This window comes from Corvus moneduloides, chromosome 1 (assembly GCF_009650955.1).
Source record: "Corvus moneduloides isolate bCorMon1 chromosome 1, bCorMon1.pri, whole genome shotgun sequence".
Classification (NCBI taxonomy): domain Eukaryota; kingdom Metazoa; phylum Chordata; class Aves; order Passeriformes; family Corvidae; genus Corvus; species Corvus moneduloides.
In genome coordinates this window covers 40,230,002-40,350,679 of record NC_045476.1, presented here as the reverse complement: position 1 = coordinate 40,350,679, position 120,678 = coordinate 40,230,002, and the positions used below count along the sequence as shown (strand labels likewise).

Genomic DNA, 120,678 nt, shown 5'->3' with positions numbered 1-120,678 from the left:
ATCCTAGTTTCTCCCTGTATGACTGCTTTTTGAGATTTCCCTGCATGGAGACTTCTGGGGATACTGCAGCTTTCAGTGCCACATGAAGTCATTGTGACGATCAGTTACTGATGGCTGTTGAAGCAAACCAGCTATTAACATTGCTAAGGGTATTTTCTTTTTTGTTGTTACATTAAATGCATTTCAGCAGTAATGTAAGATTTAAATTAAATTTTGCCTTTCATGACACCAAGAAAGCACCGTTGTTTTAAAAATTGCTCACATTATCTGATGGGTGTGACTTTGTCCTAAATTTTAAAAAGCTAATAATTATATACAAAATATTTATAAGATGAATTGCCACATTTATGTCTTTTTTTCTTTAGATACCAGTGACATTACTGTGTGCTAAGGATGGAAATTCTCAAACAGTGTTTTCTGGAAAGAAATTCAGCTTCTTAAAACTGTATAAATAATAACTGAAAGAAGATGTATTTGTGCTTTTCTGATCATGGAGTAATATGGTGCCTCTGTACACTTTAATCTGGCATTCGGTGATTGTACAGCACGGTGATCTAACAGTCAGCAGACTTCAGAGCCTGGATTCAGCAGTACATTCAAAATTGTTTTCAACATGGTAGAGAATTGTAGCGAGGGAAGAGACAAAGCTGTTCAGTGTTAGACAAGGGTTTATCGCCCTTATTGCCAGTAGTGTATGTTTTGTAAGTTAGGATATGACTGAGTGTCTATTTATATGGCTATTATAGAAATATATGTGTGTGTGTGTGTTTGGAATGTGATTTTTCCAAAGCAAGCTGGATGTGCACTCCTGTATGTAGTTAATCATTTTACTGTGATGCTTATATCATGAAAGCTCAATAATTGTGTTGCAAACCCCCCAATATTATGATGGTTTGTCTTGTTTTCCCCATGTTTGATAAGTCTTATGTTACACCAATACCTCAAAACCAAGTTTATATACTAAAACAGGAACCTGTCATTTCAGAGGAAAAAAACCCCGTTAGATAAAAGTAAACTGCTAACTTATATTCATGAGCACCTATCAGCTTTTAATAAGATGGCTTCCAGTTTACACCAAATGCCATATCCTGCCTTGTGTTGACAATGCTATCTCAGCCTGGGGATTTGACTTGCTGTATTTGCTTCCCATGTTTTTGTAGTCAGAAAGTCTTTGAAAGAAAACTTTTGTTCTGATTTCTTACTGAGATGAGAATCACATTTCTGTCAACGGGGAGTGGCTGGGTCTGCAGGTGCTGCAGTAGTTTTGGGTATTATTTTGTGCCTGTGGTCTGGAAAGTGCTCTCTTGCATCTCCAGAGCCTGAATATGTGCTAGGGCAGCTGAGATGAGAAGGCAGAGTCAGTCTACCATGACTATCCATGCTGCTAAAACGGAGTGTAGGAAACATAGCAGGTGTTGGAGGCTTTAGGTATCATACCCATTGCGACTGAGTCATCGCATGCTGGGGAGGGAAGATGGCCATGGCAGTACAGGCAGGGATGGTCAGGGACAGAGGATGGCCAAGCCACAGGAAAGCAAGTACAGGTGGAAAGAACAATCCCACTTGGAAACAAGAGATGGGAAGAAATGCTGGCTTTGGCTGAAATTGTGAGCAAGACTGTTGGGACCTGGGTTCACTATTTGCCTTGGCTTGGGCTCTCTGTGTCATAGTGGGTAACACAAGTGCAGTATTTCTGTTTTTCAGTTGCCCATATGCACCCAAGGTGTCCCTCAAAGCTGAAGATGGTCATAATGTAGAAAAACTTCTGGTCAGCAACCTCCAAACACCTTAGCAGTGTTCTTTGTTTGAGGGAATTGCCTCACTGGGGTTCTGTACAGTTCAAGCCTCTATCACTTTTCCCGGGAACTGTCTATTGCTTTCAAAAGACAGGTTTGTGCTATCTGGGTACAAATATTTGCCTTTCAGTTTTCATCTGATTTCAGTATATGGGCAACACCCACTATTCAAGAAATGTATGTTTTCTCTTGCTAGAGGGATTGCTTTTCTTTCCCCTGTTGACACCAATCACGGGATCAAACGTGGTCCTGAACCCTTGCTCGGGTCATGGAGCTGTAAAACCAGCACTGCAAAGCAGCTAGCATCAACCTAATCCTGTGCTGGCTCAAAAAAAACCAGAGACACTCTCCAACCTCCCTTTACATGCACAGTGAGGGGAGAGAGCAAAACTGGAATTACTGCATGTCAGCAAGTATCTGGAATAGAACAAATGAGGATGTGTGTTTCAAATAGGAGCTGGACATCTAAATCTCCAGTTTGTTTCAGATTTATTGATCTTTCATGGTCGTACTGAGAAGCAGTTGTACAGGGGATGATCAGTGGTATGCCACAAGAACAGTCCAATAAGACATTTTTATCGGTGTATTTCAAATCCCCACTTTTATCACATAAGCACTAAAATTAGAAATGTCCTCTCAAAAATCATTATGCCCGAAATGTTAGCAAAAATTACTTTTGCTAACAGTGGTGCAAATAATTCTCCTAGTGCAGCCCAGCATCTATCTTATTAGCCCAAATTTGCATTTGATTTAACTGCATGCCATGGATTTTGTCACCGATTATCATTCTTTTCAAGGGAGGATGTTTGTGATTTGGGCTGAAATATGCTAATTACTGAAAACCACCGACACGTGAAGAACTCGGTATTTCAGCCTACTACCGATACCAGCGAGAGCGGTGAATGTGAAATACCACCTGTCAGGCACTCGTAGCAGATACAGTCCAAATTCTGCAGTGTCCTACGGAGTAAGAGATGTGGGAAATAAAACTGCTGGAGGGGGCGATGCCGTTGCTTGCCTCTACGTTCTGTGCACGGAGCAGCCCGGCAGCGTGGCATGTCAGGAATTCCTCCGCTGAGTGGGAAAGGCAGCCTCGCAGCAAGCTGCTGAGCTCGGCAATGCCGCCCGTTCCAAAGGGGGGAAAAGTTTGCATGGGGATTTTTTTGTTTCTTTAAAAATCCGTACTTGCAAACCAGCGACTTACACACAAGAATAACACCGAGGATTATTTTGAAAGTGCTTTAAAAAGATTGCAAGAGAAGGGGACTGCTGATTGTTCAGAGCCACGCAAAGCTGTTGCTGCCTATTCATTTCATTCATCCTAAATACCCAGTCGCAGTTTAATTCCTAGATGTGCTGTATGCCCTTTCGTGTATAATCAGCCTAATTTGTCTTCAGCTGCAAGCAAGTGAACCAAGATTCATTTAGTTAAGCAAGCTAAGCAAAAACATTCTTTGCTCACAGATGGGCAAGCCAGCCGATATCTTAAGATAAATGAAAGGAATTTTGTTTTCTTTTCTTAGCTACTGTAAGGACTCCTACGGACAGAAGAATGACAAAACAAATTTTGTCCCTCCATGTTTTTAATTAGTTAAACAGGGAAAGACTAATAGATCTCATCCTGGAATCTGGAATCCTAATTTGCAATATTGGATGTTGTTTTGACTTCAACTGGCACTTTTAACAAATAGACTTTTCACTAGAGGTTTTCAGAAAGACCGCATGTAATATTAGATGAGAGGTACTTAATTAATGTAGGAAAGCGCCAACAAACTATCAGCCAGCACTGACTTGTCTTGGATTTGAAATAAAAGGTATTTGCTCTGTGCTGCCTGCCTAGCAATTACCACTCAATGTGTATGGATTTAGGCCAATTCTTAATGAAAAAGGGGCCAGCTCACAATAAATGTCACCCGTGTTGTCTTGGGTTACACTGATAGTGTGGTGAATGAATCAAACAAAATGCAAACATTAATCTGGCTGACCCCAGGGCAACCAGTGGGAGGCAGAGATCAGCTATGACCCCCCCTTATTCCTGTGCCCTGTCTGAGGGCACAAGGCAAGAGCCAAATCTACCCATCACACCTCCCACACAGAGAGCAAAAAGATTTGCAGAATAGCTTCAGTAGGACATCATGTTGTCAAAAGAGAGTGTACACAGAGCAAAGTGCTGAGAACTGAAACCCTTTTAATCCCAGCGATCAATTTGAATATTAGCAGGACTTCCTACCAAGAGAACTGTGCAACCATTTTGCAGCCATATCCTTCCTCCTGACTGCATGCAGGTGAAAGCAGGTGGGGAGGGGAGAAAAGTGCACCTTTCCAGGCGCTGGCATTTGTTTTGGTAGAGGAGGAAAGTTCAGGACAATTTGGAAGCGTCTCAGCTCTTTGTCTCAGTGCCGCATCCTCACAGGGTCAGAGAATAAGTGAGCATGAACTCTTTCTGCTCATCTCTGTCTTCAGAGGAGAAATTCTTGAAGGTGCAGGAGCAAGGGAGGACATATCCCATTCTGCCCCCTGGAACCAAGGGGGCAGTGAGCCCCTCTAACTAGGGATGCAGTGGAAAGAGGAATGGTTTGATCTAGATTCAATGGAGAAGGAGACTTTGCAGTGAAGAGACTATATCTCTCCAAGACTACAGAGGGAACCCAAAGATTGTGAAAACTGCCAAAATCCTGAGAGCCCTTGGTGAAAGGATTTTGCTTGTTACAGTGCAGGATGATTCCCTTGTGACTGGTAAGAAATTAGGGACCTGGATACCCTTTTATGTCTTCCATTCCCTGTCATCATGAACGGCCACCATGAAGGTCCACTCCCTGATTTCTCACCCATGTTCACCCAGTGGGCAGCAGGGAGCAGGTTGGCAGCTCCTTTGAGCAGAGGTAAAAAATCTGCTAACTCCCCAGCCTAAAGTCTCATTTCATCATCATTACCTTCCTTCTCTTCTTTTTGAACAGTTTGCAGATGGCAGCTTAAGGTAAAGATTTTCTTTGCCGCTGTCCTACTGTCTTTTCCCTGTCCTCTCCTTGTCTTCACCTGCTCCTGGCCAATCTCTACAATAGACACTCCAAGAGACGCTTTTTGCATGGGAATATTTTTCTAATTCCAGTACTGTGCAAAAGGGAGTTCAGCCCTGCCTGGGGCCAGGTCTCTGCATGCCCTGCTTCTGGATAAAGCCTCTTCTCCATTTCAAGTTCCTTCAAGTCTTTCAGCTCCTCCTGGAGCACCTTAAAGCCAAAGCATGCCCTGTGTATTGCTCCTGCTGGCAAACACCGGCTCATCCTGAAGCAGGTCAAGCTAATTACTTGGAAAATAAATTCTGTTTAGAGAACTTGTTATTTCTTCAGGTTAGTCAGGCAGAAAAGTCAAATGGGGATTTTCCTCATAATCTTCAGATCAGAAGTATGGGAAACACTGCAGTTATCTGGGAAGGTACGGTTATATTTTGCACTGGCCGCTCACCGGTGTAATCACACCTTCAGTCTCAGCCTCAGCTTTTCTGTGGTAGTGGTGCTAAGCAAGTCATTCTCTTCTGATGCAACTTCAGATGCACTGATGGAGCAACCTTTGGTATCCACCTGCAGCCCTGCTTGTGTCCCATTAATCCCCTTTGGCCTGCTGCCATTTGGATGAGCAAATCTTTCTGTTCTTTCTGTTATTACCTTTTTATTTTTCCTCAAAAAGCAATCAAATTTGTAATAATTTGAATTACTTTTTCGGTTACCTGGTTGTTCGTGTAATTGAAGGAAGTGGTTAATTTTTGAGCACAGTGAGTTATTCACAGCACTAAAATTAGTTTTTCTTTTGTTAGACCAGAGATACATTTGCTGTTGACACAGTTGAGGCACAAACCAGTATTTAGATGAGAGGTGAGAAATCAAAAATCCATTGATAGGCCAAAACCTTCTGTGCCACTGAACACTGTGCAGTGATCTTACTAGCGGTGAAACAAATAACTTATCACAGCTTTGGAATTACATGCACGTATTGGGAAATTCTCTTCTTTTTTGTTCACAAAAGGACTTGATCACATGCCATTATTCAGAGACTAGCTGAAATCTCTGCAGGCCTTTGCTCTGTAATCTAAAAAGCCCTTTGCTTTTTACTATGGTAGGTTTGGCAGCTACAAGAAAATGCAAAATGATGGCTGTGCTTGTATCGATTATCATCCTAATTCTGCTCCCAGTGAAGTCCATCATAAACCTGCCACAGCCTCCCGTGGGAGTGAGTGCAGGCTGTGTATAATTGCAGTTACTTTAATACAAATTTACTTACTTGACACTTAAAATTCTGCATTCTTGCTGCAGTTATGCTGTGAGCAGCATTAAATTAACTGTCTCCCAGAAACAGGCTGAGACCACTTGAACTCACCTGTAGCCCTGCTTTCCTCACCTATAGTCCTATTTTCTGCCCGAGGAGTGACAACCCCTTGTCTGGAGCAGGTCCTGTAGCAGTACAAGGCTTTCTTCTGCTTCTCCATGTCACCTGTGAGATCCCTGTGACGTACCATGTCTTTGTGATGGATGTGCTGCACACTGGCAATTGCTCATTTGATGCTCTGTGTGATGTCTCTGCTTCACGTCTGGTCCTTATCTCCTTATTTATTTTGTGACCTCTCTACCCATTCTGATCTTCAGTCACTCCAAATTCTCTTTGTTGCCTACTTCTCCTGTTTGGTTTGCTCAGTTAGTAGCCCTGCATTTGGATTTTGGGTCACAGGGAATAAATAGGCTCTGGTTGAATGCCTCCTTCTTCAGGTGGCATGTATATATAGTTTTAAAGCCATTCAATGCCTTTTATGGGTTCTTTGCATTGTCCAAACACAGTATGTATAGACATTTAGCTTTGACAATAAGGCACCTTCAATTATATCTTTAATTCAGTCTGCACGAGAGGGGGTCACGAGGCTGTGGCTTTTTCCAGTCTATTTTAGGTTTGTGGGTTGGGCAGAGTAACAGAAATTGAGCAGTTTCTACCATCTCTTTAAGAGGTACAGTGTAAACCTGAACAGCCCTGATGCTGTGTCGCACTGGGGAGGATTCACCCGCTCACAGCTGCTCTCTAAGTGTGTCACTGGAGCAAAGCCTCTTGACAATAACCCACGAATTACCTGCTTCTGCTGTGTGCCAGGGCAAGGTCAGGACCTGGTTTTAACCTCATGTTAGATCTTAGGAGCCTCCATGCACCCACTTTTTGCATAAGAATCAGCAACTTAAAAACTGGCTGTTCTTTTTGCCTGCAGTTCACCAGCTGCCTGTCAATGCAATATCCAGGTTCTACAGAGAGCTGCTGAGGGAGGAGGCAGAGCAGTGTGTCACAGCCTACTTGGTTTGCCTTTCAGAGAAATCTCTCTGCCCTAAAAGAGCTGCAATACCTCAAAGCATCATTTGCAAATGTTAATATGGAGAGCACTGGGTACCCAGTGGGTACGGGCATCCAGGTAAGCCTTTAGAAAATGTCCGTCCCAAAGCTGGAGAAGTCTTAGATTTGTGTTCCCTATTGAACTTAGGACCTGTTGCAAAAAAATAAGTACTTTAAAGATCTCCAACTTGTCCTGGTTTCAGCAGAGATAGAGTTCATTTTCTTCTTAGTAGCTGGTACAGTGCTGTGTTTTGAATTCAGTGTGAGAATAAAGTTGATAACACGCTGATGTTTTGGTTGTTGCTGAGCAGTGCTTACACTAAGTGAAGGGCTTTTCAGTTGTCCATGCTCTGCCAATGAGGAGGTGCACAAGAAGCTGGGAAGGAACATAGCCTGCGCTGTTGATCAGAAGTGGCCAAAGGGATATTCCATATCACAAAACATCATGCCCAGTATATAAACTGGGGGAAGTTGGCCCGGAGGTACCAATCTCTGCTCAGAGATGGGCTGGACATCAGTCAGTGGGTGGTGAACAACTGTAGTGTATCAAACATCACTTCCTTTACTTGGGGTTTATTTTTCTTGGTGTTTTTTTTCTGCTTTCATTAAATAGTAACAATAATAATAACAAACAACATAATCACCATTATTATTGTTATTATTATTATTATTATTATATTTTACTTTGTTTCAATTCTTATTAATTTCAATTATTACTATCTCAACCCATGAGTTTTTACTTTTTTCCAGTTCTACTCCCCATTCCACTGGGACTGAGGATGAGTGAGGGGCTGTGTGGTGCTTGGTTGCCATCTGGGGTTAAACTATGACACAACTAAGTATCAGCAAGTTAGGGACCCCATGACTACTTTGGGGGAGGACTGTGCAAGCACAGCTGGTAAGAGTGTTCAAAACAGTGGCCTTGTGATAGGCTTCTGGTTCCCTGGGTCAAGTCCATATCCCACAGACTTGGTAGGTGTAATCAAAGATGAGAACAGTTCATGTAGGTGATCTTTTCATGGCCCACATATTAGTGGACCTGATTCCATACATCCAAGCTCCAGTGGTCCTCTCCACAGAGATCCTCCGTACTCTCACAGCAATGGGATGTGGCTGTATTCGGCATAATTATTTTCTTTATTTTACTGAAGAAATTAATTGGAGCCGAGGTGATCACATTGCCTCCTGGGAGCTTCCTGGGTGACTGGAGCAACGAGAAAGGCTTGGGAGGAGTTTAGAAATGATGCTTGCACAGAAAGTTTGCTTCCCCACATCTCCTCCAGCCAGGGAGCAAAGACCGCTGGTTAGTCTGGAGACAGCTGTGTAGTAGGGGTTGTGATAAAATCCAGTTTAAACAGGGAGAATACAGTGCAAAATTTGCACCAGACCATTTTTATATCACAATGTCACAGAATGGGTAAGGTTTGAAGGAACCACTGGAGGTCACCAAGCCCAGCTTCCCTGCTCAAGCATGTCAGGCTCATCGAGCTCAACTTGTCCAGGCTGAATTACCTTGCAAAACAGAGCTTCCAACTTTGCAGGTTTAGAGGCAGAGCCGCATGAAGACCCCAAACACAACTGGTTTGCACCCTGGACTGGTGCTGCTGTGACTTACACCAGTGCACACTGACAAGTACTTCATGGTAGTCAATCAAAACTAACTTAGAAGTGTCTTTTCCTTCCTATACCCATATTTTCCCCTTGAGGTGATCAAATACACAAATAATAATTTGACAAGACACTCTTTAAATCTGACAGGAGAAGAGAGAGTTTGCGAGTGGATACCAGTCTTACTGGGGCAGCTTCTGGCCAGTAGCTCAGCTCTGGAGATGCGGGAGGGTAATGGCAACATGTCATAGGGCTCTGTCCCTGCAGACAACCAGGAAAAGAGGAGGGGTGTGCACATGTATATATGAAACTTGGTGCCTCCATAATCAGACTGGGGAGATTTTCATGTGTGGCTGAGAAGCTGTACTGAATCCATCCGTGCTTACATCTGTTGCAAAATGAGTGATTTTACAAAGCCCTTGGTGAAATACAAGCCTTGACAGTTTTTTTTGCCCCCTCATCATGAAATAAGATTAAGGGAGTAGCAGAAGACATCAGATAAAATAGTGTGGGAAGGGCCAGTCTGCTGGCTGCCTGCACTAAGGAAGGAGATGAGGACCCAGAATCCCGTGGGCTTATATGAGCCCTGGTCTCTGGTTCCTGTTCAGCTGAGATGTCTACAAGCTCACTGAACACTGTAGAAACTATGGGTGCTTCTCTGGTGGTTCAAGAGGCAGAATGTTTTAGTCCCCTTTAAAGAGGCCTACAGAACTCATTTTACCTGGCAATTGCACATAGACAAGAAATTTAATTTGAGAGAAAAACCTCCCCGTTGCAAGTTTTCCACCCCTCCCAAAGCAGCATCCTTGAGGGCCAGCATCCCAGCCCTTTCCTTCCCAAAGCTCAGGCACTGACTCACCTGCAGAGGCTGAGGCTGAAGACACAGCTCATCATCTGTTGAGGCTGAAGAAACTTTTTCTGGTTGAGACTTTTGGTTTTTGTTCAGCTGACAAACAGGAATTATTGGAAACTCATTTGCATTGCAAGTGTGCATTAAAATGCATGAGGCGTGTAAGGCTGGGGCTGGTGGAAGAAAAATGTGTGCAATTTGTGGAAACTGTGGATTGTTATGACTCCTGAATTGGCATATTTATATGCTTCATTGTTCTTAGATTTGGGATTTTCGGTTTGTCAAATCTAGTGTGTGTGTGTGACATACATACCATGACAGACTTTTTGTTGTTTTTTTTTCATGGAAGACCTTTCAGTGCAACCAAGGCCATAACATAGCCATCACTACGGGGCAGCAGGCTAGATGACCCAGGAGAGATCCTATCCAGCTCAAATTATTCTTTTTCAGGAATATAGTTGCCAAGCTATGATATTTCTTGAGAATTCATCATACTACAAATCACAGTTGGGCAATGAATACAAATCTTGTGTGATGTCTCCAACTGAGACGGTATTTTTAATCTTCCTTTCTCAGCTGTCTAAAGGCAGTAAAATTGAAGGCAAGATTAAGACCTGCTATGCACAGGATCAAAAAATGTTTTTTGAGGCATAACATTAAGAGGTGTTTTTTGATTTGGGAATCCCAAAAGCAGAGGTGCTTTGGAAAGGTGATATCTGCAGACATGTACTGAGTAACAGACAAGCTCATTTATCTTACTACTCTTTTGCAGAACACTTGGAGGAGCTTTATAGATCCTGAAAAACTTCAGACTTTTGCAGGTAGAAAAATCACTGATGTGAAGAGAACAGATTTTAAATTCTTAACCACTTTTCATATGCTGCTCTATGGGACGAAGAAGTCATATAATGCCATAGCATGTAAAACATTATGTCACTAATTATATAAATTTTATTTCTTCTGGTCTCAGAAATACACAAGTGAAATTTATCAGACTGTATAACAAGTTGGATATTGCCACATAAATATGATAGAGACTGCTTTTTCATTATATCTATTCAGCATTCCTCTCAGGGAACAGATTTATTGGATAAGGTCCTTTTCATCCCCGGAATGATGCAGGACAGCCTCATCATTACCTCCAGGAGCTCTGCAGACCTCCACTGTACCTGCTGCAAGCCCCTGGTCCCTGCCATGCCTCAAACCACGGGGCAGTGAGGTGGGTTACAGCACCCATCTCTAGTGCCCGACAGAGAATGAGCTTATTGGCAGCATGAGCAAAGCGTCAGCAGAAAAGGAAAAAGAAATTGAATGTCTTGTAGTTTTTGTCATACAGGCAGCAGGACAAGCTGCCAAAGTAAAGAATGACTGACCGCTGCTGGTGCTGTCTGCTGGATTTCAGGAGCCAGGAATATGGCAGGTGTGGGGGAACTGTGAATGGATGGGGAGAAGAAGGAGCCAGGGAAGTTCCTTTTGTTCAGAGCTGCTCTGAGGGAGGGGCCGTAAAACTGGCATTCCCTTGTGTGACAGAGGTGCTGACAGAAACGCCTCAGTTCTTGTGAGGGATAATAAAAAGGGAAGTTGGATAGCTTCAGGCAAGAACAAGTTATCCCTTAAAAACACGGGAAAACACAGTATATTTTAATGTTTGTGTGGCACTTTTAAGCTAGAGATTGTTATGAACGCTAAATATTATGTTCTCTAATGTGTAAAACGGTGACTAATACTATTACATTCTGTCATACAAGAGCCCTTGGGATGCAAATTCAAAGAGATACAATAAATAACCGTAAAAGAAAAAAATAGGGAGAGAAGGAGAACAGAACTCCATTTCTCATTTCAGTGGGAATGTGCTGATTCACAGCAGACTTATGGAGATATTTCTCCTCCCTGCTTGGGCTGCAGAGCCCACGCCCTTTTCAGGGAGAAGGGGGTAACAAGAAAATGGGTCTGGCTGGCCGCTGCCTCACAGAGCAGCTGTGGATGGGCACTGCCTGACTGCAGGTACCCCCTCTCTGGGTAGAACCTGTTGTTATGGGCCTCTTTTCCCCTCATCTATTTCAAACCGGTGAACATAAGCAGCAGTGCTGCCCAAGCCTTAAGCTTCTGAGCTGTTAAAGTAAAGCTCTTGGTGGGTTTTTGAGAGCCCAGCAGCAGCTTTTCCAACAACAGTTCTGTTTCAAAACTGCTGCTTGGGGAAAGTGGCATCTCACTGCCACCCACTCTCCTGACTCCTGCTGGACACTGCCAGTGCTCTGCAGTGAGGGATACAGCCTGCCTTCCTCCTACACTGTGTCTGCATTCATTTTTTTCACCGAGTTTTTGCATCGTTTGTATGTTCTGTTGTCAAATGAAATTGCTGCAGGCTGGGGGAAGAGTGGCTGGAAAGTGGCCCAGTGGAAAAGTACCTGGGGGTGCTGGTTGACAGCCAGCTGAACACGAGCCAGTGTGTGCTCAGGTGGCCAAGAAAGCCAATGGCATCCTGGCTTATATTAAAAATAGTGTGGCCAGCAGGACCAGGGCAGTGATTATCCTTCTGTACTCAGCACTGATGAGGGCACACCTCAAATCCTGTGTTCGGTTCTGAGCCCCTCACTGGAAGAAAGACATTGAGGGGCTAGAGCGTGTCCAGAGAAGGGCAACGAAGCTGGTGAAGGGTCTGGAGCACGAGTCCTATGAGGAGCAGCTGAGGGAGCTGGGACTGTTTAGCCTGGACAAGAGGAGGCTCAGGGGAGACCTTACTGCTCCCTAGAACTGCCTGAAAGGAGATTGTAGCCAGATGGGATTGGCCTCTTACTCCCAGGTTACAAGTAACAGTACAAGGAAAAACGTCCTCAAGCTGTGCCAGGGGAGGTTTAGGTTGGACATCAGAAAAAAATTCTTCACTGAAGAAGTGATTAAGCATCGGAATGGGCTGCCTGGGAAAGTGGTGGAGTCACCATCCCTGGAAGTGTTCAATAAATGGCTGGATGTAGCACTTAGTGCTAGGGTTTAGTTGACATGGTGGTGTTCCACCAAAGGTTGGACTCAGTCTTGGAGCTATTTTCCAACCTTAATGACTCTATGATTCTATGACTGGTTTGTAATCAGTTATGGGGGGAAGCAGGATTGTGCCTGACCAGGCATTGCTGCATTGAGGTGACTACCTTGGTCTCCAGGGGGAGGGGAATGGAGGTGAATGCCATTTTTCCCTGCTGTAGCAGGCAGGGGTTTTGCCACAATAGCCCACACTATCCTTGTAGCCAAACTGCTGAGATGTGGTTAGGGGGTCATTTCTAGGACTGTTTCTACCAGTGAGCTGGGTAAGGGGACAGAGCACACCCATGACGAGTTCCTGATGGCACTTCGGCAGGTGTCAGTTCTTACAGGCAGGGGTGCTCCTGACTCGATGCCCTACGCCATTGGTGACAGCCTGGTCAAAGCCCCAAATAGGTCACGGCTGTGGATGTCCTGCAGGTCCTGCTGGTTGCTGCTGCTGGCTCTGCAGAGGGACAGTGTGCTGGAGGCAATGTGCAGTGGGAAAACCCAACCCAGAAAGAGAGTAAAAAAGCAATGGGATTGTTTCTCTAAACCCAGATATAATAAGCAGAGCTTGATGAAATGTGCTGGGTGAGTGCGTTTTGTATGCGGCTGTTTCTACGGGAGTAATTTTTTTTCATTTTGCTTTTAATTAGCCAGTCTTAAATTAGCAGCATCTACTGTTTATATTCCTCCTTGAACAGCTAGAACACTTTCAATCAGGAGACTTATTAATATGCAAAAAAAAAGTGATTTGTTTTGATTTCAGTCTGGAAGGGTTTTCCCCCCCCCACCCAAGTTTCCATTTCAGTATCTTCTGTTCTAAATGAAGGTGAAATTGCTGTGGCTGTGTAAGAGAATTTGGGTTATCTGGGGAAAGAGGAAAGACTTGATGGAGAGTTTCAGAAAGTCCCATGTGGGTTGGTATTTGTTCTGCTGTATTTTACTGTGCTGGAACAACACCCTGCCGTGGGATACCAGGAGCCTCACTCAGGCTGCTGTGCTTCCTCACAGGGTAATTAAAATGAAGACCATACAAATATTTTTTGCTTTCCAAAGGTACTGGGACTCTTCTCAGCTATCTCCTCCCCTCCCAACCTACAGTTTTGGATGGGAGGAAGGTGTAAGTTTTTTCGCTCCATAGTTCCTGAATCACTTCACAGGTATGTTTGCATCACTGTATTTATACTGCAGATGACTGATGCTGACCTGCACACAAAAAGACAACCCAGCAAGCCTCACACATGGTGGACAGCTTCGTTAGTAATGTCAGGTCCAAGCACCATTTCCTTGCTGTGAGTTTTTTGGGCTGATGTGGCAGCAAACTTAATTTGTTTATTTCTCTGATCTGGAAGTCTTTGGGGAGGTGCAGGCATCAAGAGTGAAATTGGGCCAAAATGCTGAAGCAGGTGGCCGAGAGGCAGTTTTGGGCTGTAGAGCATCATAGGTCTCCTCCCCATCTTGCAGTGGTGGGATTTGGTCAGCCTCTCTGTAGGCTCTGTCCTGTCCGTAGCACATTATTTAAAGACCATGGGGTCTTAAATCCATTTCTGTGAGACACCCAGAAGGGGATGGTGTGGGCTTTTTATTATTACTTGTGTGAGTGTTTATAAAACCCTGCTGTGGGTCATAACCCTGCTGTGTTGTGTGCGATGCCTATACAGAGAAAGCTGGGGAAATGCTGAAAGGAAATCTGAAAGGGGACAAATTTCTTGGCCTTTTAAGCTCCCTTGGCACAGCAGGAGTGACAGAAGGAGAGAGCCATGCCTGCCCACCCTGCTCACTCGTGGAGGGGACTCGGGGCACCCAGACCCTTGCCACTGCACTGCAGGGCAAGGTCAGTGTGGGCAAAAGTTTTTCTCTCTGCCTTAATGCTTATTTTTGTCAGAAAAAAAGTCATTTAGAAATGGTTTGGATTTTTATTTTCCTCTAAGAAAATCCCAGAGTCTGTCACTGTTAATCTGGGTTATATTCAATAACAGAGTGTCTGACTTTTTCTATCAAACTGTTTCCAAATACAGATTTTTCTTTCTATAAACATATGGGGGAAAGTATTTTATTTTTTTATTCATCAAATGTAGCTATGAGACTTGGTGGACACCAGTCATGTGCCTAAATTCAAAGAGACGTGATTCTTCAGATGCAGAGTCAAATTTGTCTTGGGTTTGAACCAAACAGATTGTGAAAAGCAGTGATTTACACAGTGCAAAGCATCCGTTCTGGCACTATTTGCCTTAGGCTGGTTGTGTAATTACAAGTGTTGAGTAACAGAATGTTACCTGGTGTTCATACCACCTCCCCAAACAGGTACACTTCCCAGCTGGAGATCTGGGGACATGAACTCAAAAAGAGAAAAGAGGTTACCCCCTAATAGAGTCAGCAGAGGACCTCAGTGCAGGGTGAAATCCCTGTGCTCCCCTTGAGCTGGGGACGTGCCTGTGAGGCAGAGGTAAGACAGAGAAACAGCCGCTGAAATGGGGTTTTGAGGAACCTGGAGACAAAACTGATGGGATAGACTGATGGACTGACAGACAGAAGGAGAGGCTGTAGGTTCAGCAAGTAGAAAGTGTGCCAGAGTGCTACAGCCCTGGCTTCTGTCTGTGCCCAGGGACCATTTAATATTCAAAAAGCCTGTGAAGAAAGGGACTTGGACTGACAAAATGTTGCCTTCAAAAGGAAGAGTTTGTGATTGAGAGGCATAACAGCAATGCCTCTAAGTGACATTTGCTTTGGTGGATTGGAAGGACACACTTTCAATGTGTTTTCAGTGTGCCTTTCTTCAATTGCAATTCCTCCTGACTCCAGGGAATTGGAGCCCTGTGTGTCCCTGGAAATTAAAACAAAAACTGGCTTCCTGGTATTTCCTGAAATGCGTTTTCATCTCATTGAATCTGTCCTAACAGCAGCCCTAAAGCGTCCAAGATTTCATTTTCATCTAGCAGTGATCAAAAACAACATCAGCAAGGAATAAATAGACAGAGCCATGCTGCGGGGATATTAATTCACATGACAAGGCAGAGCAGTTTGCTTTATTAAAAAAGAAAGCTCGTGTGAGGGTTTTCTTGGTCACTGAGTATTTCAATCACTATAAACATCTGTATTTTGCAATCTGGTATTTTTCGGGGTCTTGTCTTGGAGAGAATAAATCTTCAGCTCCTTGTGAATGAAGCTGCAGCCCTGGTGAAGGTGCCTGAATTTGTGATGTGCCTGGGACAGAGGCAGGCAAGAACTAGGGCTGAGGGCACTTCATGATGATGGAGGCATCAGTGTTAATGGTATTTGGCCTTTGGAAATCTGCTTGCTCATCCTGGCAGGGGCGGGGGGCTTTTTGGTGAATGTCCCCCTTTTCCCCAGCACAAATAGAGCTCCTTTGTTTATAAAGGAAAAAACCAACCCCAGCCACGTGGGTTGTCTTTCACATGGATTAAAAGAAGTCCACTTCACCCAAAGCTGCCCAGGACCGAACCACCCATGCAGTCCAGAGCGTGGAAGCCTTACTGTGGCTGCCCTGGCCCTGGGGCATGCACCACCTCCCACGCAGGCAGCTGCCTGCATGCTCACTGCTGCATTGCTGTGGGCAGAGAGGGTTTCTGTGTTTCTTTTTCCTAACAGCAGACACTTCTTCCCCATGACAGGATGAGTGATGCTGTTCCCTCTGCATGTGCTGTTGGGAGCAGTCACCAGCTCTGCTTCCCTTACCTTGTCGTTAAGCAGCAGAGACATTGCCATTTTGAATTCAAGGCTCGAAGACAGTATGATTTTGAGTGATAAAACTAGAGGGCTCTTACAGCAACACAGCTTCCAGAATGTGATTCAATACTTTTGGGTTTAGACTAGCAGAAAGTGGGAAGAGATCAAACCCCATTCCTGGAGGAAAAGAGCTGCTGCTTCTCACCAGAGACTTATCACACACTGCAGCTGACATGGGAGATGCTGTCATTGTGTGACGGGTCTCTCTGGAGGTCCCCACAGTTGAACAACAACAAGTTTATTTGGAACACTAAAGGAGTAAACTAGATGTGTTGAAATATAGCAAAGGGAGAGGTTATGGAGTGCAGGAGTACTTTCCCATGTGACACCCTGTGGATGTGCAGCAGTTCCCAGGGCATTTGGGGATTTTTAATCTCCAAGAGTCTTCCGCAACATATCTCCAGAGTTACGGTATGTGCTGGCCCACATGGCTGTTACTATGGAAACCATTATTCTGACATAGTGAAAAATAGTCATGTAAACCCCCTAAAAAGGCTTAAGCCATTTGCCGTTTATCAAGGAATAGGACTGTCAGGTGTATGGGGATAGCAGCACCTTTTCCAGAAGACTGTCACGCTCCGTCTTAGTTGAGGCTGGTGGGCACCTACAAAAACCAGCACAAAGCTCTGCCTCCTCAGACCTCCACCAGATCTTACATCTGCAGTGGTGGGATTCAGCTGGAGCTTTGGAAATGAAACACAATTTGCAGAGTTAGCAACTGCTTCAGTCCATGGCTGCTATTCACGCGGAGAAGCTGCTGGCTTTCCTGGAGAGCCCAGGGACACATGCTACCACAGCCACACATCCCCAGTGGCAGAGAGACCAGGGTAAATAGAGTTCAGGGAATGAGACCCCTATGCAAAGGAAGGAATTTAAGGTTTAGTCGTCTTAATAACCACTTCACTAAAGGCATATGGTGGGCAATGCATTGGGATGTTGAGTTTTTGGCGTATGCCAGAGTTCTCTAAAATTGAGCTTTTCTTCCCAAACTGCCAAAATTTTTAGCTGAATTGTGGAGATACCATACATTCAAAGTACTAATATAGACCTCAGACATCTTCCCAGCTCTGCTTTTTTTGTGCTATTCCAGACCAGGAATGAACCAGACCATCCCAAGCCCCTGCCCCAGACTCTGCAGACAGAGCAGCAGCAGGGACAAAGCCGCAGTGGCACAGGGTGGGCACCTGGTGCCAGCCTCCCTCCTGAAACCCAGACCATGTCCCTGTGAGTAGAGGAGTTTTCCTGGCATGAAGTGGGTATCAGAGTGCAGCTGGCTGGATTGCTTTGCACATCATCTTTTTCGAAATGATCTCTGACGGCAAGAGCTGCGTGCATTAAGCTTGCATGCGTGGGCAGTGCTTTCCTGCTAATGCATGGTTGGTGAACTAGGTCTAATCAAATGCAACATAAAAACTCATTTACTGAGGCACAGGTAGTTAGCCTTGTTAAGGAAGGAGGCAACTGTTTGTCAAAGAAGCATCATAATTTTTGGAATTTCCCATATACATAAAGACAAGGAGTATGACACAGCAAAGTCTCTGCTGCTTTGGCTTTTAAGTAGAGAGAATCTCCTTAGAGGATAGGTTATAAAATTTCTTTGAGTAGTTTATGTGATCTTCAGAGACTGCTTGCTCCGTTCTGTTGTTTACATCAACCTTTGAGTGAAAGTCATTTAGCCTTGGTTGTTTAGCCTAGTGATTTTTATGCTTTGTGGTGCTACTTCACTGCGCAATGGGGATGTTTTGGCCCCTTTTATGTGCACATTTGAGGCCTGACTATATACTGTGAGAACTCTTGATTTTTCTAAAAATACCTTTCTAATATACCTAATATGCTTTTCAGGTCACTTGTTTAAAACAGTAGCTGTGAACCAGCCTCTCTTCCTCCTCCTTAGTGTCACCTCTTTCTCACTGTGTTAAGATGCCTGAAGACTCTTTCTGTATTTTCTCCCTCCTGCTGTGAAGCTTTTATAGCACTGAAATAAAACCTGACTCAGGTTTGTGGGTACCAAAATTCAGCCCCACCTACTGTTTGCTTTGCAATGCTGCCTGAAATATCATTTTAATTTCACATTAGTTGCTTGCCAAAGAGAAAGCCCAATTAAAGAGACAAAGAGGAAATCTGTTAATGGCACTTTTCATGAGGAACACCACAGTAACAAAGCAGCATGCGTGCGAACACAGAAAGTGAGAGATGCTGAGCCCTACTGTGCCTGTCAGCTTGGCTGTTGTATGCAGGGAAAAAGAGAACAAAATTTACAAGGCTGCTAGTCTCTGAAGTGGTACGTGAGCTGCTGGTGAGCCCAGGAAGGAAACAAAAAACCCATTCAAAACAATTGAAGAACAGCATGGATGTGCTGAGAAAATAAACCCATCACATTTAAATTCCAAAGAGTTCAAGGGTGAAATTATATACTATTTGCTTAGATATAAGAACCACTTTTGGAATAACAACCCCATAAAAAAATTTCACAAGAGACTACAGCCCAGCATTTCAGGTTCGATAGACTTTGCTCTTTTTTCCCCCTCCCATTGCTGAGCACAGTGTTTTATTAACGTTATAAAACTAGGCCTTTCAACAATTCTAATGGGGTATATTTGCAGGGTAAACTTCCACTTCTTTACGATAATACACAAGTAGGAGAAAGGATCTGTAAAGCACCAGAAAACTCACCCACAGAATGCACAGGCCTCTCTTTTGGGGGGCTGTCCAGAAACCTGGTGAGCACCTGTTTTTCCATCTTAGCAGCCAGGACTGGGGTTGACATGAAGATGAACTGTAGGCGCTTATTAAGAATAACATACAATTTAAAACCTATATTGAACTATTTATTTTGTGCATTCACGTTTGTGCATCTCAGCACGTGCCAGCTGCTGAAGGGAGCAAACAGAAATTGGTTCCATCACCTGAAGCTGGCAGTCAGCTATTCAACCTGCAATCCACCTCAGGAAATGACATGATCAGACTTCTCAGTGACAAGGAGGAGTGTTTTATTTTCAGTAGCAGTGCTACATTATGGCCTGCATTAATTTGCTAGGAAATCACTTTAGAAGAGCATAGAGGGTGATGTAGAGCTGTAGTACAATGCCAAAATACCAAAAGTACCTCTGAAGTGGGATGTTCCCATGAAATTCTTTAACAGAGCGAGCTGAAAATGAGCTGTCTCCACATACCATACTTGGAGAAGTATGGAGATAGTCTATCAGGTCACCTGGCAGTGGATATTAAGCATTAACGTATTTCAAATGTTTATGTGTATTTACTGACAGAAACTGAATAGGTCAAACAGGTTTCTGGCTCACAATAAAATATGAAATGGGGTTTAATTCCATATATGAATAGCTGCTCATGTAAATTGGTGTGCGTGCATGTAAGGGCTGTTGGGACTATTTCCTTGATGACTTCTGTTTCTAAAGAATTTTGTGCATTGCCCCATGAAACAAACTCTGCAGAGGAAAGTTTCAAGCTTTGAAACAAGGTTATAAAAACCAATGAGATTACCACACAGAGCACACAGTTTGTGTTAGCAGAGAACAAGTTTAATTGAAAACAGTGTTCTTGCATGTTGGATTCACAAATTCACAGTGCATGAACAAGAAACACGATCTAGCTTGTCCGCTCATCAATGACAAAAAGCCAATGCTAGCCTGTTTCCACAGGTTGCCCTCCTAAGGTACGAATGAGCCTCCCATACACCTCTTACATTGTTCGTGGTATTTAACTTTTTGCTAGAAGAGGAATTCAGGGCTACTTGTGAAGGAAGTCCACCTGAACAGAAAGATTAGGATGGGTCCAATGTGACCACTATTGTCACCTCTCATTTGCATTTCCAGGCTGTCCCGTACTGTTTCAGATCTTGTGTATATCCTGACTTTCCCCTACGCCTATCTCCCTGCCAGCAAGAATACATCCAGGATGGAATTTAAATAATTTTTACTGCTATCTTCAGTCAGATGGGTTAGGATAATGAAGGAAATTTTCAAGAAAACCTTCATTGGTTCTATGTTACCTGAATCGTTTCTCTCTGCACTTCACTCTTCGCTTTAGACCTATCTAGTGGTTTATATCATACAAGGGAACAGCCAGACACACCTGAGAGCATAGAGCCATCTTGAGGGGTGGGAGGAAATGAAAACCCAACAGAGAAAACCCCATCCTGAGACCAAGAGCATATGCCTACTTTCTGAGATCAAAACTGAGCAGAGTTTCAGTTTGACTTAAGGGATTGTATACAGCAGCCATCAGCTGTGTGCCGACTTCCATGTACATGACCCAGTTTTGGATGGAAAGCACTCTTCTGTAACCCGCTCCTCTCAAACTAACATCACACTGGTGTTGTGGTACAAAAGAGGAAGCAGACAAGAGCCTGTGTTTCAGATCTGAACTGCATGGCACATGTTACAGGGTCACTTGGTTTGAGTGTGCCTCGCTGTCCCTCTACACTTAGGAATTTATGAGGCACTCTGCTTTAGCAATGTTTTCTCTGTTTTAAGGACTGCAGTTGTTGGTACCACTTCTGGATGACCCCACCATTTATTTTGTCATTCATCACAGCACACCTAGGGCTGGTTTAGTATCAATACCAAGGAGTCCAACTTCTTCCTGGTATGTATAGGACTTTTTACACAGAATAGGTGGTTGGGTGTTGAAATAGGGAAGGGATCAGAACAAGTCACAGGCAAGGACCACAAATGCAACTGTCAGGGAGAACCACACATGGAGCATGCAGAGGGGTTTTTTTTATTGTTTGCCACAGCTTAATGAAAGCTACCTGTTCTTTAACATTCATATGGCATGTGAACGGGCAGTGACCATACTGCTGACAGTGCTGCCCTGTGCCTACTGAAGCTTTGCACTGCACAGTGACGCAGGGTTTCGGGGCCAGACCCACAGAGATATTTAGGGGCCTAACTTCTATTTCAGACTTCAGTGGGAGGCTGGTGCCTAAATAGGAGTTGAGCACCTGATTACCTTTGCAGGTCTGGGCTTGCGTGGAAGCAGCCAGGAGGTGCTCCACGTCCCCTGCCTGCCCACAGGAAATGCTGCTCCTCTCCAACCGGCGGTCGAACCGTGGTGCGGTGCGACCCTGGTGTTGTGAAGTAGCCGTTCTCCAACTGGTGACGGCCTGATTCACAACACCAGCTGCTGCACGGCACCTTGAGGGGGGACCTGGCCAGGCTCCCTGCTCCTGGGCTCCTCTGCGCTCTGTCCTTCTCCTCTGCAGTCCATCTTCCACACCATCGAGTGCTGGAAAGCAAAGTGACAGGGTTAGATCCATCGATCCCACGCGTTTTATATCCCTGTCTGTTTGAAATACAAACGTGTGAAGGGTGTATGCCTCCAAGAGAAAAAAACAAAGAAACAGAAGTGGCACTCAAGATCTAAGGCTTCGCAGATGGCCATTGCAGCGCAATGCTGCAAACGTGTACAGTTGCACTCCTGCAACTCATTCCCTGCACTCATCTCATGAGAGCTGGAGGCTGGAAGGTGAGGGAAGCAACCTAGAAACTCATCCAAGCCCTCAGAGACATGGCAGAAGCAGGCTGCTTTTTCATGGATCCCAGGATATTGTCAAAAGGAGAGCAGTGCCCAAGGGACCACTTGGCTTCCTGAGTGCACCATGGCCATGAACCTTCACACCCACACCCTGTCTACTCCTCTGAGGTGGCTGAGACAGCAGCACGTGTGGTCCATTCCCAGAAGCTGCCCAGCGCGTTGGCATTCAGGAATGTGCTCCCCACCCCACAAATGTCCGAGCCTGTAGGCTCTTCATTCCCCTCCAAGGCACCCATCCCTCAGGAGCTCTCAGAAGCTAAGGAACACAACCTGCTGCTGACCAGGAAAAACAAGTTTCTTGTAAAATCACAAGGGGAGTTATGGATTCGGGGACTCAAGGGAAAAAGAAATCGCCCTCGCCTGTGCAGGACTGACACTGGTGAGCATGCCAACCATCACAGCATGCACACAGCGTCTCTCGAGCAGCACGAGGGCTCAGGGTTGCAATGCTGCAGCACTACAGGAACGGTCTTGGGGAGGCCACAGCTCCAGGTGGTCCTGCAGCTTTTCAAGCAGACAAAAAGAGGTGGAAACAGACATATGGTTCTTCCAGATTCCCCTTAGAATGCTGCACCAGTGGTACAATGACTCACTTGTCATGGTTGGGTCATTCTTAAGGGGTTGCCAACAACTCCTTATTGGGTTAACTAATCTAGGCACTTGTGAAAACTTGATCTTGTGTATTAGAGACCTTCCTCAGCAACCAAGATCCAGAAGAAGGCAGAGTTTCTGTGAGTTAATTCAGGACTATCCCTGGGATGAGGATTCATTGAGGGAGTCCTTAAGCACATTGGATAGAAAGAAAGTGGTATGCAGCCTAGCACAACTCCAGGGAGAACTGCTGGTTTTTAATAGATCTCCTGAAATGGGTTGGATTTGGAGGCATAGGAAGCATCCCTCCCCTCCATGCCCACTGCTCAATTTAATCCAAGGGAAACTTCATGCCTTGTCTTTCCCCTGCAGAGAAGGGAGACGTGTATAGTCCCTGGGCAGAGAAGTGAGTAACATAGGCACTAGCAGAAAATATTCCAGAGAGCCAGGTTATGCAATCTAGTTGCTGTAGGAAATGGAACTAAATTTCTTAACACCTGTACATGTGTACACACTTGTTAAGTCCCAGTCATGTTGTACTAACAGAGCTTTTATTTAAAGAGCAGTTTCCAAAATTTTAACATGTTGAAACAAACAAAAAAAAGAGTATTTATGTGTATCTATTATTCCCATCAACCTTCAACTCTGAAAGGAAGAACCAGAAAGCTGAACTTGTGTTGTGGCTGGTGCTGATCAATGGTGACACGCTAATGCTGGATGAAGGGGAATCATCTCACCAGAGCAGATCTTTCACTGTCTGTGGTGGCACTGAGCACACTTGACGAACCACATTGTGTCACACACAGATCAATGCCAAATATTTTTAGTACATTCTCTGTTCCCTGGGAACACTAAAGTCTGCCGCTAGTACTGTGCGTGGGAAAAGGAAAAGCAAATGGTATGAGCCTTTTTCAAGGTTGTTGAAATCCTTCTGAATCCTTTAATACAATCTGTGCTGAAGCATATCAGATTACTTTAAAAAAGCACACTACCATATATGCATTGCTTGTAATCTGGAAGAAGCAAATTTAAAGGCCTTTTCAAGTTAAAAAACAGAATTATATGTTGTACAAATGAGAAATGAACGCTTAATCTACTTTCTCTCCCCTTAACACATCAGAGATAGAGGTTGGTTTTCTGCTTCTTTACCCCCTTGGTTAAATAGTCCAATGTAGTCTTAGTGTACATCTAAGTTTTTTAATATTAATATTCTCCCACTTTTACTTAATATTATTTTATTTAGTCATCTACTGGCAATAGCATTCATGTTCTTTGGCACTACATGGTCTGAAAGCTGTTTTACAATTTCAGCTCGATTGCACGTAGGGAAGTGTAGAATCTCCTGAACAGCTGAGGAACACACAGTGAAGGAATGGCATTCCCCCATGGCCAGCTGGGTCAAGAAGCCCTGAGGAAAAGCACCAAACCCAAATATTTACTTTAGGATAACACTAGTGCATTAGGAGAAGAAAGTCATCTCCTATAAATAGGAAAATGAACTTCTCAGTCTGGGGGGAAAAAAATCCGCCAACACAAACCCACCCAATAACACAGATAATCCTGCCTAGGAATTACCATTTCTCTGTGTGTGTGTATACATATATACATATATACATCTCTATATATATACTTAGAAACAGGAAAGAGTAATAAGAAGCCATGCCAATGAGCTGGTTTTTGTACACTGAGTTGCAGGGGGTGAGCAGGACTTGGGCGTGGGGTCAGCACTAGACTCGGGGCATTAAGTACAACCCCACCCTGAAAGGTTATTATCGCCCTTAATATCCCATGCAAATAGAATTTCTTGCTTTGGTCACAGCAGTCTATTAATTCAGCCCTCTTGTCTGGTACATCTTTATCCTCTGCAGGTTAATCCTGCCAAATTCCCTTGCTGTAGTACATGTCACACAGCATATAATATCCAACAATGCAATTTTGCTAATCCTGTTTTATCAGCTTTGTTGCCTTGTCTGGTCAATCCAATAGCGAAAAACCGCACATAAGGTTTTTGCCAAGATCTCCCTCTCTTTTGCCCCTCCACCCCCTCCCTTTTGTATAGTTTCAATTAAATAGTTTGAGAGCAGAACATAGCATTTGGATATCTGCCAATGTCCTTCAGAAGCAGAATGTCAAGGCACTTAATTATATAGGTCTCCCAATTCTTTCAGGCGCCCCACCTACCCAGTCAGCTGAATTTACTAAATGCAAGTGTAAAAAATCAGCTCAAATCTCCTTTTAAAACACTCCCCATGCATTAAGGACTTGAAGATGGCTGAATAGCGACATATTTATCGCCCATTATCTTACTGAAAGATTAAACAAATGAGTAAAGACTGTCTCATTAGCAGTTCTTTGTTGTCTTGTTTACTGTTTAGTGGACTCATTAACATTAATTATTAGAAGAGGAACATCAATTATTGCAATAACCTTTGTTAAGCCAAGCAAACTGACTGCTAAACAGCAAACGGATCCTCGTTTACCACGCAGGATTTGCATGGACAGAAAGAAGAAAAAGAAAAGATCCCCATAAAATCCTCAACAGCACTCTAAAGCAGAAGAGATCCAGTGTCGCTTGTTAAGTCTGGCATCAGCGGCACGTCCTGCTCAAGAGCTCTAGACAGAGAATAAAAGGGTGAGTAAATTCTGAGGTTAACTCCACAAGACTTGCTTACCCAGCTCTAAGTGGCGAGATGTGAACAAAGGGATCCCTACTTCCTCTGGCGCTTGCCAGGCTGTATTTATTACACTAATTATTTTAACGCAGGGAACAGCCCTTTCTCTCCCTCGTCATCAGCGCAGTGCATATGCTTGTATAAATATAACGCAGACTGCAGCATCGATTTCAGGATTCTCCATCAACACACTGCTAGAGCTGACTGCTTCACTGCCTCAGGTGAAGGGCATTCTTACAAGATATTATGGCTCAGGCTTTTCCCTCTTCCCTTTCCCTCTTCCTCTGATTTCTTTTTCCTTTTGAGAAAACCAATCCCATGTGGAGATCTCCTCCCCTGCTAGAGCAGAGATTCGATGTTGTAGCAGTATTTTAAAGACACCATATATTTCAGCATCTCTGGCAGGAGTTGAATACCAGCAGTAGCACATCCATTATTTAAAATACTGTGAGGAAGAAAGCTGAGTCACACTAAGCTGGATCTGTCACCTCTGACACTTCTTCTCAGCCTAAATACAAGTGCTAGCCTGTGCCCAAGAACAAAACAAACCTTTGCAGAAGGACCCTGAGCCAAATCCAGAGGTTTTAGATTATATTTATATACAAATAGAAACAAGGGCAGCAAAGTGCTACACTTTCTGCAGATGCTTCCACAGCTCCACGCAGTGAGTGAATACACAGATCTCTCCTTACACCAGCCAGGTTTTAAAGAACAAACCCTTGCAATTTCTGAGCAGCTGCCCTGCGACGGCTGCCCCATGCTCGGCATCATCAGGAGCCTTCCTCTTCACCCCCAGCCCCAGCAGCGAGGTCCACCAACACCTTCCCCTTGCTGCCCCTTGAAGTACATTGACTGTGTCTGGATCTCCCCACTAATTAAAATGTGAAACAATTAAGCTGTTTGCTAAATGAATGATTCTGGCCCTACAGCCTCCTGGCCAGAGAGAGAGGTCCGCAGAGACAGTGTAGCCTGTTACCTCGGCATGAATTTGTGCTGACAGGACAGTCCATCCGTCTTCACATCTTTGGACAGCTGTGCTTACCTAGCAGAATGTAAACATCTCTGAACTTTGCTTACTGGATAAAAGGAAGCATTAGTTTCCTATTGCATTTCCTCCTACAAGATCAATCATACACACATGGGCCAGACACAGCATCCCTGTGTTTGTAATTAATCTCGTAAAGGAAGAACATCTCCTCTCAATCGATTGCTATATTTGTATGCAGCCTTCCTGCAAAGGAGGGAGTAAAAGAAAATAAAAGCCAGTAGCAGAATAATAATCAGCTGATTTCTTCATAAAGGCTGGTACATGCTTTATATGCACAGAAAGATGCTTTTTTAGGTGAGCTTATTCTCTGTTGGAAAAATCACCTTGTAATCAATGTCAATCATTAACACTGGGGACTGCAGGATTGCCTTTGGATGTCCTGATAGCAGGACTCTTTGATCATGACAAAATTCAAAAGGATTTTCTGGCTTTTTTTTCGATGTTTTCACCAAAACAATACACGTGTACTTCAAAATAATCTTCCAGATGCTTCATTGTCTCTTGCTAAGTGTCATTGATTGCAGACAACCTAATGGAACAGCACAGAGTGTCTGTGTTCACTGCCTGGTTTGCTCACAGGAGACTCCTTCCCACCAACACATCTGGTCACGAAGGATGTCTCATTCACGTTTTCCTTACTGTGTATGGGGATGTTCAAAATCCAGACTAAGGAAATATTTATTTAAAAAACAGCAAACACCCCCCCAGCACAACCTGCTAGATCATCCACTTCATGAAGAGCAATTTCCTGCCCTCTCAGAGAAAGAGGTGTGTGCGAAGTTACTGCCCTTCTGAGGCCGACTAAGCCTCAAGTTAGTGGGCAGAGGGAATCAAGTGCACAGTGTTTAAAAAACAAAAAAGGGAAAGTGCTTTTCAGCAGTTCCAAGGACCCACACCTGCCTCTTTCTACTGTTTTAGATCCGTCTGTTTCATTGCACAAAGTGCACGGAGCTCACTGACATTTACACTGGGCCAGAATATTCTTTATAATGAGAAAATAAACAGTCTCTGGGACATGTTCAGATGAAATATACACTTCTGATAGGCACCGTACTAGTCTAGGATGCAGCTGCCCATTTTGATTTAAGGGAATAATATGAAGATTTGCTTGCTCAATGCAATATTGAGACAAGTCAGCGTCCTCTTCCCCATTAAGCAAACAGCAGCAGGACAGGACTGCTACCGTTCATGACAGAGCTCACTCCATGGTACCTCACACAAGCTGCTTTAGAGGGTCTAATGCTTACATGATCAAATATTCAGAAATATTGAATATTACTTGTCTGAGAGGAGAAAAAAACATCCATATATTTTAGGAAACTGATTTACAGCAATAGAGAACAGTGTCAGTATAATAGCACTTTAAAATAAAATGCAGATGCGGTAATTATCTCCCTGATTGCCAACACTGCAGCCCCATCTGCAAGGCCTGTGAAGACCTGGAAGCATCCTTCTTCCCATCAGCATCCCACCATTCCATCAGGTAAAAATGCAGTCCTTGCTAAATACTCTGCTGCAGTACAGCCTCTTTCAGGACAGAGGCTGATCATTTTTATTTTGTACTGCTCCTTTTAAATTTAAACATCTTTTATCTCCAGAAAAATGAAAGTTTTGCCTCAAATGAAAAAGGATGTCAAATATCCACAAAGTATCTAAGTGTACCATTTTCTTTAAGTGGACTCAAATAATGCAGTCTTCACTTGGATATATATATGATTTTCGTAAAGAATTGGATGCCAACACATCCATTTTAGAATTTCTTTATCGGAAAATACATCTGTGTGGTAACAAGCAGGCTTTCATCTGGGAAATCTATAGCCCATTACCAGATTGCCCGTTCACTGTTCATAGGAATTGCCAGCAAAACCAAGTTACAAATCATTGCTTTGAATCCTCTCACCTCTATTTATCTGCTCCCAGCACGATAGAGGGATAGCACCTGGACCAGTGGTGCTGGCTTCTAACCTGACACGATGGACACTTCAAGAAGAGCGTTTGAGGTGGCCAGCGCCTCGACTCTTCCTCCCTCCCAGCCGCAGCAAAGGGCATCTTGCCTCACCACCAGCAAGATTTCCACAGCTGTGGAAGGAGAGAGATTTCCACAGCTGTGAGGTGGGGAGTGGCTTGGACACATGTGTCACTCTTAGGATGCCTCCTCTCTGCCCCTCCTTTATCAAGAAAGTCCGGATGAAAAGTGTAAAGATGCTGTTTGCAAACACTGATCACTATAATTAAGGCACTGTTCAAACATTCAGTGTTTGATAAGGTGCAAAGAAGATACAATCCCATCATAACTCACTGGCCATGTAAAATACAAATGTGGTCCATACTCAACTAAAGGACAAATGGTAAGCCCAGGGCTGGGTACTGAGTGTTAACCTATGCCTTCTCTGTGTGCCTGTTTAACAGGAGATTTCAGACACTTGGCTGACTTGGAAGTTTTGATGCCTCGCCAGTTGCCTTGAGGCTGCAAATCTTAGAAGATGAGATTTTTCTGTGGCGTTTGACTTTTCTGCCTGAAGCCCAGAGAGCTGAGGAGCAGATAAAACACAGGTGAAAGTAGCCCACTACAAATGATAATTCACTGCATGTTCGAAGTAAAACTTGCATAGAGTGCAAAAGGAAGGGAATTTTCTTATTCCCCTTTCCTTCATATCCATGTGACCATCACTGTCCTTTGCCCCTACATGTACTGCTCTCAGGTCTGGAAGACCAGTAAATGCAAATCATTCTTTAGGAAAAGAAGATCCCAAACTCCTTTAAATTTTATCTGCTGTTTGTTATGCTTTTTTCACAACTAGCTACCCTTCTGTTGCCAGACCTAGAGAGGTTGGAGACACACATTTCTCAAAGCCGGCAGGAAGACAATAACAATTAACAGAATTATTCAGTTCTGTTGAAGCCAGATAAAAACCATGATCTGCATAAGAATTCAAAATTATATCCCTAATGAAATGTAGTTTCTGGTCCCAGCTATTTTTTCCTAAAAAAAAAAACCCCAACCAACCAACCAAACAAAACCAACCAACCAAACACCAACCCCCCAAAACCCCTCAAAAAATCCCCCAAACAAACAAACAAATGAAACAGCTCAAAGCAACTCCTAAGGATAAGTATGCAAAAGCTTCCCTTTCCTTTGCAGAGTCACACTACAACCTATGTTAGTGCAAGCCAGCTGCACAAAGCCATCTCCTCTTTTGTTATCAAACCAGTGAGAAAACATGAATCAAAGTGGAAATACTTCAGAGATTTCCCATTAAAGCTGCAGACTTGACAGAGAATCACATATGGTCAGTTGTACCACAAATGCAAAGTCACAGTCCTAAATCCAGCTGGTCTCCTTCATCAGAACGGGATGTGTCTGTCTAGCAGTAGTCACTGAAAGAATGAAGCAATCTACGATCTGGAAGATAGCAAGTTGGAAGGAGGCATGTTTGAGGATTTCAGTTTAATTAATAGCAATAGATTTTATTATCCTCTGCCTCCAGTTTTGCTCTTAGTTCTTTTCATATTTGCTCTCTATTAATGAAAAAAGTATAATCAAGAAAACTAAGCATAAAAGAGTTTAATTAAGCATTTTGGGGGGGGGGGGGCGGGAAAACCCAAACAAACCAGAACAGCAAACCTGCAACAAAAAAAGCAAGACCACCATGTATTTCGGATTCTTACTATACAATATTAATGTCTCTATGGGGGTGTGTGTTATTATGACACTAATTTGTTTAACACAAACAAGCATAAGTAGCTGAAGATGAAAACCAGTACCTAAAGACATGGCTGACAAAACATACTCATGTGTGCAAATGGGATGCTTGGGAATAAAGCTAATCTGGGGTTATTTGCACAAATAAGGTTTTTTTTCCTTCCACAGAAGAGCTAGCAATAAATCATCACCACAGCCTCCTGCAATGTTAACATTAAATTTTTCTCTGTGTGCCTGTGTGCAGGCAGCTTTTGTTAGCGTTTGTCTACAAAATTATAATAGGTGTCTTTCCTTGTGCACTGGCTTGTGTGATAGCGGTTTAAGAGACAAAACCAAGCCCTGTGTTTAATATAGTGTTATCAGAGGCATCTCCCTTGGGGAGGTGTTATGGCCATCTAGCAGACACCTAGATGAGATATGTGCTTCTTTGGAGAGATACTGCTACAAAGAATTTGAGAGAAAAAATGGATGCTTAGTTAATAGATGCGCATAATTACTAATCTGCAATGCTCCTTAATGGGAGATTTTGACAGGCAGTTTTGAGAGGTATCATAAAGATGTGCAATAGTGCTGCTGAGTTTGTAACTCATTCCCCTGGAATCCTCCAGGCTTAACTTTTATTAGATATAATTTATTTTTTTTCTACCTTCAACAATTATTTGGAGAATCCAGCCCATTGCTGCCCTTCCCTCTCAAGGAAGCATGTTAGAACAGAAACGTGCTTCCATGTTTCCCTCATCTGCACATTTCCACATCATGCTGGGCACAGGCACTGCATCACAACTGGGCAGGATTGGTTCTAGTGGAGGGGAACACTGCTCCTGTTATGAGAGAGGTTAATGTAAAGAAGGTACTGCAGAAATGAAAAGGAGTTAAGGTTAGGAGTTAGGGTAGATGGGGTGTTAACACAGCAACTCTTCTTGGGAGGCCAGCCGCCCTAACTCAGGCTGAAAGTATATGGGGAACCATGTTTTGCTCTTAGTATTGGAGCTGCAAAACCATATGTACCAGTTGGGTGTCATGGAAAAGACCTGAAACTCAGAGGCAAGTGACTGGCTGTATTTCCCTGTGCCCTGCCTCTGCATCCCCGCATGCCAGCACAGCTGAGGGCAAGATTTCTGATTCTTGCTATTCCTGTCCTGGAGAGGCAGGGTGGCCTGATTCACCGATCAGCTGGGTTTGCTCCTGTGATCTCAGGGGATGGCCTAGATGTGCTGCAAGGAATTAACCCCTCACCCTCCTTCCTGCACATGCCATTTTGTGTGAAGTGTAATATTGAAAGAAACCACTACGACAACATGTCTTGCTGTGAGTTAGAATGATCAGCACAAAGCACAAAAAGCCCGAGCCCCGCTTGCAGACTGTTTTGAGTACTTTAAAGCAGCCTACATTTGGCTTTTGTCCCTGTCCTTCCTTTGGATTTCTATTGTACCTGGGCACCCTTGCAGGAGGTGATCATTCTTACTAAAATCCCCTCATGTGCCTTGCTGTCCATCCAATATCAAAGCACACCAATGCTTTGAGGAAGCAGCCCAGAAGCTCCCATCTTAACAGAGCAAAATGTGACTGAAAATGCTCGTGAGATCACGCATGTGACAGGTTAATGTGGACTGTTTTTGAAGGTGAAACGGAGGCGTTGAGGTCCAAGGGCAGCAAGTGGCACGCTCCCAACTGCAGTTCATGATGAAACAGGCCACTGGGTGTCTGCGGCTTTTCAGAAGCCCTGTCATGCATTGCAAACATATTTTGAAAGGTTTTATAAACAAATCCAAAGGAGGTTATTAAATTCATCATTCTGTGTGCAGAAGGCATGAAAAAATTGTTGTGAGTCGGGTAAGTAAATAGAAGTCTAACAGCAAATAATAAAATGACATAAATACAAGAATGATGACTAGATTGCTGTATTTTGAGTGGATTTCAGACAGATGTGAAACAGGTGGTAATTATTTGCTACAGAGTAACTGCAATTTACTTGAATTAACTGCATAATACATTTTGGCCAGAAATCCTGGTATTAACACAATGATTTCTGAACTTCTTTAGGGAAAAACATCAGTTGTGTATCAAGTTGCATTTCACCACGGCACTCATATTTTTTTTATCCTCAGTAAAATACAAACATTAAAGCAGCTCTCCAAGGTTATGCAAGCAGCCGGGGCAGCAACGAACAGGAACTCTGGACAGAAAATGGACACTGGCTCCAGGCAAGAGCTCCTTTCCTGTGGATCTTACCCCAAAACGCCAACACGGAGGAGCACACCAGGTCTCCTGCTGTGCTCAGAAATTTCCCCCTGGGCAGCCCCATGGACCAAGCAATGGCCTTGCAGGGTAACTCCTGTGGTTCTGCTTCTGTCATGGACGTACCTACTACATCTCTCCTGGTTTCTGGCACATAAACTAATTAGAATGATGTTCCAGAGGAAACTTCCTCTTGGATTTGGTACACAATCCTTTCAGCGCAAAATGATGAACAATCTTAATTTCCTTCAGACGATCCCATCAGCTGTATTAATAAATTAAAAAGCCAAAAATAAGAATAGCAGTGTCTGAAACTCCACTGGCCAAAAAAAAAAAAAAAAGAAAAAAGCGTTAAGCAAAAAGTGTTAAAACTACCATGCAAGGCACGTATTTGCTATATTTAGCTTTTTTACCCTAAAGGATGATAATCCTAAAGTGGAAGGAAAAATGTGCTGAATCACTACATTTAAAAAAAATGTGTTCTTCATCGAGCAAAATGTACCAGCCATGTAACACTGAATCTGAGTGCTTTTCGCCCTACATTAAAATACTTACTGAACTGAGAGAGATTAAGAAAAACCTGACATCTTCCCAAATGCATGCTTCAGAGGAGTGGGGAATTAAATCAGCATTCCTGTACTCGGAAGTCAGTATTCCAATTGTTCTGTGCAAGGAGTGCTCTGTGTTTTGATAGCCCAAAATGCCATGACCGCTGCAGGACACAGGCATTACACGAACATCAGATCCCGAACTGCCTGCCTTGTTCAGGAATAAGGGCCACAGAGCCAACCTCGGCGATGCCACTCACACACGTTAGAATTTAGTCCTGCAAATCCTTCATCCAGTGGCGACACTGATAAAAATGTGGGGGAAAAAAATGCAGATCATCGCTGTAATTTGCAAAAGTCTGGCGTATGAAACTTGTCAAACGCACGGGCAATGTGCATGAACAGAGCAAGCCTCTAAAAACGTAGACAAATGTTGAATTTTTGAAGATGTATTTTAAAGCAGGTGTCATATTTTGTCAGCTAAAACATAATTTTACAGAAACTCTTCCTACCTTGCTTGAATAAGCTATGGTACCATATGGCAATTTCCACCAATGGTGGCAATAATATCTTTTTATAAAAATAATATCCTTTTTCCTCTCAACAAGCTTTACAGATGAGCATAGGAAAAAAACCACACTTGAATTAAGCAGATGCTTATGACATTCCTCCTGGCCATATAATATGATTTATTGAGTTATACTGCAGTCTTTGGCTTTTTAACCAGATTAAGGCTGAAAAAGAAGCCAGCAACTAAAACAGTTTTCCTTTTTTATTTGTATTATATTTAGTTATGTCGTATTTTTAGTTAAATAAAGTTGTGGAAGAGTACAGAAGCTACAAGACCTAATGGCCCGGATATGTAATTAATCAGATTTGAAAAGCAAGGACCATTTATCTACATAAAACAAATAGAATCTATCCTATTAAGCTAACCCATTCAAATGACAAACCTGACTGCTGCTGGTGAGAATATTTTGCTTGGCAAAGGTCCTAAAGGTTCTAAAATTATGTATGCTATTTTTATTTCCTCCTTGGATTGGATTAGTTACTAAGCAACTGAAGTGTTCAGTTCTCTTGGTTAACAGACATACTGTATTTCAAAAAATTGGTTACTGTATAGGACCTAAACTCCTGTGAAGAAAAGATAGAATTGTGGGTTTTGGGGACTATTTGCTTGTGAATGATTTGTGTGATGGTCTGTCCCGGCTTACATTTTAAATGTACATAATTACTATCTGGGTTGCAAGTTTTTAAAAAGTTTTATCTCTAGGTTATATTTTTAAGAAAAGAGGAATCTCTAAGTCAGCGTCCTACTTGACAAGGGAATTTGATCACTTTTCATTTCTTAAAGATGCCGCTAAGGAACTGGAGGTATATCATCAGTGTAATGCTCTTCAGTGCATTAAACAGAAATAGGACACAGCTTAATAAAAAGAAAAAAAAAAGGTAAAAACCAGCAGGGAATATAAAGAACATGCCCTGAAATAGCTCTCCTTCGGAGTGAGAATGGACAAGAACTCTGGCATAGAGGCAGAATACTGGCAAGGTCCTTTAAAGCAGATCCAAGTGTCCTATCTTTAGCTGACTTGTTGCTAGCATTTGTAAGTACATGTGTTCTTCGCACAGTCATACTAGGGTGGAAAAAGTACTTCAGGCCTCTCAGGACTGTGAAGCATGCTGCTTACTGTTGCTGAAGCCCTGTAAAAGCTCCACTGTACACCAAGATGTTCAACTTCACAAACTATCTTCCTAGTGCCCCTTAAAGAGAATAAAATGTGGAGCTGATGGTGGTTTGATGGTTAATCCTGGTGTTCTTGCTTGTTTGTTTAACCCCAGATGAAACCTCTGGCACCTAGGAGGAGTGAAATATTAGCTTTTACATGAAGTTAGTCTAAAACAATCCTTGGGATAAAGTGTATGACCAGACATACCCTGGAACCTTTTCTGAAATTAAAGACTGTGCTAGACAAGTCAGCTTCCTCTCTCTCTCTGAGCCAGCTGATTGCCATGTTTCCACACTGATAGTGTGGTGTGGCTGTGGTGCCCAAAGGTGCTCAGACACTCCTCAGATAGACAGAGCCCACAGATGCTTCTGGGTGAGACAGAAGAGCACACACTTGTGTGCCTAGCTGACACATGAAAGATCTTCTCTGCTCTTCTGCAGCTTGGTCGGGTGAACTGCCTTCCTTTGCAGCCTCCAAGAAAAAAAAACCTGTTAAAGCTGGCAAAACATTTCTGCGCTCAGGGTGCACCAAGCACCTAACTTGGGCTGCTTAGTTGTGGTGCAGTGAGGAAAAGCCAAGCTCATGTGAAGGGGTTGCCAAGCAAGGCATCTCTTCCCTGTGCAAATCCCTAGGAAATACCCGGTGAGCAGAGGGACAAAGAGAGATGCTGGAGTGTGTATCAGTCCCACAGCTGCCTATGCCATCCGTTTGTTCTGGGCAATGTGTTTAAGCTCAGCCCCATAAACAGACTCTACTGGATGACGATAGAAGTAATTCAAAGTGCTTAAAACAGCTACTCCATAAATCATTTGCATTCACTGGGTTCCACCTGGGCCCTCACTGTATTCTTCCTCTGCTTGGCTTGGCAGGCAGAGCACAAAATGGGTCACTTTCTGCTCCCTTGAATATTTTATCACTAAAAAGGGAAAAGCAAAAGGTCAGTGTTCAAAGGGATTCCTTGTCCATATCTCTGTGCAACTTCAGCAATCTGGGTAATCTCAGGACCAGACCCTTCAAGATGCACACAAGACCTCTGACAAAATCACTGCCCTCATGTCACAGTGCTTTCTCCTGCGTGGCTCCTTACTGTCTCAAGGTTAATATGCACACACACACAAAAATCTACTTGTAGGTACTAAAGCTGACCCGCAGGGTGTACTGCACTATTCTGGAAAGTAGTTCAGGCGATTCAGCACCTTCTTTCAACTGCACTCTATTCTTTAAGCATCGCTCTTCTACAAGTTTTAAAACAACACTTTAAAAGAACCATTAGTGATGCCTGTGTAGGTACCACTGGACTGCAAGACAAAAAATGGACCTACTCTGCAACACATCTGCACTCATACCTGCTTGCTTAAGGACCCACAACCCTCACACAAGCAAAGATCCTTACCTGAAATCTGACAAATGAGCTATTTCAAAATCAAAGGGAAGGGAAGAAAAATCCATAGCTGTGATGACTCCCACCTCTGTTCTCTGGCCAGCTGCAGGGAGAGTGAAATTTCCATCACTTCTCTGGTCCCATGTAAGCCCAAGCAGGCAGAGCTTTGTCAGAGAGAGCCAACAGTACAAATTCCATCCGGAGCAGTGATACTTTTTTTCAACCAGACACTGCACCACAAGATAGGTTGCTGTGTGACTCAAAATAAATGTACTTTGCGTACATTTGGGTGCAAAGCACATTTAATTTAAATTTTAGGAATGTCTCAGTTTTTCCCTCAGGAATTCCTGGGGTATCATCCTGAGTCAGCCATGGGGAGGACAGAAGATGCAGAGGATCCTACAGGGTTGATGCTGGGGAAGATGGAAAAGGAGGGCGAGCAGTGCTTCAGCACCTACCAAACCAGTGTAGTCATTTGAAAGGATGTTTAAATACCAGTGTTGAATAGTGACATGAACGAAATGTACTGGAAAACACAAAACATTTTAAAATCAGTGGGGAGGTATGAGATGCTGATCTGCAGTTCTAGTGAAGGACAGTCAGCAGTGCTGGCAGGCATGCTACGCTGTGGGAGCACACCAGGACCCTAATACAAAGCAAACACAAAGCCAGTCCTTTAGTTAGCTTTTTTAGGGTCAGCTTCTCTTGCTTCACCAACCCTTTGCTTTAACGTGCAGTGACACAGCTGTTCCACCCAGAGCATAATGGCTAAGCAAAGCTAACACGATTTCAGGTATAGGCACTGTTACACCCAAAAAATAATATCAGAACCAATGTTTCAACACCAGAATTGCCGTTCTGAAACTACCTTTCATGCCATTTCTTATAAAGCCACAAGTGCACCACAAGAAAATTATTCAGAGATCCCTCTTATCAGATGCAATCCTGCAAAATCTTGGAGCAAAGCTGCTAGGAGGTCTTCATTTTGGACATGTGCATGGTCCTCCTGACTGCAGCAGGACTGCTCACTTCCAGGTCTAATTGATCTACAGCTGAGATTTCAAAAAACTCTTTGTTTTGAAGTAAAGAAATGAAGCAGGATGTTGAACCTTACAAAGGAAAGAATCCTAATAGAAATGCCTCACCAAGCATGAACTCTTAGACCTTCAATTTATTTTTCCAATACAAGCCTACACTCCTGCAGCCTGCTCCTGTGGGATGCAATGCACCAGTGACTCCCAGGACTTCCCTGCAGCAGGGCATTATCATCATCTTCTTCACCCTTGCAGCTTGAGTTCTGACTGCCCACCAGCAGTAATACTCAAACTACACTACACAAGAACTCAAACCATACTCTTTCCATTTCCCAAACCACAACCGTACAAGCCAGGCTGCTGATTTAAATGGAAATACTTGCAGGTTTGCAAAACCAGGTCACAGGGAGGGGAAAAAAATCCTGTTTTGTAATGCCTGGAGAAGGCACATGTGGGAGAGATGGGGCTTCTTTTCTAGGAAAAGAAAGACACAGGGAAACTCAAGTAAAGGAAAATGAAGCCTCACTTCTGAATCGAGACAAACGGCTGTCTTACTGGCACAAGTAAATTAAAGGTGAAAGCTTTGTCAGGAGCTGTGCTCTGTGGAAGACAGCTAGAGAAGAAGAATTTAAGATTTCTGAGACAGGAAGAGTCACAAGAGATGAACATTGTATGATTTAATTATCCAACTGGAGGGATAAATTAAGCTTTTGACTTGGAGTTGCATATAAAGAGAGCAATTAGACCTCTTTAAGAAAATTAGCATACGGTTTAAGAAGGGAGCAATAGTTTAAAATGCTAGTATGAAATTGTTACTTATATGCAATGGTAATAGATCTCTATGCTAGACAGATTGAACTAGATGCTCCATTGTTTTATACCAGTGTTCCTTTTCCAAAGCCAGAGGACCTGGAGCTGGTTTTTGCTGTTAGAAGGTCTGCCCCAATAAGTCCATTTTCAGTGTGGACACAGCCTCCACCAAAACTCTCGGGAAGTTTTCTCAGTTTCCAAACCCACACTGCTGCAGTGTGTCTTGGATATGTATTATTCATAGATTATTAATCCCCTTAAAATAGGTCTGTGCTGTGAATCTGCTCTTGAAATGGGCTTTACATATATGCACATATGCTTAGCTTGGGTTCAAGTTTTCATGACAGGCTTCTGTACAACAGTAGTCTGTATGACTGTTAATCCACTCTTCTTAGAAGGATGCGTGTGTGTTTGCATATAACTATACATATGCACCTTTACTCTCCAGGCTCTGCTGGCACTGCATTAAACAGTTCCAGTGAGATGAAGTTGTTTCAAAAAAAAACCCCAAAAAACCCAAAACATCTCCATCAAGCTTCAGATTTCCTAAGTGGGTAAATCAGTATGAGTTCTCTGACCAAAATCAAACACTACCAATCTATTTTAGCTAGGGAACAAGCCCTAAATAATTATAAAAATACTTAGTAATTTATTTGAGGTTTAAATTAAGTTATTTTCCACATCAGGAGGTTATATAAGCTTTTTTTCTACACTGTGTGCCAACTTGCAGTAAACTATGCTCTCTGTTTGGAAACCTACCAAAAATTGTTGAGAGAGATTTCATCAGTACAGAGACAAGCACTTTTGACCCCGTGTAAGATTTTGTTATGGTATCCCTATTTGAACAAGTAACAATTCTGAGGAAGTCAATGTTTGCTCTGCTATCGTATTTCTATCTAGTAGCACTTTCCGGAGCGAAGAAATTGCTCTATCATGCGTGCAGAAGCACTTGGCTTGCACATAAAAAGTCCCCGGAGGGTTAAAAACACAACAACCCACCACTTTTTGAAACCCTATCAACATGCACACAAATTGCACACCAAAGAACTGGCTAGTATAAATTTGAATGTATTTAATACCAAAGTGAGGAGCAAGACAGTAATTCTGAAGCAACAATCCGTCCTTTTTGCGTAACTTACTGTCAAACAAAATGTTTAAAAGAGGATTAATTTTCCATTTATGATCTTTTACCAAACACTTTTATGCTCAGATAATTAACTTCTCTAATGAAAAAAAAAAGAAAAAAGAAAATGTATCAGTGCAGGTTTTAGTGCATTTAAATAAGCATACATTAGTTTAATTTTCATGTTTGAAGCCCTAGGATCTCAGTAGTGAAAACCTAATGTGATTTGACCTCTTTTATACAGAAAATAGGTCAGTGAAAAGAAGATATAACATCTGCAGCTCTATATATTTCCCACATTCACCAAGTTTTTATTGCTAGTAGGACTGGAGGGGAAAACATCAAGAGTAAACATACACGCGAAAGGTATCACTGCGTTAGCCACCAGTTAGGAACTCCACCTTGTACATAACTTCTCACTATAACACACCACCAGAAATGACTGGGATGTACATTTACAGTGAAAAATAGCAGCTCTGCCTTTTATAAATCAGATAGCGTGACTTACTCTGAGCTGAATTTCAGCTATGAACACTTCGGAGAGTGTAAGAGCAGGAAGCACCGTGATGACTGAGGCTGCTCTGGGAAAGCTTCCTCAACTGGATGTCAGCTGCTGGGGTGCCACTGGCATTCAACAATGTTGATAGGGTCCTCATCTGCTCCCAGGGGACTGTCCAGTCAAGAGCAAATATGTGTTCAGGCTGCAGCTCTCAGGGATACACCCCAAAAGCCTTGTGCCATCAGGAACAGACCTGCTCACCCACACATTACACTGGTGTTCCCCCCAGAACAGACCACTCACTGATGGGCAGGAGCAGATCTTTAGGAAAAGGAATATTTAGACTTTTCTGTTTCTATGCTGACACTCGCTGCTTGGATAAACATGTGTTCAGGTGTTTGTTTATTTTTTCCTTTATCTGTGCAAATCCTTGAAAACCCTGCCCTTTGGGAGCAGGTTTTTGGAACAGCTGCCCAAGATGACAGGTGAATATTTATCTCTCTTTGTGGTTTAGTATGTAACTACCCTTGTCTCCCACCCTGCAGGTCAAGTTCTTATGGTCCAGGCAGCACTTCTGAGGAAGCTGTAGAGAAATGTAGGGAGTGGGCTGGAGCTGCCAGATGGCCATGTATCTATCTGTCTGTCTATCTATCTATCTTTCTATCTATCTCCCTCCCACACCCTGGTGCCACCCCATCAGGCAGCATCAACTGTGAGCTCCAGTGGGAAATGAATTCTCTCCCCTGCTTCTACTCAGGGAAGTTGCCGCTCCACGTTTTAAGTTTACAGCTATGCATCACCAAACGAGCCCCAAGAAAGGGGAAGACAGCCAGGCTGATGTTAAATGACTTGCTCAATGTCAAATGGCAGCCAGCAGCAGAACTGGAAGTATAAGCCTGGGTTCCACATGGTGCAGACTGTAGCTACGTTTGCTAGTTTAAGGTTTGGCGTACACTTCTGAAAATGAGTGCATGGTGAGGAATACATTTTCAATGTGTTCATTGTATTCAATGCCTCGTGTTTTTTTCTACCACCACCACCACGGCCCATACAGGAGCCCACTCATACTTAACTGTTTTGAAAAGGCAAAGGATCACGTTATTCCCAGGTGAAACCAAAATTACTCCCCCACCCCTTTCTATGTTCAGGACAACAGACTGACTACAAAACTATCATGGATATAATTTAGCAAATACAGGTTGTACATACTTATTTAATACAGAATTTTATGGCACACTGGCCCAAGCCTTTCTTTTGTATAACATTGTGGGATGCCACGGTCTTACAGGGAGACATGTCTCCCTGCAATCCTCTACCTTGCAGTACATAGGAACATGCCATTACTTACATGGGTGTGAAATATATTAATGCAGATCTTACAAAGGCTAGTTTTGGAGGTTTATAAAAACCTGTATATTCTATTGAGCAATTAGTTCTGGCAGCAAGGCCTTTAATCCAATAAAACCTCATTATGTCAGTAACAGACCCCATGCAACATGCAAATCACACAGCTTTAGTGTCAACTCCCTGCCTGGTCAGTGTTAATGAGAAGGGCTGAGGGGGGATTTCCAGGGGTTCGGAGACTGCTTTGCTTCAAATGCAATTTTGTTTGCTTTGTCTTTTTTTTTGGCAGCAGCCCTTAAAAGCCAAAGGGCCCCATGGCATCCCCAAAGCCCATTGGGACCATTTGTGTGCGATGTGTGCTCCAAAGAGGTCAGAGCCAAGACCAGTGCAGTGGCCACTGCTTCTGGTTGTTACCTTGAATTTTAACATATCCAAACCAGGACAAATCCCCTTCCCTTTTGCTTTCCAGTACATTTCCTCTTACCCCAAGATCACTAGTCTCTCCCTTCATTGCATCAGTCTCAGCAATGCAGAGATAAAGACTGATTTGTTTTTCAGGAGCTAGGGAGAGAGAGGAGAAAAAAAGAAAAAACCAGGAAAACAAAAAGCACAAAAGCACCAGTTATGGAGGAACTCAATGTTTTCACCACCTTTCCCCTCATCCCCAGCTTTAAGCATCAGCTCCAGTCAATTCCACCCAGACAATAAAGTCATTTATCACTCAAGGACCCGCACAGGTTCAATACCTGATGTAAAGCCGATGATTGCTTCCATTGATTCAGATGAAATATCCAAGCAGAGCTGCAGCCGGCCGTGGCTAGAGCGCATGCCCCATTTGTGATGGTTTAAAAAATAAACCATTGATTATAAAATGGAGCCTGATAAATCCTGACGGGGCAGATCTGCAGCTGTACCTCTCCTCTGACTCCTATAATTAATGGCTTGGTACTGTGCTACTGTTAAGTGAGGACCCGCCCATCTAGAAGCAATAGCACATGTTAGCGGCATTTATGCAAATGTGCGCAATTACTGCACCCGGCAAAACTGACAAGGTCACTCCTTGTTTTGGCCGAGATTTTCTTGGTGGAGACCATCAGTGCTGGCTGGGGATGTGTTGCCACAAGACAGACCATTTCTTCAGCTGCCTGAGAACACAATATGACATCAGGGGGACAGGAGATTAATCCCACAGCAAATGGGGATCTGAGCCCTCAAATCAAGCAACCATCAGAAGATGCTGAATGAGAGATGTGGGAACTGACTGGGCTTCGGATGGTCTGCAGGCTGGCAAAGGGATCACCCCACTCCTGGTCACAGGTGGAAAAAAACCTTGATGTAAGATGCCCTTTGACAAACGGCATCTCAGAAGCCCAGAAGAGAGATCTGGACAACTGTAGACTCATACAGTATCCTTCTCCTAAGGAACAAAACTACTGCCTTGTTGTGAACAGTTGTTTAAACTCTTTTCCTCTTGAACAAGTGCTGGATGGAAACACTCTTCCCACCAGTGTGATGCACAACCCCAGAGGTCAGCCACAACTCAGAGGCCTTCAGCCACAGTCCCCAGCATTGCCAGCTTTTGCCTCCATCTGCATGGATGATATCAGGAGAGAAGTATTATGTCTCTCTGTAACTGATATATATGCTTTTCCAAGATTGTATTTCAGTATCAAGCCAGGCTAATACATGTGCAATTAGCAGTGGAATTGCTTTACTATTTACCAGCCTATTAAGCTCTCCAGTCAAAGGAAGGTTCCAACTATCAGACAAATCTCATACAATAGCTATCCATTTATACGAGACTCATTTAATTTCATGGTATTTTAACAAGGTTGCAGCTTCCTCATGACATTCTTCTACAATTTCAAGGCAAACTCTCATATCCTTAAAAGGTAAATATATTGCAGAAGAGACTGGCAGAGAGAGGCAAGGAAGAAGAGATTTTTCTTAATTTTTTATTTGACTCCCTCTTCCCTGACTGGAGACAGAAGTAGACACATGATTTAAAAAAAAGCAACAACCCAACACACACACACTACATTTTATCATGGTAAATTCTTGTAATGTGAAGGGATGACTCTGCCCATTTCAATTTAAATAGGAAATGAGCTTTCTTTGCAAACATTTATGTGTAGATTTACAAAACCCATTAAATAACATGGGGGGATTACTGAGTAGTGTCCATCCAAAAGTATTCATCTGAGTTAATTCTGTTTCCAAAATGAAATAAAGTGCAACAATAAATAATGGCTAATGTGTAATTCAATGTAAAGTCGGGATAAATCCTTTCTTTCATTAGACTTGGTACAGTATATGTGCTATGCATTTTTAATACCTTTAAATAATTTAGGAGAAATAGTGCAGAGTAAGACTGACAGGAAATGGTTTAAGCTCCTAATTTGAGGAAACAGCCTATAAATTAAACTTCAGGAGGACATAACTTCTTGATTAAAGGTAAATTGTTGTTGTCACACCCAGAAAAAAAAATGCAGCATTGTATCTTATTACTCTAATCTATTACATTTGCTGGTGTAATTTAGGACAGTACCACAGAGCCAACAACCAAAGAATCACAGCCTGGGACCTCACTGCGCTGCGTTCTGCCCAACCACTGCAGAACGAACAGCAACAATCTAGAATTTGAAGTCTTAAAGCAAAAAATGGCTTCTTTTATAAGCATGCATCAGCTTCTGATTTTCGACAGGCAGCCACAGCAAATGCATTTCTGACTCTTTCCATTTTCTTGCTGGCTGGTTCTTAACCGTCTCTCTCCCTCCTCCCCACCTGTCACTCCTGACCCTTATTTCCTGCATGCGGTGTTTCTGTCCTTCCCTTGGATCTGATGTGCCCGATAGACCGGGCATGCAGGATGCTGATTAGCGCTGTCGGCTTTAAAGTTTCCCTAGCCCATTTCTCAGGTAATCTCGCACAAATGCCTATCTCCAGCCAGCACATGTGGCAGAGATGCAGTGGCTCACCTCTTATTTCAGAAACACCTGCAATAAATCAAGAGAAAAGCTCTTAGCCCAGATGTTGAAAGGCAAGGATGTAACAGCCTGCCTGAAGCTGGAACTTGAACCCAAATCCCACTGTGTGCTTGTACTCTTCCCCACAAGCTCATCACGGTGAAGGGTGGTAGTGGATCCATGGAGGGAAAATAAAAGGCAAAGCGTAATGCATGAGCTTATTCAGGCAAATAGCATTGCAAATGAATAACTCTACTCACACAAGCAGTCTCCATAAATCCCAAATCATGTTTGTGTTCAAATACTTCCTCCCACGGCTGCAAAATGTGTGAAGAGGCTGAGAAAGAGTCACCCATAACTACAAGGATTCACACCTCTTAAAGCCATCCATATTAAAAGCAAATTGTATTTACCAAAACAGTACAGAAGCAACCTCGGCTGTCTCCCTTCCTTCAGTCAGCACGAAGAGAGCTCCAGCTCCTCCAGAGCAGGCCAAGAAGGATATACCTTTTCAGCCAAGGGGGTTGAAACAGCTTCTGCTTCCACTTGGGGGCTTCGCTGCAGAAACTACCTAGTTTAAATCACATTTTATAGCTTGTGTCACACAGACTAAATAATTTAACAGCCCCTTCTGGCTTTAAAATCTATGAGTTAGGGAAACCTACCTATTGCATCACGGGCGGTAAATCTTTTTACCAAGAGAACAGTAAGGTTGGCCTTGAAAAACAGGGCTTTTTAAAACTAGTCAAACAAAGCCCCATGTAAGTGTGAGACATTTTTCATTGTGAAAGGGATGAGTTTTGGTGAAATCTCAGAGCCTGCAACTTTTGATCAGTTTGTATTAAGCTCTAAAAGACTATGTAAAATAATGCCTCTCGCCATAAAGCACTGCTCTATTTGGAGAGGAAATTGTTTATAAAGAGGAACAAAGTATGAACTCAACTCTACGAAAAGCTAAAAATACCTAATTTAGCACAGGTTTCAGAAACTGAACCCTAAACATGAAAAATCCATCCATTACAAAGCATCCTGCCCTGCAGAGACCATATCAGGTTCAGCAGGAAAAAAACCAAAGAAAGAAAAATTGCATGCTCAGTCCAAAGGGAACTAGAATATTCTAAAAATATTTTAAAAAGCCTAGCTGCACTTAAACTCCACTTAGAGGACTTATACAGCAATTAGTTTTAAATGAAGTAATGGATTTCCTGGTTTCCAACTTGACAATGTACTTAAGCAGGATGACTCGTGTGCACAAAGATAGAAATTTAGCTATCTGTCCTTTGCATGTAGAATCAATGCCCGATATGTTATTCTCCCCCAAACTGGTGTTTGCACATGACCCCTCTCCTGAGAAGCCAGTGTCTTTGAAGATGAAGTGCTGAGCGACAGCCTCACACTTCACAGCCAAAACTGCAGCTCTGAAGCCTTTTGGACTTTTCCCTCAAAGACAAGCACCACGAGGCAGGTTTCCCACACAGAAATGGATACAAGACTTGGAGATATCATTGAGAAAAACACCTTCTGATCTTTAAGGAGCTGTGCAATGGTTGGGATGTGCAATGCTTGGTCCTGGTTAGGTCCCAAGCACAGCACTTTGAGCATATACAGCTCTTCAGAGCACATGTATCTTGGAAAAGTTTTCTCTGCCTGACAGCTGTTGTTCTTATAAAGGAAAAAAACAACAAAACAAAGACGAGGGGAAATTTCTTCTGTCCTCAGGGAAGAAGCTGCAGTGTATCCCCTTTAAAAGGAAACTGAGGATAGGAAATCCAGTAAAACATAGAACAAGTTTCCTCCTCAGTTTTCAAACATGAAACACACTTCTGGTTTTCTTCTGCACATGCAACACCTCTCCACCCGACATTGATCTAATATTTTGAATTTCTCAGCAGTTTGAAACCTAATTAAAAAAAAAAATTAAAAAAAATCTACTTAGCAGAAAGAAGTTTTCCTCTTTTTTGCTGCCAAATCTTTCCACCTCGTTACTGGTTCCAGATGTAAAGTGTGCAATGCCCAGGGAACCAGTGACAGATTTAAGAGCTAGCCCCCGATGCCCATGCAGCGTTTCAGACTAGCACTTTGGGACCAATGTGACTAACTGGGAGGTTCACAGTTTTCCAAATGAACACAGAATAACAGCTTCTCCTTTCTCATCTGGACCCAGCAGCAGAAGGCATCCAACTTCTGGGGAACAGTAATGTAACTGCTCCCAATCAGCAACAGCAGATATTTCTACAGCTTCTCTATAAAGTCATACACTGCATAGAGCCAAATAAATCGAGTTTTTTTAGTCCTCACATAAAGTGACCTGCATAACTTAAAAAAACAGCTTTATTTTCTATTAAAACCTTCCATCACGCTGAATCACCCTGCGCGTTCACACACAGAGGAATAAAACGTGTGTGTCTGCATACGCAGCCCTATCGCGTATCCTCGCATTTCACCATCTGGCATCCTTCTAGGGATTAATAAAAAAAAAATTAGGTTTAAAACACCACATACGCACCCAGGGAATGAGAACTCTTACAGAAGGCTTTAACAACCTGTGTGGAGGCGCCACGGGACGGACAAGGCAAGCCAGCTAAGGCTGCGAGTGCACGTCAGGAGCAGAAAATGTGCATTTATCAAACCAGCGGGCACAAAAAGTTACAGCTATTGGCGTTTTATGTAGCATAAGTAAGCTGCAGACCAGTACGACTGATCAAAGCTTGCTCAAGTCCGGAGGAACTGAAATACGACAAATGGTAATGTGACAGAGAAATGTCAAAATAGATGAGGAATTACACATGCCAGCAACTGAACAAAAACTAGCTGAGATTAAGTCAGAGACAAAGATGAAATGCCAGATTGCCTAAAGCTAATTATCTGGACAATTAATGGAATGCCTGCAACTCGTTTTGATTATTAAGAGCACAGTCAATCGGAGAAAGGACAAAGCTATTTGCAAGAGTCCGCACTGATTTCCTTGGAAGAGGATGCTGCCAATGGAGTGGAAGAAATTCATACCCTGGAGATCACTAAGCCAGCTGCTAAACTATGGTACAGCCATATCACCTGGTACCAAAATGATACCAATCCTTTCCTTGGACTGCCCCTGGTGTCAAAATTCAATGCACATCTCATTCCCAAACTGATAATTTGACTGGCATGCTAGATAAGGAAAAATATTCATGTGTCTTTGATGCTACAAAACAAGACACATACAAGTAAGTAGTAATTCTATGCCTTGTCCTGCCAGAAATTAAAACTGAACTTCCTCCTATTCTCCCTTAATTTTTTCATGCACCAGTTTTCAGGAAATTCATACATTCTTCTATATTTATCAACTCAAGAGCTAAATGTGGTTCCCAGATAAATTCTTTATGTGATGACACTTCTTAAACTGGCCACAGACCAGCCAGATGAAAATACCTACTCACTCAGCTAATATAAGGGAATATCAAGATGTTTAATAAAAATATTCATTTGCCTGTTTTTTTTAAAAAAAAAAAAAGAAGGAAGGAAGAAAAGAGTCTAATCCCAAGTACAGAGAGACTCTCTGTGAACAGTTATCTGAGCCTTTTTCTGTTACTTGTACAGGACTACCTCAGTATCTGGGATGAGAAATACCCGGCAGGTTTCCCTTCTAAGCCCACATCTGTGTCAGTAAAAAGGACAGAGGCCACATTCTTTTGAAGACATAGTACGACATTTTAGCTTTTTTCCCCCGCTCTAGTGAGATCCTGGGAAATATGTATGCATTTGCCACTGCCATTAAGCATCACATCCATCAGTCGAAAGCCACTTTACCCTAGATAGCAGAGAGCGGAAATAGATGTGACCCAACCCTGGTGTTTCTCCAAAGGGCTTCCCCGCAGACAGTCCCTTCAAACATCAGATGTAAATTAGAGCCCCCATCTCAACTGAGCAAGGCCTGTAGTGCAAATGCCCAAGCCCCAGCCCTGCCAGACCCGTGAGGGTGAGCGGCATGGTCACAGCGAGATCCGCTCATCAGCCAGCTCAGAACCACCAGGAAGAATCCAGGGGCTGGATTTATTCACTTGGGCTCTGGCATTGACTGACACAATTATGCTGCTTTCAGCACTTCGGTAATTCTTTTGCACACATGTATATTCATTTTGGAGGTTTTACATCATTTAACGGCTCAAGATGTAGGAATTTCCAGAGTTGCCTTGATCCTGAAATGAGGAAGTCTTTCAGCATAGGAATCAAAAAGCCAAGCTGTTCCTGCTTTAAGTTCAGTTTCGTTGCCTTAAAAAGAGAGAGCCTAGAAGACAGCATGTGCTACAGAATGGACTACAATCTGCTGTGCTTCTTGGGACAGACCCTTCGTGAAGCTAACAGCAGTTTAACACCCCATGCAGAGATTAAGACTGGTTTTACAAACTCAGTTCCTGAATAGGCACCGTATTTTAGCCGAGGGGAAGGCAGCCAGCTTTGCAGCAGGGAAACCAGCTTGAAATAGGCGGACTAGGAGGGAGCCCATGCCTTCAAACACACTTTATCCACCCTTGGATGACAGAGATAAAATGTTGCATTGGGGAGCTGCACTTCCTATTTTATTCTCTGCACAAGGAAGGCTGAGAAAGGGACCAACATTTAGGGTTCTAGAACTGATGTACTACCTCAGCAAAAACCTGTCTGGTGAACAAACACAGCTCTGCTGACTGGTTGGTGAAATGGCACTGGGCAGCAATCTCAATACCAGAATAAAGAAATTTTAGTAAAACCCCAGTGAGTTTTGAAAACACAAAGAACGCTTTGCACATTACCCAAGAACAACAGCCTTTGTCCCTGCTCCCTGTGAAACCTGACTCCCAAACTCACCCGTGATAGCAGTCTGGAAAGGGACCCCAAGCAGGACAGATGTTCATCTCCTTTCATCTCAAACTGTTGCTAGAACTGAGCCCACAATTGATTACCACCGGCAGGTAGGTACAAGCAGAAACTATTTCAAATCCACAGGCTTAAAAGGCATTGTTTCCCATTGAAAGTGAAAAAGTACACTCTCTATGCTTTTGGTCATTTGTTAAATATTAGGAAGCTTTTCAAACTATTTTATCTTGCTAACAGTTAAGGGTTTTCCAGACCCTTATGAAAAGAAATAAAAATCAGTATTTCATTCTTCAGATAGGCCAAATGTCTCTTTTTTTTTGCCATTTTAACTGATTTACACTTCAGAGATGGCGATTAACATCTCGGTCAGAGACATCAGAATAAACAAAAGCTCTCAGCATATCAGGTCATACCACTGTTTGAAGAAAGTGCTTATACTGTTCTCAGCTTTTATTTTGGTTTGCCAAAACAAAGAAATCAGCTGTTTCCCAGGAGAGACATGACAGACACACTGATTTTCAAAACACAAATGTGATGGAGGCTGGTGCAAAATCAGACATACCCAAGGAATCCACAGTGCTCTGTCCTGCAGACTGCAGTCGAGGCAATGAAGTGGGGAACAAAGCACACTGCAACGTTTTAAGGGGTACAAAAACCTGATGTGTCTGTGTCTGCCGCTGGAGTAATTTTTTTCTGATCTTTGCTCACAAAAGATGATTTAAGGATCTGAATGATTTTTTTTCCCTCTCAAAATAGCATATCAGAATAATACATGCTTCTGCTGGCCCCATGGGAGACACAGGAACTGTGCCAATCCATCACACTGGTACCATAGTCCACCCAGTATCTACCATGTCTGTGCTTTTAAAACGTTAAAAAGAACCCTCTAGGTTTTGTGATAGGATATTTTTTCCTTTATCTCCATCTTAAAAATAGTGGGAAAATTATACAGTCTGTATCCATTCTTGGAAAGGCAATGCAAGGGGAAGCATCATTGCTGTACCCCAGATTTCTTCACAGGTTTGGCAAATCCTGAGCCATTGTGAAACAGGAGTGATCAGGAGCTGATCGGGAGTGCTGCCCTACGCTTTGATTCACCTTGTACCAAACAGAGCTAAAGAGACTACAGAAATAAGTATTGTAGGCTCCCATAGTACAATACATCCATCTCAAACACAGACGTGAAAGATCTTGCAAGAGTGAGGCTTTGGTAAAGTGACAACTCTGTATTTAAATGATGATTTGTTTGGACAAGGTTTTCAGGAAGAATCCTGCATGGCAGCTGTTCCCAAGGAGCTCGGCACGAGCCAGAGTGCTCATTTTATCCTACCTTTTCATAGCCTTAAAAAACACGGTAGCATTCTCTAATTGACTACTCTTTTCACATCTCAGGAGAGGGTTTTTTCCATTACAAAATGTAACTTGTATTCTAAATCTCACAGATCTTACCTAAGGAAAGAGACCAACACACAAGCGGAGGCTCCTCCTTTTCCAAAAACTCTGCCAGGGTGGACTTTGGAAACCATGAACATTTTTAGACATTTAACATCTCCAAATGAGGGAAAAACAAGAAAGCTTAAAAAAACCACACACGCACCATACTTGATTTAAATGCTGAAATCCTACTCATGAAAATTAATATGGTATCTACTTAAGAGGCGGCCCAAATGATAGCCCTGTTGTCCCATTAATCGTATTTATTCTAAAAGTCTCGTAACGTTATCTTTGGCCCCAGCTTCAGCAGCCTGTAATTTAACACAAGCACCTTTTTTCAGCATGCAGATCAGGTACTAATGCTGTCTCTTTCAACTCCTTTTGTGCTTCTAAATTAGAAAAACCAAATGTCGCTTTTCTTCACATATGAAACACAGTCAGGGTCGCTGTAAAATAAAAGAGCAATTAACTTTGCAAGAAAACTGCTGTACAGGAGTGAAATACAGTATTTGAAAAAGTGGCTAAAACCTAAAACTCTTCCTACAAATGGTATCCCTTAATCAGGCTAAATTCACAGAACACAGCTTCAGATATTCCTGACAAATTAAAACAAAATTTAAAAAAAAAAGAAAATAGTGGAAGATATTCCTCTCGTACAGTAATTTGTTTGCTGGGATTTCATTGCTGCAAGATTGGAAGTCTTGCTGTTTTGGTAGTTGGAAAACTGGCTCTGTCTCCCTGCCACCTTCCCCCTCCCCAAATGAGCCCTAAACAGCTAATAAATATTAGCACAGAATTTCTCATGGTTTCCTTTATCGCTCAAATGACAAAAGTATGAATTCTCTGAATAAAATTCAGGATGAAGCTGCCCTAGCTGAAAAAGAAAGCTAACATTAAGGGCTTGAAGTTGATAAGTATTTTAAAATACAAAATTATCTTGGCTCTGACCCTTCTCTAAAATCAGCCAAGATTTTATAACTTGGTAAAATTAAATGCATTATCAACACACAACTGACTGCTATCCAGCAAAGATAAATTATCTCATTAGTGCCATAGAAATCAGATGAGGCGTGCATAGTAAGTGACATATTAAATGCAATTATAAAACCCTACTGAAGTGATGTTAGTGACCTGACACATGACAAAAAACCCCGTTGAGGCAACGCAGAATCCCGGCTGGAAGATGCACTGATATTATTTCTATGCAGCATACATCAGATACAAAGCCACTACTTAGCCATCAGTAAAAATCCCATAATCAAAATGTTGGAAAGGTTTAAGAAATGATTTATATGCAAAGAAGGGGATATCTGTGAGAGGAGCAGAGCTACCCACTAATGCAGCACTCTGTAATTGCTGCAATGGGATGAGCAGGTTGGGAGAGCTGCCTTCCCGCATCGCCCACCTCTGTCCTCACATGTGCACGTAGTGCCGATCAGTTGCCAGACACAAGGTGTGTTCCCACTTTTCACATCTGCAGTGATAATTTTCCGATGTTAACTATCATAAAATGAGAATGAGGGTAACATGCGGCTCAAAGAAACCATAGGGATCCTCCTCCCATCCCGTGTCAGCAACACCAGTGATCTAAACCCTTCCCGACCAGCATTTATCCAGCTCTCCTCAAACTCCCCTGGTGCAGGACTGCTGCAAGCAGACTCTCTGGTGCTTCTCTCCCTTCTCTGGTGCAAAGTTTTTTACTAAAATCTAACCTACATTTTTCTTGCTGCAACTTACTGCTCTTTATCCGACTCACAGGCTATTCCTTCTCTCCAGCAGGTATTTACACCTTCCAGGGTCACACATGACACAGGGTCACCTGATGACAGCTTCCATTATTTCAGCTTGCTGTCCCACATCCTATTTCCTAAATACCTTGTCATTCTTGTTTAACCTTTGTGCTTCTTTATATTTTCCTTGAAGGGCTGTACCCCAAAGCGGACACACAAATGCCCTTATCAGGACCAGCTACCTTAAAAGATTGATCCATGCATCATACATGCAACACTGTTCACATCCAGCAAGTTGTCATCTTGCAAAAGTATGTCACTGTCAGCTACCACCTAGTTTTCAGACTACAGAAAGACACCCCTCAGGAGTCATCCCCTGCTTGGGCAGTGAGTCGGGCAGCCTAAGAACTACCCTCTTCACTTGCCTCATGGAATTTCACCCTCCGCAAAAGAATGGTCTCCCAGTGAGAGCCAAGTACTGATGGCCATGGAAAGACTGGTAGGGCCACCTCACCCACAGGGACTGCTCTGAAAGTACTGAACTCCACCTTTCACCATCAGCCCCTCACACCATCCTTGATGCCCATTGCCAAGCACAGCTGGAAGGCAAACCACAGCACCTGACCCCAACCACTGATATGAAACAACCCAGCAAACATCCACAACAAAGCTACTTTTTCCCACCGAACTGCTCAGCATCTCCCCAGGAACCTGAAAATGAGACCTCTGCTTGAGGCAGAAGCTCTGTGGGGGGCTTAGGGATGGCTCTTCCCAAAACACCATCTTGATGGCTAGCAAAAAGAGTTTTTCATTTTTCTGGGTTGTTGGTTTTTTCTTCCCTCCCCCCTTTTGACTTTTGCAGTGAATTTAAAATGCAAACTCTTCTTCAGGCCACAGAGCTGAGGGAGTCTCCTCTACCTGGAGCCTGCAGCAACACAGTTCTCTGCTGTATCTCCTATCTGAAGCAGCACTGCTGAACAGGACTTGAGTAACACAAAAAGCTAGAAAAAGTAATCAAAAACTCTGTTAAGTTTCATAAAATCAGGTGAGACCAACACACACCTGTACCTGATACAAACACACTTTTTCCACTTTTGGGGAACGTTATACTAGTGATGGAGAGCCTCATTTCTACAGGGAAGAAGACAGGACCAGACTTCAGCAGTCTGAATGACACGGGGCATTGCTACGGAACTCCCTGCTCTCTTCTATCACTCACCAACCCCATATATAAGAGGAGGGGAAAGGTCTGAAAAAACCCCCTTGTACCTCTACTTCCCATTGCTAGCAAAGGAAAAACAAAACCACGTACTTTTTACATGCCATTGTCAGATGATCCAGGGATTTTGTTCACCTATTGAAATGAGTCAGCTTGAAACTGAAATGAGTTGCTTGAAATGCAACTTTTAGCTGCTGTTAGCACTTTTGTGAGGGGCACTGGTAGGTGTCAGATGTGGAAAAACCATGTCAGAGAGGGAGCTATCATTTTCCAAGCATGTTGTTTCATTCCCCAATAGAACAAGTTATGCTGTTCACAGAATTACTTTTTATCCATCACTTTACTCAGCAAGACAGGCCAATACAATTTCTGTCCTTTTTCTTTCTCTGTACAGTTCATTTTTGTTCCTCCTGGAGGTTAGGAAGTGAATTACAAATTGACTGGTTTGAATCCTCAACACACAGAGTTGTAACACTGTTTAACTGTAGGTATGTTGCTGGGATGCAGATGACTATTTTAATACATTTATTTTAACCGTAAAATTAATTATTGGTGACAGTAGTAAACAGAAATCACCCATAGAGATCACTGCATTTCCGTTTAAGTGTATGATAACATGGGAAAATGACATACAGCAAAAAGATTTGAACATGTTTAGTTCTGTTTGTGGGCAGTGTTCAAATTCCTGGGTTTTAACTTTGAAAGGTTAAAAAGTTTAATTGGATTAATTTGGCGGTCTACTTACATTATCCAGTAGGGATATTTTGAGCCATTACAGAATGTCTCTTGTGTTGCCCGAGATACAAGCCAATGAAATGATGATGAGGGTTTGTTATTGGCCGGAACCAATTATTTCTGCTGGGAGAAAAAATCAATTTGTGATAAGAATTATAATGAAGTAACAGGGATAAGAATTTGAGAAATCTTGACCTTAGAGTAAGTTAAAATTTTCCTTGGAAAAGTTTAAATACAGCCTTTTTTTTATAGTATTTTATAAGGGAAACTAATAATAATTTTTAAAAAGGTGATTTTCATTGTCTTGCTGAAAAAAACCCACTAATAAATTAATACTCTCTATTCTGGATGCCTTAAAACAAAGGAGGGATTGAACTCATTTGCCCATGTGTACATAAGAATGCCAAATACCCTTTCCTCAGTTTACATAGAGTCTTGCATGCCACAAACCCTGCTGGAAGAGAGCTCCTGCAGAAGTGCTGGTGCTTTTGCCCCTCTACTCACAGGCTCACCTTTAATTGCCCTAGGGAAGAGGTCAGTCAAGAGACTCACACTTCAACTCCATTAACTCTTCTGCCTCCAAGACTGTTCCTTATTGGCTTCTACTTTTCCCTGCTTTTGTTCCACATGGCAAAAAACATAATCTTTTCTTAAAGAACAACATCTAGGTGCCGGTTCAGTGATGCTTAGAGCTGTTTTTGGCAAAGACTGCTGAATTCTCAGGTTCACAGCCCTCCTGCACCATGTGATTCCTGCACGCCAAGGCAACAAACCATGTTTGGATTGACACATAGCATGAATCCAGTCCACAAAGACAGCTTGGTTACTCCCTGTGAGACCCCACTAGACTCAGAACATGTAGCATTTCCTCAGCTCAATTGCCCACAAATTTCAATGAGATTTTAGCTTTTTATTTCCCTTCAGTCAGTGTGAAGTTAGTCTGACCTTCAGTCTTCCATTCTCTTTGCAGTGGTTCTGCCCTGTTTTCCACGTTATTGAGCTTCATTGTCTCCTTGCTTGCTCCTCTTTATCTTCCCTGCTCTCTTGAGAAATTCTCCACTGCAGAGCCTCCTCCAACAAGGGCTGGGACAAACCCTGCACTGCTCAACTGGGGCACAGAGTTTATGGGTGGCCACAGGGTTGGGTCAAGCCCTCACTGCTGCAGCTATAGAATACTAATATATTAATACTAATATATGCCTTCTGACTGTGTGCTAAGATAACAGGAGATGAGAACTGGATGCAAAAGGGCATTTCATCTCCAGCTGCATTCCAGCTTTGGAGAGTGATGGCAGAGTGGGATACCGTTTGCAATATCCCTGGTGGATTTAAGATAGTGAGTTTATTAAAATTTTAAACATGTTTTAATTAACAAATTCTTTTGTAAGCCACCATCAGCAGTGGTTTCCATGGTTGCTGCTATCGGATATTGCAGAGCACAAAGTGGGGCTGCAGCAGCAGGGGGAGGCCACACACTGTGCTGATGGGGAAAGGGATCATGGCTGCCCAGCAGGACCCTGGCTGAAGGGGCAGAGTAGAGACTGGTTCTGTGGCCCTCTCCCCTTGGCAGGGATCACCTCCCAGGAAGGCATCAGGAGAATGGTGCCTCCTCCATCTACTCACTGCTAGTCCCACTGGGTCCTCCTGTAGCCCCATTGGCGTGAGATCAGATCTACACTTCCTGTGGGAGAACAGCCCCATTCAGTCCCGTTCCACACCCAAGGAATGTCCCCATGGTTCTTTCATACCAGAACTGGGTACAGGCTTTAATTTGTTCGTCTCCGCCATTCAATCGAACAATCTACAGTAGGTCGACTTTCTAATGGGAACTAAAGGCGATTCTTTAATTAGATTTAAGAACGGCAACACTTGAAGTTAAATCACGCTTAGAAAGATGAAAATTGAAAAATGATAACTAATGGGATTTACAGATGATTTCCTTTAAAAGTAAAAAATTATTATTACACACATGTACCCCAAGGACCTTTCAATAGCTGTTAAAAATATTCCTCTTAACAGCAGACAATGAGAATATATCCACTTAAATGGAAAGATGAACAACAAAGCTTCTGCTAAGATATTTTTTAATAAAAGTAAAGATTCCCAATTATAGACTAGAGCCTGCAGTCCCTTCCACCTCCTCCTTCATTTCAGATTCTGCATTTCTTTAGCAACTGAAAATGATGTCCCAGCTAGGTAATATTGGGGCCACATGTCTGGGCTCTGACCTAAGTGACATTGATGAGGTCGGCTGTAAAAAGGGACATTGAATCCTTGCTCAGTGACATGTAAGTAAAGTGAAAACAAGATTTCAAATATTTTTCCTAGTGCCAAGTAGTATTTCAGCCCAAATTTAAAACCATCTAAAGAATTTAGGACCTCAACACGTACTACAAAGAAGCCAGATATCATACTTTTAGGCAACCTTTTCATTGTTGGGGATTTCTTCAGCAGTGACAAAAATTGACAGAAATTACTGCTTATGGTTTAACTGTAGAGATAATGCTAATGTCAAGGTTTTTGCCCTGTAAACCCAAGCACTCTCTTTTGCATCACATTCATCTCTTCTGACACAGCCCCCAAGGCCAACCGACTTCAACAGGAGCGAATACAGACTCGGAATCTGCTTCACGGGAAAGATCCATTTGCTTAATTAAGTGTATAAAAATTGAACTTGTAAAGATATTCTCGCTGCAATCAAACACTGACCAGTGCACAAGGCTTTTTGTGCCATTTGTTTCCCATCTCTGGTTTTTGGAAGTCTGTTGCCACTGCAAGTGCTAAACCAGACAGTCAAACAAAGGTATCGAGTGCCACCATCTACACTGGTGACAGAACCTGCGAACACACCTACTTGAGTACGCTTTGCTGAACTTCAGGCCCTGTCCTTTTGCAGGTGACATGTGGAAACTGCAGGGGATGTGACGAATCAGGTAGGAATCCTTCACTAATTTACTTTATCAGCAATTTGAATAACATCTTTGTATATCTGTACAAAATACTATGTCTCTTACGGGGATCCTGAAGGTGTTCTGAAAGGAAGTCTCTTAAGTTTTCCCTCAAGTGCTCTTTGATAACAACATTTACTCTGAATTTTGTGGTCTTACTCGCACATTAAAGGAATTAGCAGTAAATCCAAAAAGATACAGAAACCTGTTCTGAATCCACAGACCAAAATGAAAACGAGGAGCATGTTTGGTGACATCAATAATGATATAATAAATATACTGGCACAAGACAGAAGAAGGACAAAAGCTATTGTTTTTCACACAGATTATGTTAAAATGTGTCATACAGAACTGGTAAAGGAAAAAACCCATGATGACAACTTAGCATCTTTTACCTAGCAAGGCACAGTTCTTGCACAATTCTTGAACCCAGAAGTCACTAGTACAGACCAGCTCTTCGGTGGCTCATCATATGCGGCAGGATGATTACTGCACTTGCAGGGGATGGGTGCCCTGCCCCTAAAACCAGTGGCAACCTTGGCAGAGAAGCCAAAACCTGCTTGTTTGAAGATGAAATCCTTGTCCCGTCAGTCTCTTTAGAGCATGACAAGCTAGCAGAAGCTGGCATGATTTCCCTGTCTCCTCGGCAGGGAAAGATACCAAAGTCCTGTTACTGCTCTCTGGCAGGTACCTTTTTCCAGTGCTACATTTATTTCCAAGGAGAAGCTATAAATTTGATATTGCAGTACTAGAACAAACAGTTTGTTCTGAATGGGTTTGCCAGGCAGGAAAGGTTGGGTGTTTCAGCAACTTGGTGTTCCTGGGTCAGCTGGTAGAGGGAAAACCACCGGCTTAGGAGCCACAAAACTCTGTCACAGCTTTTCCTTCACAGAGTGAAACACTTAAAAAAGGTCTTGCTTGATTAGGTAAGGCAATATTTGACGACTCTGGAGAAGAGATTATTTGGAAGTTAGAATACATATAACCATTAGAGGTAGCGTTGTGGTATGTGATGTGATTTACAAACTGATTTCATGCCACTGCAACTACAGGCCCGGGAAGAATGCCTTGGTGGTTATTTGGCTATGAGAAAAGCTTATCCATTTACTCTGCTGAAAACCCAATAATCGGCTGTGTAGCAGGGACTCTCTCAGGTGCATCCTCTTCATTCACAGACTCTGATAGGGATGCTCTCTCAGTACTTTCCATCCCAAATTATGAATGTTTTCAAATAAGAACAGCATTAAGAAGCTTTCTTGATTTTCCTGGCAGCCTGCAGTGCAAAAGTATTGTAGAATAGACTCAGGAGTTTATTCTACAATGGATAATAAATGACATTTAGTGGCATGATGGATACATCCTGGCTTTGCAGTATAGAGATGATCTCAGAATACAAGCCTTATTCCTTGTTTCCCTAATATGCTGCACACAGTGTTGTCAGCAGTCCATCTTCAGAATTTTGATTAATAATGTTAACATGGTGTTCTAAATTGAGTTACTGTTTTTTTTCTTTTTAAATTAAACTTTTATGAAAGCATTAGTTTGTGACCAGTAGGTTTACTTTCAGAGGCTATTTTCTTTCAAAATGAAGGCAAGATTATTTGGATCAAGAATTACTTTCTTTCCTCTTTCACTGAGAAAATATCTTTTGGAGATTATTTTAAATCTTATCCTATTCTCCAGTTCACAAGTCCGTAGTGAGATTTTTCTTAGAACATACAAGTAAGTAGTCACTGAACTCTCCTGTTGACATGAGGTCAGAGGACACATGGATTCCCCAACCGGAATCCGGTGGTTTTTTTGCAATATGCTTCAAATGAAGCACTTCCAGACTAATGACACCTAATGACCCATCTGCATGCCTTGTAGGCAACATGTTCTCATTGAATGCCAAAGATGTGGGATTTGAAGACAGTAACTCTCAGCCTTCAGGAACAAACAGGGTTAAAGGCACAAGTCAAGACAGGAGTTCAATATGGAGACTAAAATAAGAAAACACTGAAAATGTGTTTGAGCTGGTCCTATCTCACATTAAGCATCAAAGAAGTCCTAACAAGACCACACTGGTAGTATCCACAGCCCCTGTTAAGCAAAGATCTGATCTCTTTCCAGCCCAAGAACTGAATCGTGACATCAGACTGCAGTCTTCGTAAGGCCACGGCGAGGGCAGGATTACTTTCTATGCTCACTAATTGCAGAAATTTGCTCTCCAGCTTCAGGCATCTGAAGGGCATGATTCACTGTGTCAGCAGGAAATGACGGGGCTGTGCAGCAGGAGGAAAGATGATGCAAAGTCTTGGAGTGAGAAGACTGAGAGCCATGGGGATGACTCGACCGTGAAGCTCTGGCACATCAAAGACAAGCCATGCTTTTATACATACAGACAGGAACAGGAAGTTCCACCCCTCACTAGCCAACACCTAAAACTGTCAAGTATCTTAGCTGCCTCACTGAGAAAAAAAGAGAAAAATGTATTTTGGAGCTGATTTTAATAGTAGTTTTGTAAATCCACAGGTTTTTTTTCTTCAGTCCTTAAGAATAGAACTTTTCTGGAGGGCTGCAGACCCAGGATGAACCTTGTGTGGAAAACATGACATTTTTCCTCAAACACATAAAAAAGAAAGAATGTACTTTCTTCTCCCACTGAGCAGCAACCAACCACTCAAATCTCTAAAAAAAACAATCTACAATTTTCCTCCAGATGAAGAGCACAGTGGCTTTTGATACATATGCACCTAACTGTGGCTTTCTGTGAGCACAATTAATATCTCTAATGCAGCTAACAAAAGCAAAGCTTTTTAAAGATATAGAGCTGAAAAAAGGGATCTAAGGCTGAGTGAGTGGAGAGAGGAACAAAACGCAAAAGCAGCTCCAACGCTTAAGGCAACCTACACGCACACCATCTATAGATGAGGCCCTTGCTATGAAATGCATTTATATGGATCATTATCTTCACATGATACCTAGGCATTCCAGAAGCATTCAAGTGACCACATTATGCACGGCTCAGCAAACTGCTTGCGTACGCATGTGGGTGGCTTTAAAGAATCCTGAAATTATGTCAGCGCCATGGGGAAACGGGGGGCTTCCCAAAGAAGGGGAGAAAGAATAGCAGAGAGTGCATGCAGAGGGCTGGGCCTGTCCTATCCATTGCGCTGGACCTAAAAAGCAAGACTTGCAGATGCAGTTAAAAACAGCATTTTAACTCAGTGGAGGACAGATGTCGAAAACATCAATCCTGCCCATATGCAGAGGATTTCATAACCACCTTTGCTGTGCGGCTCAGTTCATACAGGGAGAAGCTGGGAGAAGGCAGCAAGAAGAAAACAATTTTAAAAACTTTTGCGTAGGTGTGGGAAGGGGGAGACGGCTGTACAAGCAAATTGCTTTGAAAAATCGGCTGGTGATGGGTTAGGGTTGAAGCAGGAATTTCTGTGAGCTCTGCAGTGCAGCAAAATCTGGAAACCACAGCAGATCCCTGAAGAAAAAAAAGACAGGTGGACTTTACCAGAAGTTGCCCAGTTATGTCCCTGTGCAGCTTCCTCATGGAGCTCCCACCTGGCCCAAGAGCCAGCTGGAGCTCCTTGCCATTGCCAGGCACCATATGATGGTCAGACAGAAGGCATTTTGCCACTTTGGCTAATTAGGAAATCCTAGAACTAACCTCAAAAAGCACTCCCAACTCCCATCTTACCAACCTCTGCCTCCCCAGTGTTTTTAAACTCTACTTAATGGAAACCCTTTAGACAGGCTCCTACAGCCTATGCCTGCATGGCACACATCTGGGGACAGGGACCGGCTCCGTGCTGTCACAGGGAACTGGTTCCTGCTTCCCGCTGATAAGGAAACACACTATACATTAATCTCCTTTTACAGTATCATATAAAACCCTAATTACAACCTCATGCCTCCACAACAAACCCATCACACATTTAATTCATGCACAAATGTCAGCCCTCAACAAATTTTTTAATGTGGTTGAGTTTGTAATTAAGGGTTTGCTTTGTTTGGCAAGTGAGGTATTAGGGCGTGACCATGGAGCCTAGGTCTGCTGCCATTTCCTCCAGGCTTTTCTCAGGTATAAGCAAAACCAGGAAAACTGACCAGATACATTAAGAAGATTATCTGCACAATCAGAGGTCTTTCAGACCTGCTTCTGCAACAGAAAACCCTTTGTGAGCCCTGATCAATAGAAATAACCAGACAAGCACTTCATTTGAACACCTAGCATATATTCCAGTCCAGGTAACCATTAATCCATGTGCTTCTCTCTCTCTTTCTTTGTGCCATTTCAAAGATAGACAGACCTATCTTTCTTCCTTTTATATGTAGTTAAAAAAAACCCCAAAAACAATTAAGCAGGATCCTTGGTGGTAATGCTTAAAAGAGGTTTTTAAATTGGGTAAAAGGGACACACAGTACAGAGCTTACACCTGTTGGTCACCCAGCCAACAGCAGCCTTTCGTTATCCTAACACAGATCAGTCCTGAAAATAGGAACTTCAATATTATTCAGAATTCACAAGAGTCTTCTTCTGGGCTGGTAGTCACCTCTAGGTGCTCTTATCTCTCCAACAAGCCAACACGTGAACTTTGCTATTACCTAGTGATCTTTGCTGGGAGCACAAGCAGAGCGGCATGAAAAATCCTTTAAGATCTCAAATGATGAGCACACTGTGTCCACCTAACAACACACAGCTAAACCAAAGACTCCAGACTGACTGCACTGTTATACCACATGAAAAACTCCCTATTCTTGATTCATCTTGCATGAACTACATTCCCTTGACTTCAGGATAGCAGACAGATTTTCAGGAATCAGCAGATAACAACAATTCTTCCAGTTGTAATGATGTTCCAAGCTTCAGAGTTCTGTGGTGGAAACTGGAGAGAAGAGTCTTACATCAGCATATGGAATAAATTCACTGATTAGGCAAGAAAAACATTACAAATAAAGTAGGACACACAGCACAGGTGATTTTTCACCTGTATGTAGCCATGGAACAACTTCTAAATGACAAAGTTATCACAGTAAGTGGTCCTCTGGAATATCCCGCAGCAGAAACAAACAGGCTTTATGTCACACTCAAGCAGACTGACTGTGACCGTGACTCTTGGATAATCAGCCTCAGAGCTCTAACATGTGAGATGAACATAGGGAATGTCACTGGAGAAACATGCAACAGCACATGCTGCCCTTGTTAATCACAGGAGATTCCACCCTGTTGTATCCAAAGCACTGAGGATAAGGAGCCTTTGGAATGCTTATATGGAAAATATTAAATTATGAATAAAACACTCTGCCATCAGCAACGGCAGTGAAGGAGGCAATGTTATATGTCAGAATTTAAGACCGCAAAACCCAAGAAGTGAAAAAAAGCCTCATTTTCATAAACCAAATAATTGGATTAAACCAAATATGTAGTAAATATGTCTTTAATAGATTTTATCTCATGTAATCATGAGAACGACAGACAAGAATCTCTGATTTTTTGAAGTGACAGACTTATCACAGGCCCAATTTCAATGAGCCCACTGGAAAATAAATAGAGCAGGAACGTATAGAAAAAAACTATTAGTTTGAAAATGGTCTTTGTGGAAAATACATCAAGCAAGAAAGTGTATTTAAGATCGGGATATGAACCTAAGTTATTGCATGCATGTCTGGGTACACGGGGAAAAGCTGGATATGTGCTGTATTGCAGCGCAGGTTCTGCACAGACAGCTGCACTCCTTCAAGCTGTATGGGAGATATTGGATAAAAGTCCAGTCAATGACTGTAAGGAGGGAAGAAGCAAAAGGGAAGCACAGGCAAATTTAATTAGGTTCCTACCCAGGCTTATGACATATATTACAGTAGAATTTATCGGCCAAACTGACCAAGGCTCCATTGTCCAGGAAATGGACTGAAAAAGTGCAATCCTGTATCTCAAAGGCCTTTAAAGTTAAGAGTTATTAGGTGAAAAGAACAGAGTAATAAGACAGTGGATGTGGTTATTTCTAGTCAATCAGCAGAGACAATGACAGTCCTCAGTCTGCTTATCTACAATCCATGTTGCACTTGCTACAGGACAAAGTAGCCAGAAATTCTGCATTGAATCTTTTGGGAAATGGTCACCAAAATCACAGAAATCTACCAAGACTGGAAGTTAGTTAAACCATTTCTTTCATTATTAGAATTATTCTGCGTCTATCATCTTCCACATGATTATAAATGTAGATGAAACAATCGTTACAAAAAAGCCAAATTTCTGGAACTGTTGTGATTTTTCCCTCAATAAAAAATTGCCTACAGTCACTGGGTCTTGATTAGGCGACACACACTTTTAGAGATTGCTTTCTTAGACTGTTGGGATTTAAGCCTGCCAGGACGTAAGCTCGAAGAATATTGTTGGCCTGTATGATTGAGGCCAACACAACCTTCAAGATCTAAAGCAGGGCTTAGCAAAGGCAGAGAAGGTCATTCTCTATATCTGGTATCAGCCTGGGAGCCAGAGCACCGGAACCAAGGATATACAGACAGTGGTGAAAACTGCCTCTCTCTAGATGCCAAGTACTTGGAATTGTTATCCTCAGAAAGCTACAACAGAATCAACAACATGGAGTCTGTTGACCAGGAGGAAAAAGAAAGGATACCACAGTCTTGATGTTCTTTTACCACACACTCAGATTGCTGTACCCATTTGCCTCATAGGCCTTGCCAGTAACAAAGGTGGTCTTTTTCTTCTTCCTTGCCTCAGTAAACATTACTGGTAACTAATCAAAAAACATTTCTCGAGAAATCCTTTAATTCTGAATAGGTTAGCAGAAATCCATGGTTTTCTGTTGACACAAATGCATATTGTCAGTGCAGGAACCCTACTGAGCAGCAGCAAGGCTCACTGTCCACATCCCTAACACCGGAGAGAAGGGACACGTCACGCTTGCCAGAAATATATTGGTCTATGAGCATTATGCCACAGTGACAATTGAAAAAGCCATGATCAACACTCTCCCTAAAAATAAGGCAATTCAAAAATGTCACTTCTGTTGTCACAGTTGATGTCACTTAAGTGTCACTTGGAGTTAATATTAGACTAATCAAGCCTATTATAGAGTACTTATAGTATTTAATAGCCTCTTGGATTCAACTTTTGATACAAAAATCTGCATATTCCTTGATGTTTTATGAATTTAAACCAGTTCAAAGCTCAACTCTGACAGAGCAAGGAGCACACAAGGTGTTGAGAAAAACCTCTACTGTTCAAGCAGAAAATGATGCGTCACTTTGCCAGCCACCGTGGACTCTTAGCAGTGACTCAACATGAACAGCTCTCTCACCACGCACTGAGCCCTTCCAGCCCCTCTGCTGGGGGCCATGGTCTCATGAAGGATCAGGCTCTGCTACTTCATTTCAGAGGTAGCAAAGGCTCACGGACAAAGCGATGCAGATGCATGGAAATGCTCAGGCACAGAGACACCTCCTTCACTCAATAGGTACCCCAGCTACTTGTTCAGCCACAGGACCACCTGGTTGCATGCTGCAGTCCCTGTCTATATTCCCACGCTGCCGTTCATCTGCCCCTGGGGATGAGGTTTGCCTGAAAACCTGCATGCTGCCGCTCTGGAGTCAGAAGAGGTACTTCAACACTCCCACTCATCTGCTGAGAAAGCAGAACTGGGCAGAAATTTTTCTTTGACATCTATTTTCTCCTTTCTTTAGTATGGAGGCTAATGAAGAGTTTCATGTACACATAATTGTCATGCACAGCAGTTTAATCTCCCCACGCGGTGTTCGTGGTCTAAACACAAAAAGAAGATCCCTTGATTCTCACGAAAATTAATTGTTGGGGCATAAAACAAGCAGGAGGGGGGACAGCAACGTTATTTCCTCAAGGAAGAAAACCATACCTTTGGGATAACAGGTGTCCGTGGGGGAAGGTCAGAGCAAACACAGCTAGTGTCAGGAAAGTGACTTTGCCTTTTAATCAAATGCAATTTAGTAAGTGCAGACATGAAAGGCAAGTTGGTACAAAGTCATGTTTTCTTAATTCCTTCAACCCCAAAAGGCAGTGCTCCCCTTCCCATTAGAGCATGAGGAACAGAGGCCTTGGAAGGAATGGACACCAGAGGCTCTACCCAAAGAACTCTCCCCAACCCTTTCTCACACACAGCCCAGTGCTCATTTCTCCTGCAGAGGCAAAGGCTGTGCCCCACAGCCAGCCTGGATGTCCCTGCTCCCTCTCCTTCAGGACAGGCTGCTTACAACATGCCAATCACTTTCAAACTTTTTATGACCAACAAACAGGGATGAATTCACTATTTCACTGAGGAGAAAGAAAAAACCCACTACATTGGCTGGTTTTATTTCAAAAGGGATGGGTGTTTTGAATATTTGCAGCAGTCCTCAGGGAGACAAATGGGTTGTCCATGGATAAAGTGGACAAGGGTGTATGACACGAACATTTATCATGCATACATTTATAAGCTATGCGTGCTCTATAGCATTATTAATCGGTAGTTGTCTCCTATTCTGTACACCAATTCAGCCTCCCATCTTCCCAGGCACATTTGATAACTAATTTATCTCCTTCTGCAATCCAAATAATCTTATCCCTATGGAACAATCTGGGTGACGTAATTCAAATTCCCACGCGTGAAAACTCAAAAGGGGCGTTGGAAGCGCCGTCCTTGCGCATCCTTGGTACCACAGCCACTTTGCCACATGTACATACAGAAATAGATGTAAGACTGTGTATATCTGACTTGAGCAAAAGAGAAAGAAGAAGGGGGAAATTGTATCCTCAGAGAATCACTGCTGCTCTTCAGCTCTCACCACCAATGCTGCCTCTTTTTGTACCTGGTCCTGACGCTTAGGAGTATGAAGCCAGTCACAGTCCAGAGAACCAACAGCCCTGCTTTTGAGGTCACTCAATCAGAAGTCAGGAGACACAAAACATACAATTACAAAAAGTACAACAGACAGATTTGGGGATTTTCCCCATGCAAAAAAATCTCACATGTATCATATACAGAAAAAAAGCATTCAGCGTGTTGTAAGTGCCCTTTTGTAATTATAACTTGCCACATTGTCACGATTTCTTACTCTGTATTTACTATTCTGTTTTGCTGCTGCAGAGTTTCCTCTATTGCAATCAGTGTGGGTGTCTGGAGTGTGAGCTGTTAAGATTTCTGCTCCTCCCCTCACATCAATATGCTGGCAGTTATCATAAGCAGCTAGAGTACAGATCCTGGTTAGAGATTTGCAAGATCTCACACAAAAACGTAAGAGTCACTAGAAGGGAGAATTATTTTTCACTTAAACAGAAAGTTTAAGGAACATGTACATATGATTTAATGTGAATAAATAAACAGAACAAAGAAAAGGTGCAAATTCTTTGTGGGTTTATAAGCCTTATGTAAGCAAGACAATGTAGTGAAGCATCCACTGAAACACAATTCTTAAAAATTAATTTAGAGGAGAACTCAATGGACTTGGAAAAAGCAATGAATGTGTGTTATGCAGAAGTGCTATACCCACCTAAAGTAAAGGAAAAAAATATTCCTCACATTTTGGATACATCCTTTCCCTCAACATGTAGACAAAAAGGAAAACCAAGATAATTTTAAAAGAACGAGATCTATATATTTATATATATTTTTATAGACTGGTCTATATCAACCCATAATTGACCTTGCTTTGTAGACAATCACTTACAAAAGGTTAACTTCTCAAGAAATTAAGAGGGCTCAGACAAAAATACAGTGATTTTTTTTCATCAGAGGCCAAATCACAGCTTGTCATATAAAGCAGACCCATATTACCTTCTACTTTGTTCCCTTCTTGTGGATGCCTCACAAAGCATTTCCATTTTACACAAGGGCGCACCCAAAGTTCAGATAAAGAGGAATCCTGCAATTGTTCTTCTTTATTTAGAAGGCATGAAACACATCAACACAAGATAAAAAATTCGATGTTCTTTAAGGAGAATTAAAGAGGAGCAACGCCTGCAGCTTATGTACTTTTGCATGTATTTTAACTGCAAAATACCAGCACACAGGCATTCCTCAAGGAACTTGTGTGAATTTTATCAGTGGATCATTTCCAGTCCCTCCAACATTGCGTCTCTGCCGTCAGCAACTAATGAGTTAAAGATGATAAATACCATTAACAAAGGAAAGAGGATCTTTCCTTTGTTTCCCAAAGAATGCGGAAGCCTGAATTCTGGCGATGTATTTTTATATTCAGCAAAGTTCCCTAAGCGGGCAATTTTGCTTCTAGCTTTGTTTATTATTCTACCTTGAAAACATTATGCTTTGATTATCCAGACAGTAATCATACTATAAAAGTAATTAAAATTTTTATTTCCTATCACTGATTGTATCTGTATGTGTATTTTTCCCTTGTAGAAAAATAAGGGGAAAATGTACACTAAAACATACACCAACACCTCAAAATCCATATAGTCTGACTTCATTTCATGAAGGAGAGTTATATATAATCTCAATCATAATCAGTCATTAAATATTAAGCCACCAAACACGCATACGAACAGCATTTCAGATGTTAAATTTTCCACTGATTATCCAAAAGGGGCCCAAATAAACCGCTCATGTCACAAACAAAAAAAAAAAATGGTTTCAGGTTTGTTGGTTTTCTGTATAAACTATAAAACACAAAGCTTGGCCCTACCGTATCTCCTTATGCTAGTTAATGTTTGGGTCTTCAGTTAATTCTGAAGGGGTTGTTTTACAGAGCCTGGAGAAAAGGATTCATTGAGCACTAACAGCAATCATAGCTTCACACACCAATTTCACAAAGAAAGGTCTCAATGATATAAATAATGTATACATTCATAACAGAATTTACTGAACAGACTATAAGCTAGCAAAATATCAATAAAAACCATTGACTCAAGTATCTGATTAAAAACACAGAGCATTTTATTGTTCTTTTGAACCTGTCAGTTATGAGCCTTATTGACCTTTTCTGTAATGAGGGGGCAAATGTTCTGTGTTATTCCGCAAACAAAATTACCAGAAGTAACAGACAGCAAATTTCCCCAAGAAAAATGGCTCTGTTTTTAAAAGTTATTTGCAAAAGTGTTCACATTTTAAAATTAAACACATTTAACTAGTAAAATCTGCACATTTCTATTTGAAGACTAAATGATATTAGCATTACACTGCAATTCTATGAGAAAGATAAGAAGAACAAACAATATATTAAAAAAAGACAACTGTCTGCAAGTATAGCCTGGACTAATAAAAGGGAAAAAACCTGAAGTGTTACAAAAAGTGCAGTTTCGCTTGTAAATCTTTTTCCCCCCCTTCAAGTTTCACATACATTTTTTAAAAAGTTTAATTTCTACCTCTTAGCTTTGGATGCTATTAGAGAAAGAAAACATTTGAGGAATAAATGTTATAAATATTTATGCTTTTAAATTATGCCAGATAGTCAAGTTATTAACATGCCAGTTTAACACAGGTCTAGTCGAATCCACACGGTACCATTTTAAGTGAGGCACCTGCTCTGTCAGTGCACATACACAAGGACAGTGTCTCGGTATAGAAAAGAGAAGAATGCAGTACAGCAAGGGATAAGTCAGAGGCAAGTTGTACTTCAAGTTTTCAATGAATGTGGGGGAAGAGTAAGGTCCATCCATCCTACTCAGAAGGCTGTCTGCTGAAATCCCATAAACTGGCTTATGCAGCACTTCCAAAACCAACCTGCTCACACCTCTGTTGTTTCCTTCTACCTGATGTACCCTCATCTTGCTGAAAAACAGATGCAACCTGATTCTCAGCTGAAGGGTTTATGGTAGTGTATACAGCAGACATCATGCTTCCCTATATAATGTGGTGTTCCTGGCCGTCAGATACTGTTGGTCATTTGCATTTATAGTAATGGCAGAATAAAAACAGCAGAGAAGTAACTGCTCTGTCTCTTTCTTTCCAAGGAGTTACACTACCTTTCTGCACATTTCTAAACTTTTAACTGGAATAATGCAGAGGGTGGAAGCAGCTGAAAAGGATCTGGACCTCATACCAGGATTTTTTCCCCTGCATGTCTTTGACAAGCTAGCAGAGCACATACCTCTACATTTAAATACAAATAGGAAGACTACATTGCAAAGGAGGTGCACACAAGGACAGATGTTCACATCTTGTACTGGACTGGAGGCAACCCTAATCCTGCATGATAGGAATACATCTGATACAGAGCCATTCATAAAGACCTTTTGCCATACACTGTGACCACTAATATTTTATCACTGCTTTTGCAGAGTAATCTGCAATTAAAGAGGTAGCATAAAGAAAGAAATATTTTAAAGTCCTTCTGGTATAACCCACCCCCTGAGTTAAATGCTGACAGCTACAGAAAGAACACGCAGCGCTATCTATTCAGAGGCAGCACCGTGAATACATTCAATTAAAACTGCGAAGCATAATCTTGAAAAAGGGGATACAGCAACTACATTTCCTACCAGGAGCCAGACCGCACCTCAAGTGATACACTACATGCTCTTGCAAGGTGGAATATTTCTTCCTTCCCATGACAGAAGATAAAAGAAAAAAATCTTGCAGAGGAGGAAACACTTACCTTAATTTCTTTTGGGGGGGAGGGGGGGGAAATCAACAAAAGAGCCCATCTCCAGCACCTCGAACAGCAAATGCATCTGAGGAGATGCCGGCGACAGCGAGCGGAGCCGTGAGGCAGCACCGAGGCAGGGGCAACTGTGGCCGTGCCCCCTTTCCCGGCAGCAGGCATGACAATGCGCGAACACCCCCTCCACGGCACAGCAGGCAACTGTAGCCAGGAGACAGAGGTGCTTAAATTAGAAAACCGCTGCCAGAGGAAATAAACGGGAACCACAGCGACCCCCTCGACCCCAGCAGCTATCAAATCCGGGAAGATATAGTGCACATCTGTTTTACGAGGCCCCCAGGGAGCTCCTACTCCAGCTACTTACCCTGTCTGCATTATTAATAGATGTTAATGGTGCCATTATATCGAAAAGAAGCCTCTTCCTCTTCATAATATGGAAATTCCAAAATTCCAAGTTAGGTTTGTTTGTGGTTTTGTAATTAAAAAAAAAGGAAGCAAAAAACCCTGCATACCATGAGGCAGCAAACAGCTTCTTGGTCCTGCAAACTGCAGAGCTGCACCCTCTCCCTTCACCCTGCCTTCCCCAGTCATCCTCAATATACTGATTTGGTAGACAAAATCGATACAAAGCAGCAAACAACTGCAATAAAGCGAACAGGCAGACAAAGACTTCCTGCCATAAGGCAACTCCTGAATACACAATTTTCTTTTTAATAAGGTTCTGAAATTTTTCAGCTAAAGCACATACATATATTCCAATGAAAATGATGCAGTATAAAGAACAGCATAATCCCACAAAGTTCCTATTTTTCTTACCCAAATACATAGTTTATTTCTTCAGCAGGAGTTATCTGTCACCTGAAAAAGTGTTATTTAGACTGACTCGATGATAAAGCACCTTCTGTCAAGCCTTTGATTTAGTTGATGAATAAAGGAATGTGATCCTAAAGTATCCCTAGGCTGTGTTTTTGTTAATGCCTGGATTTCCTCCGGGTCCATTCATCCTCAAGGTAGGTGTACTGCAGTCATGCACCAAAGTGTCAAAAGACCTTCCACAAAAGATATTGACCTATTTTAATCTGATCCATGTATAAATGCAATGGAGCTACCACTGGGAATAAAGTGAACCAAAGATGTATTTTTAACCCCTTTATAGCACAGTCTGCAAGAGGAGCAAATGCACGTCAGTAACAAACATACCCTCAAAGACTGTAGGAGAATGCAGTTTGCTTTAACTGGATCTCTTCCACTGATGTTAAGAGTCATGTGAAATGCTACCGCTTTGCAGACAGCCAGGCACATCTCTGCACTTTAGCATCGCTATCCAATAATTTTGACCAGCTTTAAAAAAAAAAAAAAAAAAGAAAATAAAAATCCAGAAAAGCCAAAACGGTAGCTGACTTACCCAAGTCAGCTTTTACTCTGCTACACAAAATACCAATTTAAACTCAAATATAAAAACACCTCAACGCCTCAAACTGCAGAGGAAAAGAAAAAGCCATCCTTAAGGATGGAAATACCCCAGCATTAATTGCACGATGAAATTTTTGCATGTGTGGGGGTAGGCTGGGGAGAGCGAACGTGTCAAGAATCACCTTCTTGTGCTGCAGATGCATGCTGCAGCTGTTTGCTGGCTTTCCACAAATGAATGAAAAGTGCCGCTAATTCTTCCAAGACAAATGTAACCGATTGGCTTTGTTGACTGCTTGCCTCTGTGGCTTTTGAGACCACGCAAGTACGCTGCAGACGCAAAATCACAGGGTCTGGCTGTATTAACTGAATTACAGACAGCGCTGATGTGATCATCTTCATCTCTCTCTCGCGCTCTCTAATTATTTATCCAGATCAAGCCTGACTGCTGGAAAATTAGCTCTCTACAGGAGGTAACCGAGCTGAAAGGTTCTTTTTACCAAGAAATGATGGGCTGGCCGCTAGCAGTACATATGCCAGTGTGCAGTTGTAAGGAAATGTCACAAGATGTAAATTTGCAAGTAGATTTCTCATCCTCCCAGAAAAAGAAATAAGACATTTTTAGAAGATATAAATATATATATATATATAAAATTTCTACAGGCACACAAAATAAGTAACTGCCCAAATTCCTGACCCTGAATTCCTTAGAAGAATTTATTTAAAATGGAAAGAGAGATGTATATTGGTCACATCTTCTTTTCATCGCTTCGCACAGTCAGTCCTGCTTGCCTGTCTATGAACAAGTTCATAGTATTTCACTTGCACAAGATTTTCACTTCTTGCCAGCAACTGCAATGAGACCAAGTTTTAGTTCTGATGCTTAGGGGAAGAAAAGACAGCAGCATTTTAGTCACTGGATCAAACCAATGCACAGCAGAATGAATAAAGCATAAAAAACCAGGATAATAGAATTTTTTTAAGCTCAAGATACTGTTTTAGCCTGTAGCAATCTAAAAGCAACCGTGAAGGTAATTTTTTTTTAGTTAAATAAATGGAAAATAAAAAGTGTTAAACCTGTGAGACAAACAAGGGTGGTTTAAAAGGAATAGCTTTGAAATTATTTTCCAATTAGCGAGACTGTCATTACAAGTCAATTTGCTGTACTGCACATGTATATGGATGTACATATTTTTAATACACTTTAATGCACTCTTTGGTCCAATTCTAGTCACATGTAGGCCAGTATAAATTTTAGTGCTAGACAGATTTAACTTACCACTTGAAGCATTAAACACACAGAACATTGACATTAAAACAATGCAGCAGTATGAAACAAATATGCTGATTTTGATACCTACAACCTTCGGAAGTTAATTGTTCGAAAAGCAAAAAAAGAAGCAGATTCCAGGCTGAATCCCTCTGCTTGCTGCACTTGCAGCAGTTTCAGCATGTCAAGCCTTCCTCGATCTTTTAATTGCATTGGGTGTTATGCATGCCAGGGAAGGGTGAGAATAGTTGTCAACTCACCTGACTGCAGAACAAAGAGCATTTTTTCTTCCAGCATTTGTTACTGATGCTTGAGCCACACCCTATGTCCTTACAGAACACGCTCTTTCTCACATTTTCCTTTTTCCTACCCACGCAGAGAGACGATTTCTTCCCAATAATAAAATAATAGCCATTCTCTAGAATTACTACATTGGGTTTCACCATTTTTTGAATCCCCTGCGGGTTGACTTTTAAGGGACCGAGGGGGACTGTGGGTGCTGCTGCGTTTTCCACAGTGTAGGGAGTCCCTGAGCTGGGATGCCTCAGCTGGATGCCTCAGCATCCCACAACCTGGCTCCCCTAGCCCTGCTTGGGATGACGCTGGTGGATGAGGGGCCTCACCCTGCTCACCCAGTCACAGGAATAGGAGGGCACAGCCTCCAGAGCATTTGAGGGCAGAATAATAAAAAAAAACCCCAAACAACCCAACAAAAAACCCCAAAACCCAATGCTAAAACAAGAGGGAAACCCCTTGCCTGGCACCCCTACCCACCAGCCCCAGGCACCTGCCTGTGGGGTCAAAACGCTCTGGGTGGCATTAACCCCTAATAGCTATTTGCCAAACCATGTGCTCCCTATCACACCCCCTCAAATCCTCCAACAGCTGGCAGTTTGCAAGGTTGAACTCCTCCTGCTCTGCACAAAGACCCTTCTGCCTTTCCTTTTTTTTGCCTATATTCCCATCAGCACTACAAATCACACACACACTGGTCTCTCCAGAACCAGATACAAGAACAAAACCCCTTGCAGGCTGGCTACACAATACATAGAAACCTGCCATGTTTTTTGCAGATTTGTATAAACAGGCATGTTCCTGACTGGATCTATTTATAAAATGCCCAAGCAATGTAAAGCTAGATGCAGACAATGCATAAACTGGTACCTGCAAAGCAACTAACATCTCTTTTCCTGCCTGTCAGAAAAAATCTCCTCCATCAGCTAAATTATCTATTCCAAAAAGTCTGGAGGCAGTCAAACACCACAGCTTCTAACATTGCCCCCACCAACCATTTCATGAGGTGTAGCAATAACTTGGCTGTGGTTTTGGTGGCTCCATACCAGTGGGTAAGTCCTAAGCATCTTTAGAGTCAACAAGGCAGCCTTGTCCCTCTGAATTTCCTGATGCATCAAAGTTACACTTTCTGACCTAATAAAAGTAGCAGGAATGGTAGCTTTCACCAAGTTTCAGGGCAGGTGGAGTTAAGGAATGGTACGATTTAGCCTGGATTATCTTTGCAAGCAGGAGTAGAGGGATTACTTTTTTTTTCTGTTTCCCTGACAGAGCACATGCATCCAATGTGCTTCCCAATCCTAGCCCAGCTGGCCAAAACAGCTTAAGAACGAGCAATGCTATGGCCTCTGTGAGGTTTGGTCTAGGACTTTTTTTTGTTTGTTTTAAAAAGAGCTTTTGTTCAGCTGTTCCTTGGTATTTGATATGTTATCATCCACCAGGCACGCACCACTGAAGGGAAGCCGTGGTGCTCTTGGGCTGTGGCTGAATTCTGCGTCAAACAGAAAACCGTTTGACGCAGAATCAAAGAAACTGTTGCCACTTTAACATTCGAGATGCAGAAAAATAAAACCCTTTTAACTTCTGATCACATGATTCTTGAATAACCAGCAAAGCCAGCTTTAAAAAAAAAAATTAAAAAAAAAAAATCTGTATATCCCTGGACACTTTAGACTGCCAACTGCTGAAGGTTCTTGTTACTATTTTGAAATAGGGTGTGGGTGGAGGTACCTACTAAAGCTTTCTACTGCTGCTGCCACCATTGCTGCTAATGGGGTAGGTGTTTCCAGAAATCCCTGCTCCTAAGGAGAAGCCTGAACTTGCATCTGCGCCTCTGCTGGGGCACATTGAAGACAGGATTTTCTTGCACCATCTGTTATTTGCATCACCGCTGCATGGGGATGCCAGCCTGTGACAGCACCCAGACCTGCTGCAGGCACAGCAGCAGCCAGGGAAGAACAAGGTGAGCCATGAAGGGAAGTCACCAAGACTGGGATGGCCACTGAGAAACAGGCAGGCAGCAGAGTATGTGACACTGATATGACTGGGCAGGATCTGACAGTTGCCATGAAAAACCCCCACACTTTCCATGAGATAGCAGATTAGTGGCTTTTAAAGCACCTTGCTGGTGAAGGCATCACAGTATGGGAGTATGGGAGGAGGGACTCACACCCCCAACTCCACAGGCTTACTCCACTGTGAGTTGCCACACTTTTCAGTTGAGCCTCACAAGGATTTATACGCACTGGACACACATGGCACAAACTCAGCAGCTTCTCTCCCCCAACTGGTGGCAGTGACCAGAGGTCCTGCCTGTATCTCTGGGGCAGTACAGCTACCAGACAGCAGCAGACCTTTCCCGATGCACTTGTCTGTGCAGCACACTGCACCCTGCTAGATGCCCATTTGCACTCAGATGGAAGTGTTTGCTGAATTTTTGTGGAGCCTTCAACTTGTTTTCCTGACACTGTTGGATTGTCTTTTAAACTCATCAACCCTGCTCAAGACTTAGGCAAATGGGCTTTACACAGTCACTTTTATGTCGCTGAAAACATATCTGAAGGAAAGGCAGGAGGTCTCCAGAGTACTGACACTGCATGAATAGATAAAAAGCCCTAAAATAAAAAGCAGTACAGAGCAGCACAGCTCTCAGTATAAACAGGTATGTGAATACTCAGCACCTTTCTTAGAGATGCTGATGTTGAACCTGGGCAGTTTATCCACTTTTCAGCAAAGTAGCTGTACCTGCTGAAACCAAAAGAAGAAAACCAGCAGATTTTAGTGGGAATAGAACTGAACTAGCAAGCACCAGGACTTGTTAGTTTTTAGAGTACAAGTGTGCTGATAATCCCATTACCATTCAACCTTTGCACCCCTCAAACATGCTATTTGTTGCCCAGCTGGACACCAGCCTCCTGGCACACGGACAGCAAGAAGATGCTCCCAGGTTCCCTGTACCTGGTGCACCTAGAAGTCCTGGTGAGTCCCCTGCAGCGCCTGGGTGATCCACCAGTTCCCTTTTCTGACATATGCTGCATCTTCCCTCCCAGAAAACTCACCTCCCACAGGCTTTCCCTGGAAGGAATCTTAATCCTTCTGACCTTTCTGAATACAACTCCTTCTGTTCTTTATTTTCTTAAATAATCCCTATCTCTGGTTGTGGTCAGGCACACTTATTTTTTCCACTTTCCATTCTTCCCGCAAATTTCAACCCTCTGTGTGAGTGTAAAGTTGTTGCTGTAGGTCTTTGGGAGTCTACCTCTCTCCCAACCTCCTTTACTTCCTCTGAAATCACTTTCCTACTTAAAAAAGCCTGCAAGCTGTTTCTCGACCATACCCAATCCTCCCATCACTTTGTCAGGAGCGCTGGACTGTCTTTTACAGTCAGAGACAGTGATGATAAATGACAGCCTCCATAATCCAGCAAGTGCTGCTGTCCAGGGGCAAAAGTCACAGGCAGATGTGGAGCCTGCCCACTGAGAACACTGCAGAGGGAAGAGGGCACATCACTCACAGCAGTAAATCCCATCCATGCTCCAGCTGCTCAGCTCCAAGCAGTATCAAAGCCCCCTTTGCAGGCTACAGAGCACACAGTGCTTTTGAGTCTTCTCTTGCCAGCAGACTTCATTTTCACTTAAAACACTAAATGAGGAAAAAGGCATCTTCCATTCTCCAAAAGAAGGCTGCATGCAGCCCTGTACACTCCCCATTTCAGTAGCTCTGATATTGACAGCCAGCTGGATAATGCATTCAAGCACTCTGGGGATCAAACCCTTTATCCAGGAAATCTGTCTCTGTTTGCTGAAGGAGCCCCTGGTGAACAGGTTTTGAGGAGTGGAGATTCAAACCATGCTTCCCACCTCACTCCTAACCAAAGTGGGTTAGGAAACAGGAGTGCCAGCCAGAAGCAGATTGCACTTCTTCCCAAAGAATCACAAACAACTTTACAAATATTAGACCTCACAGCTCGCTTGGAAGAAGTCAATAAATATCATTTCTACCACCTTACCCAAGTTTTGCTGAAAAAGCAATGCTAGAGGGAAGCTTATCTATGTGTCCAAGGTCAGGCTTGGCATCTGTGACAGATTGAGCTGTTTTAAGTCCCTATACATCCAGCCTTCAATCCTAGAATCAGACACCACACAGTGCCTCTAACTTTTAAAGAGGAAGCATTGAAAGAAAAGAAAAAACTTTTACAGCCTAGCTGAAAACCCACTGGAAGACCTGATGAGTGTCTACTTCTGAAATCAGCTGCAACACCATCCTCCCCTTTGGGAGCAAGCTTTGCCCTGCCAGTACCAGTTCCAAGTTCCTCAGGCTGTGCCCATCCTCAATGGCTCTCAGAACCAGTAACATACCAGACTGGGGTGGGGGCAAAGCAGGGCATAACTCGCACTAGGAGTGCCAGGGGTTTGTCCAGTCTTCTGTCTGGTCCTTCCTTGGCTCCCTTGGACTTGTGCATCAGCCAAGAGCAGAGATTTAAAGGTACAGCCACCAGCATCTTCACCAATACCATAGCTATCACAGTATGCCAAAAGTGTTCCGCTGGCTTCCAGTGAACCTGCAAGCCCTCAATGGTGACTGGAAGCAGAGCTAGTGCCGAAGCACTGGTACCTGCTCTGGCAAATGAGGCTGATGATCGCCTTTGAGCGGCTGCATGACACGTGTGGCATCAGTCACTGAGTACTAGATTTTTCTTTCTTTAGGCTAGACTAACTGTGTTCTGGTAAGCTGGCTAACTCTGAATTGGAAAGCAGGTGGTAAGAGAGTCTTTTCTGGTGCAGACCCTCCTCTCTCGGGAAGACACAGTGCCAGGGGAAGGGGATGCACAGCCACAACGTGGCTGCCAGCGGGGAACGCCTCGGCTCAACTGCGGTCAATAGCACCATTCCCCCGGCAGTGCTTTTGGTCTCTGCCTTGCTAATATTTGCTTTAAGAGGTCTTGATGAGTCAAGCTGCTCAGGATGAAAGTCCACAGCCTGCTGGCAGTGTGAGTGAGAGCACGGAGCCTGTACTAACAGAGGATGCCAGGAGTGCAAGGTGCACCTCAGCTGAGCTAATGGGACCACAAGCCAGCAGCGATGACTTGGGGCAGAGCTCTCTGCTGTAAGCCCAGCCAAGAAAAATGAAGGCAGCCATTTTCCTGCAGTGGGCTTCAAAACTGTCCATGGCGTTGTTGCCTTGATAGTTAACCAAAATGATAATTTACAACCTTTTTTTTTTTTCCAGTTGTAGTCTAAATCTAAACTAGATCTGTTTTCAGAAGCATTCTAATTTAAGCTCACACTTTAGTAAATCCTTAAAATTAACAATTTCTTATCTGTCAGCCTCCAAGACAAACACAGATTTTCAGAAGAACTAAGAGCAGGCAAAAACTCAGCCAAACCTATTCATCCCCAGGTGAGGTCCACAGGGGGAAGTGTGACCCGTCAGCATGCCAAGGAACTGGAGCCCAGCTTTGCAACTTCTGGCACATAAAGCCTGCATCTTCCTTCAGGACTTAAATCCTTCATGTAAGGAAGACAGAAATTAAATCTATTCAGCAGGGAAAGCAGGCTTTCACAAAGAGAAAAACCACAGTTTTTCCTCATCTCTACCTTCCTTGTTCAGGTTTATCCCTTTTATGCATAAAGAAAAATTAAATTTCAAATTTGCAAGAATTAATAGCTGCGTTACAGAGGGCCACAATTACTACAGAGGATGAACAGCATGAGTCTACAAGAGCAACTGTGGCTTTATATCAGCTAAAGCAGTCACCATTTATTTTTTTAATCTTGAAATTGATGAGTTTGCTTTTAAAGTTTAAAAATATTAAAATGGGATCAGGCCCTTCAGTGGAAATAAAACAACAAAATTCAAGTCTCTTGATTTGTTAGAAAGGCCAAACTTCTTTCAAAACACTCCTAATTTTAATTTGTTCATACGCAAGACAAACGTTTAAGAAGAAAAAAAGAACAGTCTCCTAGCTATTTTTCCACCCAGTAAGAACCGCTGGGCAAACAAACTTGTATTCATTGTTTACCTTGGGGCAGGACCCCGACTCTTTAACCAGGTTAAGGGCCCTATTGTGTTAATCTTTACATTAGTCCAGTGCAACCTGCCTCATAATTAAACAAAGTAATGTGAGTCCCTCTTTAGTAAGGGGGCTGGGACAAACGACACCAACCCCCTCCTCCCTACGCGCACGCTGTGGTATGATCTGCCACCTCCTATAAATGCTGCCATTTGTCTTTTCTTTAGATGCATTGCAGGAGTATTTCCATATAAGCCTTATTATAATAAAAACGACAGTGTGACAAACAGCTTTGAAAATAGGTCTGCTGCTCCAACAAAGCACAGACACAACACACTGATTTGCAGAAATATCCCGTAAAATTCAGAAGTGCTACTAGTTGATTTGAAATCCAGTAAATTTAGGTGGTTGCTTTATTTTCTTCATCATGATACCTATTTCCTTAGACAAAGATGAAGAAGTAGAACATGTGCTCTATGCCTGCAACTGTTCCCCCAATCCCTTCCTTCTCCTCCCCTCCAATTTACATTGATTACAGGTTTCAAAGTCTTAGAGATTCATATTTAAGTTCTATTTAAAATGCTGATTTTTACTTGTTTTCTATTCATCTAGATCAATAATGCTCAGATGATAAATATGTACCATTTACCATTTATACTTTTTCATCTTACTGAATGTCCTACAGCAAGCCTAAGAAACATCAGTTCCTGGATAGCACTTACATTTCCCCTCTTTAGCCTATTCCCTGTTTTATCTATGACACGATACATAAGCCTGAGCGTTTTCTATTAACGCAGACACCCGTTATAACATTCAGACATTAAGTGCAGCAGAAAGGAACTGCATCTTAAAACGTTCACTGCTCATTAAAAAGTTTGTCTAATTTTATGATGACAGTTCAGCACATACATTATTCTCTGTGAAACAGTGCCCCAGTGTTAAGACATCACCACATCAGTTTTCTATTCAGTCTTCACCGAGAGATGAGAAGCCACCATTTTCTTTTTGATACATGCAAATTAAATGGTTTGTCTCTACAGAAAGTGTAAACCACAGAGAATTCTGCATTTCAGTGGCGATACTGTCACCTAGCATTAAAAACAAGTATTAATTTGTAAATGAATCTCCTCAATCGTGTTCAAAGGAAGTAATTAAGCATTTAATATACTAACAAACCAGCACAAATATTAGTTCTGTTTCCAAGGTATCTCACAACCATATAAAATTCCCCTCACGCTAATGATCTGCATCAGAACAGACTCTTGTACACCATTTTCAATAGATGCTTACCAGAGTCTTGCACAAGCTATACAATTCATACTGTTTCAAATTTAGCAACACATAAATAGCTGCTTACACATATCTGGGACTATTAGACTTGATTTTACATTCTAGAGCATTAAAAAACAACAGCGTATTGCCAGTATCCTGCTTATGAAATGCTACAAATTCTTTAATAGTCATGCAGTATTTTCAGCATTTAAGAAAAAAGCTCAAAATCATTTTTCTAGCAAGAGCATTTAGGAATGCCTTACCTCATTAAAATAAAGTTTTAAACAATGTCTACATTTAACTTACATAATGCACTGGGTTTGCTGTAATTATCTAGTAATTCCAACTATTCAGTAATACAGGAGACTTAAAGCACAGCTTAGGAACAGGAAGATTTGCGTTTTCCAGCAACCTTGTGAAACTCTGGTGAAGTTAATTCATAGCACTGACAAGAAAAGAAACCTCAAAAACAGTCAGGCAAAGTAGTTCAGCAGCTGTATACAGGGCTTTTCTTTCGCTCAAGGCTTTAATAATTTCAACAGGCACAATTTCACAAATCATCTTTCAAACTCTGAATAGCCATGCTGCGATAAGAACCAAAGCTGCGAGAGTCATGGCTCTCCAGTAATGCACAAAAATCCCGATATACAGAGTGGCAACTGAGAGATACATTCATTAACTTTGTTTTCCTGGCTTTGAAAAGGTCAAGTGGGATGCTGATTGCCAGTCAACCACTTTGTTTCGGGCATTTTTATTAGACAAAAGGCTTACAGTTAGCACTGCATTGTGCCCCACCCAGCTGGCTGAGAATTGTCATCTTCTCACTCCATTAGGCTGTAGGGCTGTATCACAATTTCCTAATTAAGTATTCCCTCCGATACATGTGTCTACCTTATAAACACACTGTTCTTTCCCTCCCCTCCTAAATAATCTTTTGGCAGGTCAGACACGAGGAGAAAAAAAAAAAAACAAACCCAGGAATGAAACAATGAAGGAACAGGATAGTACTGACCTTTTCTTGTAATAATGTCTTGCATCTCTCCCTCCCTTACTGGTTTCTTAAACTAGGAAACCAGTTCTTTAAAAATTAATTACCAGAAGGAAAAAACCCAACCCTTCTTCAGAGCACCCACTCCTCCCCAAAACCAGGCAAGCCTATATTGGTCAATTTTTATTCTAAATATGTTTCCAGAACGAGGATTTTTCCACGCACACATCCTGCATCAACCTCACTCTATCTGCATAGGACATATAAAATGTAATGGGTAAAATACGATGAAGTAAGTAGTACTCTTTTCTCTCCTTTCACCACACATATGTATTGACAACATGCAAATGCAAGGATGTGAAAAGAATGCTAAAACTTTATACTTATGAAATCCAAGTTACAAGGTTTTCAATAAACACATGAATTTGACCATTCATAAGAACAGTAAATGACAAGTTTACCATGAAAGAATGTCATATTTACTTAACCCCTATTTACGTGATTTGAGGCAGCCATACCTTATCATGAAATACCAAGTACACACTGTGAGAGAATATTGACGACACTGCTAGAGTACAGAAAACATTTTCTGTTTTCAAAACAATTTAAAGTAATACAACATTCTCCCAGGTCTCTCTATATACACTCGGTTCAACTAAACCCCTCACCTATCTTCTAAAATGCAAGCCTGACTAAGGCTGGCCAACAGCAATATTATGCTAATAAAAGTCAAAATGGGGCATCTCTTAGCTTGATGGATTAAAGGGAAAATAGGTAGGACACAGTTTTCGTGAGAAGGGCCAATTCTTCCCTTCCTTCTGTTTCTAAAACTGATCTTACGAGCACCCATTATTTTTCCTCTCCACAGCATCTTTTTAAAACCCCTCTTACATCTCCAGACAGCCATCATGCCTATATGCAGTGACAAGAGTTTTCAGAAATGTGGACTTCTTTTCAAGGTAAAATGCAGGCATATTGAGAAGCAACCTTACTTGCCCTAGTATTTCCCAGAACATATTCAACAAAATCCTATTAACCCACAATTACTTAACCTGTGGTGAAATGTGGCAAACTCTTCCCTTCTGAACACGTATCTAAGACAGCTTTTGCTCTTATTACATTAAAAACATCATTTCCACATTAAATAAGTTGAATTCGTTACCATACCTTAATTTTCCTTTGTAGTTTTCATCTGTTCCTTTACTGTTGAGTGGTATTAATGGAATCCTTGAGGTACCTACCTTCCAACATTTCAATGGCTCAAGCAAGGCCATAATATTTTCACAAATTATTTGAAATATATGTCATTCTTTAACAGGGGATAGGTGCTGATAATGCAAGCACTGGAAACACAGGTGAATTCTTTCCTAGTTACTTTTTTTTTTTTTTGGTATCAAAAGCAGAGCCTTTCAGATATTACCCATGATGCCCCAGAACCAAAAACATCTGCAATATGCTACGTTCACTGTTTGTCGCAATCAACCCACCTATTTAAAGCAGGGGGAAGAAACCACTAATCTACCAAAATACACACACACAGAGACACAAAATTCATGGAAAGACCTCTTGTACTTACATGTTGCACTGAGCCGCATGCAGGAAGGTAGCTGTGTCAGTGCCAGCCATGTTGAAGACCTGCAAGACCCAGGTATTTGTGAAGATGTTATTTGTTGGCTTTGTGACTTTCAACTGAAAAACAACCCCCGCTTCCCCAGAGCCACCTACAATTTTGCTAATGATGTTCTAATTTTAGACGTTGTATGTGAGAGACAGGGTAAGGAGAAATGTTCTAGGTATTTTAACGTCTTAATGCTGCAGCTGTAATGCAAGAATGTTTAAGAAACACCTGGAATGCTCCTTCATGGGTAACTATTTCTTTCCCGCTGAAGAAGAAAGGGGGGGGAAAAAAGGCAAGTCCTTAAGCCATGTAGTTCACACCTTCAGAGGTAGCGACCCTGCTTGGTTAGGACAAATGGTAGGACATGCAAGGTGATGTTTGAAATCAAGGTCTCCTTCTCAAACACTTTTTTCCCTTTTCTCCGTCCAAGTAGGTCACCCCTCTCAGCTGATTTTGTGTAATTGGTCTAGTTTGTTAAAAAGAGAAAAGAACCCGTCCTGCAGCATATGCTACCAGGAGAGATAGTGCCCTGCTGCAGAGGGAGAGGGCTTGCTAAAAGGGAGCATCACCAGCTGTGGCCGTTTTAGACTTCTTTCAGGATGTAGCAACCTGGATTTCTCAAAACCTCTTCAGTAGAAGCAGCACAGCAAAGGCGTTTCCTGGTGGCTCCCTGCTAATAACTGCACCGAGCTACAGCCTGGTCACCAAACCACGACTGCACGAGGGCAGCCGAGCTCTCCTCATCCCAAACACGCAGCGCTCAAGCTTTACCTTGGCATCCCCCCTCCCGGGTGACAGCAAGATGTGCTGTGTCGGTGCGGAAGCCTGATTGCTCATTCCCCTCGCGCAGTCCCTAGAAGAGGTGGGTGCTCTGGGGCGCTCCCTTGCCCGGGGAACAGGCGGCACCGCTGTTCTGGAACCTTCCTGCGCATGCTAGCCCAATGCCTGCATCCCAAAATCTGCCTGGCAAAAGCGCGCTCCTGGAGAGCGGCTGCTCCTCCCGACACACCAGCAATCAGAAGAGGGCTTTTTCACATACTGTATTTCCCAACGAAACCTTAAAGTAATTAATTGTGCTTTTGCTTGCTCCTCGTGAGCTACGTAGTGGCTAGAATGTGATGGCCGCTAAGTTTGGAGGGATTTTAACTAAAAAAACCCACAAAACCCAAAACCCAACTGAGACCAGAAACACACACCCCAACAACGGAGGTGCAGCAGTGCCCTTTTCCCTGCAGCTGCTCTCAGGGACGCAGGTCCTGCCACCCCTCTCCGTACAGCCCCGACTGCGCCGTGCCCGGAGCAGCCTCCGCATCGCCCCGCACCGCACGGCAGCTGCCCGAGGCAGGGCCACGCGCGGCTCCTCCGCGCCAGCCCGCGCAGCGGTGCGGGAAGGGCAGGTGGCCAAGGCGAGCCCCCCACGCGAACATCCTCACCGGGCGGCGGCGGCGCGGCAGCCCGGCCCCCGGGATCGGGGCTTTGTCCGTACCACTTCCCATCCTAAGGAGTTCTAGAAACTTTCCGGGAAGCGCCCGGGGCGTGCAGGGGCTCTGCCCCAGGGCTGCCGTAGTGCAGGTGCCCGGCCCCGGCCGAGCATCCGCCCGCACCGGCACCGCGACCCCCGGGCGGGCAGGACGAGACGAGACGCTCCCCTCCTCATCCCGGCCGACCGGACCGCCGGAGGTCCGCGGGGCTGCACCCCCGGGCGCGGCGGAGCCGCGAGCAGCTACCGCCGGCCTCCCGAAGCCCGCACCCCCGCTGCCGCCCACGCCCCCGGCCCCCGAGCCCCGCAACAGGTACGACCCGGGCGAGTCCCCCGCGGCCGCCGCCCCCCGGCATCTTCCCACGGCAGCGGCGGCGCCGGTTCCCCGCCCCCCACGGGGAGGGGAGGGGATGGGATGGGGGGGCCGGAGCCCCGCTCCCGCCGCCCGCGCACTCACCCCGCAGCAGCCCCGGCTCGGCACGGCTCGCCCACCTGCCGGGGCCCGGCCCGGCGCGGCGGCGGCTCGCAGCCTCCCGTACTGCAGGAGGCAGGCAGGGGCGGGGGTGGCGGGGCCGTATATACCGGGCACCCCCGCCCCCGTTCGCGGGGAGGGGGGGACGGACGGTGCGGGGGGCGGTGCGGTGAGCGCGCGCGCGCGGCGGCGATCAGGTGACGGGGCAGCCCCCGACACTGCGGAGCCGGGCGGGACCCGCCGGGCGGCGGCCGCGGGGGGCGGCGGGGGGAGCACCGCGCCACGCCACGCCACGCCACACCGCGAGCGGGACGTGCGGAGCTCTGGAATGCCGCGGGAAGGGGCCCGGGGCGGATCGGGAGCGGCTCCGTCCTGGAGCGCCGGGTCCCTGTCACCCCCTTCCCCATCCCCGTCCATCCCGACGCGCGCCCGGCCGGCGGGGGACTCCGTGCAGCATCCGCCGGCCCGCACCGTCGGAGGTGCCGCTCCCGCGGGGGCCCTGCCCTGCCCCGCCTCCCCCCGGGGTCGGTACCGATCGCTGGGTAGCACCTCCGCAGTGAGTTCTCCGGTGGCCGGAGGTACCCGCGGCTCGGGCGAGCGGTGGGAATAGAAACCAGCGTGCCCAGGCCGTTCTGAAGTGGGCAGAGGGGTTGTGCGGGGGGGCACGGCGGGAGGAGCCGCCTGTGCCCCCGCACCGCGCGCTCTGCTGGCGTGAGGACAGTGGCTGCGGTCCACGCCTATGGTGGGATGAGTTTCATTAAACACACTGACCCCGGGGTTTTCTCTATTGAAAAAGGATCAAGAGGGCTGCACGTTCTCATTGAAAGGGACTGTCAGCCTGCAGTAAGGGTGAGCTGACAGCTCGCTTTTACAGCGTGATGCTGGTGAACCTCCGCTTCTGAAGATTAGTGTTTGGTGCAGCTTCCTGCGGGGGAACACCCGCCCTGCCAGGGTCCTTGTCTCCTGCCTGCTGCCCGCGCGGAGTGCTGGAGAAGCAGCAGGCTTGGCTGACACGTGACCCCTACTGCTCCCCACCTCTGAAATCTGGTGCCTGAGAACACTGAGTTGCTTAATTCAGGCTCCTGACCCCTCTTCTGGGCAACGGGGCTGCTGCTCTTTAATGTAGCATCTCACCACCCCACCCCACTGGAGAATACACCTCCACATTCCACCTTGCTGTGTCTGTGCCTGCATCCTGGTTTTCTGTCAGATGAGACTTTTGGACAAACGAGAGCTGTGACGAACTTCTGGGAGCACCCACCTGCATCAGCAGGGCACTGAGGCACATACCAGGGCTCAGTTAGCAGCTGTGGGCTGAGCGATACGTTCACAACCCTCTGCTTCCAGAGGAAATTTTGTGTTTAAAACATAAAATAACCCATGACTTCCTAACTTCACTCCCCCCTCCAAAACCCCCCTCAAACACCAAACTCATCCAAACGCCCCATTTGATCCTGTTTGCCAGACCATCCAGCAGATGCCCCTACCCTGCTAACATTTTGTCCTAGGTTTTTTTGGGTCCACCGATGCTGGGGGCAGGGGACAAATCCCGAGTGAAACCCCAGGGCTGCATTTGCCTGTTCCACTTCCAGTGCCCCTGACCTGTACCCAACCCGCTGTGCTGGTTCCTCTTGCCTGTCTGCACCGCACAGCAGGGCTGGTGGGCAACCCCCCACCCTGGGCAGGCACACCCCAGCCCCTCTGCTGCCATTTCCACGTCTCTGCAATTACTATTAGCTGTAGAGATTTATGTGCTCCCCATCTTTGCAGGGTTTGGTTGTCATGTGGCTCCTCCCTGCAAATGGCACCTTTTTAGGTAGTTCTTGTGGAGGGAAGTGCACTGGTGCAGAGCTGCCGCTCCTCTGTAGGCATATATACTCCTTGGGATCAGGGCCCTTTTGGTGGCATATGTCTAGACTGATGTGTATTTTTCAGGTCAAATCCTTAAATCAAAATGTGTTTATTTCCATGGATGTTTTAAGTTTTCACAGAAATATTTTCTTAGTATTTGTATTTTATTATTATTCATTTCATTACTGCAACCTTTGTTGCAGTCTCTACTCATTTGTGTAGTCTCTGACAGAGAGGAAGCAGAGGTGTGTGCTGGGTTGCACCTTTTTTCCCTCATGGAATAGGTACCCTCACATTAGTGCATTAACATCTTTTTCTCCCAGAAAACTCTTAAAGCTTTAACCTTGCAGCTTACTGCCATGTAATCATAAAGCTGTGTTTTTCCTGCTAGAAATTTCTCATAGGAATTTGTCTCTCTGACATGATCTACTTACTGTTTTTTCCTTGTCAAGTGCAGGCTTGTTTTTCAATAAAAATAAAAGCTAAGAGCTAATTCTGAAATCCTTAGTCAGACAAAGCTTGCACTGAAATCAAGGGGAGTCTTGTCTTGGTGTAAAGATTGCAGGTTGAGGATCAAAATCATTATAATAAAACATTGTCGCAGGAGCCACATCTCCCACTTCAAAAATAAACATCTTTGCTCCAGTTAGCTATTTATGTAGCTGCAGGAGACTATTGATTTAGGAAAGCTTTCTGGTGCACAGATGCTCTAAACCCTTAGCACTACTAAGAAGCAGCAAAGCTCAGGAGGAGCAGGTTACAAAAGAAGTATAATATAAACCTCTGCTCTCTTCTGCTCCTGGCAGTACTCAGGTAAAGCCTCTGGCTCACCGTCAACTGAGACACCCCTTTGACAGCTCTTTGCCCCTTCCCATGCCCAGGTGTTCCCAGCCAGGTTGCACAGCCAGTAGAATTAAACATTTGCCCGTGGTGGGGACATGGGACTTCAGAGCCTGGCAAAGGCACTGAAGAGCAAGGGCTGCATCCCTGCTTGAGTGTAATACACCTGTAGCTTCTCCTTCCTTACCTAAGAGATTCTTAGGTAAGATTACAAGATTACAAGAGATTACAAGAGGGACTACAGAAGTTTTGGTAATTGTTTCAAAACAAGATCCAATCTACTAATACATCACTAGCACAGATAAAGAGGCGGGGTGGGCAGAGAGAGAGGGGGAAGGCATGCTTAAGTAGCCTGAGTCAAACAGAGAATTTGTCATCACATTTGTATAGATTTCCCAAATTTCTGTGGTAATCTTTCCATTATACTTATGATAGAAGAATACTTTCAGAGTTACTTTTGAATACGTTAGGTTACATTACATAAGACAGAAAATTGAGTCTTTAAACAGTGCTATGAAGTGTTTCCAATGAGTCCAGCTCTATTGCCAATGAATAGCAAAGCTGCAAATAGCAGAAGGAGTTGATTACTTTTGAGTCTTGCAACTTACAGTACATAAAATTGCTTTTAAGGTACATTTCTAGGAATTAGGCTGGTGACTTAAGTGGGAAAAGAGTTGGGCTTAAAAAGTGTTAAAATTATTTTTGTGGGAGAAGTTGGAGTCTTTCTCACTGCTTCTGCCAAAGACTTTTCCTCAACAGGTGTGTAATGAATTAAGTGCTTTGTTAAGTAATGGCCACAAAGACCCAACCTTTTTGGCCCCTCCCCAGAAGACATTGCTACTCTAACAAGAAATAGATAAACTTGAGTCCACAAGCAAATTTTTATCTCAAGGGAAGGCAAGTATGGTATTTCCGCACTAATGCAAACAGATGTTAACAGAAAAGAAGCTGAAACAACAAATCACCCAGAGAAAATCTAAGTTGCTCAGCCTTTAATCTATTTAACATAAATAACTTCCATAACTATGCTGAATAGGGCAGTTGATCAGAAGTCCTAGTATGGAGGCTTGGAAGTCATGGTATGAAATTTATTCATCTTACGTCCCACATCTCAAAAAATGGCAATATCCGTGTCTGATGTTCTGAGAAATGCCAGTACCACATAATTCCATTTAGTGGCCCATTTACGTAGAGCCTAGCTCTCTGCTGAAGTGAAAATACTGTTTCGGCATAGCTGGAGTATACAAAAGTAAGTTGCATGCACTGGATCGGTACATCAGCATTTAACATCCTTTTGGGCGCAGGCAGATGTGGCAGCTCAGCCATCAGGCAGCCCTCACAACATGTTCAGAGCTGCCTTCTGATTACCCAGACACTTCAAGCTCCTCTCCTAAAAGCAGCAGGTGAACTCTGATTTATTTGCAGTACACGAGAACAGGATAAGTGCTGTATTACCCCAGTCAGAAGCTGGCAAACCCCATTTACCCATTATAGTCCTGTGGACTCTTGTGTCTGTGTAGCAGAGCTTGACTCGAAAAGCCTTACAAAGACGAGCGGTGAGCTTGTCGCTGTGTTGGGGGCACACTTTGTAGATTCAGTTTTGTTCTTGTGTGGAGGCCGGTGGGCCTGCTGGACAAGGAACGAAAGGAGTCCTATGGTGGGACAAATCCTAGGTTCCTTTCCAGCTTATGGTGACTGCAAAGCTTCCGCCAGAATGCTCTGTTCTGGCCTGTTAATGTACCCCAGCTCTGCTCCCCTGGTAAGCTCCGTTGGCCGCTCCACCCCTTGTTACCTCGTACGCCCTCAGAGTTCCTCTATTGGTTCCCTTACCTTGGCCCCGCCTTTATACCGCCCCTTGCCCTCAGATCATTGTTCTGGTGCTCTGTCCACTCCCCTACGTAACCCTAGACCCCCCATTGTTCTGCCCCTGCTTCTCTGGAACCATGCATGAGTGTGGATGCATTAAATCTCTCCCGTAGAACCCCATGTGAAGATCCTTCCTGCTCATTCATCGTCGGACTATTTTTGCCAGCTATCCAGTGTGTGTGTGCAAGTGTGGTGGCTGCACCGAGAGGCTTCCTCCTGGAGATGCCTTTTGGGAAGGTCGAAGCACTGTACCATCCAAAACCGCCGCGACATTCTTCCCCTGAGCTGCAGGTACCATTGCCTTGCTCTCCTGTCAGCCACCAGCCCTTTTCCCCACAATAGGGATATATTTACTTGCTCTGCCACGTCTATTTAGGACTTAGACACTGGTGACCACAAAATAATCATACACAAAATGGGGCCCTGAACTTAGCTGAGAGATCAAGGCATAGCAAAAATGATTTGCCCATCTAGTACCTACATTGGGTAGTTCTTGGAGTAATAGCAGTGCTAAAAGCAGCAGACTGCAGCTCAGACCTTCAGAGGCTTGCCAGTTTCCCATGGGGCTTGGGGAAGAGATAGCCCTCTCCTTCCCTCCCTCTACTCCAGAAAGGAGTTTTTTTGGACCCTCTTGCAGCAGATGTGGGTCTGGCAACCCTTGATGGAACAGGACCTAGGAAACCCTGGGAGAGATTTCTACATATGGCTACAAAGCTGCAGAGTGGCCCAGAGGACATCCCTTGTCATGTCCTTAGTCCTCCATCAGGGAATGATGGAGCTGGGCCATTGTCCATAGCAAAGGGCCTGCAAAAAATTAATTTATTATTACTGTAGGGTGTCTGAGTTGAATTGACTGAATCTAAGGAGTTGATGCTCATCATTTCCAAGGGGTCTGCCCGTTCATTTAACAGTAGAAAATGACCAGGGAGGGACCACAACAGCCACCATCACCTTGTAACCTTTCAACCTTGTAAAACTTTGGTTTAACACATAGACTGCTTCTGTTGCTTTCCCATACATTACAATGTTTGTAGGAAAGAGTCCTTTGTATGCCACCTGCCCTCCAAAATGCAAATCCCCCACTTAAAATGAGAGCAGTGGGCAGCCTGCAGACTACAGGTGACATAAACCGGAGCTCAAGAGCTCATGATGTCATAAAATGGAACACAAGCTGCAATGTTTGCATTTAAATTGAGCTGTCTGAACAAATGCTTTGGAATTGTTCATAAACAAGGGGTTCCAGTAAAAATGTGACTAATGCCATTAGTCATCAGAAGTGGACCTTCCGCATTGCCACCAGTGGCAGAGTTCCTGCTGCCTTCAGCAGGAGTGGGTTATGTTTCCAGGAGATTTAGTGCCCTCACCTAGCATGTCAAAACTGTCAAGGTCCACAGTATGTGAAATGTTATGTTTAATAGCAGAAGAAAAGACTGTTTAGGAACACGAGGAAGCTGATGTGAAAGGGGCAATAAAAGAGTGCATTAAATGATGATGCCTCTTTTGAAAGGAAATTCACAGGCATCTGGGGCCATTACCTTTCGTATCCCAGCAATCAGGAAATTAACCTTTAACCCTTCTCTGTTGACCTCCTCTCCTTTCTCTTTTTCTGTCATTCATTCTTTTTTCCTAGTGACTGGAGAAGATAGATACAGTCTATGATTTATGCTTCTGAAGGCTACAGTCTGCCTCCTTCCTATACCTTCCCAAGTGCTTCAAAGTCTGTGTTCACTCAGCTCTAGAAAGAGTCAAAGCTTCACTCAGATTTACTTCCGTGTCATACTTTCCAACACCTGATTTGTTTATGCTTCATTTATTCCAAACCCCATGTTACCTAATTACCCCTGACCTAGATGTAAATCTTACTCCCATCTTTGCTGTCACCTGGAGGCAGGCAAAGCACTGGAGGTGTTGGGAGCCCTCTGCTTCAAGGAGAGGTTGGGCCCTTGGGAGTTGCACAGTGTGATGCTGCACAGGGGGTACATAGAAATACACCACGACCCTGTTACAAAACCAAAATCAGGAGTAAGAGCCGCCTTTAACATCTCATCCTGAGGGAGAGGAACGAAGGAGTAAATGACTGTTTCACCTTCTGATTCCAGGGAGATCTGGCAGATACAGCATCAGATAATAGGTTTCAGAAAAAGTGTGATAACATCACTTCTAAGAACAGAAATGGTGACTATAATGCCAACAAACACTGGTTGCAACTCTTCAGGGCCATGATGACTGCACACAAAATCTCTGAAATGCTGTGAGTTAGCAATATTAGCTTTATCAGGAAAAGAACTAGGAGAGCAAGACATGGCCTCTTGTCATGGAAAAGGGAAATTCTGTCTGAGTAAGGTCTGAGCAGCCTTTGCCTGCAGAGCAGCTGAAAGTCCTGAGTCATCACACTGAATTGTAAGCTGCCAGCTGCAAATCCAGCACTGAATTCCCACCTATGTTCACTGCATGTATGGAAAAGAAATTTTGCTGACATAGCTGTACTTCACTGCATGCCAAAATATGAGTTTCTCCTATGTTTTTGTTTCCTTTGGAGGTTTCCCTTCCCTGCCTTGGGTTGTGCCTCTTACCAAGAGCTAAGACCGGCATAACTAGTCCTCAGACCATCGCGCTCAGACACGTGGTGACTTGGTTCTTGCCTACACACCTGGTTTTTCAACTTTTTTACCTGAAGAAACCAAAGGTCCTTCCCTTTAAGCCTTGCTGGGTCACGCTGGTACTGTTCAGCGTGTCTGAAGTCACCCAGAAGCTGTGTGCTGATTTAGCCTTGAGTGATGGCTTTTCCTCCAGAGCCATCTAAGTTCTTGCCCAGAGAAATGAAGACTGTGTGGGCACCGCCTGCAGTTCCTGATGACTGGCCCAGCTTCGCAGAGAAGATGTATTGAGAAGAGGTGATTTTTTCAGGTTATTGAATAGGGGTGTGCTCTGCATGGTGGAGGGTAGGAGTCTGCTTCCCCACCAGAGCTGCACCATCACTGCTTGTCCCCTGCTCTTGTGCAGACCCTGCCAGCTCACAAGGCACCATTCAATTTATTTCCTCTGGGCCCTGTCAGAGGATTTGCTGCTATTTGCAGAGAGCTGCTCTGAAGCTTCTGGGGAGGTGTAGTCTTCGCTGGTGTATTTGCCAGCCACTCGAGGCGACTGTCTCCTCCCCTGGCTGTGGCAGCCCCAGCACGCTTTTCTTTTTAGTGGGTGCTCCCATCCCTCCGGGAACTGCAGCAGTGGCACATATGCGTAGGACAAAAGGGTGCCTCCTGCTCTGTCTGGGACCAGGAGTGCTCAAGGGACAACATGTCAAGAAGCTGGTAATAGAAATAAATGAAGGCAAACCCCCCTCCTATTGTCCACAGAGGCTATTTTTGGTGCAACTATATTAAGGGTTGTTCTCCTGGCATTCCACATCCTGACATTTCAGCACATTTGCCTCACCTACTGTCTGCATTACTGGGTTTTCAGCTACAGATCATCCCTATCAAGCCACTGCAGTGATTTTTTTTATGCCCTATCTGTGTTGTACACACAGTGTCATCAGCACCTTTCATTTATAAAACAATAACTCCAGGAATAAAAGGGGCGTATCCACTCTCCCCCTGCCCCCAGCACTTACAAGCCTCAGCATCATTTTAATATTCAATGTATGATGCCTTAGTTGGGCAAAACACACTTTGTGCAGGAGCTGTTTAATAAAATAAAAACATGCTCCAAAGTGACCCACATGACAGGGGTAATTTAGTATGCTGCTCTTTATGCTTTCTGTCTTACTTCTGCTGTTTACAGATTTTTTTTTTCCTCATCTGCACAGGGAATAGATGCTGATGTTGTCCTTTTAATGAATAAATCTCTTTTTAGTATGTTGGCCAGCACAATAAAAAAATTATCAAACAAATTAGAGCCTGAACCTGCAACCTTTTCTGATGAAAAGAAAACCTGCTTGTGGGCCAGCTCCCTGGCTTACAAGGGGCTTTTTCTGGAGGAAGAGCTGCTCGCGTGAGCTACACATGCAAGGTCTCAGAATTTTTGTGCTGCAGAGCTTGACTGTCAGCCAAAGCTGGAGGCGGCTCAGCAAAGGGGATAAAGGTGGTTGTCAAAGACGAGTCTCAATTTCCTCTTCCTCTGCCACCTGCTGCGTTGGAAGGACCAAAGGTTGCTGTAATTTATACCATGGCTTAAAGTCTTGGTGGCATGGTTTGTCTCCAAAGCAAGAATTATGTCTGTGGACGCTTTTCCAGCAGGAGAAATTTTTAATGGTGCCTCCAAAATGACATAGATTGCAAAGTAGATTGATGGGAAGAAGTCCCCACAAAGGCTGTTAAATATGAAGGCAGCAGCTGAGCCTCAGGTACCCTCTGAGCTGTCAGTGTCCGGAGGATGTGTATCTAAAGGAGAGGCACTTCCTGACATTGCTCTTCTGCCATTAGCCATGGGGATCTCCTCCTGACCTGTTGTGTTTGTCCTTGTGTTTGGAGCTAACATCAGTGATTCCCAGCTCCACGTTACAGTGTTTTCACTTGGCTACATCCCAGAAAGCAAATGGCGAGGAATGGTCAGGTCATGGCATATATTGCCCCAACTGCCCTACATGAAGCTTCCCTCTTCCCTCCTGCCTCCAGTGGGAGAGGACTTGTACCCATCCTTGTGCAGGTGTTGAGGGACCAGCACAATGCAAATGCTTATGACCTGCATCCTCACCAGCTCAGCTGGAAGTGGATGTCCTGCCCAGAGCAGTTTGCCTGGCTCAGAAATGCCACCCAGCTTCAGCCAGGGGATTTTGTGTATAGATCAGGAGGTTGTACAGGACAACACCCGAGAGGCAGCAGAGCTCTGCAGCTGAGGTCGTCCCCAGCATGTGCCAGCTGCCCAGGCAGTGCAAGGGTCCCCAAGCGAGCTTGCAGGATGAGCAAAGCATCTTTTCCTGCGCAAGAGAGATGCTTTTTCTGGGGTTTCAGCCCAGAGAGCATCCATGTGTTGTCTGCTGCCTTGTGCCCCCCACTGTGGCACACCTTTTGCCAGGTTCCTCATCTGCATGGTGAAGAACAGCTTCATCTTTCTCAGCCTTTCAAAAGAGGGAAGTTGTGTTCCCAGGGGCAATTGCCAGTTCACAGAGTTGTGGACACTGATTTCCCAAAGCTGGAAATAACAGGATAGGAAGTGTGTGTACAAAGAACTATTTTTATCAATGGATGAGTTGTAGTAGGTGCAATAATAAAAAATTAAAACCTAGTATGACTAAACCAAGCTCTCAGCAGCCCTGGCTCCCACTGTGCTGAAAATGGTATCAGTCTAAGCCTTTTATGAGCTGAAACCTACCAGGTAGTCAAAACTCTGCTTGGTGTCTTCTCTTGCTCCAGCTAGAATAATCAATAAGGCCTTTGTGTTGTGCCTGGCAAGGAAACGACAAAAACAACTGCATCTTCAGCCAAGAAAAGCCCTGCAAGGGTAAAGATGATAGGATTTCAACTAAGCAGCAGAAATGCACTTTGGTATGAATAACTTTATAGGCTAACATGCCAATGCACACAGGAAATGTGGTGCTGCCAGCTAGTGTTGGTTGAGTGTATCCAACAGCAGCCAGCAGCCTGTGGACACCAGTTTTAACACATGTTGGTGGTTAGGAGACAAAGCAAATGCCAGCAAAATCCTATGAAATAATGCTAGTTTTACAGAAGCAGATATGCAGGGTGGATTATTTAGTAGAAAAAGAAAGGAAATAAAATCCAGAAGGCAATAATTCAAACAGTGACAGCTGACTGGATGCATGTCAAAAGGGGAGGCTAATTGAAGAGACATTTCTGCAAATACCCGAAATTTAAACAAAAGCAAGAATCTCCCACCTTCTGCAGTACTGCCAAAGGTCTTCAGGCACAGAAGTAAGTCCCGGAGTAGAGTCATCAGAGCTCCCCTGTAAAAGAAATAAGCAGGCCCCCAGATCTGACCTGCCATCCAGAAAAATCTGTCTTCCTCCTCTGAGGGGGCAATCAGGGCCCCTAAGAGCATGAAATGGGTTAGTCTTGGTGGTTGTGTCCAAAGCCAGAAGGCTACTTTCATTTCTTCTTGCTTCCTCTGCCCCTCGGTGTAGCACATTTAATCTCTGTATGAAGCACAGGATGTTCATGTTTGCCTGAAGCACATGTTTCAGAAAGACTTTAATAATTCATTGAAATAATTAAGGGTGAGGAAATCCATAACTTTCTGTGGCAGTTTGCTCCCACTGCCCATCAACCCTAGTGCTAAAAATGTGTGCCATATTTCCAATTAAACGGGTCTGATCTCACCATCCAGTCTTTCATATTTGCTGTCCTTTTCCTCCATGAGGTTAAGGTTAAAAGAGCTCTTTTATGCCCAATAGTTTTCCTCCCTGAAAGAGGAAGAAGCTACTGCCTGTCAAATCATTCCTCAGTCATCTTTCTGGTGAGGTAGACAGATTGAACTCCCAGCCTTCCACCAGAGAATCGCTCTCAGGTTGTCCAGTTGGTTTGGAGCTCTCTTCTTTATATGTTTGCTGACTTTTTCCAAATACTTCTGGGAACACGGATGTCAGAATTACACTTGCTATTCCCAATTTAGTCTCATCAGTGCTGCATACAGATGTGCTTAGTTGTTTTGTTGTTTGTTTTTCTTAATAAATAGCTGTTTCATCCTTGGCCATTGGGGTCCCTGGGTTTCTCTGAAGGACCCATCCCAGGCTGCAGATATTTTTTCTAGATGCAACAAGCATTTGCTGCTTCTGGTGCATTGTACGTTACAAAAAAGGACCCTCCAGTGCAAGCCATCTGAACTGTCCCATGTGTACCCACATGTTATTTGTCCCTCTGACCATTTTAGAATCATTGGTGAAGTGTGGTGTACACAAGGGCAGCTGGGGGAAGGTGGCTGGGGTGGTACACTCAGCGCAGGACTTCAACAAAAGAGAGTCACAAGGATTGAGAGCGCCTCTGGCTGATCCCACAATCAAGAGATCCCAAGTATCCCAAGAGGCTTGTGTTCAGTTTAGTTGTGGTCAGTGCCTCTGCAGCCAAAATCTGTCAAATAGCCTGAGGCACTTTGTGAAAGAAAGATGGGATTGCAGGTTACTTTTGGCTTGCTGTCTGGTTTTGATCTGCCTGCATCCATACTCTGCCCTGATCAGCTAGGAGGCTGAACAGTTTGGATAAAAGAACACTTAATAGGAATAACCCTTCTGCTCAGGTGATGGCTCTCTGAAACCAGGATAAGGGTGTGTAGGCCTCACTGGGAGTCTCTGCTCAGCTGTCCCATACTTACCAGAGGCGGTGTCAGCCCTGTCACCCACGCGATCTCACTGCACCTCACCCTGCACTGCTTGTCCCCACAGCCACCACGTCTTTTTCAGGATGCAGATCCCTCCTCCTCCAATTTTGGAGTTGGCTTGACCATTCTTTGCTGAGGGTCCCATTCAGTCAGTTGTCCTGCCACTTGCTTAATCTTTGTCTTTTTTTTTTAGTGTCTGTTACATTATGAAAGCAAAGGGATTCTAGGGGCATAGATGAACAGCTTTTATTGATTCCCTTTCTCCTACACACAAGACTAAAAAGCATACATGAAGAGCAGGAATAGCCAGAGAGAAACTGAGCACAGAGAGCATTGCACCACGTCCACATCACCCAGGGAAGGATCTCTTTGAACAAACATGGTTTCCCAGAAATCGAGAGGGATTTTGCAGGACTTGTGAAATCAGAGACATCTGGGTCTCAGGGAAAAAAATTGGTAGTGTGGTTTGGGATCAGACCTGGGAAGCACAGCTCTTGTCAAGGAAAGAGGGATAGTTTCCTTTGTGGATGACCACAAGAGATAATGAGGGAACAAGTTTTGAGAAATTTTGTGCTGAAATTTTTTTGAATTTCAGTAATTTACACCAAGACATTTCTTCCAGCATCCAGGAGACAACTTGTGTGAATATATTTGTGATTACATGATCAGTGAAGGCTGTACATGAAGCAAAATCTTTGCCAGTGTTGTTAGAGATAATGGCATTAGGGAGAAATTCCAAGCAGGGATAATTACGCAGTGTTTAGTAGGCCTGGTTATGCAAGCTGCCAAAAAAGTAGTGAATGTGAATACCTCCAAGGAAGGACTTTTCTTAATGATGATTTTGTTTTATCACCATCATGCATTTGTTTGCTTGCAAAGGTTGTATGTGTGCTGTTTATTTCCCGCAATTGATGTACAAAAGGAATAAATAAAGCCTGGTGAGCTGAAGTGAGGAAAGATGGGCAGGTCAATAAATCACAAAGTCATTAAGAGCAGGGAGCAGATTTTTTATTGCATTGTGAAATGCACAGGAAGCCGCTGAACCCTCCTGCACACAGGCATGAGTCCAGTCACATGCATATTAAGAGATGAGCCATTGCATTTTGAAGATTAATATTTAGTGAGCAGGCATCATAAAAGAAGACATTACGGGAGTCAAAATTAGAGGCTGTGAAGATGTAATTGCTTGCTGTGACCACAGACTTCACAGTGGAGTTGATTCCACAGGCAGTGCAGTTTGTTGTCTCATTCATTGTTGGGCCATGGTGTTGTGGAGCTGTGGAGGAGCAGGACAGCGCTGTAGGGCAGCCTTGGTCACTTGCCTTGCTTTGGCTGAGTGAGACAAGGTGATGGAGAAGAGGGCCAGAGGAGTCTTCACCCCCACCTCCAGAAAAAAAAGAGTCCTTCACTCCCCAGAGTCTGTACCAGATGGATTAAAGTAGGGGAGGTAAACAAGAAACAGAGTATTCTCCCTTCTTCCCCAAACCCCCTGCCAAGGACTACAGCAGAGTGAAGGAGGAAGGCCAGTGGGAAGTGGTGGTGCCCATCCTCAGACTGTTTAGCAGATAGGTGGGGTATCATGTCTGGTCGAGGTGTCCACCAGGTGCAGCGACAATGCAGCCTGTAGAGCACCTGGGTGCTCAAAAGAAACTGGTGATGTGCAGCTTGTTAGGAGGGAATCAGAAGCAACAGCCAAGAGGGTAAAGTGCTTGCAGGTGGTGAGGAGGTTATCTCAAAAGGCAGCTTACTACCTGGTCACAGTAAAGGTATTTCCAGTTATCAAAAGATGTTTTAAAAAGAAATAAAACCAGGCAGAAAGTAAGCAGCTGGATAGACTATGAAAGATGCCTTTAAGCGTAGGTTGTGTCCACACCAGGGAAAGCAGAAGAGCAAACAGGTGGAAACCCATAGTAAAAGCAGCCTAAATGGATTTTGGTGGAATAATTTCATTGTTGGGCATAAAACCCAACGATAAAACCATTTTCAACTACATGAGGCAGAGGCCACTTGCCAGCAGACACATAGGGCCAAGAGATGACTGTGGGGTAATGGGAGCACTTAGAGCTAACAGGACCATAAGAGCAGAGGCAGACAAGATCTCTGTGCTGGTGTTTGCTGGAGAGGAGCCTCAGGAGACCTCCCATGCCACAGCTTTTTCCAGCTGGAGATGAGCACGAAACAGCCTCCGACTGAACTGTCAGAAGAGGAGGCTTTAGAACAAGTTGATGAAACAAATAGCAACAAATCACTGGGTCCAGCAGTGGTTCAGGCTGGGCTCCCAAGGAGACTCAATTACAGGACTGCCAAACTACTGACTACCATGTGTAACCCTGCCTTCCATCAGTCATGTGCCAGGAAATGGAGGTGGTAAATAGGATACTCTAAATAAAAAAAGAGCTTTGGGAAACCACAGTCTTGTCTGTCTGCCTTCCATTCCAAGCAAAGTGTCAGGCAGTGTGATGAAAAAAGACCAGACAGACAAGTTGAATTGATACCAGAGGTCTGTTAGAGCCCTTCAGAGGAGCTGGTAGGTCTGTGGATGAGGATGACCCTCTGGACACCGTTTATTTGGCTTCCCCAAAGGTGATGACAGGTCTTTCACTCAAGTGTCTGCTTATCGTTTAGGAAAGCACACATATGTGTCTCTGTAGCCATAGTTTTGATGACATGAGCCAAGTTTTGCTCTCACCCGTGTGTGTGAGCTGGATTGAGCTCTGCAGGGGCTGAGGAGAGTCACCTGCCCTGTGGCTCATGCCCCACCTGGGCAAACCTCACTATCTCTTGGAGCTCCTACTGGGGATGTGGAGTCAATAAATATCATCACTGACAGACTGCCTTGGCTTAACACAAACCCCGTAGTGCTATGTACTATACAGAGGCAATAATAAAGAAAAAAGTGTGTTCTTGCCAATAAATATTTAGCTACAATACATACCGTAGATGCTTAGAAGCAGTATCCAAGACTGGATTTGACTCTTCTGTGAGGGATGGTTTCATGTCTTGGCTGTTCCAGAGCACACCGCCAGGGCTAATGTCTGGGTCAAAAAACCCTTTCAGGCCCACGTCCTTCCCTGCAGCACTGCTGCCTGACCAACCTTTTACTTGTACAGTGCAGTATTCCTATGCTGTTCTTGTATTTACTGGATTGTGTCTGCTGCTGGAGGAGAGATCCCGGGTCTTCCAAATTGGTTTTGAACTCTAATCTCAACCTGCAGCCTACTTGCAAACCCATTTAGTTTGGGCTTATCTTCAAGTAAAATAAATATCTAAGATATTCAAGGAAATATGAGGAATTCTCATTTTTGAGCTGACAGCCTGACTCCTGTGCCTTGACTGGGGTGTGCTGGAAAGGAAACCTGGAACGGTTCTTCTTTTTTGGGATTTGTTTGGTCCTCTTTTCTAATTAAAGACCATTGCTCAAGGTTATAGAATCAGCTGATAAACTTGTTTGTGGGGTTTAAAAGATTAAATCAAACAAGGAAGCTGCTGGATGTGCATTTAAAAACAAATTTCTGGTTTTGCCTTTGAACAGTAGTGGTATATAATGTGATGATTAAAATGGAGGATGAGGAAATATGTTGCTTTGAACAATTTAATCAGTTATTTCCATAGGAGCATGTCAGGGAATCAAGGACTCTTGATTTCCCTTCATTGTTCTGCATAACTGAATATATTTGGGTCATTATATCTGAATAAACAAAATAACATTCTTAAAAGCAAAAAAAAAAAAAAAAAAAAGAATAGTAATAGAAGCAGCAGATTAAGCGTGGAAAATCAGATTTAACAATTTTCAGAGTCCTTTTTTCCCACTGATGAACTGGGAATTTACATGACTAATGTCTATTAAAACACTTAAATACCCTTTGCCTCAATGGGAACTGACAATGGGAATATAAATCCTGCCTGCAGCCCATTCTGTCATATGAATCGAGCCTATGAGTGGCTTGGTTTCTTGGTGAGCAATTGGCTGGGGTGGAAAGCACAGCCAATGTTCATATAATAGGTTTTCATCTCTGAAGGCAAATGTCAACATCAATTTACCTCTGGGATCAGTGAGACCTCCTGAGGGATCTCAGCCCTGTGTGAAGGGGTCAGAGCATGAATCCCATGCCCAAGTTTTAGCAGACATGAGATCAGGCTGGCAGTCACACAGGGAAAGGCCGAGGAATGCTGCAAGAGTGGGATATGGTCCAAATCAGGATATTTTCTGAATGTAGAAGAAGGAGGATCAGTGATCAGAAATCAAGTTTTCTGTCCTGAGCACCAGGGGACAGTTATAAATAAGTTTCAGTAGCTGTTTTCTTTGTTAATAAAACAAAACATGTAAACACATCCTAGATGGCCATCCATCAGAAAGGCATTTTGCATCACATAGGTTTTATGAATATTAGATAATGGAGGGATGTAACAAATAGCCATTTTTGCCTCCCTCTTGAATACCAAATAATGGTTATTAGTATCTGTCAAATAAATAATGTGAATAATTTAACAAGACATCACTATTGTGCAAGAAATGATATCCCATTCTATTAAGCTTTGGATTCAGTTATTGTGCAAAGATAATAAATACATGCAGTAGCTACAGCAATTATGCCCTAGAAATCTACTTCAAGTGTTGCACTGCTTTAAGAAAAGGGAACCAGTCAGGCTCTGTGCACACCACACAAATTACATGCCAAATCTTCTGCTCATGTCAACTGGCGTGGCTCCAGCTGTTCCAGCTGTGCTCTGTATACAGTGCCCTTCTGTACATTGGGATCATATATGCACACACCTTCCTAGCTCCAGCTCCTTAATAAAAGTGTATGTGACCTTATCATGTCAACTTGCCCTCTCTGCTTAACTTTTGAACCTTTCCCAGCAAAATCTGCCAGAGGTTTTGCAGGTAGATTTCACAAATCTGCATGGAAGTAGTGGACCAGGAAGGCAAGACAGATCACATCAATGAAGCTGGTATCTGTCTGTGCCATGCATCTACAGGAAATCTATCTTAATGCTGTTGGCCAGAGAGCCACAGGCATAAAGAAAGGTGCAACATGAAATATTAGATTAAAAGGATTTCAATGATCACTTGGAGGTGATGCTCCTGGAAGGCGTTGGCCTTCCCCTACCAAACAGAGCCACACTCACCTGCTTACAGGCTCAGGATTGCATATCGAATAGCTTACAACTATTTCAATGATCCTTCTAGAGTCCCGCTTGTTGCTCTTAATTTAATCAGTCAAAATAACTTGGAAAATATTATTATTTAAAATTATTATTTAGGACTGTAGAAGCTATTCTAATTACAGACCACATTGGGGCCATTACCTTTTGCCGGTATTTTATGTGATAAAACATTTCTTTCTGTACATAGAAAAGTGTTACCTATGTGCATGATTGTTTTCTGTGCTGGATATTGACTGCTCACTATTTTTTTCTCAGAATGAAGCTGGGGAAAAACATATATCTCTCAGCTGAAATTTGAAAGCTTCAGGATGAGGGCTGACAATTTTTTTGCAGCCAGGAACTTGTGTCAAGGACATGCTTTTTACCATCCCCAACCCAAACTTGTTTAAAGTACAAGAATATGAAAAAAACCCTCCATTGTGGGATGCATCTTATTAACTATTTGTCCTACTGACCACATGGATGTTATCTGATGCTAAATGATGGCATTAATTTTTTTAATATCTTTTTCAGAAAAAAGATGCAGAAGACTGCATGAAAAAGTAACTGTCTTAAAGCTAATAAAGTAAATGTCTCAAACATTGAAAGCTGCCAAAACCAAGACAGCCTGGACAACTCTCATTTTACTGTGGTACATCTACAGTATCTTGGGGCCAACCTGTGTTTTCTAAAGGACAGCTGGGTTGTGGAAAGCAACAGATCGTCACTGTGCACACCGGGAGTTTGCTTCTGGAATTGACCGGAGCTGTGAAACGAGTGGTTCTCTGCATCTCATTTCTTACATCAGCAGAACATGGGTTGCACATGGCAATGTGCTGTGGGCAGACAAAGGCCTGTTCTATGGCACAGCCAAATCCCCACCCAGAATCTCACCCTAGCCTTGTTTTCTGCCACAGAATCCCTTCGTGCTGGTGGAAAGGCACATGAACCAAGCTATTCAGAGACAGCAATTTGCATGTTGTGGTACCCAGCTTGAAATCTCAGGATTGGTGTTGGAGGAGTACTTGGCATGCACAGTTGCATCTGAAATCAATAGAAGCTATTTTCTGAGCCCGTAAAGTGCTGTAGAAAATATGATGTACTATGAAATGCCTTAGGCATTTCAAACCCTCCACCCTGACTTAGTGGGTAGTTTGGAGTGTTTGCTCAGTGTGTCTTGGTTCTCTGTGCATAACCATCTCCACTGATAATTCATCTCACCAGAAGCACCATGAGAGTCAGTTAAATGTTTGTGAAATGCTGATGCCACGTGCTGCAGCAAAGCCCAGGACGGCATGAATAATTCTGCTTTCAGAGCAGGGTGTGAAAAGTGTGCAATAAATAAGACAGTCATGCATTGATGATGAGGACAAGAAGGATTTTGAGGAGCAATTAGTGAGGGAGGGGTCAAGTAGAAAAAAACCTCAGTCGTATAGTGAAATAATTAAAGATGTTTCGTAGTCCACGTGCCCATAGGAAGTGGTAACAATTGCTCAGACAACCATGCAAAATTAAACACTCATTTAGGAGATCTTGTGTAATACTGTTGACCAGTGCTTTGGTATTTGCAGGAGTGAGCACATCCCCTTGGTCTAAGAAAGTATGCTTGCATCCATACTGATATTTTTATATCAGATGAAAACCTGACACTCATGTTTCAAAGAGCACCAAGGCAGAAATACCACCTCTGCTGCCAATGTTAGATGGCCTCCTACAACTGCTATTTCATATGAAGTTTAATGATGTGGAAATGGGGAAAACCCAAAACCACAGCATTAAAAAACCCTCACCAAAATTCTCTGGAAGGGTGTTGCTGTACCATAGAGATGCTGTTTACCTATGGATGATTTCATTGTTCAGCTCCTTTTCTTCTCCTCGAACAATCTGGACTTTCATTAAGTGTAAATGAGAAAAAGGAAGAAAATGGAAAAAATAAAGAGAAAAATAATAAAAAGGAGCAGTGTATGGATGTCTTTACTGAGATAGGGCGGGGCTGAGAAGCTTTTCTTCACAGCAAGAGTTTCTGGTGGATTTGCCTGCTCTTTTGGGAACAAGAAAAAATAAGGCACATTTACAAGCCCCATCGAAATTAACATTTTCAGCTCAGTTTTCAGGGGCATAAAGTGGTTGCTGGATAACATTCTGCTAACAGTGGGATGTTTATTCCATCTAGTAAAGAAGGATACAAGCCTGGTAAGGCTGCTGAGACTGCTGATTTCCATTGTTGTATCAGCTCTTGCCCCAAGTAGTGGCACATTGCAAAAATGTTATTTGAGAAAATTACAATAATGTTTTCTGATATCTGCTCCAAATACACAAAATGCAAATTGTTTTGAAAGAGATGAATAGTGTGTTGCAAAGCACCATGCAATTAAATAATTGGTTGTGAGCATCTTTTCTTATTAAAATGAAGCAATTGTAAATAATAGAATGATATTTAAATGAAATGGTATGTAAGGCCAGTAAGAAAGATTTGCAAGAAACATTTGTAAGTGCATTATCTCTAAGTAGAAAATTTATAAATTATAATGAATTATACAAATGTATCCTGACATAAAAGGGAAATGTTTGATCAAGAGGCTGAATACGTAAGGATTAAGTTCTTTTTATTGAGGAAGTTTCTCCTGCCTGTATGCAGTATTTATAAAATGTGCTAAAAGTTTATAAACTGAATAGATATTTGTTAAAATACGAATTTAGTGGATTTAAAATACGAAAATATGGAAGGTATATTTTAAATATTTAATGAAACAATTATGCTGTATTAACACTATGTTCTTTATTTCTTGGATTAAAAATTCACAGGGATTTTTCATCCCTTGCATCTTTATTTGTCATAGATTTTATTAGAGTTATTCTCTGCACATTTTCTGAATCAGCTGAGTACTAATAATTTTCACATACACTTTAGAATACCTGTACTATGTTTTTCAAATGTATTATAATGTATAAGAAGGTGGGCTCCAAGCCTGTCTCACCACAGATCTCCTGTGTGCCTTTGGGGCAGTTAACTGAGCTTTGCTTTTGCACTGGGCGGGTTGAAGACTCGCTCCCAAATGTCTTCCCTGGCTGAACTTCCAGGTGCTACCCAAGCTGAATCACTGGTGAGGCAATCCTGAAGTTAAGTTTCTCACCACAGAAGCCACTCAGAAGCCACCAGTGAGCCACTGCACCTTTCTGTAGTACAGACACTGCTTGAAGCAAAGGACATTACCACCAAGTCCTGCACCATCTTAACCAGCTAAGTGGATTTAAGATGAACCAGCCAGTGAAGCATAGCAATCCATGCACAGGCACAGAGGTACAATCATGAAACAGAAAAGGAATGGTCACAAACTCCTGACTGTTTACAGCGTGGAGAATGAAATGTTGTTCTGACTGCTAATGGCTGCTGAGCAGAGCTGAAGCACCTCTTCTACAAAGACAGGCTGAGAGAGCTGCTGTTGTTCAGCCTGGAGAAGAGAAGGCTCCAGGGAGACCTTAGAGCACCTTTCCATACCTAAAGGGGCTTCAGGAGAGCTGTAAAGGCATTTCTTATGAGGGCATGTAGCAACAGGACAAGAGGGAATAGCTTCAACGAAGAGAGGGTAGGGTTAGATTATTAGGAAGAAGTTCTCCTCTACAAGGTTGGTGAAGCACTGGCATAGGTGGCCCAGAGAAGCTGCGGATGCCCCATCCCTGGAAGTGTTCAAGGCCAGGTTGGACGGGGCTCTGAGCAACCTGGTCTATTGGGAGATGCCCCTGACCACGGCAAGGGAGCTGGAGCTACATGGTATTTAAAGTCCCTTCCAACCCAAATCATTCTATGATTTTATGACCTCTTTTAACTTGTGGAAAGTTAGGTTGGAAACCTAATGAAGGGCGAGGATTGATGCCAACAGGCCTAGTATCTTTGTGGCTTTTCCACCAATATCTCAGCAATGCTATCAGAGAAGTTAAAACTCAGAACTGCAGTGATGTCTTGCAAAGAAGCTTTTAGAGAAGGATTAAACACATCAGCCAGGACAAGCATTACTGGCAACCTTCATGTAGGATTTACCCAAAGGTGGTGAAAACATCCTGTGAAACAGAGACAGAACTCAGTGTTCCAAGGTCAAATTTACTGATAACTTCACAAAGATGTTTCTACATTTTGCTTTGCCCAAGATATCAGTGTAATACTTGCAAGGAAACTGTTTTGGAAAATGGCTCTCTGGAGTGCTACTATGCTGCTCTGTGCTCTGGAGTGTAACAAGGCAGAACTCACATCTCATTTCAGTCAGTGTTTTTCTCATAAGAGAACTGATCCCAGATTAGCTCTGAAGACAATAAAAATGCTACCGGTACCATTTTTTTTTTCTCTGTGGAATAAAAAAAAAGATAAACTAAATAGTTTAATTGATGCAAGACCCACTGCTCAAGCAGCAGGTTTTATTACATGATCAATTTAAATACAAGGAAAGAAAATCCTGCTGTTGCAGACCCTAACCTGGGTACTGATAGAGCACTGTCAGCATTTGCAGTAAAGGACTCAGAGTCTGACAACTGAATTTATTAGAAAGAAGGATCTGGGCTCCAATGGATTCAGTCTTAATGAAAAATTAATGGATTTATAAGTCTCCCTTGAGCTTTTTGAAACATTAATACCTATTTTTATTTGTAATACCTTGATTTTAATGATTATTCTCTTATATGTGAACTGTGCATAAATACTGACCTTGTCAGATGTCCGCTCCCTCCACCAGTGGAAGGATCCTGGCAGCTCCATGTGCTCTGCATCCTCTGCTGAGCTCAGAGAGTGTCTAGCTGATGTAGCTGTATTTTTGCTCCATTCATACGATTAGTTTAAGAATATATTTATAGAATAATTATCTGAATGTAGTGTAACTTGATGGAGGAGTGCTTTCTAAAATCAGATGAGTTGAGCAAGACATGTCATTTCTGCTAATCTGTCTGAAACTGGGTAAGTGTGAAATGGGCTGTAGGGAGGAATTATCTCTTCTGCAACATTATAGGCCAGGAAAAAAATCTGTTTATTACACAAAATATAATGTATTTTTAACAAAATCTTAACTTATTCTCACTCATTTCTGTCTAAGTTAATGTGTTATTAATTGTGCATTTTTGGATATAATTTGAGGGGGGTAGGACAAACTATCTCTAGCACTGCAGCCACTTAACTGTAACAATCACATTTTCTTTTTAATAGAGTAAGTTAATTTTTAAAGCGATCTTCAGAGGAACAGATGGGGGAACGAATTCTCTGTGGGTATCTCCTGCTACACCAACACTCGGAGCACCAAGCGGTGCCTAGTGCCAGGCACATCTACCTTGCAGTTCTTCCTTCCCTTGTTCTCCTGTTATCTTATGTCAGCTGACCAGAAATGGAAAAGCAGCCTCTGAAGGTAAAAATTCCTCTGGTGTTTGAGCAATCTGCTTCACAAACAAATTCCTTGCTGGGCTGCAGCATCTGGCAGCAGGGTCCCGTCTTAGGGGTTTGTCTGCATGTCTGTAAGCATGACAGGCCTCCAGCAGCAAGGGAGGAATGTGGCTGCAAAGGGAAAGCTGGGAGGGGAGTCCCTGGCCCACTGATCACAGTGAAAAACACAAGAATAATTAACTGCTTCCTCATCTTCTATTTTGTTTCCCTGCTGACATGTGGACTCCTGCTATGCAGGAAGAAAAACCCCACTGGCTTCAGTTAAACTGGGATTTCACTCCAGATTTCATCATCCTATTTTCTCATAAGTTATTACTCCACTAATTTTTTTTGTACAAAAAGAGAGCAGCAACACATCAGCCATAAAGTAGACTTGAGCTGTGGGTTTTCCATTACCTATGATTTTGGAAGGAGGTCTAGGACAAGGGGGACTTGGAGGCTGGAGACTGCTCTAGTGAGTGGTCTGAGCAGCTCCCCATGCTCCTGCAGTGTGCCCTGTCCTCTCTTCCCCATGCACACACCCTGATGCCAGCAAAGGGGCTGGATAATAACACCTGATAGTTTTAATCCAAATTTTTAAACAGAAAGTGTGCCTCAAGTTACCAGCAAGAGCATGGTGTCAGTTCAGGCAACCGGTTCAGACCTGCAGGGAATAACAATCCCATTGCTGCAGGAGGAACAGCCATGGGTGGCTCAGGCTCCTTCAGGGTGCCAGATCTGCACTGGACAAGAAAGAAGAATTGTACAACATACAATTAAAAAATCTTTAATAACAATAATTACAGCAGAGCAAGTAGGGCGGAAACTGATAAAACCCCCACTCTTCCTATTAACTTATATTTTTCTTTAAAATGTTGTCTACATCTGCTATCAACCTCTGAACCTCAGAGAGCAGGCAAAAGCTGAACATTGGTGTGTGAGAGAAATGCACCCTAGCCCACAGATCATGATGGTGTGAAGCATTTTTAACCCTTCTATTAAAGTGATTTACATAACAGGTAGAGCTGATTTTGAGAGGTTTGTATTTAGACATGTAAGAGATTGAGAGGGGAAGAAAATCACCCTGGTAAAAGACGATGTCTTTTCCATTTCAAAGAATAAAATATTGTCTGTTGTATTTGTTGCTAATGACAATAATGTTGTGTTTATCTGAAAAATTTAGTTCCAGGCCTTCAAAACAAGCAATGAGGTGCCCCAGAACTGTGCTGCAATAGCACTGCACCTGCCTGAGCTCAGACAAGGAAAGGGAATGCCGGGAGCTGGTGGGAAACGGCACACTCAAGAAGGAGGCATCCACTGCCTGGAGAAATGCCTCCTGTGATACCTGGATAGCATGTGGACACACGTCATGCCTCTGCTACTGGACAGGGTTTTGCAACATGTAGATGCCAAATGAGAGATGACAGGGTGCTGTGGGGCATCAGTGATGTTTCCGGGAGGATGTCTCAGGAGACAAGCATTGGTGTGACAGCTACCGATGTGCTCAGCCCCTGCTGCCAGTGATGCCCAGTAACACAGGTACCATGCAGGGCATCTCCTGGCCAGGATGCCAGCCATGCTCCTGGCTCCCTGGGCCTCCCACAGGAGCTTTGCCACAAGCAGCAGCATTTCTTCAGGTGATCAGGCCCATCCTGGGCTGCTGAGAGCCACTGCTGATGCTCCACAATGAGGTAGTAGGGTATATTTACACATCTGCTCCTTTAGGACTGAAATTTGGGGATCTTGAGTTGAAGCCTCAGATTTAAATTAGCTGCTCCAAAGGCACCTGTTTCTGTAGGGTTTGATTGAAACGTGCTTTTTTCCCTAGTGAAAAAAGTTCCATAATGTCTGTTTGACTCTGAAACCACACAGTCTGAGCAAAAATGAAGCACCCTCTTTAGAAAAAATGCAGTTATCTGAGCATTTTACAGTTATGATAAGAATTTCAGATTCGTGCTGGGAGTCTTTCAATTTCAATTGAACCTACCCCCTCCTGACTATCACCCTCCATCCTAAACAGACACCTAGGCACTCATGCAGGTTTGATCTCATAGGATCACAGAATATCCTGCGCAGGAAGGAACCCTCAAGGATCATCTTTTCCAACTTCCTGCCCTGCACAGGACACCCCAAGAATTACACCACGTGTCTGAGTGTATTGTCCAAACACTCCTCGAGCACTGTCAGGCTTGGTGCTGTGACCACTTCCCTGGGGAGTCTGCTTCAGTGCCCAGCCACTCTCTGGATGAAGCACCTTTTCCTAATATCCAATCTAAATCTCCCTTGACTCAGCTTCAGTCCATTCCCACAAGGTCTTTTGAACAAACCAGAAGACCTTGGCTGCTGCTCATATGACACCCTCACCTCAGTTGTTCCTTGTATGGCTTTCCCAGAATGTTATTTCACAGCACGTTATCTGTCTGGATGGCCCAGAAATAGCTGGACTAGACTTCCATGTACTTGAGATGAGCTCACCTCAAAAATAGCATTATATTTGAGGAGATGGAGATTTTAAAGCCCAGATTTACTCCTGGGCTTCCTGGGCCTCCAGCAGAGCTATTTGCCTTTTGGCCAAGCTGAGGAGCACTCTTTAAGGTAAAACACACTAAATGGCCTACATCTGTGTGGATTAGAAATGAATCACTCTGTCAGAAAAAATCCTTTAAAACAATTGCAAATTGCTTTGGTGGGCATTGCTTTAGATTGTGCTTTATGTGTTACCGATCAATATGTTTGTGTATATAAGTATGTAAAGATGCATCAGTTCCTCACAAAGGCAATACTCGTGTAGGTGTGGTGTCATGAGCATCTCTCCCCATTTCACCACAGCCGGAGAAAAGTCTGCAATAAGAGCGGGACTGGCAACTCAAATCTTAGCCGCTCAGCAGTGAGGATCCAGGAACAGAACAGGAAAAGACTGATACATTCAATTTTTGATGGCTTTGCAGAAAAAACCCCAAACATTGGCATCTATTCCAATTACAGTGGTGGTCTGACTTAGATTATGAGAACTTTTTCCAGTTTTGCCAGTGGTGGCATTTAGCAATGGCAAAAGGAGGTTTCTTGAGGAAGGGTTCAGCTCTCGGTATGAGTCCTGGATATCTTTGGACAAGGGGCAGTTAGTCATTGACTTTACCTCCCTTTCCACCCAAAACTACTGGTTCTTCTAGCATGTGTTAAGGAGTGTCTATTTACACACCAAGACTGATGTGCACAGAGGTAAATAGGAAATAATAATATGCATCTCATCAGGATTTTTCCCTCTGTAAATTCGGTTTCTGATTCTGTTACGTCATGAATCCCCACAAAGAAGGTCTAGGGTTTTTTTCACCACCTTGGACGACTCCTCCATTGTATCATTAAACCATTTTTAAAATGCAATTTAGTTGGTCTAGTTCCCAACAGAAAAAAACCTGTTTCCAGCCCCTACCAGTTGCATCTTACATATCCTTCAGGAACCAGCGAAGGAGCTTAAAGAGTGAACCCATGTTATGGGTGCCAGATCTCTTAGTTTATCATTGAGTCGATAATACACTTCAACCTCATTACTATTCTATCATTAGGATCTGAGTGGTTTGAGTGTTCGACTAAGTGGGTTTTTTTTCTCCTCAGAGGTATATGAGATGCTGCCTCTCAGCAAGGTGTCCTGAAACCCTTTTCGTAATGAACAAGTGATTAAAAGGCTTAAGTGCAAGCAAGCATCCAAAACACAAGCTGCATTATCACAGAATGAGCCAGAAACAGGCTAACCCTCAGCACTGCTGAGAGCACAGAGGTCCTTCACTCAGATGCTCTCAACACTTTTCTTGTTCTCTTTCAGTGGTAGCTGCTGGCCAGGATCCCATGGGCAGGCTGTGCTGTGGCACAGGATCCACCATGGATGTCTGGCTTTGGCTCTGCCGTGCACAGCAAAGCCACCCCAGGGCAGAGCTGGCTTTTCTCTTACTCCTGTGCATGTCCCTGTTTCTGGTCCCAGGCAGCTCAGGAACATGCTGCGAGTGCCCTGCTTCTACCCAGGCTGCGCCTCCTTTGAGTTGGCTGCCAGGACTAGCACAGACCGGGAGTAAGAGTGAGACAGAGTCCTCAGTAGTTTGTACTTCTGTCCTATCTTTCACAACATCAGATTTTAGTATTCCATTTATTTAGTATTTCATGTGGAGGTACAGTAAGATAACACCTGGGCTTCAGCATCCCTTCTCGAGGTATGGAGATGGCAGTCAAAGGAACACATATGCAAGAAGTGTCAACCAAGGAAATGCAACTTTCCCAGAGTGAAACCCTAGTTCTTCAGAAATCAGGAGAAGTTAGCAAATAGTTGCAGCAGAGATCAAATGTCACCTCATCTTCCTCGCTAGGTGTGAGTGTTGTGCAGGCAAACCAAGGGTGCTGCTTCTCTGAGGGATCCCTGGGTGCTGCCAAGGCAGCCTGTGCTTGGTATCTGCTTGTTCCCCAGTTAGGTATGAGATGAAAAGGAAGGTTCTGGGAAAGCAATGGTGGGTGTTTAACACACCATGCCAGGACCTCCAGGACTTCAGCATAGAACCAGGCCAATGATATGGATCTGGACAGGGTCCTTCTGGTGGCACAGGCTGCTTATTGTCTGAATGAGGAAAGGTGGAAAGATAAAAATAAAACCTTCTCCCTCACCTTTGTTAGAAATTTCTCTTCCATTTGTTTCTATTTCTGCTCTCCTCTCATTTTTTCCAGTAACTGAAACAGCAGCATGAGCTGACACTATCTGTCATTACCCACATCATTTTCTGTGACACTGGTTCAATTAACTGCCCTCACAGATGTCTTCATGTTCCTGAGAAAAAAAGTTTCAATTCCCTGGCCCCAGAGAACCTATCTGTACAGATGTGGTCAATTTTGCTGCCTTTGATGCCCCATGGAGTTGTCTGGCTGATGTGTTCTGTGGTGGCTTCATCCTTTTCTATTTCTTGCTGACCCCAGAAGATGTGGGCACCGGGTGCCTGCACCATCCCCAGCATCATGTCTGAATTTCACCACCACTGAGCAAATTAAGCCTCCGACCTGGCCTTCCCAGCAGCCAATACCCTGTGGCTGTTTTACTCTTGTTAAGTAGTGGTGATAATCTCAGAATCGGCTTTGAAGGGGCTGCCTGATCAGGGATCCTCACTGATGGCTTGTTCCGCCCAGGCAGGCATGGTGGCCGAGATCTGAGGAAGAGCCATTCTCCTCTCTGTACCACCACTGGAGAAGAGCTGCTCAGTTTGCTTCTGTTTCTCTGCTGGCCGGTCTATTCTGGAGCATCTCTTTATTGCAATTCTTTTTAGTGACCTGAAAGTAACACCCTTGGCTTTGATTTAGCTTGTGGTTTCTATGTAGATAGCATCTAGGCACTTATGACTTCCTCGTAGGTTGTCATTAAGGACTGTGTATTAGCTTCCAGTACTGCCCGTTTTCTTCCAGAAGCACCTCTTCTCCTTCCAGTCATTTGAGATACCGGCAGAAAAGGAACATTTTCCATTTGCAGACACGGGGTTATGACCTTGCTTCAACTGAAGAAGACTTTTGACAGAGGAGAAGTTAGTACAATCCAGGTTGCAATAGTCTTATCTGGTTCCAGACCTCAGTTAACATCTCATTCCTCTTCTCCTGAAGAGAAGAGGCAGTACAACTGATCTAATACACCTCACCCGAGGCTGCGAGCAGAGTGCTGATTCACAGGAGAGCAGGAAATCCAGGAGAAGTACTTTATTAACTTCTCACCCTGCTGGTAGTGTAGGTGGAGGGGGGAGTGACATGGAGGCTTAGAATTAAAAGTCTGATAATTTGCCAGGGAGATGATGACAAAAAATCAAAAGGGAAAGCACATTTTATTTGCAAAGTTCAAGAAGGGTATTACAATCAAGAAGAGGAAAGCAAATTGAAGCATTAAAAATAAAGCACTTGATAGGAGCTCTTTGAAAGGGTGGCTAAAAAGTATTTCACTCAAACTGTCTCATAGCACCACCACATTCCCCTGTTCTCTCCATTTCCCCCTCAGGTCACATCCGTTAATTGGATTACAGCTGTTTGTGACGCCAGCCCGGCTGCAGCCATGGTGTGGCTGAGCACAGGCAGTTTCAGACGGTGCAGGAAGGAGCTGCTCTGGGTAACTCTGCTCCCCAAAACCAGCTTCCCAGTCCCTGACCCTGTGCTGGGCTGGGTGTTGCAATAAGGTTTATATCATGAGACAGGATGGTTAAGTCACTAAGGAAGGCCCATTGAATCTTGAATTTTAATGCCCTGATCTGTAAAGAACTGAGGATTTGTCTCCTTCTTTTCCTTACAGGATGGGCTGAGCCAAAGCAGCAGAGATGGGCAGGGGATAGTCAGACCCTCTGCTTAGTTCAGTGTGATGACAGGGAGTTGGTAGAGAAAAGTGCAACTTTAGCTAAAGCCCGGCTGCCCACTGTTCACTTGTGCATGCAGGGAGCCAAGGGATGCTCTGCCAGAGCTGGGGAGGAGAGCTGCTGCCACTGCTGCCACCACCAATGCCACAATTCCCCTCCTCCTTCCCAGCCCAGAGTCCTCTCTGAAAGCTTTAACTGGTGACATTGCAGGGGTTTCTATTTAAAACCTGAAAACTATTTCATCAGCTTCAAAGGAAAGGGGGAATGTCCTGTGAGAAAGGTGGGCTCTCTCTGCCATGAATGCTTTTACAATCATCCACTACCCTTTGAAGAAGATTGTGATACACACACACCCACAGACAGATATATATATATATACGTCTATATTTGCTCCCAATCCATCAGGCTGCTGCTTAGGTACCACTACTGTGTACAGCTGCCATGACAGTTCCAACACAAGGCAGAAGTGATCTGCCTGGAACAGTTTTACTTATTAGTACTCCAGCCTCACCTGTGATTTAGTTGCTGAGCCTGAAAGATCTAAGGACAGGGATGCCAGGCCAGGACAGCCTCTCTTGGCTTGGTCTTGGAGTGGAGAACAGGAGAAGCCATAGGAAAGTGGTGGGAGCAGGGTGCCACTGCTGCTCTCCCATGGCCACAAACCTACCTACACAATTCCCCATCAGAGACTTTCCAGGGAGATTGCAAACTCCCTGAAACTCATCCTTTCCCACAGCAGGAAGCTGAAAAAAATCCAGGACATTAAATAGTCAGAAAAAACCCTCAGCCAGACCAGTTCTTAAATGTAAGCTGCTTTTCTTCAAAAGCATGGCATAAATATTTCAGCAATTCTTCTGGTGCTAGAATTACTCAGATGGGCTGGGACAGAAATACCATCTCAAACAAACACAATGCATCAAATTGCATTTTATCAAACCGCCTCTGCTTGCTGGGTATGCACCAGAACTATTTGGTTGGATTGCATGGGTGGGTCAAGTTCTTGTGTTATACTAAGCATTTCCATTGATTTCAAAGGCCTATTAATTGTTTTAGTGATGCAAAGAGGGCTGTTGGCTTAATTCTGACCAGTGTGAGGAATGCGAAAGCTGGGAGCAGGGCAGACAGAGATGGCACCGGTTGGGGTCAGAAGAGGAGGTCAGGCCAGTGCTTCCCTTTGGGGTCTTCAGCCTTGTGAGATGAGCAGTCTGGGACATATCTGATGGGGTATCAGGGAAAGGGGAACTACACTTCCCTCAGCCTACCACCAAAACAAACACCTGAAAAAAAGGCATTCCTGAGCTTCTCACACAACAGAAGAAAATGCGTGAGGAAAGCAGAGGCAAAGCCCCTGTGCCCAGCAGACACTTCTGTGGAAGCATGGGCACACTGTCTCGCTCTGCAGCAGGCAGGCTCCTGCCCTTGTCACAGTGCTTGTATGCCAGGGCTTTGCTGAAGTGAAGGTAAATACAATGCATGGGATTTGGGAGAGACCTGGCACAGGAAACTAACAGCAAAGCAAGGGGAAGGAACTGGTACAGCGTGAGATAAAATGAAGAATGGAAGGGCTGTGGGGTGGCAGCAGCCTTATCGTGTTTTTAAGCCTCAATCTAATTAAAAGAGATACATAATTAAAATGAAGCAATTAACCATTTTGTAATTAAATACAAAAATAATTAAGTTGAAATTGAGCACGATAACATCCAATTGTCAGGACAGGATTTATTAGTACTTTAATCTGATGAATTATTTTCATTGTTCTACTGATTGCGTTCCTGTGGAAAGAAATTGGTCGCTTCTGTAAGAAGAGACACAAGTTGTTATCACCTGTCCTTCAGGATTCTTGAACCTGAATAATAATACAATGAGTATATAAACCGTGATTCTATGTTTCCACAGAAAGGGCTGCATATTTGTCAGTGCCCCAAGAATTTCTTATTATAATCTACGTTTTCCATCGTACTTGCTTGCAGCTATTTGGTCCATGTAAAATGTAAAGCATTTGGCCTAAAAACTGATTTTATTGCTGTGTAAATGGTGATGCTCTGTATAGAATTTCGGACCAGAAGAAATACCTACGTAGACATGAAGTCCATTACAGCGTAGCAAGTGAAGGAAAAAATTGCAACCACATTTTGAGAAGCAGACCCTGAACCATCAATGCTTATCACCCTGCTTCTGTTTCTCTATGCTCATGCACAAGGTGTTTATGTCCTTTGCTAGATAAGGGCAACAAAAAGTGGAGTTACATCCCAGAGTAAGTGTAGGCTGCTTATTCTGATGCCTTTGAACAGGTTTGAGTACATGGTTTTAGGTTTCCCACCTTGAGCAGAGGATCAAAAAAGTCTTTTCTTCTTCCTCGGTACCGAGTGACAAGTCAGTATCACTCATCTCAGAACAAGGGCGTGTCTTGGTGCCTTGCTTGTCTTCAGTGGAGCTGCAGTGATTTATGAAATAACTGAAGTCATCTGGGCAAAACACAACGAAGAACAGTTAGAAATACTGTAAGGATGGAGATCCATCTTTCATTCAGACATTTTCAGCTGACAAATTTCTTGCTGGTGTGGGGATTTAGGACATTGGTAGTGTCCTTCATTCCTCTTTACTTGAAGCATATTGCAATTTGTGTAGCTTTTGGTCTTCTGTGCTACCACTCTTGTGCTTGCCACAGTGATGGAGTGAGCCTTGTCCTGTGTGAATATATATCAGGAGTTCACTGGGCTCTTCCAGACTAAGCATCTATTTCAAGCAGCTGCCTGTAACTGAGGACAATGGTGACCTGTAGACCTTTTTGCAGTCTCAGTTCTGCACTTGGGAAAAAAAAAAATAGAAGTGTGGATTTATCTGTGAAAAGAGTCATCTCAGCTAAGATCACCGGAACTGCCAAGTTTTTCGGTGTCGTCAGAGATGGGATGCTAGGCAAGCCTGGCATTAGATGCCTCAAAGAAAGGCATAAGAAAACCAAGATGAGCAGATGTCTAACGATCTTCTACTTCTGCTCACATAGTTCTCTAATATTCAGACCGGTGTAATGCACAAAAAACCAAGGTAGGACCTATTCCAGAACCTGTTTTCCAATTTAAGGAGCAAAGTCAGTGGTTGTGGGTAATTAATAGGAAATCTGCAAGGCAAAGAGAAACCCGGCTGTGATAAGTAATATAAAAAGTATGGTAGTGGTGAGCTGTATAGCTCAGAAATACCTATCCTATAGTAAATGTCATCTGATTGTTCAAGAAAATGATGGTCCTCCCCCACAAGGCTGAAAATATGATGCTAAATTCACTTACAGATGCCTCAGTAATACTGGAAAGATGGCAGAGAAGGAAAAACTCATAAATGAGAAACAGAGAGAAAGTTGAACAAGCTGATTTATGGGGAAAGATTAAAGTAACTAAACGCACATCACTCAGATAAATGACATCTCAGGGGAACGTAATTGCCGACTCCAAGGACTTGAAGGATTGGGCACCTAGGAATGAGAAGATTCCCCAGGGCCACGCAAAGCTGGGAACTATATAATGGGGAGAAATGGGTGAAACTGCACAAATGAAAATTCAGGTGGAGGCATGAGAAATGGTTCCTTATGGAGACATTTCATGAACTACGAAATCCTCTCCTAAGGGGACCAGTAAAATCTTGGGTTATTTAGCACTAGGCTAGAAAAGCACCTGAAAACGTACTAAAAGGCACAAATCTGCATCTGCAGTGTCTGTGCTGGGTAAGTTATAACCCTTTTACATCTCTCTATACTGTTTGCTTGTTTGTTTGTTTGTTGGTTGGTTGGTTTGTTTGTAAAAAAGCTGGGCTATTTGTCCCTCTTCTATAATGTCTGCTCGCAACCCTTTGTTCCTCTGCGCTCAGCGCCACTGGCGGCCCAAGCCCTGTCGAGCCCCAGGTTCTGATGCAGCAGATCCTCTGAGCTGAGTCATGCCTCGAAGGGAGCCGACGCCACACCATGACGAGACCACTTCGCTGCTTTGTACCCTGCAAGAAGAATTGTCGCTTGCTAATTGTGTAGCATCTCTTGTCTTCCACGTAGTTCTACTGGCAGCAGCAGCAGATGTAGCTGTCTGCTGGCACATGCTGGTGGAGCCAGCCCTGGGTGACAGCCAGTTACACATATGCAGCAGCAGGAACAAAACTCTTGACCTTCACTTCCAAAGACACCAACCTCTGTGGAAGGACCCACCCAGTTAGATGGTCCACAGTATTTTGAGGAGTTAATGCGTGCAATTCAGTAATGGATAGCAGAGTGAATAAATAAGTTTTATTACCTCTGACACCAGATTGCAGAGTCATTTTAGGTACATTGTAATATTCAGAACACAAATTGATCCAGGGCATAAAGTTTTCCAAGAGGCAATGGATTAAAAATATTTCAAAATAAAAACAGAGCAAGGATATCAAGACTGCCTTTTGCACTAGAGATCAAATACAGGGACCCAGACTTTGTCCCATTATTCATCTGCTTTTTTTGAAGTCAGCTAAGCAGAGCTTAACTGGTCATCCTTTTTCCCACTAAGCCAAGACCACACAGAGGCAGCATCATGGCTGATAGCTGAGAAGCAGCTGGTTCCCAAGCTCACTACACGTTCCATTATCTGGGGGCATGTGCTGGGGAAGGGGTTCTTCCGACAAGTTAGACTGTGCTCACGCTGAGATCCATCCCATCTCTCCTGCTGGAGCTGTGCTTTCTGGTACAGGTCAGGCCAGCCCCTACTTTGTGGTGGTGACAAGGACAAGGATGAGATGTGCCATCAGACTAAGACAGGCAGAGGCAGCTCACAGCTCTAACTGTTCTGTGGGTAGAAACTGTTCATTGCCTTAATCTGCGCTAGGCAGTGAAGAACAGCCAGACGGAGATTTTTACCTCTTTGCCCTTTCTGTCTGGTTTTCCTGCTTCTAAATTTTTTACATGAAAAAGAGATGGGGCAGAATGAAAACGATGTCAGCATCAAAAGGATGATAGTCTCTGCATGGATGTCTACATTTTTCATTCTTACAGGGTGACGCTTGCATCAGTCGCCGTTTGCAATGCCCAAGAGCGCCTGTTACCAGCAGCCAGGATCCTCTTGACTGGCTGGGAAGAAAGCAGCGGCATAAATGTGTCAATAGAGCACCAGCAATTTGTCAAGCAGTTATAATGCACTAATCAGGGGGGTGGAGGGGAGAAAACTCTGCCAAGACTCAGCCAGCTCAAAGGAAGCTGCTGCTTGTGCACAGTGCTGGGGTTCTTTCATTTGTGGGCAAGCCCAATAACTTCCCAGGAGCTGATCAGTCCTGGGACCGAGGAGGCAGCATTGGCTGCGCTGGCTTCACTGGCTGGCTCATGGCTCCTCTGCCTACCTGGTCCTTACACAGCTGCCCTGTGCTGATGAGCAGTGCCGTGACCCCTGGGTGCCCCAACAGCAGGAGATGGTGTCAGTGAACATCAGGGCAGCCCTCTAAGCTGCCCACAGTTGTCCCCGCCCTGTCTGGGATCAGCTCAGAGACCCAACACCATCGCCTACTTGAAGGTCGAGAGTTGGGACCATTTAGAGAGAAGTTATTTGCCATGGAGTACCACTTAACACCTGATTTACTGAGCTTGCCAGACATAAGAAAAAACATTCCAGTCCTTATGTGGTACTCTCCTTGGTTTTTTGTTAATGCAGCAGATTTCAATCAAAAAAGGCCTTTGAACAGCATTGATAGGCACAAATAAAAATATAACCATGCAGTCAGGTAGCAAGGAAAGAAGTGCTGCAGTCTTGAGGAAAACTGGGGGATACTTCTCCAAACCAGCCCCCTCAGTCCTTAAAGATGCCTAACCCTCCCCTGGGACTGCAAAGAAACCTTAAAAAGAGATCTCCCCTGCATCCAGCATTGTCTACATTCCTCTCCTCCGTGGTCAGAACAGATAGGCACAGTATTGATTCATTACTTCAGGATTTTTGGGGGTGGAGAGGAGGCTGTACTGCGTATTCCCCATGCTATCTTATCATTAATGCATTGAGGAGCTGAACAAGCAATAAGGGCAAATGGACTTCAAAACACAGGGAACTGTCTCCACAAGGCTCAGGCTGATTTACAGCAATTACATCTTGGCAGCATCGCCAGAGCCCATTAAGCCCCGCACCTGCCTGTAACTTGAACATCCCCCAGTTTCGAGGGGGCACTTGTCATTAGTCACCCCGTCACTGCCACCCTCCTTGTACGTGATGGAAGGCAAGATGTAAAACAATGTGGGGAGGATTAACAAAAAGTTAATAGGCTGCAGAGCTCAAATTGATCTGAACTTCAGGATGGGATAGTGTTTCAGATACCAGAATGCTCTGCTGGTCTCCTTCCAAGGTCTGAGGGGAAGGGATTGGAGACAGAACCTGGAGCCGTTGCATTTGACTCAGGTTTTCTTCTCTCTCCGCTTTCTGTTTCATTACCAGAGGTGGACTGCCAGCTCAACTATTAATTTTCTTTCCCTGTTTTTGAATTTTTATTGCTTTTAAAAGGGTGTCTCTTTGTGACACCATTACTGTCCTGGGCAGCTGTGTACAAATCACCAAGTGAAAGTGTAGCACTGCTGGAACTGAGGGGATGGCTTGTGCAAAGCCCACTGAGAGATGATGCTGCTTGCTCTGAGGGCTGGGGTGCAGGAAATGGGTTTGCCATGTGCCTGCTGTTTGCACCATGGAGGGAAACCAATTGTGGGGAATATCACACCAAAAAGAGGGGATACATCCAAGCATTGGCACACCGAGGATGCACAAGAAGCGTCATGGCAGATCCCAGTGCTTGAACAGATGAGAATGGACGAGGTTTGGGGGGAAGAGGCAGCGAAATATTTCATTCCAGATACCACCAGCACAAAAGACCTTCAGAGGAGTTAAAATTTACTCAGTGATCCAAAAGTGTTTATGGCCCATGTAAAATTTACCAGAAAAATGTCAGATGTCAGCGGATTGTATTAAATGTAAATATTACACAACTCGCAGCCTCCGTTTCTTATTGCAGCTTGGCACGTAGCTCTCATGGATCTCCTGTTTGAAAGGGAGTCTCTGGAGGTGCTGCTGCTTGGCGGCAGGTCTGGAAAGGCTTCAGTATGAGCTGTGCTAGCTCGCACCTCCCCTCACCCCCATGAGATACTGCCAGGGCACTGACTGATAACTCTTATGGTGGCGAATGTCCTGCTTCATCAGAGAAGCCCACCCTGACGTGTCTGTGACAGACACTGCTGCAACGCTGACGTCCATCACCCCCAAAATGGCTGTGTAATCTGGCAGCACCCTGGCAGAGGGAGAAGAGGGCAGCAGAGGATGCTCTCCTGGGCACACGGTTGCTGCCTCCAGGCCCAGAAGGGACTGAGGGGGGCACTGGCACTGGGCAGTGTCTCCTACGGGTGGTTAAGGGAGAGAGGAGAGAGCATACGGGCATTGCTGCTTGCTTGGAAGATGCTCAAGAGCACGGTGGGATCATGCAGTTGTTAGATTCACTTGCATTTGGTGAAGGGGAAGACACTTTGTTAAAGCTGTCCTTGGACTTGGGCAAGTCCCACCAAGGCTGAGTGCGGGCAGAATGCAGCTTGCTCCAACAACTCGTCTCCAACAAGCCTGAGAGACATCTGGCTTGCTTACAGTACTGCTGGACCTCTAATCTGTTTTGCTGGCTATTTCATTAATTTAACAAATCACTTCTGCTTTGGCCTGGCCTGTGGATCTCAGATGCTGTGTTGTGTGCAGGATGTGACTCAGGCCTTGGTGCATCCTTTCTGTGTTGAGATGCCTTGAGGAGTTGTGATGCTAAGTCACATCAAAGTGTTTCTGCAGCCAGGCCAAGCTGAGACAAATGAGTCAGTGTAGGGCATTGCAGCTCATAGCCACAGATGCTGGGAAAGGACTCCATGCCCTGGAAATGCTGTTATGTGTCGCCCTGTTGTTCACTGTGTGTGTTACTGTCATGGTACCAGCTCTTACAAAAAAAAAAAAACCAAAAACCAAAAAAAACCACATGGAAGATTGTTTTTCTTGCTTTCTCCTCAGAATGTCCG

The 120,678-nt window shown here is 43.6% G+C and overlaps 1 protein-coding gene and 1 long non-coding RNA gene across 2 annotated transcripts; both read right to left on the bottom strand.

Annotated features, from left to right (window-relative positions):
* Positions 1-19,900: 19,900 nt before the first annotated feature.
* LOC116443256 lies at positions 19,901-81,999 on the bottom strand. The gene is made up of 2 exons (XM_032107302.1): positions 81,934-81,999; positions 19,901-21,630 (listed from the first exon to the last, which is right to left on the bottom strand). Exons 1-2 carry the CDS (start codon positions 81,950-81,952, stop codon positions 21,056-21,058), a joined length of 594 nt encoding a protein of 197 aa, XP_031963193.1. The 5' UTR covers positions 81,953-81,999; the 3' UTR covers positions 19,901-21,055.
* A 6,753-nt stretch (positions 82,000-88,752) lies between these two features.
* Positions 88,753-104,623, bottom strand: LOC116447823. The gene is made up of 3 exons (XR_004241708.1): positions 104,525-104,623; positions 101,470-101,472; positions 88,753-88,764 (listed from the first exon to the last, which is right to left on the bottom strand). It is a non-coding gene; the product is annotated as an uncharacterized LOC116447823 (long non-coding RNA).
* Positions 104,624-120,678: the final 16,055 nt, after the last annotated feature.